General features: G+C 50.4%; 1 protein-coding gene across 1 annotated transcript; it reads left to right on the plus strand.

Annotated features, from left to right (window-relative positions):
* The first annotated feature begins 6,078 nt into the window (after positions 1-6,078).
* Positions 6,079-116,788, plus strand: CACNG2 (calcium voltage-gated channel auxiliary subunit gamma 2). The gene is made up of 4 exons (XM_032346404.1): positions 6,079-7,040; positions 102,259-102,342; positions 114,899-115,039; positions 116,058-116,788. Exons 1-4 carry the CDS (start codon positions 6,830-6,832, stop codon positions 116,591-116,593), a joined length of 972 nt encoding a protein of 323 aa, XP_032202295.1. The 5' UTR covers positions 6,079-6,829; the 3' UTR covers positions 116,594-116,788.
* The last annotated feature ends 26,897 nt before the right edge of the window (positions 116,789-143,685 follow it).

The raw sequence follows: 143,685 nt of genomic DNA on the forward strand, positions 1-143,685 counted from the left end.
TGCTCCCACTCTCTTCCAAATACTTGTATCTGGTCCCTACTGTTTACTCCTTACAACCTTGACCTTATTCCTTCATTCAAAAAATATTCTCTGAGCACCTACAATATTTTCAGCACTTTCAAGGCATTGGGGATACTATAGTGAATAGGACCAGTGTGGCCTGACATCCTGGGGGAAGCAGGTGGCTAGGGAGAGACTTCAGATAACAAACAAGAAATGTCAACTTGTAAGAAACACTATGATGTGAACAAAAACAGGCTAATTGGGGCACCTGGGTGGCTCAGGCATTAAGTCTGCCTTCGGCCTGGGTCATGATCCCAGGGTCCTGGAATCGAGTCCCACATCCAGCTCCCTGCTCAGCAGGAAGCCTGCTTCTCCCTCTCCCTCTGCCCCTGCTTGTGTTCCCTCTCTCACTGTATCTCTCTCTTTCAGATAAATAAAATCTTAAAAAACAAAAACAAAAACAGGCCAATGGCATATAGAATGGCATGTTGAGTTGTGCGACCAGCAATGACTTTCTGGAGGTGATCTTTCAGCTAAGACCTTAATGATGAGCTGGAGATCCAGTGTGCAGGGAGGGAAAACATTCCAAAAGAAGGAACAGTAAGTGCAAAGGACTTAAAGTAGGAAAAAACTAGGCACCTATTAGCCCCACTTACAGATGAGATAAGCTGAGGCACAGGCCCGTTTCTGCCAGGAAGTGACAGAAAGAGGATTCAAACCCAACTCTATTGGACTCCCTGGCCTGTCCTCTTCCCACTTCAATGCTTCTGCCCAGACAAGGGCCACACGGACAGTGACCCCAATGGGTGCCCATTGCCCCACTACCCCAATGGGTGACCCATCACCCTGGGCACAGCGGTCTCTCTGGAGTCAGCCCCAGTCTTCCTTCCGTTCCCATCAGCCATACCAACCTCCTGAGGTCCTCACACTGCTTCAGATCCCTTTGCATTTGTATGTGCTGTTCCTCTGCTCCAAATGCCCTCCTCTCTTCCTTGACCCATATGACCTTTTCTCCTGGCCTTTGAGAGTGAGCTCCTTAGCAAAGCAAAACCTTCTGAGATACTCCAAGAGAGAAAGAAATGCGTCCTTCTGAACTTCATTCATTCATTCATTCACTCAATCATTCATTGGTTCGGCAAAAACGTATTGTGGACCTACTATGTGTCGGCCGTTAAACAGAAATTCCAAATCTGGAGAGAAGTACCACAAGAGGATACTCCCCAGGAGGCTGTGGGAGCACACGGTAAAGAATGCCACATACACCCTAGGCCTTCCTTGGGCAGGGTCACACTGCCCCAGGAATTAGCCATCTGCTTGCCAATCTCCCTGATTTGGGTATTTAAATCTCATCTGCTTCCCTTGCACCTCAGCCCATGGCCTGACCCAGAGCAGACGTGCATTTAGACACATGCATTTAGATTTTTGTACCAATAAGGTAATTCATTTTTATAGAGCACCTACTATATGCTGGCAGGATTCCAGGTGTTGGAAATATAGTACGAACACGACAGATCAAAATCCCTGCCTCTGCAAGGTTTTGCTCTGGGAATGGAGTTGGGAATAGAATGTAATTGAATGAAGAACTGATAGTCCTAATTAATGAATAAACATGCGGAGAAGAGGAAGAATGGGAGCAGGAAGTGGAGAGGCAGTAGAACGTACCAGAACCACACTCAGGACCAAAGCAGAATTCTCAGTCTCCCCACACCCCACATCCACCCCTCTCCAGCCTGTTTCTTTCTCAGAATGGCTATCTCGGTGACATGCGCCAGTGTGGATTAATTGTCTCCCCAACACCCCCCAACACCTCCACTTCTTTCCATCCCCATTGCCACTACTGGTCCGGGGCACCATTCTGTATTCCCGGGAGCCCCGTCACAGCTGCCCTACTAGATCTCTGCTTCCCTGTTTGCTTCTCACATGCCCTGTCCCCCCTGGCTCCTCTGGGTTGCTTCTTACCCTCCCACCTCCCTTCCACGGCCTCCGCGTTCTAAGCCTAAAACATTTCCCGTCACTGTCTTTAGATCAGCCATATTTAGCATGATTTCCCTAAAACCGGCCAATCATCTTTTCCCATCTGTGCATCCTTTTAAACCCTGGTCCATGCTGTTCCCTCAGCCTAGAACATTCTTCCTCTTCTCAGTTCCTCTTCACCCTCTCACCTGCATCCTGGCCTAGCTCTTTCTCATTCCTACATCTCAGTTTAAGGACATTCCTCCAGGGGCAAGGAATGACCTAGGTTGGGTTTGGTCTCCATCACCTACAATTCTTCTCGCCTCAGTGTGGCTTTTCCTTAGCTGTCTGCTCCTCCTATTTGTCTTCGGGTCCTTGGAGGAAGGAACCACGTCTGTCCTGCTCAACATGCCCAGGGAGTAGCATGACGTTGGACACATAGTACATGGTTGATTTTTTGAACCAATAAATAAACTTCAGGGTTTGGAGCTAGCAGAACTTAAAGCAACCCGAAATATTCCAATCCCCATTCTTCCAGTTAACTTGATACATGAGCTTCTGCTTACTCACCTGCAGCATGAGATGTAATCTGCATTGACAAGGTTGTTGGAAACGTAGGTGCAAGCATTTCTGTGAAAACACCCAGCACCTAGAAGTCACTCCCTAAATTCTTGCCAAGTCTGTGGATGAGAAGTAAAACCCAGTGGAACACCCTCATTCAAACAGTTTGTGTCTTGGGTCAAGGCTACAGTTAAGATATAGGCCCTCAGGCTCGGCTGCCGGACTAGAATCTCAGCTCTGTCACTCACTAACTGGGCAGCCTCGGGCCAGATACTTAAACCATGAAGTGCCTTGGTTTCCTCATCTGTAAAATGGGAATCATGATCGTACATGTCTCACAGGGTTGTAGTGGGATTCAGCCCAGATATGTGCCTGGTCTGTTGGCTTCTGTTACTGCTATTAACATGTGATACTGACATCCACACTGTAATATTCCTCCCCTGGTCCTCCCTGATAGATGAAGAGAGGTTGCCAGAGAGGTTAAGAGACTGTCCAAGGTCAAAAATGCTTCAAGGCCAGGTCTGCTGCACCCAAATCCCATGTTATTTCCACTCCATCAAAGAAGGAGCTCAAAATAGGCCTGTGGCATTTCAGCTAATTTCCTCTAAGCCTTTCCCAAGTAACCAACCGCAGGCACACAAAGCTGCTCCCCTAAGAGCACCCATTCAGCAGCTGCTAAGTCTGTGTGCCCAGTGGACCCAAACCATGTAATGGGGCTCACCCCGAGCCAGCTCTTCCCAGGCAGCCTTGTTGGGTCTGCCAAAGGGACCTGAGGAGAAGGGCAGGTCAGTGAGGGGGAAGGGGGCGCAGAACAGGAGTTAGAGTGAAGGACACTGGAGACCAAACTGGATGTAAAAGTGGGGAGCAGAAATGAGAGGCAAGCCACATTTATTGAGTGCCTACTGTGTGCCAGACACATTACCCAACTCATATTATAATCATTCAGCCATTGCTATCAAGCATCGGCTATGTCTCAAGCCTGGCGCGAGGTCCCCAAGACGTCATGATGAACAGGACATAAGGGCTGACAAGTCAGTGAGAGAGATGATGCCTGCACAGTGAAGTGTTGGAAATGGGATGGTAGAGGCCTGAGCACGGTGGTGGTGGTGGCAGCGGTGAAAAGCAGGGAGTAACTAGGAACCATTCCAGGAAGGAGGAGAAAGCAGTACCAATGCTTTTGTTTTATATATGGTAGACCTGAGGCTCTAGGAAGCCAACTTATTTGCAGCCATGCATTTAAGCTGCAGAGGTTAACCTGTGGCCTCAGGCCTGTTCTGTCTCCAGAAGTCTGCTCTGTCCATACTGACAACCCAAAGCTGTTACATTCCCCCCAACCCCTTTTCTCCTCTCAATGATGATCTGGCCAGGAGATTAATCAATGCTGCTAAAGCTGTAGCTACCATCAGTAGCTAAGGTGTTACCAGCTTCTGTGGGCAAACTGAAGTTCCTGAGCCTCTGCTACTGATTCCCTTTGAGCAAGAGATTCAGGGGTTGGTCTGTAATGGGATGGGCGGATAAGGAGGACTCTATCTCTAGTCTGAATGGACTTTGTGGACAGGTCAGAGGCTATCAAGGTGACAAGCATAGGAGAAAGCAAGCTGCTCAGTCCTGTGTGGCTTTAGCCAAGCATCTCTCCACTACCCCCCCCACCCCCACCAAAAGGCCTAACCCATCTAAGAGGCCTTCCTGCTTTTCCTTCACTTCCTCCCTACAGACCAGAGCCAAGAAAATCACCCACCCGAACCACGGGCTGAACCTGCTAAGTTCCCTGCTCAGTGGATCAGCACATTAACCCCTCTCCCACCCCAATTCCCATCCCCGTCCTCAGAGGATAAGAAACAAAACTGGAGAAATCCTCAGTCTGCAAATGTCTTGCTCTATCCTAAAGGTACCTTAGCAGAAGTTGTTGAAATTGTCCTTCTGTTCTCCAGACAACAGTACCGTCTCCCATATGCCAGGGGCACAGCAATTGCCCCTCATAAGAGGCCTGCCCTTCTGAGAAAGAAACGGAGCATGAGAAAAGGAAGTTTTCTGCAGGATGGAGAAACAGGTTGAGTTTCTACACCGGCTATACCTGCAGACCAACTCTTGGCTAAGGGAAGGAAGACAGACAACACCAAAAAAAAGGCTGTTTTTAATTCGATCATCTATTACATACTCTTTGATAATCACCAAATCACTGAGAAATTGTGATCTTGAGACAAAAATGGAGGGAAAGAGAAGAAAATATGGAATAACTGAGTTTTGTGATTAAAACATCTGTAACCCCCAAAGAACACCTCTCTGTAGGCTCCTCCCCCCCAAAATGAAAAACTGCACCTATCATGCCTCATGTTCTCCCACTCACTTAACTACGAAACTGATCAGAGAAAATTGTAATCAATAGCAGTAGGAATCTGATGGGCTTCTTTCTCCAGGAGTCACATTAAGGAAAAGTTGCACATGCAGAAAGAAGTAGCGCTGTAATTAACCCAGGATAGCATTCTGCTGAGGAAGAGGGGAGGGTTGTGATGTGTCTCAGGGTTCACAGCAGGGAGATTTATATCTCCTCCAATCCAGTTTATGAATGACACGGAAAGTTAGAGGGATTCACATCTCTCCCACTTCCCCTGCAAACATGTTCATCCCTGCAATGGAAATTATTGCCCAAGCCCTAGCCACCAGTCACCCTTTCGCACCCCTTTTTTCCATGAATAATCTTTCCAAAATGTCTGCTAGTAGGAGCAGATTCAGAATTTCACGGAGAACTAGAGAGACACACACAAGGCACTGTACACCCACTGTGAGCCGGAAGAGACAAAGAGAGGAGAGAGGAACCACCAAAAGGAGACGCGGCTGACATGCCAATAAAATAAAAAGAAACAAATCCCCCAAAACAGCAAAGTGAAAACACATATAGACGGTGTTTGTAGTTACCCATCCAGGCTATATTTTCACTGCTTCCAGGCAGAGAAACGGCGGGTTGAAGTTTTGTGCCCATCTGACTGTGATGGGAGGGTTGTATTTGAAGCTCTGGGCACGTAGAGATGGAATGAGGAGGAGGCTGAGCTGGAAGAAACACCAAGGGGGGAGGGCAGGGGAGAGAGAGTGAGAGAGCGAGCGAGCGAGCTATCTCTAGCTACGCCTTCCTCTGAGCTCCGGGAGCCCAGGAGAGCGCTCATTTTAGGACTGGGGAGAAGGGTGAAAAGAGGAAAGGCAGCCCCCATCTCTGCCCTGGCCTTGCCACCCCCGAAGGGAGGGAGGACTCCAGCCCCGCGCCCCCCTCCTGGCGGGCCGCCCAGCGAGCCGGGGAGCGCGCGGAGCAGGCGGCGCAGGGAGCTGTCCAGTTCAGCACCACCCGGTAATGCAGTAGGTGGGAGCGCCTCCGCCGGGGGCCGAGCCGGCAGCGAGTGGGGGGGCAGGCGGGCGGCCCATCCTGCAGCAAGACGCCGGCTCCCTTGTTTCCAGGAGCTTTGCAGATAGGGGGAGGGAAACCCGCCTCGATTCTCCGGGAGAAACCCCTTCCCTCCCCCACTTCGCCAACACTACCCCCGCCACCAACAACAATAACCGCCGCCGCTGCTCGTCCTGCCGCCGCCGCCGCCGCCGCCGCCGTGCCTGCCCGCCCTGCTGCCGCCGCCGCCGCCGCCGCCGCCGCCGCCGCCGCTGCCGCTGCCGGGGCAAAACCATGGAAGGCGAGACCCCCGCACCTGTTCAGCTGAGATCAAGGGCTTACAGAATACTGGGAAGTCTGGTCTGAAACGAAAGCGCCCGAGACCCCCCCAAGGAAGAGAACTGGCGAAGCAAAGGATTTTCATGGCGCAGGCCGCAGAGCCGAGCACGAAGACCGAAGGTTGCCTCCCGGCTTTTACAATCTCTAACTGTCTAGGTCCCGACCATGAGAGATTGTGTTGAGAATGCGGCTGTTCCCTGGTTCACTGTGGAAGCCATCTCCAAATTAGCTATCACATATGGAAACTGGAGACCAGAATTTTAGGAAAAGAGATTAAGGCATCTCACTTGGGGGGGTGGGGGGTGTCTTTTTATTTTTTTCTTTTTTTTAAAAAAAAATACTGCAACTGGAACAGTTTCTGATCTCAAAAGGCAAGCTTCTCTTCCCGTGTGATCTTTATAATTTACACTCTTTTCCGTGAGCTTTCTTACCTCCCTGTTTTTATATCTCTCCATAGTCTCTATTCACACATATATCCATTATATTAGTAGTGGAATTATTTTTATTTATTTATTTTTTTTTTTTGCTTTAGTACTTGTACCCTCACACACACTCTCCCGAGAACCAGAAGTCGGTTGGGTGTTTATATAATGAAGAATTATGGGGCTGTTTGATCGAGGTGTTCAAATGCTTTTAACCACCGTTGGTGCTTTCGCTGCCTTCAGTCTGATGACCATAGCTGTGGGAACCGACTATTGGCTCTACTCCAGAGGGGTTTGCAAGACCAAAAGTGTCAGTGAGAATGAAACCAGCAAAAAGAACGAGGAAGTTATGACCCATTCTGGATTATGGAGAACCTGCTGCCTAGAAGGTATTTGATTTCCCATCTCCTCCCCCTCTCCACCTCACCCCTCCCCTTCTCACTCCCCTTCCCCACCCTCCTCCAAATAAGTCCCCTTTACATTCCACCATTTTCTTACTTCACTCTTTCCACCGCAGATCAAGGTTGGCTGGGTTAGTTTCAGAGGAAAGAAAATTAATAAGCAAAAACCATACTCAACGCTCAAATCTCCACCATCCCCTTCCCTTCAACCTCTTCATTGGAATCATCTGTGATATGATGAAAACAATCAGAGATTGTCTTTAAAAGTCGAATGAGCTCTGCCTGCTTTGGAATCATTAGGATTTGCCATTTGGTGTAGCATTGCCATTTACAAGGGGAGAAAATAATTGCTTCTCTCAACACACTGCTCCTCTTTTCATAATGAAGAATTCAAAAATGCTCTTCCTTTGCCCCTCCTCCACCCCTTACTCCCCAAAAGTCCCAGACACATCATCATCTGCAAATCTCCTTTAAAAAAAAAAAAAAAAGAATCCCTTGTTTCTAAGAATCCGTATTTGGTAAATCCTAATTATTCCAGGATCTCAAGCTGAGTTCAAGAGCATTTCGTAATGTCTATGAGCCACACATATCTTTTGGGGTGACTGACTGCGTGTGTGTATGTGTGTGTTTTAACGTTTACAAAGTCTAAAAATACATACGTCTCTCGCAGGAAACAAGCCCAAGTTCTAATAAACAGCAATTCACTTGAGGGTTCGGCTGAGAACCAATTCACTTGCACGCAGAGTGACATGTCTGTTATCCAGAAGGGACAGCAGCATTGCAGCCAGCTTGAGCATCAGACATTGTGCAGGGAGGCCAGGAGCGAGGCGAGGGCTTGGGGAGCCTGAAAGGGGGAAGGGGGGGCAGTGGACTGGGGGTATCAGCTGTTTGCCTTGATTTTGCAGGGTCACTGAGACGTGTGTGTCTGTGCATGTGCTGTGGGCCAAGGGGTCCCCGCGGTGTAAAGCCTGGGAGCTCAGGGTACAGATGAAGGCATGTGTTTCTGAGATACATTAACAAGCACAGAAAAAAAAAGAAAAGAAAAGAAAAAAAAACTCCTGCAGGTCATACAACCTGCATTTAGCAACAGACTTGAATATGAGGGACTGCATTCGAACGGCTATGTATATATATATCCATATCTGTATGTACAAGCTACAGCTGCCCATAGGAGGACGTGAACAGAGAGCTACATGTTTGTGTGGAGAGAAAGGCTTATGTGCTTTGCTTCTGACATGAACCAGTGCCGGAGGCTGTTTGAGGCAGCGCTGGGAAGCGGGGACTGCAGGATTGTTTGTTAAGCTCAACATGGGATAGCGATGCAGACACTCGAAGCCAGGAGATGGGGGAGAAGAGAGGGAAACGGATTGGAGAGGGAGAAACTGATGTGGCCCCAGGGTCTAACCCAAACTGTGCAAAAGCCGCTCTTTGGGAAATGGTTGTGTCTGGGAAAGAGCACCGTTTCGTGCCCCCCTCCCCACATTCCTGGTGCAAACGGTTGAGTGATGGCTGAACATGTTTTGAATAGCTAAGTGACTTCATTGAGCGATGGTCTGTTTGACGCATACTGCATTTTGTGCCCTTTCTCAATCCAAACCGCTGCCTTGAACATAGTCTGCAGAGGAGCTCTATGCTGAGTGCTCTGTGCTCTTCCCCAGCCAGAGAATCAATATCAGGAAATTAATAGGGACTGTTTTAAACACACCCGTCCTTAAAAAATGAAAAGCCTTTCAAGTAGCTTGTCATTAGCAGTGGAAAGGCTTCCATTTAATTAAACATTTATGGCAGACTTCTCTTCCCAAAGAGAAGAAAAGCAAAGTGAATGAGAGTTGCTTTAGGGAAATGATCGTAGTAGCAATTTGCCTTCCTTGGATTTTAGTTAGAGGGATGGAGATAGGCAGCCAAGAAATTAGAGGAAAGACGGAACATTATTTTAGGAGAAATATACTCAGAAATTGGTAAGTTAGCATAAATATACTTTGTTATCAGGGTTTTTCTTACAAATTCTTCAGACTGTGTTCTCTGAAACAGTTTATAATTCCCAGAAGGCAAGAGGACTAGAGGTGGCTTTGGATCACTTGTGTATTAAAAAGCTGAAGTATTTTCTTTTAAATTCCATCTGTTTGGTGCCTACGTCCCCAAATTTGCTGCCCATCCCCTTTAACTTTCTCTCCATGCTGCACCTCCTGTCACCCTCCACCCCTACCTCTCCCCACCCTGAACTATCCTTAAAAGGGTTAGCATTACAACACTTTCCCAAGGGTTGTGTGATGCTCAGCAGGAACTGTGGGTTTGGCCCCTCTCCCAGGTCTGGGGCTTCCAGGCAGTGAGGGCAGGGCTGGGCCAAGCTCCCTTCGGGACTCTATTCCCTTTCCACTTGCAGCCAAGGCCCAGGCAGGAAGGGTGGGTGCTTGGAGACCCCCATTCAATGTAGCCTTCAATTTCCAAAGCATCTGTCGCTATGGGGCTCTGTGGGTTGGGACCGCCTTCGGAAGTTGGGCTTTGGCCCCTTAGGAAGTGGTTTAAAGATTTTAAGCCACTTATTTTCACAGACTGCTCTGATTTCCGAAGACTGTTAAGAGTATTTATTTCTGAAGATTGGCATAGACGGTTCTCTTGGGGTGTTCCTCTCCTTCCTTTCTGGAGCATTCAAAATAGGGTCAGCCCTTACGGAGATCATGTTGTCAGCGTTTCACCCGTCCCCCAATCTATGTTTTTTGTGTGAGAACTTGGACTTTCAAAAAAGATTCCCCCGTCACCTCTTTATTGCGTTTCCTGCCCGTACCCCCCAAAAAAGTTGTGAACAGACCTCAAATCGCCCCCAAGAGTCTATGATAACTCCAGATGGAAAACAACCCTGTCTGCTTCTGATCTCTTCTGCTTTCTGGCTTTCACTCGGGCTTTTTGTCGCCTGAGATGCATTTTCTTCCCTTCACTTCTTGGTGAAAATAAAAATCGGGAAATAGTTCCCTGCCTCTGTCGCTCCTTCTGCAGTGAATCCGTCTGCTGAAGAATGAGGAGGGTGGGGACCACCACCCAGCAGGAGAGGACAGGAACCAAGAAGCAACAACCTTTATTACGTTTCCCTCTGCATAGTGAACAGCAGCGTCTCTGTGTGTGAGCTTGAGCTCGCTAGCGGACTGCGAGTCCTTAGTGGGACTGACGGTGTGGGACGGGCTGTGAGAAGACACAGGTAGGTGGAGCCCGATGGGAGAAGTCCTTGAACTTTTCAGGAAAGCTGTGCTAAGTGCCTCCGAACGGAGAGATGAGTTAGCCCTTTCAGGGAACCGTTCAATAAAATCCACAACAGGACCTGAAAACATCATTTTTGCGCGAGGCATCTCTGGGCCTTGCTGCTCAGGATATTAACCTCTGTTGTCACCTAAAGGAATCATGGTCTCCGGAGACAGCAAGAAATTCACTCTGTGTTTGTTCTCTCCTTCGCCTCCCTGCCCTCTGCCCTGGCTCCGCGTCTCCCCCAGAGGATTTCCAGCCCTGCAGAGGAGGAGCCAACGGCAGTACAACGTGGTCTAGAGCAGAAACCACCCTCCCTCTCTCGCCCCTTTCCTTGCCGTGAGGCAGCGCAGAAATCTTCCTCTCTGTCTCCACTGTTCCATTCCTCTTTCATCCACGGCTCCTCCCGTCTTGGCTTCCGGGTGCTGCTTGCTCACCGTTGCTACCTCCCCACTCCCTTCGAGGAGGAAGTGTCTCCATCTTCTTGAACTGTCTTTGCCAAGTTGAGAGTTGCATACCCTTTGCTTGGCCTGCGGGGTGGCGAGTGCTCCACGCTGGGTCCGGCCCTGGCTCTCTGGTTCTCCAGAAGGAAAACATCCATCTTTTATTTTAGGGATGACAACAGCTTCCCAGATTATGTTGTCTTTTAAGTGTGGGGGTGCTGAGTATGGAAGTTCCTAATGGGCCATCGCTTGATGCAAATATCACCCGAGAATCCCCAAGATAATCTGATTCTTTGTAGGCACTGTGCACACAATACGTGCATAAAAATATTTATCAAGGGATGGATTTTGAAATTCTTCAAATTATTTAGGTAAATTCATACACCATAAGGACATGTGACAAGTGAGTGATCAAGAGAGGGACAAGGGGGTGAGGAAGTCAGGATGGTTAGTTTGTTCCTCCTGGTGCTTCTTTTTTAAAAGAATAATAACAAGTCACAAGATTCATTAATTCAGTTCAGAAGGAGTCCGTCATTAGGGTTGTGCAGCTCCTAATTGGCTAGTGGAAAATTATCAGCAGACTCTCTGCAAGCAAGGAAAAAATAACCGATCGATTTTCTCCCCTTTACTGCTTTGAAAGTACACCAAAGTCCAGTTGGATTGTAATAGTCACCAGAATAGACGCTTTGGGTAGAGAGCAGCCATTACGGACCCTCCCCATTTCGGTACTCCAGAACCTTCTATTTTCTAGCAAACCTCCCCCACGAAGCACCCAGGTCTTGGGTTCTGACCAGCGCTTTTCCAAAGAGCCAAGCCCCACATTCCTAAGCATCCTCCCCTGGGAAGGCAAACTTGAACCCTTTACTGAGGAACAAACTCTGTGAGTCCTTGCCCACTCACACTGCCCTTCCCGCCGCCACCCCCCACCCACAGCCGCCCTTTACCGCTGAGCAGAACTAGGCACACAGAAGTGACATCACATATGAAGGCCACATAGGCAGAGCCATTCAGAACTTGAATCCAAGCCCCTTGCTTCCACCCTGCGAGCCTTCGGGGGGCTCCTACGCACATACCCTGGCCTACTGTGGCCCTGTGCTCATAGTCACTGTTAGCCCTGGATTTTATTCTGTGTCCCATTAAGTGTCCCCCATCGAGGACCCAGCCTGAGCTTGCCAGGAAATCTGGGTTCTGACATGCCTGACTCTCCAAATGCCACTCACTCCAGCTGCCGTGCGCCTTGAGGAGTGACCGTTTTGCCGTAAACCCCCTCATTCCTGCGAGGCCGAGGGAATGTGACACTGAACTTCAGGCCAGACCCACCAAGCGCCTCTTTGGGTTTTGCCCTTTCATTTTCGGAAGTATCCTCAATGTCAACTTTCCATTGGTTTTATGTTTGCAAACATTTCTCAGGAAACAGCAAATTTTGGTCCCCTGGAAGTCATGGAAGTCTTCAGAGGAAGCTTCATGGCCTGTGGGGTGGTTGAAAGAATTTCGCAGCCACACGGGCCTGGGTTCATTCCAAGCACTGCAGCCTGGGAGATCCCGGACAGGCTCTTTCTCCTCTCCAAGCCTGTTTCCTTCTCCGAAATAGCGTTCTCACGGGGTGGTTTCTCTGACGGACATGCCTGCGGTTGCAATCAAGCACCCCAACCTGCACCCCTCCTATAGTCCTCCTGACTCTGTCTTCTTACCACCTTCTAGCACAGTACCTGGTCTCCTCGTGATATTTGGTGTCTTTCTCCACCCCCGGACTGTGCGCTCCAGGAGGGCAGGGACTGTGATCTGTTTTTGCATGTTGCTGTAACCATGGCAACTGGGACGTTGCAAGCCACCAACCCGCAGGTGGGGATTCAGAAATGGCGGTCCCTTCACACCATCCCAGGGCTGTTCTTTCAGTGATACACAGCGATCGGTGGTGGCAAAAGCATCCTTTTTTTTTTTTTTTTTTTTGACATTCCAGAAAATAGTGAACTTGACACAGAGGAGAGCTGGTAGGGGACGCGTGTTGGGCGGGGCGGGGGTGGGGGTTGGTTAGGGCAGGGAAGAGAAAGAGAGAGAGCAAGAGAGAGAGGGAGGGTGGCGCTCAACACACAAAGGATAAGAATAAGGAAAGATAACAAAAAGGAAAGTGAAGAAAAGATAAATGCCTGAGAAGGAAGTGCTGGGGAGGGATGAGCGTCCTCTAAATAGATCCTGGCCACGCTTTCCTGCCTCCGTATCACTCACGGTGGCTGGCACGGGGATGCTCAGGGACAGCTTCCCCTGAGTGTTCGCTTTCAGGTTGGGGGGTGGGGGGAGGAGAAGATCCCGGACGAATAATGCAAAAGATTTTTAACCTGTTCAAAATTCGATGGTTCCGTCTAGCCTCAAATATAAGTATTTTGGCCACAAGACCTGTATTCAAATGATACATGCATTTTCAGTTTCTTGGTCAGTTTACAGGTACGGATCGGGCCATTCCTTTGCTCATTTATTTGTTAAATCTTGGATGAAGTTCTGCAAAATGCCAGGTGGAAGTCAGGATGGGAAGTGGCTCCTTTCGGGGTCACTGCCCTCAGTCCTTACAGCCCACTGGGAGAGGTAGGCCCTAATTCAAAGAATAGACATACACACATACATGTAAATTACAACCATGATAAGGGCTCTCAAGGGAGGTCGCATGGGACTGCGAGTTCATAATATCAAGATTATATCTAATCAGAGAAGACTTCCCGGAGGAGGGGACATGAGAATGAATATTTGAAGGAGTAGGAGTTAATTGGGTAAAGAGAGGAAGAAAGACCATTCCAGGTCAGAGGGCAATGAGTGCAGAGATCAGTGAGGAAGAGGAAGACAAGGCCTGAGTGAAGGCTGGTGGCTGGAGAACAGAGCTGGGGGGTGGGGTATAGGGTGGAGGACAGTGCTGGAGAGTGTGGGGATGGGGGTGCAGAAGTAGTTAAGTCCCAAAGGTGTTTTAGTCTTGTTAAAAGGTTTTGCTCTTTGACTTCTGGCTTCTTGCTTATAAGCTGTGTGACCCTGGATTAGTTAATCCCATCTCTGTGCCTCCTTTGTGCCATCCGTTTAGTGGAGACGACAGTGACCACCCTTTGGGTCGTTGTGAGGATTCAAGCCCTGCTCCCTGCTCTTCTTGTCATGCTCCTCCTACTTCCATCCCAATCTAATCATGCTGGTCTTTCTGGCCTCCCAACTTCCCCTGATAGTACAGAGAAGGGAGGGAATAGATCGACCCAACTCCAATCAAACAAAATTCAAAATCAGCTCAGTGGAAGGGTTGACGGCGGATGCCAGCCCTGAGCTAACATGGGAAGGCAGTGGGGAGCAGGCCCCCACCGGCCTGAGAACCGTCCATGCCAGTCCCCACCGGGGATACTGAAAAGCAGGCATCTCAGTCCATACCAGACATTTGAGGGAGCCTGTTGCCACCTCCACTCCCCCTCCCACAAATCCAGAGAGATTCCTGGCATCTCTCCCAATCGGTTAGGATCATCAAGGATGCGAGCTGGAATTTGAATGAGGCTCAATTATATCCAGCAGACTTTTTGAAAATAGGAATGAGAGAGGAGAGATGCTCATCCCCGATGCAAAGGAATGCATGTCAACCATTGTGAGATCATCGGGGAGCTGTGTGGGTCTCACGATATCCTGGTCCTCTCTCCCGGGTACGAGAGGCCTTCTTCTCCCACTACCGTTCTCCCCTTGGTTCCAAGGCACGATCAGTCATAAAGTGAACTATCTACTGAAACAGCTTTTGGCGGAGGGGAGAACGAATTTAATGGACACATCAATTGTAAAACATGCTCAAGGTTCAGAAACCTTGGAACCTAAAATATGTGCCTTAGAAGGAAAGGAAGATGGTAAGCTATCTTGCTGGCAGAGGGAAATGCAGGCAGGGTGCTGAGAGAGCCCGAGGGATTTCGCCAGCACACAGCTGGTGCCTGTCCCGTGACTCAGGGAGCAGCAGAGGACAGAAGAATGTGGTCCCACCAGCACCTTTCTTGACAAGGTATATAGGGTGATAGTGGATCTCTGTCCAACAGCCATTCCCTGAGCACTAGCAGGTACTGTGCGAGGGTCTAGGACGGAGTCAAAGGCTCTGTCCCTGCCCTCGGGCAAGAGGGACTTCCCATCGAGCACAGGAGACACACCAGTGAGAAGACAACAACCGCACAGCACGAAACATGAGCGCAGGGGATTCTGGGAGCACAGAGACTAGGTGGGCAGTGGATGCCGCAGGAGACCAGGTCCTGAAGGATGCATAGGGGTGAGCAAGGTAGGGAGAGGAAGAGCACCTCAGACTGAAGGAAGGGCCGAAACAGATGCCCAAGCCGCCATGCGAGGGTCCGGCGCTGCTGGAAGAGAGAAGGCAGGGAGGAGTGAGCGTGGGAGGCCGTGCGGATGCGCTCCCAAAGGAACAGAACGGCTCACAAGGCAGTATGTGTTTCAGCATGGGAGAAACAGAGGCCCAGTAAGGCGCAAGCGAGGGCAGCCAGTGGCTTTGCCCATCAGCGAGCTCATTGAATGTGAAGGCTGTCCCCGACGGCATCAGGGCTTGGCCGGAGCTGGTGAGCTTTACTGGGAAGGGGTGAGGCACGACGTGCAGGTTGTTGCAGTGAGCAGGTGACTTCTGCAGAGCTGGTTGTAGTAAACAGAGGGAAGATAGAAGATTATAAGGGGTGCACAAAACAGGTGCAGCGAGGTCCTCCCTTCTCTTCTGAGGTCCCAGTATAACGCCCCACCCCCACTCCACCTGCCACGGTTGCAAAGATGCAGGAAATCTCTGCTCAGATGTCACCTTCTCGAGGACCACCCTCTTCTAAAGAAGCCCCTAGTTCTGTCACCCTCTTTCCTTTCCCTCTTCAACCTTTAACATTGACTTTTCCCTTCCTAGCATTTACTTGTCTGTGATCTGTGCCCCTCTCTAAGACTGTATGCTCCATGAAGGTGGGTGCCATGTCTGCCGTAGCCCAGAGAGAGAGAGAGAGAGAGTGCTAAGGAGCCCCACGTTGGATGAATGACTAAAGAAACCGCTCCAGCCCTCAAGGAGCTCCCATCGAGGGAGGGGACAGACAGGCTCCGACAAAAACTCCCAGCATCCTCCTGACCAGTCTTTTCTCCTAGGCTTGGCTGGAACCACACACAGTGAAAGACTCGAGAATAGGCAGGTGTTCCCGCTTGCATCCTGCACCCCTGGAGGCTCTCTGGGGCGGGGCGAGGGGTGCCTCCTGGCCACAGCTTTGGCATAAAGCCTCAGGAAGCTGATAAGCCCTCCAGCGCCAGCTCCCTCCGGGGAAGCAGTCACCTTTTCTTGCGATCTAAATCCTTGTTCATTATCACCTGGCCCAGAGGCACTGACTTAGCAGCGCTGGGTCTGCTCTCAGGAGCCAAGAGTCTTTATTCCCTCTTCCCCGAACTTCCTTGACCTTGGGTAGTCTTCCAGCTGCTAACAAGAATGCTGAGGATTAAGTGTGCGATCCCAGGTGCATGGTCGCTGCGGTGTTGTTGGGCGGGGAATCAGCACCTTGCTTTGCTACACCAGCGACAGGCCATTTAAGACCCCCAGCGCCAGCCTCTCTCTGGCCTGGCTATGGGGCAACATTCACTAGTGACTGCTAGTGAGACAAGCTGCTGCTGACCCTGAGACCTTTATTCTAGTCTTGCCCTATTGCTCCCCTCTCTTGCTTTCTCTGCACAAAGGATCATGCATTCTTTTCTGTCACTTCCCTCCCCGCACCTCTGATCCTTCATCCTCCTTGAATTGATCCTAAGGTTGGAAACCCTTCTCCCCAGTTTTCCTCCGATATCTTTTGCAAAGAAGGCAACCCCGGCATCACTTCGAAACTCACAGTAACTCTAATAGTAACAGCAAATCACTCACTGAGTTCTTCCTTGGTGCTAAGCACTATCTAGATGCTTTCCAGAGGTTAGCTCTTATTTAACCTTTATGATTCTGAAGGTATGTGCAGCGATGCCCATTATCTCCATCTTAAGAGGCTCAGAGAAGTAACTCAGCCAAGGTCACACAGCAGAGCTGGTAGGGCTGGGATTCCAGCCCAAGCCTGTCCATCCCTAAAACTTGTGCACAAGCTTCTGTTACGCTAAGTGTATTTACAATTTTCCCCTAGCCCCCAGATATAGAGATAAATTTCTAGGAGAAATTGAAGGCAAGACCGAGCAGAAATTGTCACGTGCACTCCGCACATGATGAAGTCTTCAAAGCTGTGACGCTTCAGTCGGATAGGCTCCTTACCCAGGGCAGAGTGGGGACAAGGGGAGGGGCTGCGAGTTGTTCCTTATTGCTTTGAAAACAGAAGAATGCCTCAAAATGCACAGACATCCTTTTCTCTGTAATCGACAGATATATATATATAATCTTCTCCCCAACCCTCTGCCCAGAGGGCCTGTTCCCAACCACATTCTGCTTGTCTCCAGGATTCGGCTAACTTGCCACTTCCCCAACACCTCAGCTGCCCCCCACGTAGGTGACATCCCATCTCTCTTTCCTTCCACAGCGTCCACACATGCCTCTAACACATCGTCCATCTTCCCTTTGCTCGTTTCCGGCTCTGTCTCCACTTCTACACTAAAATTTCCCTTAGCCACTTCATCAACAAAATTCACTTGGTTCCTACGTGTCAAGTACCGCTTAGGCTCCGGTTTAAAAAGGGCGAGAGGATGTCGCCCCGCCCTCCAGGAGCTTTTGCTTTAGTGAGGGATGTAGGGACACGAGCAAGCACACTCGGGGGGGGGGACCCTGCTCCAGGAAGAGGCATGAGAGAGCACGGAGTGTTCAAGGGACCACACAAGGCTTCTGGTATTGCCCAGAGGGGTGGGAGGAGAAGGTATTAGCACCAAGGGACAAAACTGGACAGAGCCCACGTCGTGGAGGGACGGCTACGCTGTGCAGAGACCAGAGAGGAGATTGTCAAGAAGGGAACGACTCTGTCAAACTGGTACCTTGGAGGATGGTTCGAGAAGTAGGGCTGGGAGGAGGAGGACAGAGAAGGGATTCCAGGAAGGAGAGGACTGTGCAGTCTGGCAAGTGATGAAGCAGCCGACCCAGGGCAGAGGCCTGACCCCAGAGGATCCACAGGACCTGGGGACTATTGTTGAATAAGATGTGACCGTGAGTGACCTTGTCCGAGATGGGGCAAAGAAGAGAAACTTGCAGGGAGAAGTTGGGACCTTTCGTCTTGGATAGAGGAATTCCATACCTGTGTCCGCCCAGGCCTCGCCCAGGGCCAGGCATGTAGTAGGAGCTCGGTGAGTGTTGTGTTGAAGGAATGAATGAAGAAAAAGGCATAGAACGTGGCTTTGCATCCCAAGATCAGGATACATATTAATGTCAGATTTTCTCCAGCACAATCATAATCAAAGGATATTCCAGGCAGACCTGGGTTCAAATCTCGACCCTGTCCCTTACCAGCTAGGTGACCTTGGGCAAGGAATGTCACCTCACTGACTTGATTTCCTCAAGGGTAAATGGGGAAAGTTGTATCTCACTCCTGAGCTGGCTATGACATTTTTGGTAAGATGTTCCACGTCAAGTGTTTAGCAACAGGCTAGCTCAGAGTGCGTGCTGATTGAATCCCACGGGCGCGCTTATCCATCGGGGGTTTGTTACGGATCACACCTCCTGACCTAGCCAGAGGCTGCAAACGGTGACCTGTGCGTGAGTTGGGTGTAGCCCTCAAATCTTCCACAAATGAAGAACTTGCCCACAAAAATCCCTATTTTCAGCTTCTCTTGAGAAAAACAATCTAGTTTTTGTAAGCGCGGGCCCCCTTTTCCTATCTGGCCACAATTGGCAGGGGCGCAGCAGGCAGCAGCTGTCCCTCGAGGTGTGGCAGGGGCTCTGCGGTTCCCCCCAAAGTCCCCTCTGCTCCCAAGCATCTTCCCTGGCTGCCCGCCTCAAATGCCCAGTTCATCTGATGCCAATGGCAGTTTGTAGACACAGTCTTTGTCTTCTGATGGCCCCCAGTGCTGGAAATGTAAGTCAACCAAGAGCAGCCCAGGCAGGGCAGAGCCACTAACGGAATGAGGGAAGCTGTGCCTCTGGAAACAAACGCACGGGGAGCCAATGTCCCCTAGCAGCAGCTGCTGACGAGATTGATTAGGGGGAGAGGGAAGCCAGCCTCACCGGCCCCCTTTCGCAAAGCATCTCTACAGTAACTTGCTGCTTGTAAACAGAGGCTCTCACCCATTTTATGCCACCCCCATAGCTTCTCGCTCAGAGGTTGACATTTTCTGACCTTGACCCCAGTTCGGGGAAGCGCACCCTGTCGTGCAGACCACGTGGTGAGCTTTATTCAATAACTAAACGGCAGGCTCCGGGGAGACAGCCCACACTGTCGCCCCAGCTGAGGAGAGAGGGCGGGGGTGTTGATGGAGCGCGGGGGCACGGGGGAGTCTCTGCTTTCCGTGGTTGCCTCAGGAAGCTTCAGAGAGAAGAGGGAAATTTCCGGAGTCTTTGGCGGGGAAGGGAGGGGGCGGCAGTTTGCCGGGAGGCGGGAGGTGCCCAGCCATTGCTCTGGACGGATAGGATATGAACGTGAAGCCGTGCAGTTGGATCCAGGGGATGCTCACATCTGATCCCGGCTGACACGTGTCGGATGCTTGGTATGCCAGGTTCTGTGCTGATTCGTGGGGTTCAGAAACCTGGGGAAGGGGTTCTGCCCTGCTCCCTGCTGCTGACATCACCCATCCTCTTCCCAGCCTCTCCTCCCTCCTTCATTGTCTTCTTCATACTTCCCACTCCCTGAATTTGTGTACAGTGTATATTATTTCTCTCCCAACCAGAACAGAAACCCTGGGGGACCAGGGTCCTTTGTCTGTCCTATTTACTACCATAGCCCCAGAACTGAGATCAGTGTCTGGCACATAGTAGGTACTTAGTAAAGGTTTGTTGGATGACAAAATACATGGCCCTGCTCTGAAAGAGATGGAGGCCTTGCAGAAGAGACAGATCCGTATGAGAAGCATTGCCAGGGAGCTCCCACACGGATAAAGTTGTGGGTATGGGCGGAACGAGACAGCAGATCTATTTGGGGAGGTCAGGAAAGGGATTCTTAGGAAATGCCCTCTGCAATGGGTTTTGAAGCATGAATAGGAGTTTGCCAAGTAGATCTGAAGAGAACGGTGCGCAAAGAAGGACATGACACTACCTGAGGATGCCCCATGTGGGTGGGGCCAAGGAGAGAGCAGCATTTTCTTTTTTTTTTTTTTTAAAGATTTTATTTATTTATTTGACAGAGATCACAAGTAGGCAGAGAGGCAGGCAGAGAGAGAGGAAGGGAAGCAGACTCCCTGCTGAGCAGGGAGCCCGATGCGGGACTCGATCCCAGGACCCTGAGATCATGACCCGAGCGGAAGGCAGAGGCTTAAACCACTGAGCCACCCAGGCGCCCCAGCATTTTCAAACACTGATGGAAACACTAAGCCCCTGGGAGTCTTACTGACCAGCTGGTGGTGATTCCGAGGGGGTCGATGCTGGGGCTGAGACGCTGTTTCTAGCTCCCAGGTGAGGGTGATGTCACAGGTCTGCAGGCCATGCTTTGAGAAACAAGGTTTTGGAGCATGGCCAAAGGACGCGGATCTAAATCCTGACTGTGCCACCAGCCAACTGGGCCTGTTTTTGCTCACCTCTGGAATGAAGATAGTGGTCTTCCTCCCAAGCACTGAGTAAGTCCGGAACACCTGAGTTGGGTAAAGCCATTAGTTCAGTCCCTGGCCCCTCCCATCAGCATGTTTCCGCTAATGTGATTATTTAGGGTTAAAGGTGGTGCCCACAGGTGTGACAGGAATGGATGGTTTTCCCTGAGAGCTGATGGTGTTTGAGGATCTCCTGTGTGTTGGGCCGTGTCCTAAGGACCACATGCATGTCACCTTGCTTAGGCCACAGAGCACTCTGTGACGTGGGGGTCATGATTTTTATCTTCCCAGTAGGAAACAAAGGGAGCGTATTCACCCCCTATGACTGCTATAGCAAATCACCCCAAGCTTAATAACTTAAAATAATACCAACTTATCACCCTTAGAGTTCAGGAGCTCAGGAGTCTGGAACTGGTCTCTCTGGTCTGAAATCAAGGTGTCAACGGGGCTGTGTTCCTTCTGGAGGCTCTAGGGGTAAATCTGTTTCCTGGCCTTTTCCAGTTTCTAGAGATGGCCCTCGTTCTATTGGGGCAGAAGGGCTTCCTCCATCTTCAAAGTTGGCAAGTGCCAGACACAGTCCTTCTCATGTTGCACCCCTCTGACTCTTGACTCTTCTGCCTCCTTCCTCCACATTTAAGGACCCTCGTGATTACATCGGGCCTGTCTGGATAATCCAGGATAATCTCCCTCTCTTAAGATCAGCCGATTAGCAACCTTAATTCCCCCTTGCCATGCAGTGGAACATATTTGTGGGTTACAGGAATTGAGATGTGGGCACCTTCAGCAGGCCATCACTCTGCCCAAAACAGGAAGTGAGTGTTTAAAGATCCCCTAATGTCACAACCTCAGAATGGTACTCCTGGAGGGTATTTTAGAGCTTGTATCAGGAAGGATTAGACTCGACAAGTAACAGAAACATAAAATGAACAGAGGCTTAAATAAGACAAAAGTTTATCCTCTCTTAAGTAAACCAATCTGGAGACATGTAGTACAAGCTTGGTGTACAGGTGCCACAAAGAGGTTAGCAATGCAAGCGCCTACCAGCTCCCTGCTCCACCATCCCTCTGGTGTGGCCTTCAACCTCACAGTCTACAATGGCTGCCAGAGCTCCAGCCACTATCCTCACGTTCCAGGCATCAAGGTGGAGAATGGCACAAAGAGACACAGGCAGAGGGCACCTGTCACATGTTCTTAAGGGAGTTTCCTAAAAGATATCACATAACATTTTTGCTTTGGTCATTGGCCAGAAGTGTCACCTGACCATACATTCCTTCTAAAGAAGTCTAGAAAAGAGCATCTTTATTCCAGGTTGAGGGAAAATATCTACCAGTACAGCCAGGGAGCTCATCTAGTCCAGATCTTGTGGCCAAAGAACTTGAGGGCCAGAGAGGGAGGGGACCCCACCAATGCCATCAAGCCAGCCAACAACACTCCGGGACCTGTACATCTTGCTCCTTCCCGGCATTTAGTGCAGAGCCTCCAGCACCCAGCAGGGCACTCAGGACATAGTAGGAGCTCAGTAATAGTTGTGGGACTAAAGGACTTTTGCCATCCTGCAACAGCAAACAATGTCCCTCTCTCTGGGCAGGGCTGCCTGTGCTCCTGGATCTCTATCCCGTTGCTCCCACCGACACCTCTGTGCATCCTGGGTGAGCTCCAGGCTTCTCTAGCTGTCCCAGGAAGTCACATGGAAGGGCAGCAGAATCTGGCCAAAGGGAGCCTTCAGAGAGCACTGAGACACAGAGGGATGGGGACATCTGCTTGGAGACTGGGCTTTGTGTCTGGGGGGTGGGGGTGGCCAAAAACTGTCTGGCATTCTGCAGTGGCCGTGTTCACGCCAACACGGTGAAGTGGGGGATAGAGACTGATCAAAGCCCGAAGCCAGGCAGCCACCCATCTTCCCACGGGCTGCAAAAGCCAAAGGTTAAGCGTCTGCTGCCCCTGCAAGTTCAGATGTGCGCAAAGACCTTATACTTTCTCAGGCTTTTCTGTTTTTCAAGCCTCTGTCTCCTCAAGCAGGTAATAAGGTTTTTGAGACAGGGGACTGTCAGATCTGCCTGTGTGCCCCATTGTCTGGTGGGGTGCCTGGCACATGAACACTTGGTCCATAAACATGGGACTGGACGATCAGTCAGAATGAAATAGCCGTGCCAGCATCTGGCACATAGTAGGCTCTCGGCAAACTGTTCTAAGGAAAGAAGGGATAAAAGGAGGAAAGGAGGGAAAGATGAAAAGATAGATGAAGGAAGAGAGGGATCAACTGGCTTGAGTCTTGGCTCGCTGTGGAAGCAGCGGCTTGGAGAACAGGCTGCTCTCCCGGCCTCCGCCCTGCAAGAGCAGAATTCCTTCCCCCAGGACTGAGTTCACAGGAGAACAGAAGAACCTGGCCCGGAAGATCTGTTTCAAAGGGCCTCCCCTCCAGCTTGAGAACACTGTGCCTTTCGGGCTTCCCAGGGGGCCTCGGTGGCCATGGCGCCTGGCACCAGGGTTCCACGGACCTGGCCAGAGGCAGAATAGGTGGGGTGACTGATGCACGCGAGGGAAAGAGTGGTGAAGGGGGAGAGGACGCCTCCCCGCCCCCAGCTCCATGTCTAAGACAGTGGCTTAAAAAGGGAGAGCCCAGGAGAGCAGGAGGCGGGACCAAGGAAAAAACAGGAAGCAGAAACTCAGCAAAATGAGGTTGGTGCTGCGGGGAGAGCCTGCAGAGGATGGGCAGAGGCCGCTGGGAGGGAGGGAAGACAGCCGGGCATGGGGGCCAGCCCCTCTCAGAGCAGATGGAGCAACAGAGCCACAGGGTCTGTGACAGTTGGTCGGAGAGAAGAGAAGCAGCAGCAGAACTCCGAGAGGGGTCTCACCCCAGGCAGGGACAGACACCCCTTTCCAGCCCCAAAAACACTGCAGGAGGAGAATTCACCCAGACCCAGAGAGTGCAGAGAACCACCAGGCAGGCGACGAATGTTCGTGGACTGAGGGATGAAGCCACAAAGCCTGTGGCCAGGATTTGGGCTAAAATTACAGGCCAGGTGAGAGGACCACACACCAGAGCAGCCTGGCACCATAGATTTTCCCTAGAACCCAACCACATCCTGCCCTAGTTTCTTCCCTGATTGATTAAGCAGCACGATCCAACAGAAAGAGCTCTTTCTTTAGGGCCTCAGACGGGCGTGGGTTTGAACCCCGACCAGCTCCACAACCCCAGGGAGGGGGGTTATTCTCTGCCATCTCTCATCTGCCACAGAACATAGGAATTGTAATGCGTACCACACAGTGCGTTATAAAATTTAAAATAATCTCTATAAAGCACTTGTACACAGAATAGGGGTTCAAAAAATCATCGATGTTGCGAATCGAGATTTCCCAGCCTTCCGTCATTTGGGTACCCCCTTCTTTACGTTTGCTGTATCCAGGTACCACCTATATTGTTATTAATTGAACAGTTCTCTTTAACTGGCCCTGTATTAGCCTCATCCTAAGCAATAACAGGCAAGGAATCATTGGCTTGATGCACAAGTGAAAATTCTAACACACGTTAAAAATTCTCCACTTAGATTGGTTGAAATGTTCATCCCTCTACCAACTAAATTCATCCCAGATACCACAACAGCCCAACATTCACTTGGCAAAAGCACCATTCTGACTTATAAACCATCCACCAGGTTTGAAGAAGATGGAGAGACTGGCGTCCCTTCATCGTCATTACTCACTGACTTTCTTTAGTGGCAGGGAGTCACTGGCGTGGAAAGCAAAGAGAAAGTCAGAGGCCAATCCACAGAAATTGCTTGGACTCCAAGGGCCTTTCTGTGGCATAGGGAACACTCAGCTCTTCGTTAAAATTTGACCCATGCTTACATCTCTGGAAGGACAATGGTGTGGACGATAGCGCAAAGAGAGGTCGTGAGCCTATCTCCCTTGCTGACAGATGGGCTTGAGCTGGAGGACTTGCCCTCTGTTTTCCCATAGGGTCTTCAAGAACCTGAAGAGGGTCAGGAGATGCCCCCCCCCTCGCAAGACCACCTAAGTGAGAGGAATTCACTCTTTCCTCTGCATCTGCTGGAAGTAAAGGGATATCCTTCTCTACTCTAGAGTCTCTCAAACATCGAGGGATTTGCCCCTAGTGTGAAGAAGTGCTGTGAGATCTCTCAGTAACGATTATCCTTGGGAGTGAGACCAGCCTTGTAGGAATAGTAATGACCATCTAGCATGACAGTAATGGCAGAAAGGACTTGGACGGTCTGGGACAAGTTCACAGTAATGTGGGTTAGGACTCCAGGTGTTGGGTCAGAGCAGAGGAACACAGGTACGTCCTTTTCTATCTTGGGTCCTGACACAACCACTTGGTTTCCAGGCTCTTCTGTAGAGCATGCTCTTGAAATTGTAGCTCAGAACGTCACACCAAACATGTTTTTCCTGGAGATCCAGCACTGTCTTGTTATAGCCTAGACCGCTGAGAAGAGACAGTTATTTCTTAAGCAGTTGAACAAATCAACACATTATTAAAGGTATAAACTAATTGCAGGGTATTAACGTGGGGGCCTAGAAATAAATCATTCTATGTGGCCATGAACGGAGAGGCTCGGGAAAGAAAGAAAGAAAGGATGCCTCAAAGAAAGAATTGAGAGCAGTGTGCTTTCCCTTTGGAGGGGCCTGAGCTGTCATGAACTAGTTGGCTCTAAGAGCCCCCTTTGGGATGACAGGCGTGGGGGAAGTAAGCGTTCTCGCAATGAAGCTGATGGGATTTTAATAGCCAGACAGATGGCCTGAGAAAAAAGGGAAGATTTTTTTTCAAATGAGGGAAAACACTTCCATAGCTTTCCTTCAATTAAAACAAAGTGAGAGCCCTCCGTGTCGGGAAGATTTATCACCATTATTAGTATTGTCAGTTTGGAGGTCTTTTTTTTAATAATTGCATGATTAAGCATCAATAATAAAGTAGGGTAGTATTTTACAACAAATTAGAGGGTGTAGATGTCCACTGACTTTCAGTGCAATTATTATCACTTTGGCCTCATTTGATTTCACAATAACGATCCCAAATAATTGTGTTGTTGCTCTTCTTATTTATACAATCAAACATTTATTGCTTATCGGATTTTTTAGTGGGCATCCTCCTAGCAACTGCAGGTTCCACACAAGCCACCGGTGAGCAGCCAGCATCTTGTACCACAAAGCCTAGTAAGAGGAGGAAATGCAAAAAAAAAAAAAAAAAAAAAAGGAGGCATTCAAAAAGAAAGAGAGGGAAGGAAGAGAAGAAAAAATCTGCTGAGCAACCCCCCTGGGTGCTGAGGGCTTTCATTGTATCCTCAGAACCACATGTAGCATCTGTCTTAGGGTCTCGTGTAGCAGGGAGGAGACTAAGGAGATAAGAGAATAAGTAATTCATCCAAAGTGGCACAGCTAACAGGTGCAGAGGTGGGAGCCAGTTTCAGGGCTCCCCCTTCACCCTCTTCACTCCAGCAAGGTGCTTCCCACCCTGTAACTCCTTCTCCAGGCATTACCATGCTGTGAGAACCATCCCTGTCCATGGAGATGGGCTATCCAGAGGTTAAAGGCAGCAAATCCACAGGGGAATTCTACCTCCAGGTCTGCCTATGTTACACTTCCTTAATTCAATGAACTGATTCTCCTAATGGCTGAACATTGTAAAGATAACCTGATGGTAGAGGGATTGCTGACCCCCAAGACCATGCAGCCCAGGCATCCTTTATCTGTGCCCCAAATGGACACCATAGCGGAGGAGGAAGTGATGGTCCATAGAAAATATACATGTACCAAGTACATGTCTACCATGGGCTGGGTACTTTGGGAGCTACCACTGTATAGACTTTCTTTCATTCAATCTCTACCATGTTTCCTGCATGGCAGTAATTCCCATTGCACAGATGAGAGAACTGAGACCAAAAGAAAAATGACCTTTTCAGGTTAGTTGCTGGTGGTGTTGGAATTTAAATCCTAGATACCCAATGGATTCTAAACATTAGTAATCAATTTTACTTCAGCATCAGGGTCATGAATTTCCATAAAGGACAAAAGGAAGGAGTGGGAGAGATTAAGGATGTGGTCCGAAAGAGACTAAGAATAATGATGGCTGCCCAAGGGACTATGGGTTTAGGTCCTCTCCTGCCTGAAAGCTGACACTCAAGTCCAATTCAGCAAGCACTCACTGGTTGTCAACAATGTGCCCATCCTGTCCCTAAAGCACCAGGTGCCATCCAAAGGTTTGGATTTACTGCCTTCTTCCATTTTAGAAGCTTTTGATGCTGAATAAAAAGATGTACTCTTTTCCCCACAAAAAGATAAAATAATTGAGTTGCTCTTCACTGTGCTGTTTCCAAATAAGAAAGTTCTGGTCTCTGTACTAGGGCGTTTGGAAGCATTCTCTATGTGCTAGGTTGCTGCGTTGGTTCGCTTTAGGCTTTGAGCTCCAAACAAACTGCAAGTGAGAGTGGAGGTCTGAAGAAAAAGAAAAAGGGAAAAGTCACTGAAATGCAACCCAAAAGAGAAAGAAGAAGATGACAGGTAGACAGACGATGGATAGTTTGATAGATAAATAGATGGATAGATAGATTGATCGATCAATTGATACGATAGGCAGATCTTGAGTTTCTAACTTATGAAGAAAGCAGATAAAAATTTTTAAATAAAACATAAGACATTATATTTCTATTTTTCATTCCTATTCCTTATTAAAAAATAAATTTATGGGGTGCTGAATGACTCAGTCGGTTGAGCAACCAATTCTTGGTTTTGTCTCAGGTTGTAATCTCAGGGTCATAAGATGAGCTCTGCATTGGGCTCCATGCTCAACAAGGAGTCTGAGTAGGGTCCTCTCCCTCTGCCCCTGCCCCAGCCTCTGCTCTCTCTTTCTCTCCCTCTCAAACAAATAAATAAAATTAATCCTAAAATTTTCAAAAAATAAAAAATAAATTTATAAAAAGGTTGACAGGAAAAAAGAATAAAAGAGTGCAGCACAGATTCAGAGTTGTTAGATGTGGTGTGCTGGTAAAAATAAAGGTACTGGTGAAGAAGGTGATGGTGGTGGTAGTGGCAATGATGATGATAATGGTGGTGGTGGAAATGATAGTAGTGATGGTGGTAGGAGTAGTGGTAATAGTGGTGATGATGTAGGTGGTGATGGTAGTACTGATGGTAGCGATGATGGTTGTAGTGGTGGTGGTGGTGATGGTTGTAGTGGTGGTGGTGGTGATGGTAGTGGTGAGAGTAGTGGTGATGGTGGTGGTGGTGGTGATGGCATGATGGTGGTGGTGGTGATGGTGGCATCCTTTATCTGTGCCAAAAATGGACACCATAGCGGTGTCCATCACCATCACCATGGTGGTGATGGTAGTGGTGGTGTTGGTGTGATGGTGTTGATGGTGGTGGTGGTGGTGGTGATGATGCTATTGATGATAGTGATGATGGAGGTAGTGGTGATAGTGGTGGTAATGGTGGTGATCATGGTGGTGATCGTGGTGGTGGTGGTGGTGGTGATGGTGGTGGTGGTGGTAGCGGTGATTATAGTAGTGGTGATGGTGGTGGTAATGGTGGTGATAGTGGTGGTGATTGTGGTGGTGGTGGTAGCGGTGATGGTAGTAGTGGTGATGGAGGTAGTGGTGATGGTGGTGGTAATGGTGGTGATCGTGGCGGTGGTGATGGTGGTGGTGGCAGTGGTGATGGTGGCAGTGGTGGTGATGGTGATGAGAGGTAGTAATGAAGGTGGTAATGATCGAGATGGTAATGACATTAATGACTACAGGGATTGTCATCATAAGAACATTTGGAACAGTCTTCATAGCATCCAAAGCCTTTTAACTCACGTTACTTCATTTTAGAAGAGAAATTCTATTCATACCAATATGCTGGATTTATCAAAACAATGACTATCTCTAATTCTAGTTCCACCTCGAGTGTCACCCAGCTCAGCCAAGTTCAGAGAAAAGCAAGGAGAGCAACAGGCTCTTCCTGAATCAAACACAAAACAGTTACAGAAGGGAGGACGAGGCTCTGAAAGCCCTCTTGTGCCCTCCCTCAACCACCTGCCCCCAGCCTAAGGTCATTCACCCAAATCAGTCCCCAAAATTGATAGTATGTGATGTCCTTGTCACCTGAGAGCTGCTTAGGAGCTTTTATGAAATGCAAAAATGATGGTGGTCTGGTTCCTAGTGGCTAAATAAAAATAATCTGTGATAATTAAAACATATTTACTTTTTAATTAGGTAGCAACCGAGAATGAGGAGTCCATGGAGAGTGATCTCCTATAACCTCTTAAGGAGTCCCATTGACATGGTGAGGGGGGCGTTTGGTGGCTTGTGCCTTTGCTTTTTTCCACATTTTCCTGTAAAGACCTTCAGCCCCGAGCTGTCCACAACACCACCAGAACCGTTCGCACATCATATTTTTTTATAAAGAAAATTTAAAATGCTGATGGATATGCTGCCAACAAAATGATTTATTCAAAAAAAAGCTAATAACAGAACATCAGATTAAGGCACGGGCAGCTGTGCGGTTTCCTCTGGTCATGCCAGGTGCCAAAACAATTGTCTGCCCTGGGTTGTGCTGAAAACTTTGGGAATGTTGGCTGTGTCAAAGGGCTGGATGTTCCAGCAATAACACGAACCACGTGTCTTTGGGAAGAGGGGGGTGTGATGACATTGATGACCTGAGTAAAGTTTGAGGAGTGGGAGAATCAGGTCAAACCCCTGTAAACGTACCTGGGGAAAGAAAAGATTGCCGCCAAAGGTAGAGCTGTGTCTTCAGCCCTGAAAGAAGGGACTGGTGTCACCTGTAAAAAGGGAAGGTAAATGTCTGGCTCTGGTCCACCGGGGCGGGGGAGGGGAACAGGTGTGAATGACTAGCATGGAGGTGGAAATTAGGTCAGATCTGTAGTGTGGGGAGGCGTAGGGGGAATGTTATCGCATGTGCATAGGGAAGGATGGAGCCAAATTGGGTCACGTCTTTGTGGAAATGATGAGAGAATTGGGTCAGAACTGTGGGGGAGAACGCTCGAGAATTGGGTCGCGTCTTTGGATAGAAGGGGGAATTGGGTCAAATGTGAATGCGTATAGAAAGAGGGTAGTAGAAGGTGATAGAGAGAGTGGGCTGATCCTCTAAGATCAGAGGGGAAGGGGATGAGGAAGAACCTTTGATGCACACAAGGGTTAAAAATTGAGCTTCTGACTGATGGTCCTTTTTTCCCAGTTCTGTGGACTTGCTGGCTCCCCTCACATAACGTTGGACAAAGTAAGGCTTTCCTCCTTCTACCCCAAATTGTGTGTCATTAACCTCAGCCAGGACAGGGTGTGATTCATTCTTCAGCGCTTTGCAAGCCAACCCCAATTGGCATTTGGGCAGGTAACAATTCCATAACTTGGTGTGGCCTCATTTTACCTGGGATGTGAGCCTGGTGAACAGTCACCCTCCCTTTGAGCTTCAGCGTATCAACAGATCCAACACCAATTCTCGCTTCTTTCCACCCGCTGGCGTTGTTGCCTGACCTCATGACTCGGAGCCTCAAAGTACATTTTGTAAATAACAGCTGAGTAATAAGTTCATGTTAGCGACCTCCAAACTGGCTTTGTTCAAGTATGTACAATCAGGGGCAGCCGAGCCACGACAGTACTCAAAACCATACTTAAAAGGAAAGTACTTTTATTAATTAACTGAGCTCCTATTGGCCACTTGGTTGAATAGAACTATTCTCAGGGCAAAAACAGAATGTGCTGTTCACAACTCTGTCCGTGGTGACACTCAACGGAGAAAATGTATTAAATCCACAGAACTTTATTACGATTGAACAGAGCCACAGGGTCAGCACACGCCAGTATAAACTTCTCCAGTAATTTCAGCTTCATTTATACCCATGTGGGTTAAGCAGGGTTTCTATTAAAACGGACGGAACCCACCCTGACCTGCCAGGTCCTCCTGGGACCTAAGTAGGGAGTTATAATGAATCTGCCCAGATAGGACCTCATTGGTTAAATCTGCATTTCGGCTTCTTCTGAGAATTCCCTTGTATTGAGATGAATCGTAGTGATTAATGACATAGATTTCAGTGGTGTGTAGACCACTCTGGTGCATCCTGGAGAAAGATGCCCGTGGAGACAGAACAGTGATAGGGAAACCACATTATTCCCTGTGCCCCATACAATGTTTAAGACATGAGATATCCAAGCACCAGTGCTTTCTATTCTTAAGGGGATACTAGGGGTATTTTGGAATTATGGGGGTGGATGCCTGACAAATATACGTTTAGATCAAATACGTTGACTCTGGTTTTCCTGGTCTCTTGGAATCTTTGAATGTAGAAGGATCTCGCAGAGTCTGAAAGCCTTCACCAGGAAGCAGAGAGAGAAGGACTGAAAGAGAGCCATTCCCTCTGCAATTCAAATCAAACCTTCATTTTCCGCCGCAGAGTTATTTTAAGTCATTCATTATTATTTTTCCTCTGAAGCGCAGGCCGTTTGATACCACAAGATTGTTAGAACCAAAGAGCGTAAAGAGGACACTGAAGTATTATTCCTGCTGCAATTTCAGATGAATTTGGTGCTGACAAAAGATTGTTAAAATACACACAATGTATTTTACACGTGCATGTACACACACACTTCATATTACAAGAGGCAGAAAGAGAGACGAGTCCTCCAATCGGCCGCTGAGGGAAGTGAGGTCCCTGCCATTTTTCCAGGGTGCTCGCCGAGGCTGGCCGGCAGATGTTCCCAAGCAGCAGGGGTAGGGGAAATGGCACCAGATGTGGAGGTCGCAGATCTGGGCTAGAGGCCGTCTGCTTTTCCACTTCTGGGTGATGTGACCTTGACAGAAGCCCCTCCGAGGCTGTCTGCCCCTCTGGAAAACAGATAGTGTAGGTAATTCCTAACACCTCAGTAGGGAGCCACAGCGCACCAAGGATCCTCTCGCAGAGCGCCCTCTTCCAAGGAATCTCGCTGGAATGGGGTGTTGGCAAGGTCGGGCTTCGCAGGGTAGATCCGAGACTACAGTGACTTAATACAGGGAGTCAGCTGGTGACCTGAGGCCAGTGGCTTCACCTCTCTGAGCCTCGTGATTCTCATCAAGACGAGCGATGCCGCTATTGCAGTGACTGGGGACACGTGCCTGATACACGGCAGGTACACCGTGAGTGGTAGCAATTTGCCTTAGTCACAGGCGGCAAATTCTCTTCTCCTAAAGAGAGGGCCATGGTCCCAACCAGGGAAGGATCTGCGGCTCCCACTAGAGAGTCAGGTTTGGAGGGACATCAAGACCATAGTAATTAAAGGGAGGTCCAAGTGCAGACGGCTGGTGTGCGGTGACAGCGACAGGGAGCACGAGGTCAGCTGCATCTGTGTGGCCGGCTGTACATATCGCATGTCTGACTTCCTCAGGAAAGGCGTGAAGCAAGCCTCCCCCCGACCCTGAGGGCTGGGGCAGGACCACAAGGAGGGCCTGGACACCCCTGAAGGTCCTGTGTGACTGGTAGGCACCCACCGCCTCCAAATCAGCTTCCCTCTTGGTGCCTCCTTAGAATGAGGGAAGGGGGGCATGCCTGGCTCCTGGGGTCGCTGCGAGGGTGCTGCCCGACAGTGCAGAGCGTGGTCCGTAAGGATGGCAGCTGTCACTGCCGTCTTGTCTCTGTTGTCAGTGGTAGCTCAGAAGATTCAGATCAGCCTTTCTCTCCCTCCCTCTCTCTCTGTCTCAAATACCTCCCTACGGAAAGGGAAGGAGCAGGGAGCCGGGTCCTTTGGAGCCCCTGACACCACAGTGACAGCCGTGTCTTCAGCTGCCAGGGCGACATCAGAAGCTTAATGTCGCCCAGCAGGCCCGTGGTTTTTTGATGGGACGTAATTCCTAGGACCGTTATCCATACAAATGAGACTTGCCATCTTGGATGTACTCCCAGCTCTCTGAAAAAAGTCAACATCCAGAAGAACCCGTGTCACAGGGCGGCATTCACTCCCACCTGGCTTCAGGAGCTCTCCGAAGTGCACCTGTTGGGTCAGAGAAGGAGATGAGGGGAAAGGCCCGAGACTTTTCAATCCCTCACCTCCTTCAGTTACCGTATTCCACGCTCCCCCGGCCGACAAGTACCAAAAACCAGAATTCACTGAGCACCTACTATGTGCGGGGCGCTGTTCAAAATGACTGGCTTGTATTATTTCACTTTACTCCTGATTACCAGCAACCCTTGGAGATGTTCCCCTGATTAAACACCTGAGGAAGGAGGCTGTGGGAGAGTCACACAGCCAATCAGCAGGGAGCTAGTTACAAATCTCGCTCCGGGGTGCCCACCTTGAACCCCTGCAACTTGAGTCGGGTACCATGGGTCCGAGCAAGGTTTAGGGACTCAAACTGCCTGCGTTCAATCCAACTGTTTCGGTGGCTGCCCAAGGCTTTGGCTTCCTCGCTGAGGAAGAGGTGACGTCACTTTCCCGTGGTCACCCCTCCCCCTGTTCAGAGGCGGTAGAGCCAAGATGGTGGCCCAGCCCTGTGGCACCATCACCCATGGACCAACATCAGTTCACAGCTGTCCACTGGAGGGTGGGGGCCCAGCCAGCCGATCTCCTTGGTCTCCAGGGCTGCCTTGCCCAAGCACGGGCACTGCCAGGCCTTTCTTGATCCTAAGGAAGGGATGGGCCACCAGCTGCCCAAGCCCCATGGCCCACCAGCAATCAAGGGCAGCAAGAGAGTCACATGGCCCATTACCAGTTTACCCCGTCCCCTCACTCACAGCACTCTCCCTTCCAGACGCTCGCTGCCACCTCTCCCACTCCCCTGAGCATTGTCAGTTCCTAGAATGACAAGCAGAGATGACATAAGTTAGAACTCTGGTACTTCGTCAGCTGTAAAGTGCGCTGCCCAGGTGGGGGTTGGCATGGAGGCTGGAACCGCTGGGCAGAGTCCAACGCCCTTCCTCCCCTACCTGAGCTCACCTACTCCGCTTTCTCTAGCAACAGCGCAGCAGCAGGGTGCCAGCCCTCTCTGCTTTCTCCCAGCTCTTGGGGCCACACCTCCTTCTTCACGGCTCCCCTCGCCTCCCCCCTCCCTCCACCCACAGTGTTCTTGCCTCTTCTTTCCCCCAGAATGACCCCTCCATACAGATGCTGTTTCTACTGCATTTAAGAATTTGTAAAAGAGGGGCGCCTGGGTGGCTCAGTGGTTTGGGCTGCTGCCTTCGGCTCGGGTCATGATCTCAGGGTCCTGGGATCGAGCCCCGCATCGGGCTCTCTGCTCCGCAGGAAGCCTGCTTCCCTCTCTCTCTCTCTCTCTCTCTCTCTCTCTGCCTGCCTCTCTGCCTACTTGTGATCTCTGTCTGTCAAATAAATAAATAAAATCTTTAAAAAAAAAAAAAAAGAATTTGTAAAAGAGATCAGTGTGCCTTCTGCAAGACACTTTCTTCATAGGCGACTGTCCCCATAAAAGGTTTACCAATAGTCCTGCCATTATTGGCGTTCAGAGAATTCGACTTCCAGGCTTTTCTACCTTCCCCTAATCCTTGCTGCCTATTCAGCGTGATGGATCACCTTCCTTCCCGTCACTGGGCCCCGTCCCGACTCCACTGTCTTTGCCTCTGCAAACATTCATTACTTCACTCCCTCAACACGGATCTGTTAAAGATGTGTCCAGCCCTGTTAGCAAGGGAGATGCCATCCTCAGCCCACACAGCCTACAGTCCTTGGGTTTGCTTCTCAGACTTCAATGTGCACAAGCCCCACCCCCACCCCAGGGTCTGGTTAAAACACAGATTCAGATTCAGGGGGTCTGGGTGGGCCACGGCTATGGGGAACCCGCGTGTAAAAGGGGGAATCCGGTGAAGTTTGATGGTGGCGATGATGTGGGAGGTAGCATGTCTGCTGGGAGCATGGGGAAGGAGGACTGACCATGTGAAGTGAGAGCTGGAAGGGAATGGAAACTGCTCCCGGGTTCAAGGTCATCCCAACAAGCTGGGGGAATCTGATATCCTAAGACCCAGCTAATTAGCGTCGTTGCTCTCTACCTGCGCGGAGCCACACTGAAGCCAGCCTGGCAGAGGACGCCTCTGTGCTCGAGGTTTCTCAGCCTCCTGCTCCCCATCCCCTTTCCATCTGTTCCAAAGGTTGCCCCTCCCTGGGCTCCTTCCTGGCCTCCCCACCACCGCTTCCAGCCGCTGTGGCTCTAAGTAAGTTCTCTGTTCCTCTGGTCTCTTCTACCTTGGGCCCAAGGAAAGATTTTTAGCCTCTTTATGAATTGCATCTGTCTCCTTCTTGCCACCACTCCTTAGCGCCCTTCTTCCTTGCCTTTTGTTGGGGTTACCACCGTTCTGCCTCCTCTGAGCCCCTCTCCCATATCTGCCCTCTTATCTCTGAATATACCTCTCTTCTCTTCAAAAAGGCTTGCCAGTTTTTCCACTAGTAGAAGCATCTTTCCTGGGTGAAGGGCTGGGAGAAACTGGAGTCCCACCTCCATAGCAGAAGCTCTGGGTTCCTGATGGCCTGGGAAAAAGATGGGAGCTTTGTCCTGCAGAACGTGGAGGGAGGGGCTCCAGGCAAGCCCTGGGAGCACACGGATCCAGTCACATCTGTAACTTAGAGCACCAGCACGGCGGGTGTCCCAGGAAACACAGCCAGCCCTCTCCCTTTGGTCGACAGGAAGGCTGGGAAGGCGTATGTGTTCTGAATATCCAAGGTATTGTCTGTTGACCAGTCCATGAGTTACTGAACAGTGAGGTCCTGACACAGAGAGTTGCCTTACGACGCTGGGGGAGGTGGCAGGTCTGAGCCTGTCTCTGCATGTCAGCCTATAATCGTCTGTCAGTCACAGACCTCATCAAGCAAATGCCAATTCCAAGCAATAGGCCCCACGAAAGGGTATGAATTATTTAAACCAATCAGCTGTCAATGAGTGGCCCAATTATGGGGGTCGAATCCAAGGGGAGAGTAGAGTGGTATTTTTCAGCCTGCTTGCAGATTGTCAGATTAATTTTCACTTATTTATTTCTGACCTTATGGAAAATGTATTCGCACAAGGTCAAAACATTTCTTTCTTTCTCTATAATTTTAGAACTTCAGAAACGTAGGCACAGACACCAGTAGAGTAAAGAACAGACTCTTTGGACCCGGCTGGCAATTCCAGCAGCCCGGCCTGTGCTTTGGGCAAATGACTTAAACACTGAGCCTCAGTTTCTCCTTCAGAGAAATAGGTATGAGAAGGCCTGCCCTGAGGGTGTTCTGGACACTGAACGCATTGTGGGTAGGGCCTATTTAAAGATAATCAATCTTTCTGTAAAAGCCCAGCAAGATCATCAGGTTATAAAGATACAAACTTAAAAAATAGATCCCTCCAGGGCACCTGGGGGGCTCAGTGGGTTAAGCCTCTGCCTTCAGCTCAGGTCATGGGCTTGGGTTCCTGGGATCAAGCCCCACATCAGGCTCTCTACTTGACAGGGAGACTGCTTCCCTCTCTCAGCCTGCTTCTCTGCCTACTTGTGACCTCTCTCTGTCCAATAAATCTTTAAAAAAAAAAAAAAAGACCCCTCCAAACAAGTCAACTAGCCAGAAGACGCAAGCAATAGAATCTGTATTTACATTTCATGTTCAATGTTATCTGTAAGTGACCTAATTTGATATGTTAGAGCAAAAGTTGGGTTGTGGAGTTTTGAGCTTCAGAAGATGAGTTGCTCCCCAATCTATGGGTTTTTCCTTAATTCTTTCTTCATGTTTGCCCTCTTATGAACAATCAGTCATGGTCCAGCCCAACACCCCAGTGCAGGTCACAGTGTCTGGTGCACAATGGATGTGTAATACAGGCTTGTTAATTGATTTTTTTGAATGAGTGAAGTCTGTGAGGGGAATCTTATAGTTAGATCAGTGTTCTACAGGAACTGAGAGACACAGGGAGACTTGATCCCTGTCTTCAAACAGTGTATAATCTAAATATGGAAAGAGAGTGATCACAGAAGCACGCACATGCATGCACACACCTGTTCACACACACACTCATACACATGTTCATCCATGCACGTACACACTTGTGCACATGTGTTCGTGCATGCACACACCTGTCCGTACATACGCACATACCCATGTGTCCAAACATGCACGTGCACATACTCACACAATGTTCATACATACACACTCATGCACACTCGTATTCGTACATGCACATGCAGGCACTTGTATACACACAAGTTCATACATGCACGCATACTCGTATTCATACACATTCTCGTGTGCACATGTCCGTACATGTGTGTATTCGTGCACACATGCCCACATATGTTCACACCTGCACACGAGTATACACAAGTTTATACATGCATGCATACTTGTATTCATACACACATACTCGGGTGCACATGTTCGTACATGTGTGTACTCGTGCACACATGCACGCACATGTTCATACATGCCACTCATGGACGCCTGTTCATACACGTGCACGCTTGTGCACATATGCACACGTGTTCATACATCCACATGCACACATGTGCGCACACAAGCAGTGGACTGCCAAAGATTAAAGCAGGTGGTTTGAACTCTGAGTGCAATGTGAGTTCAGATAGAACTTTCTGGCAGTCTTGACTCAAGCCAGACCTCAGAGGCTGCATGGAGGATACAGACCCGAGGCAGGTGGACATCCCAGGGTGAGTGGGCAAGAGTACCCAGGAGGTAGGAAGCCCAGACCGTGGAGCTCTGGCTTGTGCCTGGGAAGCCACATGCTCCATGTGGCCAGGATGCAGAGTGGAGCAGACACTGGGAAACAGTGGCGAGGGGGAAGAGAGGGCCGGGAGCTCAGGAAAGGTGGCAAAGGCCCCAGAAGCATTGACCAATAGTATCCCCTGCCTCCTGATTGCACGGAAATCTGAGCCGTCCGAGTGCCCGAACCGCTTAGACCAGCACCAGGCACCAGGCAGGAGCCGGACGTGCTCGCCGTTTGGTGGTGATGGTGAACGTGACCCTTGAAGAGCTTGAGAAGTAACAGCATGGGTGAACTGCTTTAGGAAGCCAAGACTGGCAAAGCAAAAAAACCAAGATAATTACCAGATATTTAGGCCAGAAGAGAACTGATTAGCATAGCTCTGTAAGGCATACTTAACAACACCCAGTGACCTAATTTCTCGAAGGAGAAACATGAACCCTCGCTTTATTCCTCCTTGATCCAGAGGCGATGTGATGGCAAAATGCAGCATTCCCTCCCCGGCTCTTTGTCTCAAAGGGTTTTTAACCAGGGAAATCATCTGAACAGCCTCTCAGGGTTCTGCACGGACTTAAAATTTCCCCCTCACTGGGCATGTTCTTACTTTATAATAATAACTGGTTTGCAAGTGCCCCCTCTGACTTACACTTTCTCCTTGTTAAATGGGCATATTGACTCAGCAGCCACTGACTGAGGCACAGTGCTACGTCCTGGACAGCACTGGGAGCTCAGAAACAAGGCCCAGACCCTAACTATCGAGTGGGGGACAACAGCCATGTGAGCAGGTCAGGACAATGAAGTCATGAGGGGACCCGGGGCCACACTGTGCAGGGGGCTTGGTAGAAGCACTTAGAAGAGGGAGGGGTGAGTCCTAGGGTAGATGAAGCGGTCCTTCAAGTTCTCCCCAGGGCAGGAGCTGAGTCTGAAAGCTAATTTCATGTTGCATATGGGCAGGGGCGGGGGATCCTCACAGAGGAAGAAGTACCAGCAAGGCTCAGCAGAGGGAAAGAACAAGGTGGTGCCAGGGGAGGCTGGTCCCTGGGTCCAGCGGGACACATACAAGGATGGAGCCACACAGGATACAGAAAACTTCTAGAAGGGCTAACAGAGGCCAGATCACAAAGGTGTGGGTTTTTCTTGGGGCTGTGTGGTTTTCCTTGGAGGGCAATGAACAGCCTTCACTCATGGGTTTTAGAAAGGGGAGTGCTAGATGCAGATTTAAAATAATGAAGGCAGTTCATGCTAACTGAGCATCTACTATGCGCCACGCTCCCTCTAAGCGTTTCAGGCACACTGGCTCATTCTAGCCTCATTGACAACCTCGAGTCTGGCCCAGCCTCAACCTTCACTTCGAGATGAGGCATTGGATGTCCAGAACGGGTAAGTAAGCTTCCCATGGTCACACAGCTTGGGAAGGAGCACACCAGGCTTCAGACTGAGGAGGCTTGGCCCCAGAATCCACAGTGCTAATCGCCAGGCTCTACTCTTGCTAGAAAAATCACTCTGGCTACATGTGAGGGTGGATACCGGGAGGAGAAGCCGAAAGTTTGAGATGAGCAAGGAAGTGTTTGGAATAAATCCAGCAGGACCCTCAAACCTTCCCTCTAACGAGTCTCCCAAGGGCTCCTATACCGCATCCTGGGGTCCTTCTAAGTGGGACCTCCCACCCCCAGCAGTGCCCCCAAGGAGTCAGCCGCCCGGTGCACCAGGCATCCCGTCGTCAGAGCTGGGTTGTAAAATCAGGAATCGATTTCTTCTGGGTCTATTCTCTTTACGTTTCAGCCTAAAACACATGCTTTTCTCCCTGGAAATTCCTCTCTTAATTCTGCTTTCTTGTTCTGTAAACATTAGAAGATGATGCTTATGAGGAACTCCGTTTTATTATACTGCAGTCTAGCGAACATAATCGAATTAGGTGATGTTTTATTTGAGCACACTTCACCCGGGTTCTTCCTCCAGGATTGTACCAGCCCCCCCCAGCTCAGAGTTCTCTGTCGCCTCTGAGCAGTGAGCAGAAAAGGAAGAGGCCTGGAAACCAGGCTCCGATCCTGGTCCCCAGCCTAGGTGGTCCCCAGCCTAGCATGCCACCTCAGACAGGCTGACCTCCCTGAGCTTAGCTCCCTGGGGCAGAAAGTGGGAGTGCCCATTTTGCATTGCACTGGGCTTTAGTGAGATTAACCTGTGCCATCCTGGCTCCTGGAGAAACTCCCTGAAGAACACTGGGATGAACATAAGCTCTGGGGACACAAGAGCTTCAGCGGTCCTATCCACCCCTGCATCCCCCGCTCCCAGGACAGTGCTTAGCACCGAGGGGTTTTCCGTATTATTGAAAGAATGAATGTCAAAATATACCTTTCCGTTTCTCAGCATGCATACGCGCATGTGTGTGCGTGTGCATGCGTGTGTGTGTGTGTGTGTGTGTGTGTGTGAGACCCTGCAACTTTCTCGGCTCTCCTATCCTTACTAGAAAACTTTACAATTCCGTTGCGCACGCCTGAACCTGTCTTGCGATTCCTGACTCACTCAGTCCATGGAATTAGGTCTGCACGGTATCCAGTTACAGACCTTTCCCTGTCTGTAGCTTGCTCGGGCGCAATCGCGGCTATAGGAAAGGAGAGGCGTGGAGAAGCGCTCAGCCAGGCCATGCAGAGAACGTCCTCGGAACCCAGGGTGTTGATTAGTGTCTGTGCTCCTTAATGAACTCAGGTGTGCCCCTCCCCCCCCCAGGCATGATTTGTGCTCGTCCCTGCAACAGACAGCCTGGTTCCTTCTGAGCCTCTTCAGGGCATCGGTGCCCTTGGTTAGAAGCTGGCCCATGTGACCGAGGCCCGTGTCCTGAATTTCCCTTGTCATCCAGCCCCCCACAGATGGGAGCTGGGTTAGGGCTGCCTTGTTCTTGCCCGGGACACAGCAGGTCCCCGTGACGTGGCTTTGCTGGACTCTGAACGGTATCAGGCAGTCATCTGAGGCGCCCGGGGAGGCTGAGGACCGCGAGCAAACAAGCTCTTTGCATGTCTGCTTCCCACAGCTCGTGGGGAGAGTCCCCCCGGAGACACATTAATAAAGATTAAAGGTCCCTCCAGTCCCTGTGATCTTCGCCATGTCAAAGGGAAAGAGTCACTTTCTACCCTTCTCGCTGCCGTTTATTAATATTACAGGGCTTTGCTCTAAAAAGAAAAAAAACTCAGGATGCTGGAGAAGATGGGTGTTCTGAGGGCTTTCGCTTCTGTATTGCTTTGTCATGTCTCACGGGTGCGTGCGGTACTCATCGGACCTCCAATTTCTCCGATTCGGGGAAAGCAGAGATCTAAATACCTCTCTGGCTTAAACCAAAGACCTTTGGATTCGGGGGTCCCCAAGCAGACTGGGATCACAGAGAGCAGGGCTGTCCGAGATGTCACCCGCTACGGGGAGACACGTCCGTATATTCTGAGCGCTTCCTACGGCAGGCCCTGGAGTGGGCCCGTGGGGACAGATGCTGGCATGGGTCTGTGCTCACGGGCCTTCTGTCCTGATGAGCCCTCATCTTCAACCAGCCCGGAGAATGGAAACCTGGGGCACTTGACTGAGGTCTGTTCTTTTTTTTAAAACTATTATTATTCTAGAAATACCTCATAGTGCTCAGGATTCATTCAAAAACTATTGTTTGAATCCCTATATGGTGTAGGGCCCCAGGAGGCAGAGACATAAATAAGCCAGGGTCCAGCAAAAGAGACAAGTTAAAGGGAACGCGTACCCAGCTGCCTCCGGGAGAACTACCCTGTGTTCAAATCCTGTCTCCTCAACCATGAAATGGAGAAGAGGGCACCTCCATTGAGGAGAGGCACAAACAGCCTCGCACAGGCCCAGGAGAAAGAAAGTGCCAAGGAAATCGAATCCATTTAGTCCCCTGCAGGTGGTGGGAGCCTGCATCTAGGGGAGGCCAGGCTAAAGGAATGCCTACCTCTAATGCCTCCGCAGGAGTGCTTCCTGGAGGAGGAGACACCTGGGGTGAGCCTTGAAGGATAGGCAAGACTGAGTCAGGTGGAGGTAAGGAGACAGCCAATTCGGGCAGAAGGAACACAAAGGCAGAGAGGCGTGGGTTAGCCTGGAGAGTTGGGGGTAACCTGAGCAAGTCAGTCATGATTCCCATGTACAGGGGAGTAGGAGATGAGAGCAGAGGAGGGAGCAGGGACCAGGTCAGGAAATGGGACGAATGAGTGACCCTGAGCAAGTTACTGAACGCTCTGTGCCTCAGTTTCCCCAACGGTCAAGTGAGGCTATAATAGTTATAAGTACATCACAGGGTGACTTACAATAGTGCCTTAGAATATAATTAATAAGCTGTTATTAATTCTCTAGTCTCACAAAGAGGGGTATTATCACACCCATTTTTCAGGTGAAGAAACTGAGGCTCAGGAAAATTTAAAAAGTTGCCAAGGCTCCCCTGGGAGTGGGTGTGGAGAAACCATTCAAATCCAGCCGCTCCAAGTCCCCAGCCTGTTAGGCCACTTTGCATCTAATCCCAGAATCTTTGTGCTGTGACAAGTTCTGGACCAGGTCCCCCCACCTAGGGGACCATCAGTTGTGGTGTCCCTTTCATTTGATGAAATGCAGTGGGGCTAGTTCCTTCCTTCCAGCCCTGCCTTCCAGCGGGGATAACACAGCCCTTTGCAAAGGGGAGCTCCAGGCAAGCCCTAGAGGCTTTGGGACAACAGCATCACTGGTATGGTGGCCGCTCTTGGGAACAGAGCCCGCCAAGCCCCTGACACCCATACGGCCCCGAGTCTCCCCGAGACCCTTCATGGAGTGCAGTTACCAACTCCATTCACAGACGGGGGCACAGGCACGGGACGAGAGTCATCTATCCCAAGTCACTCAGCTCCCAAGTGGCGAATGCCACACGTTTTTCCTCCCTGGAGACTTTATGATCTCCCAACAAAGGAGCAGCGCTGTTTAAGCCTAAAATAGGTTCTCAGGAACCCAGCATTTAAATTTTGCTCGCCAGCCTGCAGGGAGGGACTGGAGAGAGCCACCGTTAGGCCAGTAATGTGTCTAATAGACATGTCAGCCCAGCACCTTGTTCCATTTCTCGACACTGGATTTGGATGGAGCCTTCATCCAGACCTGCTCTCCCACGGTGCGCCTGGGAGGGTCCGAGCGTGGAAGGGATGGTTTTCCCAGTAAAGGGGCTTAGAGTTGAGGAACGTACCACCCTGCGAAGGCCTGAGCTCTGGGAACAGGTGCTAATGCCGACACAGGACGTCAGCGTCATCGCCAAGACTTACTGAGTGCTTACTGTATACCAAGCGTACATGGCATTCGCGTTGTGTCTCCTTGAATCCCCACAGTGGGGTGCCAGGGCTGTGACCTTCTCCATGTCCCAGAGGAGGACACCGAGGCACAGAGAAAGTAGGTAGTTTACTCCAAGTAGCGCAACTAAGTGAGAAACTAGAAAGAGGCCTGATGGGTGAGTGGCGAGTGAATAGCTGCCTCTGTCTAGTTCACGACCCACCACCCAAACCTGGGTGCATCCGCCATGGGGGCGCCCAGTGGGTGATAAAGCTGCCGGCCAGGCACATAGGCTGCCCCTCTTGCCTGGGTGGGGGGCCCAGGCTGGCAGAAGGGAGGAAGCCCTCCAGCTGAAAGTGGCAATGTCTTTGTTTGTGTGGGAACCCAGTGCCATGTGCTCAATTCTGCTTGAATCACGTTGGCAAGAATTCCAGGAGCAGCGTGGAGTTTCCTTGTGATTTTCCAAGACAGAAAGTGAGAATGGGCTGGAACGAAAGCATCAGGAGGAAACAATGCCGAAATGTGGCAGGTGCCTCGCGCACCTCGCATCCCAGGGCTGCTGGGGCGGGGTGAGCCTTGCTAGAGCCAGCTGGGGCTACAGGGCTCTGTTTCCACCAGGGACCATGCCAAAGCAAGGGTGGGGAAATTTCCCTTTCGATTAGGAAGGGAATTCAACAAATACTTGCTGAGCAGCCCCTGTGTTGTGCCAGATCCTGTCATGGGCACCGGGGACAGGAGATGACTCAGGCTCATCCCTGCCCTGCAAGAGCTCGCAGTCTAGTGAGGGACGGTGACACATTGACACGCAACCATGTACAGTACGGCAGCACAGGTGTGTGCTGGGTGGTGAGGGACAGGCGGAGGCTTCTGCACGTAGCACCCGCAGAGTCCCGGTGGGATTGTCCCATTCTGGCCCCCAGAGGGGGCTGGGCAGTCGGACCAAGCTAGAAGGTATGGGGCCACTGGGCGTCTGTCCTCCCCGCAGCTCGGGTGGCAGGGAGCCAAGGTGAATGAGTCAGGCTCTTCTGGGGGACTGCTTACTCAGGCAGCCAGAGGCAAGAGGAGCCATGGGGGCCTCCTCTCCGGGTGGCAGGCTGGGGGAGGGGCAGCATGGAGAATGGGGATATTCAAGACGTTCTCTCTACCTGCTGGATTTTAGCAACTGGGGCAGGGGGGGTTTGAACCCAAGTCAGTCCATCCAGAACTCAAAGCCCAGCCCAGTACACCGGAGTCCCACCTGTGCTCCCTTGTCCCCTCACCATCCTCGTCTCCCCACCAGCACTCCCCTCCCCCAGAACGACCCCTAGGTCCTGCTCCTTTGGTCCTGCTCCTCCCCTAGCCTGGCTGGTCTGCTGCCACTGAGCCTAGTTCACAGGAAAGAACGTGGGCTTTGGAGTCAGGAAAGCACAGCACACCCTTACTAGCAGACTGACCTTGGGCAAGTTACTTTAACCTCTCTGTGCCTCAGTTTCCCCCTTGGAGACCTGGGAGACCTCTAGGAAGTGAGGCGGGGGAATGGTTGACACACAGTTCTCGGCAGAGAAGGCATCTGATCAAGGTTACCTCCCTCTCTCCTCTCCTTTCCTCCTCGGTGAGAAATGCCATCGGGGTCTCCACGGTAGATGGGCTCCCACCCACACGGGTCCCCACCCACCTGCACTCCCAGAGGGCTCCACCCCAGCCTCTTTTCTGATCTGGGATCAGAGCTCGTGCTGTGGGAAGACAGCCTGTTGTCCCATAGAAAAGATGTCCCACAGCCTCCCATAGAAAGGATGCAGCCCCGCCTTCTGTTTGCCTTAATGATGCGTTCGGAATCTCTCCATGGAACTGTGTCCACACCTGTCGGGAAGCTGTTGGTATTTTCCAGACCCCATCATCTCTTTGACTTCCAAAGACCAGAAGTTTCCTACCCACTGGGCAGGGCTGTATTTCCTCTTCTGACTGGAGTTCCCTTCTGGCGAAGCCCACGGACAAGGGCCAAGAGGGCATACACTTTGGAGACACACCCTCTGACTTCCTCTCCCTTCTGCTCACTCCTGTGACATGCATAACCCCTTCCCCCCCACCCCCGACATCGCTGCTGCTCCCCCAGGCCAGAGGCAACCCACACCCGGCCCTTCCCGCGCAGGGCTCCACCTTATCTCTGTCCCTGACCCCAAAACCTGAGGACAGCCCACTCCATTCTCTTCCCATGACTGCATCTTGATTGCCCCTCTGTGGTGCTACCACAGCCATGATGATTGGTTCTGCTTTGCCCGTTACAACATCCCCTGGAGATCGGAAGCCCCGTGAGGGCAGGAGCATTCCTGCTTTGGCAATGGCCAGGTATCCAGCACCTGAGCGGGCCTGGCACAAGGTGGGCCCTTGATTCCAATGTGCTGAAGAAAGGAAGGGACTGAATAAGAGATGGGTGAGGAAGTCAGCCTTCCGTCTGAGCTCCATTCCAACACTCGAAAGAGATAGTATTGATCTACTTCTGAGCTTCATTGACCTGGTCTGTAAAGTGGGAACAATAACAATGCTCTCAGACATGAAATGTCTGGTACGTGTTGGGTGCTCCTTTCTGCATGGCTTCCCTCCCGGTCCCATCACAATCTCCAACAGTCTGTCTAAGAGGGTGCCCATCTCTCCCCTGCTTTCTGGCAAGGGCACCAGGTCCCCTAAAGTTAAGGGAGCAATCTGCCATGACCTTGGTTCTTGTCCTGGTTTGAGATTCACAGTCCAGGGCTCATCTTCTTCCCAACAAGGGTCAGAGTATTTTCCCTTTACACCTGCTCACACTCAAGTTCATGGGCCACTTTTTTTGTTCACTCCTGTGGCTTTGCGAAGCCTTTGTTCTTATTTGCTGCGCTTCTTCTGTCAGGATTCCCAGGGACCAAGCTGGCAACCCACTGCAAACCAGGACATGCTATAATACTCTAGCAGAACACACTTACAGACGACAACCCGAGAGGGACATTGGGATGGCCCCTAGAAATGACAGTCTGTAGGCTCATCCCCAGGGGCACAAAGTCCATGCCAGTCCTCGGTCTCACTGAACCTCTGTGGGGCCTTGGGCACTCAGAGCAGTTAGACAAGAATTTGAGAAGCACATTGTGCCTCTGGGCACCAGAACCATACCAGGATTTTGCCATCTGCCTGGTTCACTAGGGTCCCAGATATCTCTGCACCAACTTGAAATTCTGGAATCCGAAGCTTCTATTCTCTGGGTCATGGCAGAAGAAAACCACCAACCTCATGATATCCTTCCTTGTCGCGGCACTACCCTCCCCGGGCCAATCTTATCATCCAGTTCAAAAAAAAAGTTTAAAATGTATTAAAATGAAAACTCTGTACAAGTTTAAAAAAATTATAAGCACAGAGTATAAGGGTCCAGTATCCAGGGTCCAGTCCCATCCAACTTAGGAAACAACATCTTGCGAAGATAAGCTCCTCAATCCAGGGAACTTCATCCAAGTGCAGGAAATTCCAGCCCAGTGTCCCCCAGCCTGACTTCTGGAGCAGCCTCCACACCCTTCTCCTCCCAGGCAGAGGCTTCCCAAGTCCCAGCCGAGCTCCTCCATCCTCGACACATGAGCCAAATGTGTTCTCAGCGACCAGGACCTCTCCTCTGAGGTTCTGTGTATTCCAAGGTCTAAGGACAAAGCATAACCTCCTTTGGTTTCCAACCACTGTTGGAACTCCAGACGTGGAGGCCTGGGTTCTCTTTTGCTCAGCTGCCCTTCCATATGCCCAGAGCTACTCGATCTCCCTTAAAGAAGGCAACCAGGCAAGAATTCCACATGAATCCTCCACACTTAGGCCGCAGACATTCCACACATATAGATGATCATCTTGCCACCATCATTGTGAACGTCAGAAACCAAGGCTCGGGCTATAAGGAGTGACCCACCCATTGCCTATTGCCTGTGAGACCTCTTGATATTTATTCCCTCATCACCGTCAAGAACTTCCCTGTGCCGGGTGCTGGGATGCAATGGTGGGCAGAGCCAACAAAAGTCCTCCCCCTCATGACACAACCTCGGGCTCCAGGAGATAGACAAGAAACAAATAAAAAAGCAAAATATAGGTCAGATGGAAGTAAGTGCTCTGGAGAATTCAATAGGGAAGGAGGCCGGGGCGGGCCAGGCAGAGGAGCCGCAGTCTGCACTGGGGAGGCCGGAGAAGGGAGGCCTCAGTGGGAAGAAGGTGAGGGGGAAAAACCACACAGATATCTGGGGCAGAGCCCTGCATGGCAGGAGAAATAAGAATATGCTCCATGCATTTGAGGAAGGGTGAGAAGGCCAGTGTTCCTGGAGCTGGGGGAGGTTAGGGAGGCAGCAGGGGCCAGATTGAAAGAACTTTCTTTGGCTTTTGCTCTGAGCATAATGGAAGCCATCAGAGGGCTTTGAGTGGAGGAAGGTCATGATCTGGTTGGCGGGTGGGGAACAGACTACAGGGGCCAGGGTGGAAGTAGGAAGACCAGTTGGAAGGCCATTACAACAGTCCTGGCGAGCGAGGTCATGGCTTGGATTGGTGGAGCCGGGACAGGGATGGTGGTGAGAAGGGGTGGGATTGGGGCCATGTGTTGAAGATAAAGCCAACAGGATTTGCTATGGATTGAATGTGGGTGACAAGAGAACAACAGGAGTTGAGGATGAGTCTAAGTTTTGGGGGCAGCTTAGAATGATCTGCAAATTTACCAATGCACCATCTTTCCAGACCCCGAATCATCTATAAGAAAGTTGACTACAAGAGCTCAAGACCATTTCCTGGTGTTACATGCATTTCCTAAGTTAGATCAGTTCCCAGAGGCAACAAGTTAGAATCTATTAGACTGCTCCTTCCTATACTGCCTGAATGTTTCCAGGACTTAATTAAAGAGAGATTTGGAAGTCTTAAGTGAATCACAGCCATTTGTAGCCTCATACACTCACTCAAAACACATTTACTGATGACCTAGCGTGTGCCATCAAGTAAGTAAGGTCTTAGCGATGGCTGAAACTGTAAAGAGCAATAAGATGTAGTTGGTCCCTATTCTCCAGAGCCTGCCGGCCAAGGAAAAGATACAAACACATAAACTGATGAATTACTGTATCGAGGTGGGTGGGGTGGGTATGAACACTAGGACAGAGCCATAACCACATTGGTGGCCAGACGTCAAGGAGCTAGCTTATTGCTGAAAGATGGAGGAAGGCTTCCATGGATCCAGACTCGAATTGCTTAACTAAGGCCTTGGGTAGAAAAGTTGACATTCTCCTTACAGGAACTATTATATCATAAATCCAGTAGAGCCTAAATGTGTGGAATCCTAAAAAATAATAGAGCTCCAAGTGGCTCAGCTCTGCAATATCACACGTGAGCCAAAGAGTAATTAAAAGAATTCCAATCCAATGTCTACTCCTGATGCCTAAAGAACATGAAAGAGGACCCAATTTCCAACCCACAGAGATAGCTCTCATGTCCAGAGCCTCCTACACCAAACCCAGAATTCTCCCGCCCAGGCCCCAGCTTTCTGCTCTCGCCCCTCCCCCACCTGCCTTTAGTTTGGATAAATTTGGGCTTCCTTGCTCCTTGATCCTCGGGTCCCCTTTCTGCCTGCCTTCCTGCTTCTCTCAACTTTTCCTGATCCCGCACAACAAAGCTCCTGACGCCAGTTGGGCAAAGGCTAAGTTGGGGTAGAGAATGTGTCCCACCACATTCGTGTAAGAAATCGGAGATCCTGCCCTTGACAACTAGACCGCCCAACGAGGACAAGAAACACAGTCCCTTCAGGTTCTAAGAGATTCTTTTGAAATTCTTGTAAATGAAGATCACTCTGACACCATAACAAGCCTGAATTGGGTTGGAACATTTTTGTAAGGTTGAAGTGAAGACAGCCCTTCTTAATGGATCGGAATAGCTGGTTTGGGCTTGAGGTTTTCAAAGGTATGGCGTTCTCCATAGGCTCTCCAAATATGTGTAACGAGCAGTGTTATCATGGTCTTCTTGTAAGTATAGGTTTCAAAACTACAAGAAGAAAGGGAAACATGTGGGAGAAAGCCCAAAGTCACTTAATACAAACCAGTTGAGGAAGGAAAGAAAAGTGTTCCTCAGAGAGGAAGGTTGACACTCTTTTAAGAATATAGGAAATATCACTCATATGAGGCATGCGTGAGTTTGGACCACAGCTCTTGTATGTGAGAAAGCTGCATTACTTTGTTCTAGAATGACTTTGTTCTAGAATGACTTAGTTCTCTGACTCTGAAAGTACCCCCCACCACACACACACACACACATCTGAAATTTGTTGTGTTCTTGAGATGCCTCTTTCTCTCCGTATTATCTTTTAAGAAACCTTTAGGCCAGACACAGGCCAGAGCCTGTAAGCAAGGGTCTGTCGTTTCTAAGTCATTTCTTCATCCATGTCCATCCCATCCTGGAGGTGGGCAGCTCCATGGCTGCCACAAACTGGGACCCAGGGGACCAGCCCAGTCTGGGAGCCTAGTGCCTCGGTCCCCTACAGAGCCCAGAGCCTTTAGAGTCTGCAAACACTTCTGGCTTCCCAGGTTGGCTCTCCTTGACCTCTGGTAGCCCTTGGAGCCCTTCTAATTTCATATAATCCCGCTCTGTTTTCTCCGAGAGCCAACGCTGACACCACAGAGAGGCTAGGCAGGTAGCCTAATGGAGGAACCTTCCCCACCCCACCAAGCAAAGACTGCGGGCAGGTCCCACACACAGGTCCCAGCCAAGGCAGCCCAGGTTAGCTCCCGCCAACAGCCACACTGCAGACCCAAGATTACAGGATCTTTCAACTTTTCCAAAGAAGCCAAATATTCAAATCCTTATGTGAAACCTGCCAATTTTTCAGGGTTAGCAACTCAACCAAATTTCAAAAAAGAAAAGAAATACCGCGTGGACTAACTCTGTGCTGGCCAAACAGAGTATCTCTGCATACAGCCCAGGCCCTCCAGCACCAGGGCAACTTTGCATACTGGCTCTAAGGCTTTAACGCCATTAACATGCCCCCAGGCTTGAAAGCTAACTACCCCTGAAGACCCAACCTAAATTAATTGCTCTGCAGGGCCTCCCACCCAGCCCCAGTTCATTCACTTGAGAAGCGCATTGAGCACCTGCTATGTGCTCCCTGACTGCCTAGGGGGCAAAGATGCCTAGTGGTCCCCTGTCAGGGGTTCAGAAAAAGGGATGAAGGTGACCAAGAATTAGAGGGAGTGGAGGGTGTTCTGGAAACAGGGGAGAGAAGGGTTTGCATGCAAAAAACAAAAGGCATATTTGCAGGATCCGAAGGAGGTCCGAGAGGCAACGCTGCTGAGACGGCGGGATGTGGCAGAAGTGGACAGGGCTGGATCAGGCAAGGACTTTGACCTTCATCCTGGGCTTTATGGGCAGAAGGCAGTAACTATGGGGAGTGGATGGAGCGGACATATGGGGATGGTGGAGACCAGTTAAGAAGCACGTTATCAGGAGGCATCCAGGTAGCTTGGCTGACGGTGGCACAGAGGAAGTGGAGAGGAATGGACAGATCCAAAATATATTTAAGGAACAGAATGGGTGGAACTCAAATGTGGGGGCCTAGGGAGGTTGATAAGTGTCAAGGGTGACTCCCAGATTTCTGGCTAGTTGAACTGGGAAGACTCAGTTATTCCCAAATATTTTTCTCTTTTCTTTTTATTTAAATTCTACTTAGTTAACATACAATGCAATATTGGTTTCAGATGTAGAATTCAGTGATTCATCACTAACACACAACACACAGTCCTCATCACAAGTGCCCTCTGTAGTACCCATCACCCATCTAGCCCGTTCCCCATGCACCTCCCTCCATCAACCCTCAATTTGTTCTCAATCACTAAGAGTCTTTTATGGTTTCTTTCCTTCTCTTTTCCCCCCTCCCATATGTTCATCTGTTTTGTTTCTTAAATTCCACATGAGTGAAATCATATGGTATTTGTCTTTTCTCTGATTTATTTCACTTAGCATAATACTCCCTAGCTCTATCCGCATCATTGCAAATGGCAAGATTTCATTCCATTGATGGCTGAGTAATAGTCCTGTGTGTGTGTGTGTGTGTGTGTGTGTGTGTGTACACCAAATCTTCTTTATCTGTTCATCAGTTGATGGACATTTGGGCTCTTTCCACAATTTCATTATTGTTGATAATGCTGGGGTGTATGTGCCCCTTTGAATCTGTATGTTTGTATCCTTTGGGTAAATGCCTAGCAGTGCAATTGCTGGGTCATAGGGTAGCTCTATTTTTAACTTTTTAAGGAACCTCCATACTGTTCTCCAGAGTGGCGGGCACCAGCTTGCATTCCCGTCAACAGGGCAAGATGTTTCCCTTTTATCGCATCCTCCCCAACACCTGTTGTTTCTTATTCACAGATCTGTCTTGAGTGGCTACCCTATATGCAGCTCTGTTCTAGGTCTAGGGTTACAGTGATGGAAGGAAGAGGTGAGGAGCTCTGTCCTTGTGGCTCACTCTCAGGTGGGGAGAGACACAAGCAACAAGATAAGTCAAATATATAGCATGTTGCTGGGACCAGCTACATAATTTTTGGGATCAAGGCCAAATGAGTTTGTGGGGTCCCCTGTTTAAATAAGGTATCTTATGAATTTATAATCAGCACAGGGTCTGTGTGACTGCACATGGTCACACACACCCACAAAACAAGCCCTACATACCGCAGAGATAAGTTCTAAAGAGAAAAATACATTAGGGACATTAGGCTATGTCCTAGAGTGTTTCTGGGGTAAGGAAGTTGCAATTTTTTATAGAGTGGACAAGGAAGGCCTTAGTGGGAAGGTAATGTTTGAAAAACTACCTGAAGGAGGGGTGCCTGGGTGGCTCAGTGGGTTAAAGCCTCTGCCTTCGGCTCAGGTCATGATCCCAGAGTCCTGGGATCGAACCCCGCATCAGGCTCTCTGCTCAGCGGGGAGCCTGCCTCCCCCTCTCTCTCTGCCTCTCTGCCTACCTGTGAACTCTGTCAAATAAATAAATAAAACCTTTAAAAAAAAAAAAAACAACTACCTGAAGGAGATGAGGGAATATATCTAGGAAACAATTAATAAATCATAACTATCTAGGGAAAGATGTCTTTGGTAGAGGAAAGAGCTAGTACAAAGGTCCTGGGGCAGAAGTGTGCCTGCTGTGTTGGAGGAACAGCAGGGAGGCTAGTGTGGTGGAAATGAAGCAAGCAACGCAGAAGGGAGTGGGCAATGAGAATAATAGGTATTGAGGTGAATGGGGGGGCAGATCTCATCAGGCCTTAGCAGCCACTGTAAGGAGGTTATCTTTAACTCTGAGTGAGGTGGGAGCCATTGGAGGGTTTTGAGCAAAAGGGTGACCTAACCTGACCTGTTTTAGCGTCAGGACTCCAGATGCTGGGATGGGGGTTTAACAAAGAGAGACAGGTGGCAATGGGGCAGAGGACAAGTACAGAAACGGAAAAGCCAGGAGGCTGTCACCACGGCCCTGGACAGGAGTTGGTGGTGGTCCAGGTGTCACAGGAGAAGCCGTGAGGGGTGGCCAGATCTGGGGCACATTCTGAAAGCAGAGCTGACAAGGTCTGCCGGCTGATCGCAAACAGGGTGTTAATTAGAAGAAGCAAGGGGGACTCTGAGCTTTCTGGCCTGTGCGCCTAAGAGGCAGGGAGCTGGGAAGGACAGACTGGGGACCAAGGGGGTTGGGAGCTCAGCTGAGATCATGCCAAGTTTGAGACACCAGAGGGGGAGATGTTGCATGGAAGGCCCCCAAGTGAGGACAGCAAGAATGGGAAAGGCAAGAACCAACCCGTGTGGGGCTTTGTAGGTCATGGGTTGGAATGTCTTCCTTGGCAAAATGGGAACTCCCAGAAGAGTCAAGTACATTCAGAAGACTATACTGGCTGCTGGGGAAGAAGGGAGGGGAGGACCCCTGGAAAACCTTTGCAGGGAGGATGGTGGTTCCGACCAGGACAATGGGGTTGCAGGAAAGGACCAGATTTGGGGCAGGACTTGCTGATGGATGCAATGCACCTGGGATTGGGAGGAGCAGAAAAAAGCAAGGATGATTCCCCTGTTACTGCCATGAGCCAGTGGAGGGTGTGAATGGGTCATTTACCCAGACGGGAAGGAAACAGTAACATTTCAACTGGATAAGGAAATGTTGTTGGATGAGCTGTTGCTTGGGCAGGAAAGCGAGTGGATGCTTGCCCCAGAGGCCTGGAGACGGAAGAGCAAGGAGGTGACGGGAAAGGCAGGCAGTTGGAAGCAGAAGGAACCACGTTCCCCGCACGGACTTGTCTGGGGTGCTCTGAGCAAGGTCGTGCTGGGGCAGGTGTGAACAGCGGATGGCCAGACAAGCTAGACATGCCGGTGGGAAGCTTGTGAAGGGACACTTATTTCAGGTTACCCAGAGGACGGGTCTCCGGGATGTTTCCAAAATAGTGGTTTCTGGGCTATTTCCTTCACTGGTAAAGAATCATCATTGTACAATTGTATGGCATTATTTTATCCTGTTGCTTGATTTGGAAATCATATGCTCTTTTTTAATTGTTTATTTGTATATAATTACGGGCCTCCAGACACTTGCCAGGATGTGCTGGAATTCTTTTATAAAGGACTGAACTTACACTGGGAAAAAAATAGCATCATTTCGCAGGTTGATGTTGAGGACTTGCTGATAGTAGAATGGGTGGTAATGTTACCCGGATGATGAACACCTTCTTGGCAGCTGGGAAACAGACATCTGAGCACATGAATTTCTCCTGTGGCTCCTGCCTTTTTAGACAAAGATCTTACATTTATCCCAGAGTTACTCATTCATTCAACATTTTTTTCCCTAAATTGTTACTTTGTTCCAGGGGAAAAGGTGGGGAGCAAATGGCAGAGCCAGTTCTTGCTCCCACGGAGCTTAGACATATACTCCCTAAACACACACACCTGCAAACCATCCTAAGTACTGTGAAGGAAAAAGCACTGGGAGTCAGGAGAGTGTACAAGCAAGGGTTTAGCCTGCCTGGTAAGGCTGGGCTTTAAGAGATGACATGGTGGTTAGGTGAAAGTTGAGGAAGAAGAGTTTTCCAGGCAAAGGCAACAGCATGTGCAAATGTCCTGAGGCAGGGAAGCAAATTGAGATCATTAAGAACCAGGAAGGAAGGGAAAGTGGCTGCAGCAAAGATAGCAAAGCGAGACTTGTGGAAGGAGAAACAAAGACAGATGTTTATTTTTGTCCTTCAAGCCCTGACAGCCACTGAAGGGTCTTAAGAAAACCATGGTGGTGATAGAATGTGCATTTAAATGAGCTCACTGGTGACAAAGCAGATGAAGAGATAAGAAGGAGAAGGAATGATTGAGGGCAGACCTGGGAGGAGGCCACTGCAGCTGTCCAGGTGAGCGATGGTGGTGGTCGGGTCTAAGATGGTCCGTAGAGAGGGAGAAGAGTAGAAGGATGTGAGAGGTAAATCAATAGGACTGAATGCGGTTAAGGAAGTGACAGCATCCCTAAGAATTTTAAATGAAGATCTGCCAGGATTGTTTGACTTATTGATCATTTGCAATATGGCTAATCCACTAGGAACAAAAGCCATCCGGAGCTGTTGTGAGCCGACAGGCACTGGATGGTTTGAATAAAATGGTATTTTTGGCCATCAGAATGCCATACCAAGGCCCAGAAGCAAATAGAAAATAAGGGTCCCCACCCTCATGAATTAAGCCCATGCTCATTTATTCATTCTTTTCTTCATTGATTACTGTATGAGGCATCTCATGACACAAAATATTAGGGGGCCCCAGAGCAGAGACCATCAGTGCCTGGCGCGGATAAGAGGGAGGGCAGGGGGAAGAAGGTGGTGGGGAGAGCTGATGAGAATTCCAAACCAAACCAAAGAGCATAAAAGTAGAACAGCCAGGAAGTGTGTGGTGTGGCCTGAGCTCAAAGTGCCTGCTTGAGGAATAAGAAAATGGTCATTAGTCCAGGTATGGGTTTCACACTTTATTCATAGAGAAGAGGCAATTCCTGGCTCTGTTTTATAGACTAACATAGGCTTTTTAGATTTTATGGGATTTTTAAAAACCAATATAACTGATTGCAAATCAATTTGTGTGAGGCTACAGATAAACCTTGGCAGAGAACCAGCTAATGGCAGCAATGATGGCATTCTTATCTGATTCAGACTTCATCACCATTTAAACGACTCACAAACAAGGTCTCATGTAGTGCTAAATTCTCATTCTAGTCAATTTTTTTTTTTTTTTTAGTACGCCAAGATCGGTATCGCTATCTCAAACTTCAGTTAGGAATCAGATACTTCAGAGGAAGGTTGATAGGCGTCATTGGCTAACCATACCCATAAAATAGGTATTTCCCTATAAAACAGGGGAAAATAGATAACAAAGAAAAAACAAATGCATACCTAACAATGGAAAGATATTTCTCAGGTGGGATCTTGCTATTCGTCATTTCACACAATTTTTTGGCTTAATACATTAAACCAAGTCAAGACTTAGAAGAACCCGATAAAAAATTTCAATTGTTAAGAGTTGACACCTATCCCTAACTTTCTTTGTTTCTGCTTCAAAATTTTATTTCAACCCAATGTTGCCCAACCTTTAGCATAAATGAATGGGAGGAGTGTTCTATACAGAAAAAACTGACTCTGTGTGGGAAATTTTATGTAGAAATATGAGTGCCCAACTTTCTTAACACACAAGTGTATAGGACTAATTATTTGCCAGGCAGTTTTGAAAACGCTCAGTAACTTGTTAACTCGTTTGGCCCTCATGGCAACTCTTCTTGGGATCAGTATTAGAACTAGTTATTAGTATCATTACCATTCTTACTACTACCACCATTTTACAGGTGAGGAAATGAGACACAGAAGGCAAAACCTGTCAGGCTCTGATAGGTGCTGTGCAAAAAGTTCCAGCAGGGTAAGCGGAGAGGGAACACCCAAAAGGGAAGGGAATGCTGTGAGAGCGAAGGTGGCCAGTGTGCAGGGATTCTCTGCAGAGCAGGGGACAGTTGGGCAGAATGAATGAGAATGAGCCATGTCACTATCTGCAGGGGAAAAGCATTCCAAATCTGTTTTATGTAGAAATATGGATACACATGGTTGCTTCTTACAATGTTTCTTTTCACATGAGTTTCACTGTTGAAATAACAATTGAATGAGAGGGGAGGTACAAAAGCAAAAGAAGAAATGCTCCGTGTACATTTCCCACTATAGGACTCCTGTAGCTCTAGAGCTACATCTCCATAAAGTGATTTGACATCCACAAATGCCAATTTACAAAGCATTTTCCACTGCCATCAAGGAAAAGAAAACCATATTTTCCCTCTCTCCTGGCCCAATAAGTAAACTTTGAAAACAATTACAAGCACATGTAATAATAATACAACAACCTGCATTTCTATAGCAACTTTCACTAGAGAATTTCTCAGTGCTTTGCGAACAGTAATTAATCAGACCCTCTAACATCGCCGCAAGGAGCCCAGGGATGTGGGTACGTGCTGAACATTCCCCCAACACAGACTCGCTCTCACCCCTGGGGTGGATCAACAGCTGTTGTTTAAAAACTGTAGAGCAAACAGAATTCAACATTTCAGAAAATTGTTGGACTCGGAAGTCCAAGATGTAAAAGAAAATTGCGTCTGGTGCAGGCTTTTTGCCTTGTCATGCAAATGTGATAGAGATGAGAACAAGACACTGTTTTCTACATCACCCACCATCCCTGCATCCCCTGGAGCTAGATTTACCCCACGGCTCGAAGTTACTCTGCTGGGTTCATTGTCCCAGAAATGACCCTGTTACCAAACCATTTTGCTCTAAGAAATGTAACAGACTTTCTTAACACACACATATAGGACTTATTATTTGTCAGGCAGTTTTGAAAATGCTCAGTAACTTGTAACTCAGTTGGCCCTCACAGCAACTCTTTTTGGGATTAGTATTAGTATTAGTATCATTATCATTCTTACTACTACCACCATTTTACAGGTGAGGAAATGAGGGGTAAAAGGCATTAAGGAGGCACCTGGGTGGCTCAGTGGGTTAAAGCCTCTGCCTTTGGCTCAGGTCATGATCCCAGGGTCCTGGGATCGAGCCCCATATCGGGCTCTCTGCTCAGCGGGAAGCCTGCTTCCTTTCTCTCTCTCTCTCTCCTTCTCTCTCTGCCTGCCTCTCTGCCTGCTTGTGATCTCTGTCAGATAAATAAATAAAATCTTTAAAAAAAAAAAAAGAAGGCATTAAGGAATTTGCCCAAGGTCTCTCAGCTTCTGAGCTGCTGAGCCAATGCAGTCCAACTCCAGAATCCATTCTACACGCTTTATTAACCCTGTGTGACCTCGCAGGGTTGGTATCACCTGTAAATAAACTTGAATGGGTACAAACTGGTATATTTTCCCAGCTTGGTCATGCAGTTTGTCTCCTATTTTGAGGAGTGGGGTTTTTTGTTTTGTTTTGTTTTTTCCCCACTCATGTGGTTACCAGAAGTAATGACTCAGAGGCAAGCAGCCAATCCGATAAGAAAGCACCACTTGCTTCAGCACCATGGAGAACGCCCCCCACGCCTGTTTTTCCCAAGCACTGCAGCACCCCTTCCAGACCTAAGAAGCTCCACTGTGAGGAGGAAGCCTGAGAAGAGGCAGAGCCAAGCTAATGGGAGTGGGAGGGGGAGTTGTTTTACACTTATTTCTGCCTTTATGACAACAAGAGATGGGTACAAGATTATCAGACTAGTTTAGCCGGGGCCATCTGAAGCCTGAGACCTAACACCCCTGGTTTCCCCATTCTTGGGATGTCTTGGGTCTGGAAGCTGATGAATTAAGTACTTGATATCATTTTCCCACTTCATGTGGATGTGCCTCTCGCCTTTTTTCCCTCCCAGATCTCTGGCAGGAGACCATCTCCTGGGGCAATTAGGCTTTTGCCCAAGGACCATTCATGTACTTTTCCAGTTTGCCCTGGGGGACAGACATTGAAGTCACTGACCCTTGAATAACACAGGTTGGAACTGCGTGGGTCCACTTACATGCAGATCTTTTTTATATCAACACAGTACAGTACTGTAAATGTATTTTCTCTTCCTTAGGACTTTATTAACATTTTCTTTTCTCTAGCTTCTATTATTGTAAGGATACTGTATGGAATACATAGAGCCTAGAAACTGTGTAAATCATCTGTTTGTTATCAGTAAGGCTTCCAGGAAACAGTAGACTATTAATAATTGAGTTTTGGGGGAGTCAAAAGTTATATTTGGATTTTTTACTGCACAGTTCAAGGGCCAACTGTATCTGGTTAAGAACACTGGCTCTGAATTTGGACTGTTGAAAATTCACTTCAGCTCTGCCACTTTTCACAAGTGACCTTGGAAAAGGCACTCAACTTTTTCAAAGACCCAGGTTTTCCATCTGTAAAGTGGGGATAACAATGGCCACTGGATCATAAGATGTTCCAAGGCTTATTAAGTAAGGTCCTAGGATTAGATAACAGATTTTATTATGAAAGGAAATAGGGAAAGTGGTGATATCCCTTTCTGAACAGTAAGACTCATGTGCGTGACACACTTGCCCTCTCTACCTTGGCCGTGCAAGGTAGCCCCTGGGGCTCCCCCTTGGGAGCCCAGGCCTAAGTTCCCATTTAGCACTGGCAGCTCTGTAGGACGCTATGGATTGCCTCGTGCTATTTCTTTTCTTCTCTGATGTTGACCTTCCCTTCTCATTGACATATCCTTTGATCCTGATGTGTGTGGGTGTGTAATTTTATTGTCTGCGTTATTTCAGGTCACTGCATAAGATGGACAGACAGATGGATCATTAGAATATAAGCCCCAAGTGAGCAAAGAGTTTTGTCTGGTTGGTGTTGCTGTCCGCACAAAAGCCTGGGAGGTACAAGGCAACTGCATCTGCCGGTAACCGACACTTGGAATAATCCCTTTCCTTGGATATACTCCACTCACTAACCCAGTAGCTTTACGCTGGTGCCGAGTTAGCTGGCTGCTACAACTTCACTAATTATCTATAATTCCAAGAGTCCTTGCCAGGCAGACGAGCTGCAGGAGCTGTTTCCGTGACGATGGTGTTTACAGCGCAGTCTGTCCCCCCCCCCCCAACCCGAGTTGTCTAAGGACAGAAAATGAGGAAGCAGGATGGGAGGTGATCAGGGAAATTCCTCTTTATCAGGATAAACTACTCTTGGGATCTCAGCTGGTGCAGACCCCTTCCCTAAAATGCTAGCGAAGTTTTACCAAGGAGATAGAAACAAGAGTAGTAAAATTAGTTGCAGAAACACGCCCTTCTGACTCAGAGACCCAGTGTGTGGGTGGAGCAGGACAGTCTCCGGTGCTGGGGATATCCCCTGGGAAGGGCTGGATTCTTCCCTGTGACACAGCCAAAGGCTGCTGCTCTTGGTGACAGATTATTAGGTGATATGAATGCACCAGCGAGGGTGGGAGTTGGTGGGGTGGGGGGGGTGGCGGTGAGAAGTGGTTGAATCAGATCACAGCAGCTAACACAACCTCCAAAGCCTCATCGGTCAAATTCAACTCCAATACAGTGTACATTTCCTGAGCGCTTACTATGTGCCGGGGCCAGGGAATTGCTGATGCCGCAGATTTCCAGGCATTTGGCTGTAAGAAAACAACAAAAATTGGAAAAGATGCTCACACGTCTCCCTTTCTCCTCCACTTTCTCCCCTCGGTCTGTCGGCCCTGCCCGTCAGATTTTTAACACCCTCCCAAGTAGGAATCAGCTTCCCTTCTGGTTTCTGGAAGGCATCCAGCCTGCTCTCTTCCCTCTCTCTGCAGGGCATCGTGCACACAGCAATTCCAAGCAGGCAGGGAGCACTTTCCTTTCTCCCACTTCAGGAAATCTTCCAGCTCTGGTCTTGTTACAAGAATCACGCATTTGAAGTCTCCCTGGGAATAAACACACGTTTCTGATAACTCTAAAGATTAAGCCAATGAAATAAAAATTCATTTTTGAGACATAAACTGTAAATGACCGGGATTTTCCACGGCAATATTGGCACTTTGGTGAAGGCACGGCAGCCCTCAAGTTGACAGTAATTTGCTGCAACGTGCCAGGCAGTCCTGAAGTCGTTCAATAGACAAGACATCATCAAATACCACATCTGAATTCTGTTCATATTACTAGAATGAAAAGGGTAATTCAATTCAATTGCCTGGAGAATCGTGGAACACAGGCAAAAACAGAGCTGGCCAGAGGCAAAACTGCTTAGCAAGTGGAGTGCATCTAGAGGGCCCTTGGCTTGTCTTCTTTTACCTCCCTCCGCAGCCCAGTCCTCCCCTTGGCAGAAACCCCGTGTGAACTGAAATCAACGCGTTGCCCCTCCCAAGGGTATTTGCTTTTTAAATGTCCTTTCTAGTTTGATAATGAAGGGATTAAAACCTCACATTTATCAAACACCTACAATGGACCAGGCCCATTTCCACAAACAATGTTAATCCTTGGGCACACTCTGCGATTGTTCACTCAAAAAACCACTATCTACGCTGAGCCAGGAACTGTGCGGGGTGCCCGAGATCCAGCAGAGATCAGAGAGTCAGATCCTCCCCTCTCGGGCTCCGGGCTCCGCAGCAGCCTGATGAGAGGAAGGAAGCAGTAAAGGAACAGATGCATAAATGTTTGTCGGGCTCTGAGAGGGGCTGTGCAGAAAGGTCCCGCCGGCTAAGCGGAGAGGGAACACCCAAAAGGGAATGCTGTGAGAGAGAGAGGGTGGCCGGTGTGCAGGGACTCTCCGCAGAGCAGGGGACAGTTGGACAGAACGAATGAGAATGAGCCATGTCACTATCTGGGGGAAACGTGTTCCAGGCTGAGGGACCAGGGGACCAGCAAGAGCAAAGGCCCTGTGTGTTCCAAGAGCAGAGTGAACAGGGGAGACACGGGGGAGACAGGAAGGGCTTACAGGCCAGGACTTTAGGGACTCAGGGATATTGGAAGCCATCAGAGGGTCTAAGGAAAGGAGCAACAGTCCACATTCGTTGACTTGGGTTTTCAGAAGCTTGCTCTGGGTGGTGGGTGGAGCGCAGCCTACATGGGAACCAACGTGGACACAGAGGTCTGTCAGCAGACAGCTGGCAGAAGCAGTAGCCAAGGCAGCCTGGATAGGATAGGAATGAACGGTGCAGGGGGGGGGGGGATTGGGGGGTTTGATGCTGAAAGGGCAGACCCCACCCTCTCCCCTGGAGAGGATCCCCCATCCGGCAAGTGAAGAAAGAGAAGCAAAGAAGGGGTAGATAATCCCCCACCATCAGGTGGGTAGGGAACAGCCGAACAGAGTCCTTCAGGCTGCCGGCGGCAGAGGCCTGGCTCTCTCGACTCTGCTCTGAGCTCCTTTCTCTGTTGCCATACGATGAAAGGCAGTGAAGAAGGAATTTCAGTCCTCAGAGAACAGAAAGAGGGATTTGGGAGGCTGGGGATTTTTCTGGACCCTTGCTTTGGCAGGGTTCCACTGAGGTCTCCTGATAAGGGTCAACACACGTCAGGCCATTACTGTGCACAGGGCCGTGCTCTATGGGCCTCCCATGGGTTAGCGCAACCATTCCCCACAACAGCTGCCACGAAGGGACTACTACCATTATCGTTCCTGTTTTACAGATTGGGAAACAAAGGCTCAGCTGTGTGAACTAGTCCAAGGTGACAGAGCCGGGCTGCGGATCCCGGCAGGGAGGTTCCCGGGGCCCCAAGCCTTCAGCATAACGCTCTTTCTTCCTTGAAAAGATGTTTGCTTTTCAGTACTTTCCTACCGAATTTTGGGCTTGGAGACTGACGTTTACATCACTGATACGTGTTGAAACTGACCCTACCCCCACCCCGAAATGACCTCGGAGCGCAGTACAGAGTCTCCAGTAGGTCCCCCGTCAAGGCTTCCGACCCAGGAGAGAAGGCAGATGAGGTGACCCAGATGGGTCCCCACCCATCTCCAAGTGGTTGCTAAGTCTCATACCCCTGGCTTGTCCATCCTGGGCACAAAGTTCCCAGAGGCTTGGAGAAGAACCACAGCTACCAGCTCCTAATTCCATCTGAGGGATGACAGAGACGTTTCCAATGCTCCATTCTTCCCAGTTTTGCGAGGAAAGGGGAAATAGAGGTACAAGCTTGGGGGGAGGGGAACAGGATGGGAACAGGGGTGAGCGTGGAGGAGGCAGGGTGAATGCGGGGTTTCCAAAGATAAGCTGAACTAGAAGAGAAGGGGTGTATGCCCCCCAAGAGGGAGAAATGGAGCTATGGTGATTCTCAAAATGCCAAAATCTAGATTCCCCCAGAAGTCCCTCTCTGCTGTCGCACAACCACAACCCACCCCCATCTACCCTGCCTCAAAGGCACTTAATCCTGTATTCAGGCCTCTCCCCCCTCACCCCAGTAAAGGACCTACCTCCCCCTTTAGGCCCCACCCAGCTAATAATAAAAATACATCTCCTCTCTGTTGAGTTTTGCTTTTACACACTTCATCTCATCCGTTTTAGCATCAGAATAGCCCTGCCAGATGAGGCTCCTTATCTCCATTTCACAGAAGAGCCACGCAGGAAGTGAAGTGACTTGGCCAAGGTCACACTCTGAAAGGCTAGAAGGTCAGTGACCCCAGCCTGACTCAGAAACTCGGGCTTTGTCTCTGCCTCCCCCTCAACCCGTCCTGCCCTCCACCACCCGTTACTGAGTTCCTGGAGGCCTGGCAGCTCTTCTCATTTGGTTTTGTACCCTCAGCATCCAGCATCCAGTTGGCACTTAGTAAAAATTGAGGGAAAGGACACACAGCTGAATACGCGGCCGAGAAGGGCCTGAGAATGAACCGGTGCTATAAACACACTCACGGGCACTTACGCTGTCAGAGACAATGCCAACAGTTTCTGAGAACCATTTTTTTTTTTATAAGATCTTATTTATTTATTTGAGAGAGAGCAAGAGTGAGGTAGCACAATCGGGGGAGCAGGAGAGGAAGAGGGAGAGGGAGAAGCAGGCTCCCTCCTGAGGAGGAAGTCCCACAGAGGGCGAGATCTGTCTATTCATTCAATGGATAAAACACACACTTATTGGAAATGTGCTGAGTGCCGAGCCGTGTGTCTGATGCACGGAGGTTATGGGCAACAGTCTTGGTGCCTAACCTTAAAAAGCTCATAAAATAGAGGCAAAAAAGACCAAGACCAAAGCAAGCGGCCAGCAATGTCACAGAAGAAAGAAATGGTTGCAAATAATTGACAAGCAGTGAAGGGAGAGCCGGGCCACTGAGGAGAGGGCTGTGGTGGACAGGAACGTTCTCTGAGGAAGAAACGTTTTCAAGGTTGAATAGAAGTCACCCAGGAAAAAGTCGGGGAAGCATTTCCAGCAGAAGGAATGGCATATGTGAGGGCCCCAAGGCAGGACTAAGAGTGTGGAGCCTTCCAGAAAGCACAGGAAGACTACGCGGGTAGAGCCAAGAGTCAGGAGATGGAAGGAGACAGAGCAAAAGACCCAGGAGGCCCTTGAGGCCTCGTTAAATATCCTGGATTCCAGCCTCATGGCAAAGGCAACGCTGGGAAGGGTACAAAGCATGGAAGTGCCCTCCTGAAATCCGGTTCCGCTCTGTGGGAAGCGGCGAAGGGGCCGACCGGCTGGCTGGGAGGCTGTCCTCGGGCCAGGGGTGGTAGGGAAGTAGATGCATTTGAGATCTTGTTTGGAGACAGGAAACAAAGCAAAGCAAACAAGGTTGACCCAACTCGGCCATGTCCACAAAGGCACCCAAATGGAGTAAGGGCACAGTGGGCTTGGAAACAGATTCTAACCCACTCTCTGTCTGATGCTCTGTGGTTTCAGGCGGGCCATGAAGCCCGTGGGAGCCTCCAGCCTCCAGGACAGTTGTCGCTGAGACGGTGCATACAGCAGTGTAGAGAGCATGGTGACCTTCCTCCCCCTTCGCCACCTCCAGGGACCCATGGCCTGACTCCCCAAGTGGACCCGTAATACTGGGCTCCACCAGTCCCGAGCAACATGTTTAAAGACAGAACGAATCCCCATACACTCCATGCCAAAGGCCAAGTGCAGGAAGGCCCGCCAGCTTCCTGCCACTAATACTTGTCACGGCTCATCCCTTTAGCAGTAATTCAATTACCCGTCCCTGGGCACCTTCCGGCACAAGCTCCCCTGGGTCGCCATTGTTTTCCTGAGACACCAGGACACAAGTCAGTGCCTTTGTCCTAATGAGAGCTTTTCAACCCTGACAGTAAGCCACCGAGGATGTGCTAAGCGCAGGCCACCCAGGCTGCCTCCCAAGACAGGGGTCCTGGCCACCCAGGAGGTGCAACGTGGGCTGTGGCACCAGGGGCTCACACAGCAGATGTTGCCACCTTCGCAGCCGGGGCAATTATGATGTTAACGCCCTGGACATTAATCCCTGGACCCCTGCCAGCCAGGACCTGCTCTGCTCTCTGGCTTCATAGCACATGTCCTCTGGGGGGCTCAAGGAAGGGTCCTGGAAAAGTCGCACTTTCCACCGCTCAGACTCAAAGCCCGACTTCTCCTCTGCATCATATCCCAGGCCTGAAGACCCCCCAAATATTTTAGCAGCAGGAAACGCCAGCCCCAGGCACCACAGGGTGGTCAGCAAGCAATGTTATTGCAACTGAGACCCCGAAAACTAACCATCTTACTCAAGGAAATAAAACCCACTTGCGGGAGTTCCCTGAGTACAGATTTGCTCTCCTGATACCCAGATTTCTGAAATGTGTTAAATAAAAGGTGAGCTCCTGGAGAACAGGGGAAAGAGCACAGGATCTGGCACATGGTAAAGATTTTTGGCACAAATGAGCAGCCCGGATCAAATTCAGTATCGGAACGGTGCCCCAGGTTCCACACCTGGTTGTGCAGAATGTCCACTCTGCATTAGCAGGGACAAATGTTTTTTCAACATCTGACTCCTCACCATCCAGAATGCCCCGTGCCATCTTTGCTGTTGTCCAGTCTGTGTGTAAGACACAAAGCAGGTCCCCAAGGAACCTGACCTAGATGCAGAACCATGGAGGGCTTCCTTGGAGTGACTGAGTCCAGGGGATCCAGAGGATATGGAAACGTGAGCCTCGCAACGGTGTGTTCAGAGGTGGGGAAGCGGGTTTGGAAAGTGCATCCGGAGCAGAGAAAACAACTGAGCAATGACGTGCAGCTGGATTGTGCGGAAGGAGGCAGAGAGGAACAGCAGGACAAGAGGGTGGAGAGATGGGCAAGGCTCAGACAAGGAGGTAGGAGCGGGCCAGGGGAAGGCTCTGGGTCTTTGTTCTAGAAGCATCAGGCAGTCTTTGAGGAGTTGCAGGGTGAAGAACAGCAGGGGTGAAATGCTCAGACGCGATGTGGAACAGACTAGAGAGGAGTCCAGGATCCCTCTTGCAGTTGGAGACGGCAAGGCAGGAGAGGCCGGAGGAGGGGTCTGGCAGAGGGGCAGGGACTCATAAGCTTTGGCTGGGAACGCTGAGTCTGAGAGGTCTTGGAGACACCCCGTAGGCAGCTGGCGATTCGGGAGTGGAGTTTGGAGCAGTCAGGGCCAAAGTCATGGATGCAGGAGCCATCTGTGCAGGCAGTAACGTACATGGTGCACTTTGATAGCATTTCACAGGGACAGAGGACATCAAAAGGATGCACCTGGGTCTACCTAAGCCTTCTCCCACTATTGGACATTCGGGTCACTTCTGCTCATTTGCCATTTTAAGTGTCCTAGTAATGAACATCCTTGTCCTAATTTACAGCTTTTCCATATTCTAGGTTACTTTTCTAATGGCCTACCTTGCTAACAAGGTTGGTAATGCACAACTGCTCACGGTGTAAATGTATCATGTGTCCAAAATGAAACAGAATTTTTTTAGTTGGAGACTATCTGTGGTGGCCTATGTAACATTATCATCTCTCTTCTGATACCTGCTGATTTATTAAATCTTCCCTAACTGGCCCAACCAAAGGGAACGTCTTCCTCTGAATTCTAATGGCTAATCCTAGAGACACTCCACTCTTGTCCTTCGAGGTCTGATATTTTAGGATCTACGGAAGTCCCCTTATCTGCAGACACACATTCCAAGACCCCCAGAAGACCCCCAAAACCATAGACAGTACTGAACCCTCTATATATGATGTTTTTTCCTAGCCCTAGTACCTATAGGTACTACATACCTATGATAAAGTTTAATTTATAAATTAGGCACAGTAAAGGGTGCCCGGCTTGCTCTTGGAAGAGCATGGGACTCTCAATCTCAAAGTCATGAGTTCAAGCCCCCACACTGGGCATAGAAGTTACTGGAAATAAGCAAATAAAAACTTACTTTAAAAAATTAAATAAATGAGTCAGGCAGAGCCCCACATCAGGCTCTGTGCCCAGCTCAGAGTCTGCTTGAGAGTCTTTCTCTCCCATCCCTCTGCCCCTCCCCTTCCTAGCTCGCTCACATGCGCTCTCTCCAAAAAAAAAAAAAAAAAAAAGCCTGCATGATGAGATTAAGTATGGTGAAGGACATAGGCCTTGTGACACCACGTGAGGCTATCCGTGACCTCCAGATGACATGTCAGGAGGAGCATGTTCTTCCCAGCCCAAAGTTGCCAGAGGGTCACTGAAACCACAAAAAGCGAAAGCACACCTAAAGGCAGACAACTACAGATATGCGGGAAGGGTCATTGTTGGCCCCATTGTCCACACCTAGAACTCAAGAGCTGGGACTGTGTTTCATCCTTCTTGAGAGTCCTTGACGTGTACTGACTATTCTAGATGAACTCACTAGGAAAGAGGATCATAAGAACTAGGATCTGTTAATCCCTTGCGGCTCACCGAGCCCTGTTCTGGGAGCTTCAAACACAAAATGCATTTCAGCTCTCCCTAAAAACTCCCCAAATCCCAGGGGCTTAATACCCAGAACTTTCTTTCTCGCTGACATTTGTTTCTCAGGCACTCCGAGTCCCAAATGGGCAGCTCTCCTAGAAGCCCGGGTTCGGAGACCCACGCCTTCTGATCTGGTGGTGTCACCATCCCAGGGACGTGGCTTCTGAAGGAGCCAGGCTCCTTGGCCTCAAACTAGAAGGGGACACACCAGGAGGGATAGCCCATGAGAGGTTCTTCTGGGCTTCGCTTGCAAGCGGCCTACATTACATTCACCACCTTCCTCAGACCAGAACTCAGTCCTGTCATAATCAAGTGCAAGGAAGGCTGAGCAAGGCATTCGGCCTGCGTGCTGGACTGCAGGGAAGACAGACTGGGTGGTTCACAGTCGTCTCTGCTCTGCGACAGGAAACACCAGAGCCCAGAGATGTTAAGTAACTTTCCCAAAGTGACAGAGCAGAGCTAGGATTCATGCTCCGTTGAACTCCCAAGTCCGTGCTTTTTCCACTATACCCATCCTTCTGGGGCCTCTGCGCTGCACCTACTTGAATCACCTTGGCAAGTGTTTAATTTCACTTATAACCTAACTTCAAACCGTGTTGAGAGTGGCAGGTTCACCCTAAAATCAAGTTTCAGATGTGTTTTACAGACACAGCTTGTTTCTTCCAAATATGCTCCCAGTGTCCTCCTTCAACAAGTCAATCAATTTGCTGACACATCCTCACATTAGGTAGGCTTAGTCCTGTTCAAAAGTCTAGGCCTTGTAAACTTGACATATTCAGATGCTATGGCTTTTATCGTGAGTAAATTAAAGCTCTTAAAATGTCAGAATGCTTCTGTCTCATTTGACATTCTCACCATAGGTCAAACTGCCTCCAAAGCAGACGTGTCTAAATGGCTGTCTAACCATATCGCTCAGGGTGGCTTTTTAGGAAGTGCGGGACGCCCAGCAGCGTGTAGTTCTGAGGCTCCTGAACATCAGTAATTCTGTCTGGCTCCGTTTCCATGTAAGCAATTTACAGAGCATCTGCTGGACTTGGAAAACCAAGAGGGACCTTGGGAGGTCAATGGCACTCCCTCTTTGCACACATATACCATAGAATCTTAAAGTTGAGAAAAATAATGACGTCAGTAACAATAGCAATGACCTTCCGTGAATGTATTCATTCAGCAAAAATTTATGGAGACCCCATGATGTGCCCAACACGGTTACAGAAACTGGAGGTTCTGTGTGTAAAACAAGATTCCTGACCTCACGGGGGTGACATTCTAATGCGGGAAATGCATGAGTAAGTATATAATGCATTGAGCAGTGCTGAGCCCCATGGCAGCAGGTTCAGGACAGAAGATGTAGCTTGATGGTAGGTTATCCAGAGCTCTGGGGAGGGCTTCTCCAAAACGGTGACATTGGAAAAAAGACCTCAGAGAAGAAAGGTAGTGAGATGCTAGGTAGAGGGGATAGTAGAGGCTAGAACAGAGAGTACACGTGGCATTTTCCAGAAACAGCAAGGAGATCAGGTGAGCCAGGGGGTGGTGGTAGGAGGCCACAGAGGAGACTGGGAGGAGCAGAATGGCAGAGCCTGACAGCCCATAGTAAGGGCACTGGGCTTTCTGCTTGGGCTGAGAAGAGGGACAAGTAAGGGGTGAGCATAGCTGGAGGAGGGGGTTTGAGGATCGTGTCCCAGGACACTCCATCTCTTGGGGTCTGGAAGATGAGGAGGAGCCAGCAAAGGCAGAAAGGAGTAGCCAGAGGGGCAGGAAGAGAACTAAGCTTGGGGAAGGGGATGCCAAACTCGTGTAAGAAAATTCAAGGAGAGTCATGCGCCAGTTCAAATGCCACTTTTATTGGTTGAACAAGATAAGGACAAAGAGCTAACTGACAGATCTGACAAGGAAAGCTCATCTATAACCATGTCCATCGGTAGAGGATGCTGGAGATGAAAGCCTCACGCGAGAGAGATGGAGAGAGAATGGGAGTAAAGGGGGATCTCCTCTCTCCCTCTCTCCCCACCCCCATTATTTTCCAGGCACAGAAGCTCCTTATAGGAGTTTCCCAATTCAATTCACAGAACCAACTTGGGGGGGGGGGGCATTTTATGAAGAGGCTTAGGGAGATAACACCGTTCCTGAAAGTATGAAAGCTGGACTTGACCTTCACGGATGCCAGAGCCCAAAGCTGCCGTCTTCTTTCCTCTGGACTAGTCCCCATCTCTTAGAGGTCGCCTGGGGCAACCAACACAAAATGAATTCCACTTTTAAAAAAATCTCAGAAAATAGGTCATTCAGCTTCTCTTTTAACAGTCTGAATCATTCTAATGATTAGCATCTCTCCTTTAGATGTTTAATTAAAGGGGTTCCATAATCCACCCCTACACTACCACGTGGCGGAGTGCTCTTCAGGGAAGTTCTTCCCTCCAATACTCTACTTCTCTCCTCTTTAAAAAAAAAAAAAAATTAAGTCTTATTTGAATAGGAAAACAATCCATACCAACCTTCCTCCTCAGAGGAGCATGAGCTAGAGTTCTTGGTCCAGCTCACACCCTAACCTGAGCTCCAGGTCCCCGCAGAGTGCCCACGTGCCTGCTGGAAGTCCCCGCCTGGTACCCCACTCCCACCGGTCCTTGCATCTCCCCAGACGCTCTGGGCTGCTAGTCAGACGAATGCAAACTGGCTCTACAACATGGAAACGGGTTCCTCTCCTAAACTGGGCAGCCCCAGCCTGGGTCTCATTATCCCCAGGGTGGTGCCGAGACAGCTGCAGGGATCTGGGGCTGCACATCCGCCTGGAACAGCACCCAGAAGACCAGAAACAGTCGCGTCCAAGCGCTCTTGGGTAAAGCACCGTAGCTGCTCTCCCAGAAGCCCCGGAAACCTCTCCTCCCATCCCATTGGCCCAAGTGAGTCACATGACCATCCTCATACTAATCATTGGCCGAACCGGCATACCTGCCTAGACCGGAAGACCATCCCTGCAGCAGGGGGCGGGGTCAGCCTCCCTTGAAGTACCGGACTGCATGCAAGGAAGGGCAGGGAGGTGACTTGAACAAATCCATGTTCTGTAGGGAAGAAAGGAGAGCCAAATGGCTACTACTAGGGAAGAGACACATCGTATCTGCTCCACTGGAGTCTATAACGTAACTCCTTACCTCCTCAGCTCTCCCCATGCTTTACGCTGCCCTGCAGTGAATGGAAACCCCACCCGTGAACTTCATGGAACCCAAAAAATGAGAGTTCACCACTTCATCTCGCATGTCTAGTGAGGTACTGTGTCCTGCACCTTCCGCCCACTGAATAGCTCGCGAACCTTTCCTCTTCTCGCCATCCCCTCTTACTTCAGCTACCAGCTCCACCCGCGCTGTTACAACAGCGTCTTGACTAAACTCTCTGCTTCCTGCCACATCCTTCCAAGCAAACATCTACCTGGAAGTTCATCTCTCAAAAGACAAAAGCTAACAGTGTTACTCCCCTTTGTAAAAGTCTCCCTGGGCTACCTGAGGCCTGTGTTGTGTCTGGCACTCTCCTGGGGCCAACAGGACCCTTCCTGACCTCTGACTGTCCCCCCTGCCATCTCTTATCCCTTGGATTTATGCTAAGCTTGCCAGCCCCCACTTCAAACAAAACCAAACCCCTTTCCCCCACCTCTATAAAAGGCCATCAACTACCTGCTGCTCAGGCAAAAGCATCCCAGAAGGTATCCTTTATTCCTCTTTCCTTCTCCCATCACTTCTGATCCTTCCATAGACACTGCTGCTTCAACTTCCGGAACATATTCCCAAACTGTCATCTTCTGACCACGTTCATCTTGTGACCATGTTCACAACTACCACCTCTACCCAGGCCACCCCGACTTCCCACCAGGTCACAGTAGCTGACCCACTGGTCTACCTACTCACTCCTGCCCCCTACAAACAACTCTTAAAGACCTCACCAAGGGCCACAAGTCCTACAAGATCTGGTCCCTGCTTACTTCTTTGACCAAATCCCTTCCCTAGTACCCCCCTCACTCACTGCCTTCTCTTCTGATCCTTAAAGACACCAAAGCTCATTCCCACCTAAAAGCCCTGATGCTTCCTGTTCCCACCACCTCCTTGAATGTTCTTCCCTGGAACTGCTGACTCAAGGCATAGTGTGGAAGTTCTGCGTTGGTCCCTGGCCACCTTCAGGCCCACCACATCCTCAAACCACATTATTCTTTCTTATATTCTTCACAACACATCACTATTTGAGCCTTTTGTGTACTTGTTTGCTTACTTGTTCATCACCTGGCTCTCTAGAAATATAAGCTCTCTGAAGGCAAGGATATTGTTCATTTGATTCTTGGGCTAGTGCCTGGAACACAGTAGGAGCTCAGTATAATATGTCAAATGAATGAATGAACAAATGACCATTCTGTCCTTCCGGCTTATATGCTTATTACCTGGGCGCCTTTACCTACCTAACTTTTCCCGTCATTCAAATTCAGCTCTGCTGATCATCAGTACCCATGCCAGCACGCGCACACATGCGCGCACGCACACACACACACACGAGTTGCCTCTCCTCTATCTCCAACAGTAACAGCCAGCATTTACCTCTGTCACTGTATAGAACACCCTGCACTATAGTTGTGGCTCCATCCCCCATGTTCTGGGTTCTGTGGGGGCATGTCTGTGTCCTCCCCCCTGCAGCTCCATCATTCAACTCTCAGCCTGCCTAGAGAAGGCACTCAGCAACTGCCTGGTGAGTGAATGAATGAATGACTGTATTCTTCACTGATAGTTAGGACTTTGATTATTCCTTAGAGATAAAACTAGAGCTGTATTGCCCATTTCTCTCAATCAAATCTCCAACTCTGGGACTTGGGGGGCATCCTAAATTGCCTCCCAAGGTCCCCTTAAGTCTTTACTCTTGCTGTAACAGGCTAACACTTCTCTAAATTATTTGGGAACTGGAGCTTCCCTCAGCGTTGTATTTCTGATTGGTTGCTATTTGTTTTGACAGTTGTCGGATTTTTTTATTTATACCAAGCTCTCTCTGGGGTTTAGTTTACTGGATCCTCTCAATCTAACACCTAGAAAGAAGAGAAAATGACTTACCTGTAAATCTTTTTTATTGAAGGTGTGCCATAAAACAACCTTCCTTCACCTCTCCATTCTCCCCTGAGATTTAAAGATTCTTGGTTTTTATTGCTGTCTTTACCACTCGTTTGGAAAGGACAGAGCAATGGGAGGCTGGAGAGGCTTGTTAGGTCCACCCAGGAGGGATCTTGGGGCTTATACTCTCCTTGCGGGTGCCCCCAAACAGTGGGAGCTTTCACAGAAATGCCTCACAGTTTCATACCAGAAACGCACAGCAAGCTGAGGAAATGTACTATGTGACAAACATCCACAGAGCCTAAATTACAGACCATTTTCTCCTACCTGTCCCTGTTGTTTGATTTCTGGCAGATGTCCATGGGTAAAACGACCAGTTTCCGCTGGGAAAGCAGAAACCTAACTATAAATGAGGACTTCGGGGGCGCCTACAGACAGAATCTTTCTCTTGCTCATTTTAACTGGTGTTTCCATAGGAGATGGGGCAGAGTAGAGGATGTGCCAGAAATGAATTATTTCAGAAACTCAAATGAGCAGTCCCTCAAACAATTTACTCCTACTCCCACCTCTCTCTCCAACATCCATCTAGGCTAGAATGTTGATTAAGGTCAACAGGAAATTGCTTAATACCCTGCTTTATTTGGTCTCTGCACATAATAGTCACTGTGTATTTCAAAAACATCTCGTCCTCAAACATCTATCCTTTTTTAAAAATAGCAAATTACTCTTTGACTGTATAAGCAAAACATGCACATTATAAAAACTTTGATAATACAGAAAAATATAAAGAAGACAATGAAAATAACTCACCCAGAAATGCATACTGATAACATTTTAGAAGTACTGCAAATTCTTGGCCTTTTTTTCCTGTGACTATAGATAAACATCTTAATCCAGGCTTAGATCATATTGGGTACACGATTTTATGTTCTCTTTTGTCTAAACATCATATCAAAATTTTTCTCATATTGTTAAGTTTGGGAAAGCATGACTTTTAATGGGCTAATATTTTACTAGCTTTAAAATCCATCTGAGACAAAATAAACCCTAAAGAAGTTACTGGGAGACAACAACCCAGCTACCTCCAAATTGAGTCCAAAATTTGAAAATCAGTTATTCATGTTAACTGCTTTTTGGTAGTCTCCATGGCAACATGCCAACAGGCAAGGCTAGGGTGAATTTAAGGTATCGAAGCCCAACAATGCAGAACTCAAAACCCTGCTGTGGGTCACAGTTCTTTCTGGTTTGTGGAATTATGGGCTGTTTTTACTTCCTTTATTATTCCTTTCTGTACAGACTATATTTGTTACCAGAGCATGCCTTGCTTTTAAAATCAGAAATAAATCATAATGCTATTTTCATTTTGGAAGCAAACACCTAATTACACATTACTGTGGTTTTATCATTTTCCCTCTCCGTTTCTGTCTATACACCCGCCCTGCCAAGGGAGCCCCACCCGGAGCCCACTTCCCATCGCCCCTCCCACTTTTCCAAGTACAGAGCCTCCATCCCCACCTGTCCTGGGGAGACAGCTGGGGGAGGAAGGGGCTTTTGCCTGATCCCCAGCCCTTTCCTTTTGGGCTACAAGCCACTCGTCTCAAGCCTGATGCCAAGAGGCAGCATGTTCAGCAGAAAGGACAAACTCTGATGGAAATAGGCTTATGACGTGAGAAGGACTGGGTCATTTCCTGTCTGTGTGGCCCTGGCCAGGTCACCTAACCTCTATGAACCTCAGCATCCCCTTCTGTAAAAGGAGGATAGGATACCACCCTGCACGGTGATACCATGATCAAATGACGTTATCTCTGACAAAAGCTTGCACCAGATAAATGCCTTCCCCATGTGCTCACTGACTATCTTTGGGGCCTTAGTCTTCCCCAGAACTGCCAATCCTCCCTCTGGCCAAGGCTGAGGCCGAGATGTCTTGGCTATAGCTGCAGACTCTTAATCAGCTGGGACTTTTCTGTTTGCACAAAGAGGTACCTTTTAACATTGAAGCCGGAAACTCTTGCAAAGGGCTGGGAATCTGGTTTCAAAAGCAAAACAGTGAGTAGATGAAAACCAAAATATTACTGGACTCTTGAGAAAAAAGCTCTCTCCTGATTGGTTACGATTCTTAGCTTGCCTTCGCAGTGAAATCCACAAGATCTTCTGTAAACACTGTCCTCATTGATAAAATGGGAAGCAGACCAACAAAAGCCTGATAGTTTCTCTCTTCTAATCGCACATTTCATCTAATTAAAAATTAAGAAGAAAGAGGGATGGGGGTAAAGATGCAGAAGGCAGAAGAAACGAGGATAAAAATGGGCAAGAGTGATATGGATCAGATGATTATTTAAAAAGACAAATAAAAAAGAAACAAACAAGAGGCAAGAATGAAGTAGGTCAATGCTGTCATCCTTTGCCAGAGGAGCAAGCTTGGGTCCGGCATTTAAGTGACTCATTTCAGAGACTAAAACAAGTCAGGGTCAGAAATAGGATTAGAATTGGGAGCTCTTTGTTGGTCTGCAATTGACGCCAGTGGTAAAGATGTCAATGCCAATTTATAACTAGATTTTCAGGGGCAGCTAGGGCACTCTGCTAGATTTCTCATGTCTATGCCTTTAAATTCCCAAACAGCACTGCCTATTACTAACACTTGTTTTCACTTTTTGCTTTTCTCCAAGAAAACGACTAGAGATTTTAAAAAAAAAAAAAAAAAAAACACAAAGTGAAATCATTTTCAGAAGGTTTGCTAAAAAATTTTTTTTCTAAACTGTAGTTAAAGATAAACAAGATTTCTCCAAAGCTGAGCTATTCTATCAAATCAGACAAAATATAGTATGGTTTCTTTTAGGACCCTGGATTAGCTACTATCACTGATGATTATCTGGATCTGATATGTGACAGTGTGCAGACTGGAGCCTCCTACTAGATGCAGTCATTCATTCTACAGTATTTATTGAACACAGAGTTTGTGAGAGGTGCTGTCTAGACCTTGGGGACCCTGACCAAAGCAAAGGAGGGGTACCAGAGCCCTGCCCTGAAGGACTCCGCCCTCTGGGCAGTGTGAAGGCAGAATGTGAACTCCAAATTACAGAGCCCAGAAGGTTCCTTTCATCCGTGAGGTCCAAAGAGAGGAAGGGACTTGTCCAAGGTCAAACAGTAAGTTTTGGGGAGAGCCAGAATGTCTTTGCAGATTCCATACCCAATGTTCTTTCTTCTGTGTAAAGTACAGATTTGAGTTGAAAGTATGAAATGCACTATAGTTCCACCCCCGGATTTCTCCAAGCTAATGGAGCTCTAGATGTTCCTTTCTGAACACATTCAGGATCCTAGCCTGAAAGACTGCTGGATCCAGTAGGGACCCCCATGGATCACCTATCTGGGCCTGTGGTTCATAATCAAGAGGCCACATCACCCCAGACCTACCAAATCAAGGTCTGGGGGTAGGTGTCTTTACTGCTTCTTAGTACTTTGAAGGAGCTTATCTGACCTTCCCTGGGGTACCAAGCGCAGGTTCGGAGAGAGACCTGCAGGATGAAGGGGTGACTCAGAATCAGCGGAAAGAGGAAGAAAGAGACCAGAGACTGTTTACAGTGGTGGTCACTGGCATGGGCTTGGGAGGCAGACGGGCCCGAATTCCAATCCTGAGTCTGACCCTTGAGCTGGGTGACTTTGGGTGAGCAGCCTGACCTCTTTGGGCCTGTTTTCTCATCTGTGAAAGGGATGGCTTACTACAGGGCTCAGGGAGCTCAGGGGGACGACACGCGGTGCCCAGCAGGCAGTCAGTGCTGCAAAAAGGACAGCGGCCGCACCCACTGTCAGGGTGGGCCAAGATGGTGCCAAGAAGTCTCCTCCCAGTTCACAGCTTCACTAGGGGCTACCCTGCCCCCTCCCAGATGCCCAGTGTGCAAAGGTGCTGTATGGCGGACAGGATTCATGAAGTGTCTACAATTCCAAATCACGAATTCCAGGGAACCTAGTCCTTTGACACCTGAAGTTCAAGGGAAAGGAGCTCCCCACTCTGGGAACCACCAAGGCTTTATGAACGTCTTAATGACTGGGGAGAGCAGTCCCGGGAGCAGCAGAGCCCTTAGAGAACATCAAGGTCAATCCCATCCTGGAGGCCCAGAGAGGTTAGGCAACTTGCCCAAGGTCAAACACTGTTCCAGGGATTAACCCCATAGACCCTCGGTCTCTTCATCCCAACAGCAGAGGTAACAACTGGAATTACTAAAAGAACTCGGTAGAATTTTGCACAATGACTGGCCCACAAATGTCTCAATGAATAACATTAATAGCAGTTATTATTATTATTATTATTATGACCATCATCATTAATATTATTATTAACATCAGTTTGTAAGCAATTCCCCAGACTCTCAGCCCATCTCTCTTTCAGTGGCTTGAACCTTATTCATTCAGACTCAGTCTTTGTGTTGTTGACAAAGTCACTGACAAACTGGGGGCCAGGCCTTGCTGTTCTAACTCACTCAACCCTCCCAGCAAGCATTATAAGGGAGGTACTCCTGTTACCCCAACCCCCAAATTGGCCAACTAAGCACAAGACAACAAAGTTACGTGCCCAAGATGATACCTGCAGGAAGGCGTAAGGCTATGACTTTTACTGAAATGCCAAATGCTCTACTCTTGCCACTTCGAGACCTTCTCCAAAGCATGCCTCTGTTACTTCTCCAAATTCCAAAGACTGAGGGAGATGTCTTGCCTTTGAAGTAATTTAGTGTTGGGGTGGGGCTGGCAGAGAGGAGGAGCCTAAAACTTGTTCATTCTTCCCTCTGAAGTTTCAGAGCTAACTTTTCTGCTTTCACTGAGCATGTCCTGGGCACCCAGCCCCACTCACAGATGGCCTGTGTCTACATACCTTGAGGAACTCGCTCTTCCTGCTCTAAGGGAAAGGAAGTTAAGATTTTAGAGTGCATCCCCAGCCCATCAGCACCTAGGAACTCTGGCTCCTCTCAACGCTCTCTTAATTGGAACCTCTGGGGCTGGGGTCCAACAGTCTGTCTCAACAAGCCCTCCAAGACTTGCTGGGGGTACGCTGACAAGTGAGAAGCATAGATGTAGTGATTTTGTGCGACACCTCATCGGTGCTCAGTGCCCAGTGGGGACTCAGGAAAAGTAGGTTGAGCCAAAGGGCCAGGTCTGAGTCCTGCCCCTCCACCGACTGGCTAAGCAACCTTGGGCAAGTCACTCACCTTCTCTGTGATTCGGTTTCCTGGTTTCTAAACAGAATGACAACAGTGCCCGTTCGCAATCACGTCTAGAGGGTTAAACGAGATCGCAGATGCAGAGCACTGACAGAGTGAACAGCAGACAGCGAGTACTCAGTAAATGTCACCTGCTGTTTAATTGTTGTTGTCATAGGCAAATACGTGAACCAACGTGCATACTTAACACGGTGGCAAACACACGTTTGCCTTAAATGGATGGAGCTCCAGTTGTCTTTTTAATTCAGCTCTTCAAGAAATACTCACTGAGCGTCTGTTACTTGCCACGGCAGTGTGAGGCCGGGAGGAGTAAGACACTGTCCCAGAAGACAAGTACAACAATGCTGTGGGGGAGGTGACCAGGGACAGGCACGGGTCACAGTACCTAGGGGGCGCACGGAGCAGAAAGGGGAGGCTCCTGGAGAATGTGTGTGTGTATGAATGCACACAGACTCTACTTAATCGTTGATCTTTTTTTTTTCTTTTTTAATATAAAGCACATACAGGCATTAGGGATGGATGCATTCTGTTCTCCTGGCTTCCCTTTTATCAGTTTCAGGAATGAGCTCAAAATCTATGCAATATCATTATTACTCATTCATCCAAGCACTGAGTGTAATCCAAAAACAAGTCTTCTTTGTCCTCAATTCACTCCCATTAGATGTAAAATTCTTAAAGACAAAATAGGTGGTCAGAACAGACAGGCTTGGACTTGGGGGCAAATCCAGCAGGAGGAGTACGCTTTGGGAAGGCAGCTCTCTCACTCTGAGCTCCTGAAAGCAGGAAAGGCATCCCAGAGAAGATGCAATCCTTAGTGGGCTTTCCTGAAGGATAAGGACTTGAATTATTGAATATCCCTTCCTTTTGGTGCTCCTACTGGCCTCTGGCCAGATGCTAGAGAGAAGTTGGTGAATAATGCAAATGTGATCTTGTACTGGGTCTCAATGATGCAAGTCCCATGCAGAACGTTTAAAATGTACCCTTCTTGTGAGCACCCCCCCACCAACAAATCCAGTAGGTGGCCACACATTACCACCAGTACCATTTTACAGATTTGCAAAAAAGAAAAAACAAAAACAAAACACAAAAAACAGAGTTCTTTTAGGTTCCCAGACCGAATTCCAGTGGGGGGGGGGTCCCCCAATGTCCACAACACCCAGCAATTTTCTAACTCTAGCAGGGTGTTAAAGAGTTCAAGTCAATTCTGACACTGTCTACCCAGAGGGAGTCCCAGATCCCACAGGGGGAGGCCCACACCCCACCTCAAATCCAGTCACAAGTCCCTTGCAAGGGACCTGTGGTTCCAACCAACCCAGTACAGACTGGGGATTCCAACCATCTCCTCTTTGGGGTCTTTTAATTTGCTAGGGCAGCTCACTGAACTCAGGGAAACACTCCCTTAGGTTTACTATATTAACAGATACAATAAAGGATTTGCATCAACAGCTCAATGAAGAGATGCATAGGGCCAGGTCTAGGGAAAGGGTGTAGATCTCTCGTGCCCTCTCCAGGAGAGCCAGGGTCCCCACTTCTCCACGCGTTCCTCAACCATGGAGCCCCTATGCTTAGGCCTTCTGGGTTTCATGGAGGTTTCACTGCATAGTCTTGATTGACTAAGTCCCTGACCATTGGCTGATTCAGCCTCCCGCCCCTCTCCTGTCCCCTGTAGTCAGGGGGTGGGACTAAAACTTCCAACCCTCTAATCACAGGTTTGGTTCTCCAGGCCACCACCCCCTCCTCGGGTTACCTAAGGGTTCTCCAAAGGTCACCTCATTAACATAGCACAAGATGCTTTCCTGGCCCTTAACATGGGCAATTCCAATGGTTTGAGGAGTGAGTCTGGAACTCTGGACAAGCCCAAATACCTCGGAGAACTATATTTTGGTCATTTGAGTGACTTAACAGATATTTTTCATCAATCACAATATCACAGAGGTTAAGTAACCTGCCCAAGGTCACACAGCCAGTAAGTGGTGTGGCTGGCTCTCGGATCCTGGGAGCCTCCCTCCTAAGTCTATGCTCTTAAACACTCCACACCACAGAACAAACGAACTGGCAGAAGGGATCAGAGAGGTTTTCTAGGTGGGGGCGTTTAATTCAAGGAAAAGGGAGAAAACACAGAATCCTTTTTCGTCAAGTGTACCCATGGGAACACATCCCTCCCCACACTGTCAGCCTCACTCCGGACTCAGGGTTTGCTATCACTTGGTTGAGAGTCATTCACTTGTCTCCCAGAGGACCACCTGCCTTAAGTTATCAAGCCAGGAAGGGAATGCTTCTCCGAGCTGCTTGCCCTCTGCAAACAGATTTGGAAGGTTTGCACTGAAAGCTAAGTGTCCAATTACTTCTCTTTGCTGCTCTAATCTGAGCAAAGTCACAGAAGGCAGGGGAGGATTTCCCTTCCTAGACTCGTGGTCCAGGCACTGGGCAAGTGTACACACACATGTATGTGTTCTCTAGTTGATGATAATCTTTTAAAATCCACTTACGCATAACTGGCTTACGCGGATCTGCAGAGGCCCCTCTGAACACCCTCGCTGCACAGGAGCCGGCCTTTGTATAAAGCAAGGACCCCAAGTGATACCATTTAATTTGTAACAGCTGATAAACATACCCAGCCTCCAGAGGCAGGCGGGTCCGACTTTCAAGTGACCGCGATCGGCTCTCAGCTTGAAATCGGCTCCATTATAAACTACTCTCTTCTGTTCAATGGAAATATTCTGTTCACAGAATATTGCTTTCACTGAAATTATCTGATGACCTGAGACTTGGCTCTCGCGAAAATAATATCATTGGGGAGGAAATATACCCCCTTTGTTGTCACAGACTAATAGAAAGGAGGAGAAGCAAACGTGGATGACAGGCTCTGGTGAATGGGGGGCCTTTATGGAGCAGGGTCTTGAGATGATTCACCGTGAAAACATTGGTCGACAATGGAGTAATCACTCGGCATGTCCCAGCCAAGGCACAATGAGCTCAAGAGAGGCCTGGGCGAAACAACGTCCTCCAACATGTTAAATCAGGGCTGTTGATTTGAATTCGATCAGTACTGCAACTCCACAGTTCCCTGGCACTTTTGTTTACATTTTACAATTGTGTAAGACTTGTAAACTCGGGCTGCATGCATAAGAAATTTGCAACCTGGCAATTATATGCTTTTACAGTTCAAACATCAGACTTGTTAAAAACCTGACATCCTGCAGAACCCTGAGACTTCTGTCCATTTGCTACAGCCCTATACTAGTGGAGTTTGAAAAACCCCAATGCAGTGCAATGAGCACAGATCTGGAGGCCTCACCGAACGGAGGTTAAGTCCTAGCTGTGCCCCAGCCATTGCGTGATCTTGGCCAATGAGTGATTAACCTTTCTGGGACTCCGTTTCCCCACCTGAATGGGAATAATCACACTGCTCCTCACCTCCAACTGTTCATGAGACTTTTAAAAGATCTTTTGTGGAGGGACGCCTGGGTGGCTCAGTTGGTTGAGCAGCTGCCTTCGGCTCAGGTCATGATCCCGGCGTCCTGGGGTCGAGTCCCGCATCGGGCTCCTTGCTCAGCAGGGAGCCCGCTTCTCCCTCTGCCTCTGCCTGCTATTCTGTCTGCCTGTGCTCGCTCTCTCTCTCTGACAAATAAATAAAATCTTTAAAAAAAAAAAAAAAAAAAAGATCTTTTGTGGAAAGTGCCAGTCATGCAGTAGATCTTAAGGGTGAATTTCCAGCCCTTTCCTCTAAGCTTTCTCCCTATCTGCACGGCATTCTGTTGCTTCTCTCTTTCTTTCAAAATCAGAGGCTAGACCAGGAACAGCAACCACATCCACTCTCCGTGACAACTCTGGTTTAATGTCAGCCAGCACCGGGGGTAGGCAAGTCCCAGTGGCCATCGGGAAGGCAGCAAGGAGGAGGGAGACGCAGCCCAAATAGCTGCCACCTGTCTCCCCAGGAAGGGGAAAGCCGGCCACTGGCGAGAGGGCAGGGAGCAGACCTGGCAGCAAATCGGGGCAGCCTCTGCAGCCTGGGATGGAGCGGAGGAGCAGCTGCCTCCAAGGGGCCCCTGCAGGCACACTTGGCTGCTCTCCTCTGGGTTCTACCCAGGTTCCAGCCCAGCTGAAGACACAGCCATATGGCAGCAGGCTCTTCTTCGGGAAGAAAGGGGAGGTCGGCCCTTCCAAAACCCAAGGGAGCAAAGTCACAGAGGAGAGGCTGGCAGTGGCCTGGGCCCAGAGTCCTGGAGCCCATCCAAGGGCCGCCAGGTGTCACCAGCTCTCAGTTCAGGATTCACTCCACCTGTCCCTCCCCTCTGCCCTCCACCTCCACGGAGGATGGCTTCCGGCCACCTAAAATTCAGGGACAGTCTTGCAGCGCATGTGTAGTGGTCAGCTGCTGTGGCCAGAGACAGACCACGAGGCTCTCATGCTCACACTCTAAGCAAGCGGCTGAAACATACAGGCTTCTAAAATTTTAGACTGATGGCTAACAGAGCTACCAGACCCCAGAAAGCAGCAGGTGTTCAACATAAGTGATCTCAACTAATCTCCTTAGAAATCCTCAAAAGCAGGAGCTATTATCCCAACTAGAGGTAAACAAATAGGCTCAGAGAGGTTGAACAGAGGGGCAATGAAGGCACAGCTCAGTCCTTGGACCGTCCAATTCCCAAGCCCATATCCCTCCCTCCACAGCACACTTGCATTTGAGAGGGGAAAACTGGTGTTTTATTGAACACCTACTCAGGACCAAGGGCTGGGATTTTATACCGATTTCTTCCTTTTATCTCCACAATAAGCCCTTAAGGTCGATATGATTAGACATCTTTTCCAGGGGAGGAAACCAAGACTCAAATGGGTGCAGTTAGCGGCTCAACATGAACTAGCTGGTGACAAAGCCAAGGTTCTCATGAGGTCTGTCTGCTTTCCAAAGCCCTTGCACTGCGCCCCCCCTCAAGTCCCTCCTCGTGCAACTGCCCAGATTACAGCACTCTCAACACGACTAGGTTGGCATGATAACTCTACCTACCATCAAGGAATTTACAATGAGTACCTATGTTGCTTCCAGCCCTATGCTAGGCTCTAATAATTTTTTTAAAAAACTATTTCTGTTCCTAGTCCCCATGGAATAACCATCCAGACAGACAGGTAAGACATGCAACACAAAGACAGACTAGTAAATACTCTGGTGCTCTGAAGGACTAGGCGATGGGGAAACTTCGGTCTCCCCACTTCCTTGTCCTCTGCGTAGTTAGTTCCTGGTCATCCTTCAGGTCTCTATCTCAGTGCGGCTTCCTCAGGGAGAAAGTCACTGAAAGCCCACCTTGGTTCAGGTCCTCGGTACCCATCTCCAGGATTCTTAGAACTTTTTCTTCCCAGTACCCTCCACATGTGCCATAACTTGCCCTCCCACCAGCCTAGGTATGTCTTGAGTGCAAGGATGGCCCCTGATTCATTCACTCTCTCCTCAGTGCTTAGCATCCCCAAGGCCTGGCATGACACCTGAAAAGAGTATCGATATATAAAGAAGAGTAGAAAGTAAGTAAGTCCTGATGTAATAAATGAATAACGACTTAGGAAAGACTTCGCGAAGGACACGGGATTTTAGTTGTGCCTTGAAGAACATGGGAGACTCAAACCAGACATGAGAGGGGACATGACAATCCAGGAGGCCAAACTAGCGGGACACATGGCGCTGTGCCAATGGGATATGCACATGGGGACCACATGAATGGCAGCCCCTACCTCACACCATACATAAAAAAATCAATCTCTGATGGGTAACAGATCCAAATGAGAAAGAGAAGGCCTAATGCTTCACCCAGCTCTCTAGTAGTGACACTGTCACCTCTGGAGAATTACTCACCGGGAAGACAGGGTAACATGAACTGGAGACAATAAAATCTAGTGAATCATAAGGCCCTACTTTCTGTGGCAGAGCTTCACCAGGATAAACTCAAGAGTAAAAGACAACTGTTTTAACATAAATCTCCAATGCAACTGCATGAAAAATACATCAGAAATTCAAGGATGGAATTCTAATATGGGGAAATTTCAATAAAAACTCAGTAGGAGAATAACCCAACAATAACTGCATTTAAAGAGTTCTTCGTATGTGTCTGCCTCTTCTCTGAGCACTTGACCAAATCAGCTCCTTCACCACAAACTGGGAGGCACATACTTTTCTTATCTCTATATCAGATGTGAGGAAACCAGGGCCACAAGAACTTAAATGATTCGAGGATATTGTCATTCAGGAGATAGCCCATTTGGAGTCTTTGGGCAGGTGACTATTTTTCTGAGCCCTGGGTTATGACAATGAGACATGAAAACTCTACCAGCCACCTAGGTAGTGGTGAAGAATAAATGGGGGCAGGGGGAGGGGTGAATATTTTCTTACTTTTAAATGCAGTGTGCCAGTAAAGTCTTTTTAACTGATTTCTCGCCTGGCATTATTTCTTTAGAAAGTAGAAGGCTACATCAGAGCACACACAAGATCTATTCACGTAATCCACAAGTATTTACTGAGCACCTGCTATGTGCCAGGCACTGTTTTAAACCCTGAAGCTTTTATAGAATGAACCAAGTAAAGCTCTACGCTCGTGGATCTTCCCATCTAACGAGGGAGACAGAGAGTCAACACCTAAGCAATAAAAAGGCGACCAGACATCAACTAGTGATTAAATAAGAAGCAAAAGAAATCCAGCTAAGGGAGTAGAGGATGACAGTCAGACAGGTTTTGTTCAGAGACCGAATGAAGCGAGAGAGACAGCCATGTGGACGCAGGCAGGGAGGCCCAGGTGCAAAGGCCCTGTGGAGGAAGCCTGCTTGGTATACAGTTAAGGACAAACTGGCTGGAGTTTGGCTGGAACCAGGGGAATGGGACAGAGTGGCAGCAGAGGACGGCAGTCCATCCCCACGAAGCCAGCTGGGCCCTGTGGGCATGGTACCGATGAGATGCATAAAATGTATACAGTGGGTGCCAATCTATGCAGTTTGCTCACCAGGACTTCTCAGCATGAGACTCCAGCCAATCACAGCCAAACTTGGGCAAACGCTTTCCCTCCTGGACAGTCAGATGGGGGTTTATGTGCTGTCGTTAGCACAGGGCTGTGAGCACACTGTTCTGTTCATTCATTCCCCAGACCTTCGCTGAGTGCTTGGTATAAGCCAACGCCCTTGTTGGACAGCAGGGAGACCTCGGGAATGCTCCGACGACAGCCATCCTCTAGCAAGGGAGACAGAAAGCAAACCGAGTCACAGTGCCTGGTTACAAAGGTCCTTGCTGCCTGTCTGACACTGCTCAAGGGGTGAGGGGAGGCCCAAGAGAAGCTGGAGAAGGAGAAACAGGTTCTGCCTCCAGGATCCAAAACCTCCCCCCGCCCTTTCCTGTGCAGTAGGTCCAGGCCGTATGTCCACGTTCCCAATTTCACAGCACAGCTGGTGAGGGACAAACGGATCTCCGCAAACCACAGAAAAGCCCCAAATTTCACTGAGTCAATAGTTGTACTTTCTTCCCTCCGCCAGCATTCAGGAGAGCCCAGCAAAACTGACTGCGATGCACCCATCCCCACTACCTGCTGCTCCCGCCCTCTGTGTTCTCTGGCAAGGGTCACACAGTGCTCAGGCAAGTCTGGAGACACAGAAGGTGGGCGGCTACCTTTTGCCCTTAGATGTGATGGTAAACCCAATAGATTTTGAAAAGGCTGCACTCCCACGGAGGGGCTTGGCAAGGACACTGGCCAACCAGGGGCTTTTACAGAATGGGCTAGCACAGAGTGCAGTGAGGGGCTGCACGAAACAGAAGAGGGGCTGGCAGCTCTCTGGGAACATGAGGGGAAAGCAGACCTGAAGGAAGCCTTCCTAGAGGAAATTGTGTGTCAACTGAGACCGGAAGCTTGAACTGGAGGCAGGGAGGGAATGGGTGCAGAGGAGGGAGAGGGGAGGGAGTCCAGGCGGAAGGCTAACGAGAAAGTCTGAGATAGGAGTGTGCCCGATGTGTGGTGGGGAATGGAGTGCGCATGATTGGAGCTGCCCTAATAATGCCGGGAAAGTCACTGGTGGGCTGGACTAAGGCGTGGGTGATTCTGGGACCTGTTAAAGAATTAGAGGATTAGAGGTTAGACCAGAGTGGGGATGGAGAGGTCAAAATCAAGGACGACTCCCAGATTCGCAGCTTGGGAAACCAGCTGGATGAAGAGAGAGCCTCTGGGAAGGGGGTCTGTGGGGAAAGGAGTGAGTTAAGGCTAAGGCTCATGTAATTGTGGGTATTTCTGGGGGGACACCAGTGCATCGTGAAATCAGGGCTAAGAGACAAGTCTGGGAGAGAGACAGAGTCTCGGGTCATCACTGCGCAGAGGGAAACTGAAGCCACAAGATGAGGGGCTCCAAGAAACTTTTATAGAGGGAGCCATGAACGGGCCAAGGGGAGAGTCCTAAGGACACCAAAATTTAAAAGATAATCAGAGGAAGGGGAGCTTGTGAAAGACTATGGAAATTAGCAGGAAAAAACACAGCAACAGGGCTATCTCAGGTGCCCCGGGAAAAGGGCACATCGGGAGGCCAGAGTGCTAGGCTGGGTCAAATGATGCCAACAGGACACAGCAGGGGCACAAAAATGTGTAAAAAGCCTTCCACACTAGCACGCAAAGGATTGAAAGGTGTTGGAAGTGTCCCTTACTTTTTCACGACCCTCCGCTCTCCATGAAAGCATAGCTAGAAATTCCAAGATTCATTCAGTGCAGTGTTGTCCAAAAGATGAGGCGAGGAACCAGAGCCACGAGACAGAAGCCACACATGCGCACACGCAGTCTGTAGCCAACGCAGGCTCAGAAGGGCTACGCACTATATTCTCCCATCAGGGCTTGACGATGCAATTAGCAGAGCCAAGGCTCTGAAAAGCCCAATGGTAAAAACACCTGTTCAACCTCATTTCATCCAACACTTCCCAAACCTATTTGACAACGGAACCCCAGTATGGTGTATCCCCACGGAGCATCTCTCGGGTGGGCATCGGCAAAACGCACTTTGGAAACTGCAGTGTTAATGGAAAAAGGCACATGTAACTGATGAAATTTCTGCAGCTGGTAAACCACTGGTGAAAAGCAGCCTGTCCCAAGTTTGTGACAGAAGGAGTCCTTGGGCTGGGTCCCCCCCACCCCATTCATGCATTGATTTAGAATGCATGGGTGTCTGCTAGGTAGCGTCATAGCTAGAGGGTGGCAGATGTGGCACATTTGGGGGGACAAGAAGGGTGTTCTTTGGATGTGCGTGCTCCTGTAGAGGATACGACCAGTCAAATAACCAGGCAGATGCCAACCCACATAGCAGGATAAGGAAGAAACACTGCCATGGGGTGGCCTTCTGTCCTCCAAGAAGTTATGAGATCTGGGGAACTAAAAACAGTAAGGGAAACATGGTGATGAAGGCCAGGAAGAACCCCAATAAGGACTAGACTCCAAGTGGTTGCACCTGCTACTATTTATTAAGCACCTACTATATGCCAGGAACTCTACACAATAATGACGTAACAACAGCCAACATTTACTGAATTCCTTCTTTGCACCAGATACTTTCCTAAGTCTGTCAGTTTACTTCTCCTTCCAACAACCCAGGAAATATTTATTAGCTTATGGACCAGAGAGAGCAAAGGAGATGGTCAGAGGCGACACTCCTCACCCACCCAAGGCCATGACCGGCAGGGTCAGAGCAGAGATTTGAACCTAGACAGTCCGCTCCAGATATTTCACTCTCGCCATTCTGCATTCTAGACCCTTTAAAAAACATTCTACTGATGCTTGAACTTGGATCGCTGGAGTGTGGATCCAAAGTGCCCACTGCTATACTCTGGAAACACCCACATTGTTTATGTTCTTTGATCTTCACATTTTGACGTACGTGTGATAAACTCCATTTACAGAGGAGGCTCAGACTATTAACCCAGCTCCTAGCGGCTCCTGTATTGGGGGGGTGGGGGGACCGGGGTTTGACTCCAAAGCTCAGACTACTAGGTCTCGAACATCTTGCTGTCCAGACTGCTGTCATTTTTACAGGCTGGAACTGAGGTGATAGCGTAGGGAGGTCTGGCAGCCGGACCAGCCAGAATACGGACACTGGATCTGATGGGAGAACAGCATCCTGGAAACACCCATGCGTCAGGCTCCAACCCTTGATTTGCTGGGGGCTGGGGATGGTGTTGTCCAGGAGGTCCTGGAAGAGGGGTCAGCATGGCCACAGGGCAGAGGGAGAAGGGGAATTTGGGGGTGCTTGGACAGCAGTCATTTTCCTGACCGATATCTGATATCCAGCGTAGGGGTATCAGTACACACGTGCAGACTGTGAGCCCTGCCTGGGACCAAAAACCTGGTTGGTTACCAGTTTCCTGAAGCCTTGACCTTCAATGTCCCTGGACTCAAGGCCATGTGGGCTCCAAGTCAGTTCCCCCGTGCAAGTTGGGCCTCCTCTGAGGAGTCCTCCCCTGAACCAGGGTCGTGGCCTTGAGCCTGAGGTAGGTCAAGTTCATCTACCCCTTTCTCAGGTCACAGGCCATAGCCCCAATCCTACAAATGCAGATTCCCCGGCCCAGAAGAGGCGGGACCTTACAGCCCCTCTCCCAGAGAAGCCAAAAGCAGGGACTCTGCACCGGGACCTGCAGACCACAGGCCTCAAGGGAGGGGCCAGCCAGTGCAGCCCACACAGCCCACACAGCCCACACAGCCCCTTGCCTGTGCCACACACACCAGGCCCCGAAGGAGCTCCTAACCAAAAGGCCTGCAAAGCCCTCTGTGCGTTGTGGATCTAATTAAGTTCTGACATCATCTCAAATTGAATCCTTTTATTAAACATTTATCTTCAGATTCTGGAGTGTCACAACACCACATTGTTTTAAGTGACAGAAATGCAAACAGCGTGCGCCTCCCCCACAGCAACTGAAGTCCTATTCCTAGCAGTCAACCAGCAACCTGCTCTCCCTCCGCCTTGGGCCTTGGTGGTTGGTGGGGGGGTGGGGGGGGAGGAGGAGTGGCTTGGTGGTCCCCCTGCCCCAAGCTTGCTCCCGGCTCTTGGACACACCTGCCTTCCTCCTGATCTCCCGGGGCCTCACTGAGCTGTCTGGATCAGCTGCAACTCCTCTCAGTAATTTTCCTCACCCTCCCCAGAATCTTTTCCTCCCGGGGATTGCGGTGGAGAGGCTGGAGGCGGCCCTCACTGTCTTGGCTGCCCCCGCTCTGTGCACAGGCTGGCTCTAGGGGGCTGGGGCTCACGGGGTCTACTCCTTGTCCTCCCCCCATCCCCACACCCGCCCCCAGATTCTGAAGGCTTCGGAGCAGATTCCAGTGTTTTCATCCTTCCCTGCTTCCCTAGCAGAGTGCCTTCCTAGCACGGAGAAGGCTGCCGATGTGTTTAATCGATGAACGGCTCAATAAAGACCAAGTCTCGTCTTTAGCTTTGTAGTTTTGAGAACTCTCTTCACACTTTTCCCAAAGGCGATCAAGTTCTCGGGAACTGAGTCCTGCCGATTAGACTCCTGGGAGACCCACCTTCCCTCTTCTACAAATGCCCCCCCGGGCAGAATTCTCTCTCTTATAGGGAGCAGACAGTTCTGAGGAATCAGAAGCTCCCACCTGGGTGACCTTGCCAAACTAAGGCTAGAGTTCTAACCGTTCTCATTCCAGACATGACAAGACCCACCACTCCTCTGACAACAGTAGTAATAGATCACGTGTTCTTACAGCTCACAAGGTACACTGTCCTAAAGAGCGTTACCTGTGCATTAAATGCATTTAACCCACACAAGAAATTCTGGAATAGGTAATGTCTATTATCCCATTTTATGGAAAGGAAACTGAGGCCCAAGGCGGTTAAGCAACTTGCCCAAGGCTATACACCCAGCCATTCTGACAGCATCAGTCCTGAGTTTCTATGAAACTAGGTAATACTCATGCACTAGCTCACACTTACCAAGCTGTGCAAGCCTCCAGGTCCTCACCTGTAGCATGGGCTCGTGAACAGAACCTACCCGACCAGCTGATAAAATTGAATCAGGTGAGACATGCAGTATTGGCACAGAGAGGATTCTCGGCGAATAGCAGGAAGTCTCCTATACCCACTGGGAGAATGGAAAGTGTGCAGTTCAATCCCTGTCCTTGATGCGTGCAGAACGCTATTAGGAAAATGACACACAAACTCGTGAAATCCGAAATAACAAGACAGGCCAGCTGTACAGGAGCTGTCATGAGGCAGCCTGTGGCTGACAGCCACATGAGTGGTCTTGGAGGTAAAAGCAGAGTTGGAAGGAAAGAGGCAGCTCCGAGATGTGCCATCAGGAAAGGCTCCTTAAATCCTAGCTTCCAGGGAGTAGAAGACCCCCATTTAGAATCATCTATTCCACCTCCCAGCTATTAAAGAAATGCCCTCTTCAGCATCCCTAAAAGGCAGCTGCTACCTTCGGCTTGAATGCCTCCAGTGACAGGCAGCTCACTACCTTGGGCGGCAGTTCTGAAAACCACCACACTCGACCAGGTACTGACCTGACATCTCTTGCCCTACACAAGACCAGGCTAGGTTGAGGTGCAAAACTAAAGGAGGTGCTCACTGCATCCCCTCAACCCCAAAAGTGAGTGCCTCTTAGATTTGAACCTTCCCTGTGCATGCCCACCCATGGCTCCTGGCCATCCCTCTGCAATAAAGCAGGTATTGCTTTAGGTGAAGAAGAGGAAAGAGCTTGATTCTGCTGGGAGAGAAGCTGTAAGCAAAGGTGAGCAAAGGGACAAGGGCAAATGAGTTCCCAAGACGGGAGTAGCTGGGAGACGAGCATGTGAGCAGAGAAGGTGAAAAGCTTTGGGTCCCACTGAACATAGCTGGAAATGTCTGGTTCTCCAGATGTCTGCCCTTTGTGCCACAGGCGTCCGGAGTCTTGCAGATTTCCAAGTGAGGGAGTGTGTTTGGCTCGGAAACAAGAGTGTGCGTGGATGGGTATCCCCAGTCTTACAACTCTTCATCACATAAAATGTTTACATCCTCGTGGGTCAATGGTTTAGATGTTGTTTGACCACTCTGGCCTGGATCTCTGTCACGGAATTGAATGTGCCTGAGCAGTGAAAACGACCCGAAGGGGGATTGGGGAAAACTGTTGTCAGAAATTTAAGGTGGATTATACAAAGCAGGAGAGGACTCTGGCATTTTTCACTCCATGGAGGAATCTGGACAACATATTGGAGACCCTCATGAAAGCTACCTAAATGTCTGAGGGACATGTCTGGGCAGCCGGGCCCCAGGATCTTGGTGTATGCGGGAGCAGAAGAGAAGCTCTCCCTGCAGGGATCTGTACTTCTCCAGCATTCATTACATGTCAGGCATGGCATCCAGCACTTTCCGGCATGATCTCGTTCGTGTTCACAATAACCTTAGCCCGTGTGTCAGAGGAGGCAGAGGCGTGGCTGGTTTGCCCAAGGTCGCACAACTAGTGAGCTCCAGCGCAACGCTGTGTCCAGGGAGTGGGAGCATCTGTGAGGGGAGAGGTGCGTGTCGAGCCGTTTCGTTCACTGCAGGATGCCCTGCAGCTCAGCCTGCATTTCGGCACCGGGTTTACAATTTACCAAGTGGGTTCATTAGTTCTCACTTCGTTTATTCCCTTACACCAGCAGGGAAGCAGGACGGGGCCATGTCCCCATGTGACAGATAAACACAGATCTCAGCTGACTTCATCCCTCTCCCCAGCCCCACCGTCCCCACCCTGCCTGGGCCACCTCCCTTTCTCCCCTGGATGCCTGCCACAGTGACCCAGGCAAGAGGCCCTGGTGACTCCGACAGGGCTGGTGGTTTCCAGTCTCACCCCTCCTGCCTGGTCCCCACTTAGCCACCAGCACCAACATCCTAACACACAAGTCTGGTCACATGAACTCCCGGCTTCAGACCCTTTCATGGCACCCCATAGCTCCAAAACTCATACTTTCAATGGCTTATTAGGCCTGGAGTAATGTGACTGCAGTCACTATCTCTCCCAACTGGTTACACATACATACACACACACATGATTATATCCAGCACAACCATCTGTCCTTCAGAAAGACGAAGGCTCTTGGCCTCAGGATCCCATCCTCTGTCTCTATTTAACCCTTCCTCCTCTCCCTAGCATCTGTCTGCTCTGCCTTATATCTGCCAATTTCTACTTACCCTTCATGGCTCATCTGAGATGGGGCTTCTTCCAGGAAGCCCTCCTGACAACCCATCACCACCCAGACTGAGCCATGCACCCTTCTGCCCACCCTCCAGCGTCCCACGCTCAGCTATAGCAATATCACGCAGGAATCACCTAGAAACCCACTGCCTGGAGTCTGACCTCAGCTCCTTCGCTCACACTGGCAGCGAAGCTTCAGATGCATTCCTCCAACTCCATGCCTCCATTCCCATAAACTTTAAATTGGAAATAAAAGGGTTTCTTGAGGACTAAATGTAAGGTGCTAACTTTAACAAGTCATGCAAGTTAATTATTTGTCCCGGTGCCTCCTGGACTCAGATGTTGGGAATAGGAATCCCGCTGCACCAATCTCCTCTCTATCGTGGTGCCCAGTTCAACTACCATACCTGGCAGGCACTCAGTGAAAGTTCAAGAACTGGCTGACATACAGACTGAGTCAAAACATGTGCAGCTTGCCCAAGCTCACGTGACTAACAAATGACAGAAAGGGAGCCAACCGCCTTGCCCTAAGTGGCAAGGCCACCTTTCCACCACACCACAAGGCCTCTCAAGACGAACGCAGAGCTACTGACACATGACAATATTTATTCGTTACTCACCTGCCTCTGGGTCTCTGGGGTTGACAGAATCATCTGAACAACCCTGTTTCATAGGACCCACGCATACTGGGTTCCCATTCAGCCTGGGCATGCCTCCACCAGGGAGCTCTCCTAACATCTTGGAAGTGTAATCACCACTCTTTCTGGCTAGACTGCGAGCTTCCTGAGAGCAGGGACTGTCGTGTGATCCATCTGTGTCCCCCAGCATGGAGCCCAGTGAAGGCACTCGCACCTACAACTTACCTAGCATCTACTAGGTACCAAGCACTGCGCTAAGCCCTCTAAATACTGTGCTTTGGGCAATTCTCACAACACTATCAGGCAGGTCCCACAGCCTCCTCATTTCACAGATAAAACTGAGGTTCAAAGAGGTCCAGTGGCATAACTGGGATACAAACCCAGCCCATCTCCAGACTCTGAGGCTAACCGCTGACCTTCATCGCTGCCTCCCTAATAGTAGGAAATGAACTAATGGAACTGTATTTTGGGAAAATTCCTTCATGGCCTATGACAACACCCAAGCCTACAGGTCTATTACTTCAAAGAGTATGGCTTAGGTTGTTTCCTTACGTGTGAGGAGAGTCCTTAACCTCATCTAGAACAGGCTCCATCACATTGTGAAGCGTTTCCGAGGTCTTCCTGTCTCCAAGGCCTGCTCCAGTGTCAACGCTGTGGGAAGGAGAGATGGGGTCGGTGGGGGGAGACAAAGTTGGGATGAGGGCGCTTAAGTTCAGGACCCAGATCCTCCCCCATCCTGTCTTAGTGAAGTCAGGCCCATATCAGTCCACAGGGTAGCCCTGACGACCACCACCTCCAGCATCATCCGCCAACCCAGTCTCTAAGCCGATCTGCTGGTCTTCACCAGACTCTGTTACATTCTTCCTGCCAAAGGGCAACAACCCCCCACTTCCCCCTCCCTTTGTCCAAGGCCTGCTTACAGCCATGCCGTGCCTTCCCTCACCCACCACCACAGGTGGCACCGTCGCGAGTGAAGGTCATACCAACCAAGGACGCAGGGAGAAGCACTGAGACACCTCTTCACTCATTCATCCGTTCAGTTACTCTATAGACACGTAGTGAGCACTTGCTGGATGCGAGCACTAAGGTTGTTCAACGAACTGCCTTCTAAAACTGTGTCTCGTATCAAACCCATAGAAAAGACGATTTTAACATGTATCATTATGGTCATTAGGACTAGGCTTGGCTCCCAGGCTTCTCTGATAAACTAAAATTATAAAGAGTTGTTTACTTCTCCTTCATCACTCAGCTCTGGAGGTAAGATGCCCGGGGCTGGTGCGGCTCCATGGCGGCGTGACCCAGGCGCCTCGTGCTTCTTCTGCCGTGTGCAGCTCTCCACGCCCGAGGTGGTCTCCCGGTGCAAGGCGGCAACTAGCCCGCAAGCCCCCCAAGAACGTTTCCCACCAAGAGCACTTCCCACACGCAACGTCCCTTTTCCCGGAAGTCCCACCCGCCACTTCCGCTTACACCCCATTGGTTAGAACTCCATCACGTGGCCACCTGCTTCCGCGTGAACAGCGCAAGTTCCGGGAAGCTGTCTGCTGGGGCAAAACGTGGCCAGACCTAGAAAACACAGTGCTTGGTGCTGGGCGTAGAAAATAACTATAAAATGAACCCCCTCCCACCCCGCCCGCATTCTCTGCGCTAGGTCAGGAGCTAGAGCATTCCGGGCACTGAGGCCATCCTGGGCCCTCCCTGTGGCCGCCCCCACACCCCCACCTCGGGTCCACACTCTCTTGAATTGCGTATGCTGTTGCCTGCCCGGGTTTTACTAAGCGCGTATTTCTCAAAAATCCATACGGCCTGGTTCAACAAGTTTTTACCTTCTTGAAAATAGAATCCTACTTTATATGCCCTTCTGCAGCTTGATTTTCCGTTCAGGGTGATGCGGGTGGGATTCGCCAGTGTTGACATGGAGAGCCGTGAGCCACTCATATTCACTGCTGTATAATATCCCGTCCGATCAATATACTCCAAGGTATCATCATTCTTTCGACGGTAGAAATGTAGGTTGCTGCCGGCGTTTTGCTGTTACAGCGTTTCCCTGAGTGGCCGTGAGCCACTCATTCTCCCTGCTGTGTAATATCCCGTCTGATCAATACCAGGGTGTTATCATTCTTCCGACGGTAGAAATGTGGATTGCTACCGGCGTTTCGCTGTTACCGCTGGGCTGTTGGGAAGATTCTCACACAGCCCTCCCCGAGGCCTACATGCAAGGGTTTCTCCAAGGCAAATTTCTAAGAGAAATCGCTGGGTATTGGGATATACACAAATTTCCGTATGGCTTTTAATAAGACAGGTGCAAAAGCTGCGAGTGCCCCAGGGGTTCTAGTAGTTGGGATAGTGTTCCTCTCATTTAGGAGGATGGAAATGTGGAGTACATTCCCTGCCCACAGGCATGTGTGCTCACACATACACACATACACACACACACACACACACACACACACACACAGACTTATCTGTCCATTTGTTCAATAAACATTTGTCATGCAGCCCTTATCATTAATTTTAAGACACCCCATCAATGTAATAATGATTTTTCAGGAGAAAAGAAACACACTGCTGTAAATGAACCCCTCAACTATAAGGCACATTCCAATTCCAGAAACACTGGAATGTGCATGTAAGCATCTGAGAACCAAGGGAAGTAGGGTATATTCGAGGAGCTCTCAAAACTTTGCCCCTAGGATCTTACAGACTTGCACCTACTTATTCCCAAGGATACCAGAACACTGACTCTGATCAAAACAGATACAAAGTGGGGCGCCTGGGTGGCTCAGTGGATTAAGCCGCTGCCTTCGGCTCAGGTCATGATCTCAGTGTCCTGGGATCGAGCCCCGCATCGGGCTCTTTGCTCAGCGGGAGCCTGCTTCTCTCTCTCTCTCTCTGCCTGACTCTCCGCTGACTTGTGATCTCTCTGTCAAATAAATAAATAAAATCTTTAAAAAAAAAAAAAAAACAGATACAAAGTGCTTGAAAACCTCACTACCCAATCCCAAGTGTGGTCCACAGGGGATGCTGCAGCATCAGTGCCACCTGGATGCGTGTGGGCAATGGAGTCTCTGGCCCCACCCCAGACCACTGAATTAGCATCTGGCTTAACACGAACCCCAGATGATTCCCATACCCATTAAAATCTGAGAAACAGGGGTGTTCGGGTGGCTCAGCGGGTTAAAGCCTCTGTCTTTGGCTCAGGTCAGGATCCTGGGGTCCTGGGATGGAGCCCTGCATTAGGCTCCCTGCTCAGCAGGGAGCCTGCTTCCCCTGCTCTCTCTGACTGCCCCTCTGCCTACTTGTGATTGCTGTCTGTCAAATAAATAAATAAAATCTTTTTTAAGACATCTGAGAAACAAGCAGAGACCCATCGGAAAGGGAAGGAGTCTTTCCAGTTGAGGGCAATCAAGAAAGACTTCCTGAAGGAGACGTCATTTGAAAAAGTAAAACAACATTCAGTGAGTGCCTGCTCTGGGTTAGGAACCACACTAGGGAACTTCACTTCTAGTATTTCATTGCATTCTTAGAATCACCCCATGCGGCAGGGATGAATATCTCTATTTTGCAGCTAAGGAAACAGAGGCACAGAGAAGTCACGTAATTAGCTGCTAATAGTAGCAAAACTGGGCTTAGAAGGCAGATCTTTCAGTCTGGAATCCAGCCGCTTCTCCTGCGTCAGATGGAATGAATTTACAAAGTAGCTGTGGGAAAGCATCAGAACAGGACACACCTGGAGGTTGTAGGAAAAAGTACTCTCGCTGGGCTCAGCACCTCTGGGAGATGAGCACTTAGACCAAACAGAAAGGGTAGAGTCAGGGAAGGACGGTGGGCAGCCAGACACCTTACCCCACACTCACCCTCCCTGGTGACTACACGGGAGCTAGCACATAGTAGGCGTAACAAACAATCCAATGAACGCATGGACGCATGAGCAAACTCACGGACAACCCCACAGGCGGCTTCAAACCCTCCAGCACCAGCTGTCACCGGCGCTGTGCCAGGGGGCTGGGGTTCCAGGCGGGGAGGAGCCCGGCACTGCCCACCCACCCTGAGGTCTCCCAAATCCCCGCCGGCAGGGAGGGCCCTGCCAGCAAAGCAAAAAGCCAGGAGCAGCAAAGGTTTAAAACAGAGAAAGCAGCTCCCACCAAACCCTTCATTTGCTTCACTTAAAAAATTACTTAGCCAGCCAGCCTCCTGCCGCTGCCTCACCCCCTCCCTCCGTGCACCCGCCCAGCTCTGCTCGGCTCCCTGAGCTTCTCATGAATATGTGGGAAATAAAACAGCGTCTGTTCAGCCCCTAATGACCAGGTTTATGAAGAGCTTATTGTATCTCAAAGAAATGAGACAGCAGTTGGTGTTGTGAGATATTAATGCGTTTTTTACAAAGCTGATGAAACCTCCTTTAAACTACTTAATACCTGCAAGCTGAAATTTCCAGTCTGAGGGCAAATTCCTGGAGGCAGAGCTGCAGCAGCCCGAGGCACAGCCCTTGGCTTTTCTGTCTAGGCTTGGCCTTCAGTCCTTTGGCTTTGGGGTCGGCGGAGCACTGCTGTCCTTTGGGGTGGAATGCAGTAGAGATTTCATGATTCCCTTGGTGGAATAATCCTTTATAGTTCAAGGGTGGGAGAGTCCCCCCTACAGCCTCATCCTTAATAGCTCAAAGCCAGTGTCTTTCTGCGGAATGGGTGGTGAGACGCCCCCTCTTCCATTCAGCCTGGCCCGCAAGCCTCTGGGGACCTGGCCAGCCATATCCTTCCCTCCCTCACCCTTGCCCAGGGAGCCTCTACACAGGACCCATCTTCTTGGAACTCTCCAGCCCCCCTTGGAATTTGTGGATCTGCACCAGCCAGCCCCTCTCGCAGGTTGCCCTTCCTGCAGTGGTGTGCTCACAAATATTTAACAACTGGCTCTCTGAGCAGGGAAAGGGGACATCGATTTACAGTACATGCCAGTTCTCGCAGTGCACATCCTCCCACTGTGGCTGGTTTCCAGCTGCTCCTGTGAGTTACGAAGAGGCAGGCGCTAACAAGCAGATCCCGGGAGCTGGAGCAAGCCTGCTGGCTTCCTTGTATCCCAACTCTGCTCTGGGGGTCCTTCCCTGAGCCCCTGAGATAGTTTGTTCCCTCTCATGTGCCCAGCACTTCCCTGCCTTTCCTTTTGCTGATCCCATTCCTAGAAATCTCTTCTCACCACCCACTACCTCCTCATCATGCCCTGAGACACACACGCACACACACATACACACGCACGCACGTATGCACTCACATGCACACGCGCGCACAAGCACTCACACACCTGGATGTGCACCCCTCCTGCGTGCTCCCAGACATGCTCTGCTTCGCCACAGCACATGTCATCCATCTCCCACCACACACTGCTAGGCCCTTGGGGACAGAAGGTATATTTTTTCCTCTGTGTCCTTAGCAGGTTGCACAGAACATGGCATACAGTTGGTGCCACACAAATGTTAGCTGAACAACTCGGCTCCCATAAGGCCTTGTGGATTCTCTAAGATAGTGCAATTACATTCTAGTAAATTCTGTGTTGTCTTCTCCCCCTCCCCCGGACTGTGAGCCCCCGAAGGACAGGGATCAGGTTAGATTTCCCTCCACCCACCCCAGTGCCAGGCACTTGGGCAACCCTTAGTCCCTACCTGGGGGAAGGAAGCCTGCCTAAGGATGAAGCCAATGGAGAGGAAAACCAGAGATGGAGAGAGATAACAGATTTTTTTTTAAGATTTTTATTTATTTATTTGACAGAGATCACAAGTAGGCAGAGAGGCAGGCAGAGAGAGAGGAAGGGAAGCAGGCTTCCCGCTGAGCAGAGAGCCCGATGCGGGGCTTGATCCCAGAACCCTGGGATCATGACCTGAGTTGAAGGCAGAGGCTTTAACCCACTGAGCCACCCAGGTGCCCCGAGAGATACCAGATTTTTGAGCACCTAGATCCATCTGTACCTGAAGCCATATGAGCCGCTGGGCTTGATGACCACCAACCACGAAGAAACACAACAGATCTCTAGGCTGGCTTCAGGAAAGCAAGATTACACACTCTTCATCGACTGATGGGGTGTCCCATAGACATTCTACCAAATTTAAACTCCAGGAAAAGCGATTAAATGCTGCTGGAATCACCTCCCCTTCATGAACCTCGGCACCACTTTAATTGGACCATGAGTCCATGGCCACAGAGCTCCAAGGGCTCCTGGAGACCCCTTATGTCTCCAGCCCATCCTTCCCACCTCACTGCCACCATCAGCCGCAGGGACTATGGGACCAATCCCATCTTGACCCCGGTTTACCTCCGATATTCCTCCATACCAGTCATCTGTCCTTCGGGGCTCTGCTCACCTCCCCGTCTGACCCAAGCTCCAACTCCCCAACCTTCCAAACCCTGGTCCTGGGCTCCCTGGCATTTTGTCTAGATGTCAGCAAACCCCCCATGTTCCTAACCTCCTTTCTTTTCTTCTTCTTTTTTTTTTTTTAATTTATTTGAGAGAGAGAACACAAGAGGAAGGAGGGTCAGAGAGAGAAGCAGGCTCCCCACTGAGCAGGAAGCCCGATGCAGGACTCGATCCTGGGACTCCAGCATCATGACCTGAGCAGAACATAGTCACCCAATCACCTGAGTCACCCAGGTGCCCTCTCCTCTTTTCTGCTCACTCTGACAGAAAGCCAGCTGTCCCTCGAGGGGTGGCTCCTGGCTGGGGCAGACAGAGCAGGGAGGGGCAGCGTTGTGACCCCATCTCCTCTGAGCCCCAGGCCCTGTAGCTCTCCAAGCTGTAGGCCCAGCCCAGCCACACCTGCCTCTGCGGAGGTGGGTCAGGGCGCCAGGAGCACAGAACCTTCCTGCAGCCAGAGCAGCCGGGCCAGGCTGGGCGCACACCAGCACCCGTGAGAGAACTTCCTTTGCGGTCCCCACTCTCCTCCTCCCAATCCCCACTCTGCCACCCCCAGGAGAATCCCTCCCCACCTCCGGGGTTGCCCGGGATGGAGGGCTACCTTCTGGGAGAAGCCTACGGCATGGGACAGGGTGGAAGAGAACTCTGTACTCACTGACATGAAGCAAGTCTTACTCTAACAGAGAAGTGCTGGAAGCTTCTGGCATGGTTCCCTGTGTCAAATAATGATCCGGACAAGGCCATCATTCAGCTTGAATGAGCCTCACACCAATAGTTTCTAAAAACCAACTAATGATTTGGGGGTTATCAGAATAATGTGATGAATCCTTTGCATATCAACTTGAACAGGGCAAGCAGGTTCCTAATACGTATTTGACTGCATATAGAAAGTAAAAGTGAATGTTAAGTTTTCTCTTCTGTGTTAACGGGGATGAACTTCCCAGTTGCTAGATCCTTTGACTGTCATCCCTACCTCCTGAGCCAACCGAGTTAGTTCATGGACTTATCCTTGACCCTGACATGACCAATCACCACACCCCTCTACAGTCTCAGTCCTCAGCATCCACTTTCCGACTCCCACGCCCCAGACTTCCAACTCATTCCCATGAGCCTCCCGCTCCCACAGTTCCTTGACCTCCCACCCAGGCTTCTAATGCATTGACCCCAGCACTCTCCCCTGTCCCCTTCCCCAGCTTAAAGCCTGGCCCATCTTCATAACCACTACCTCCCCCACCCCTGCTCTCGTGCTCATCCCACAGACCCCCACCCTGGTTAAAGGCCACCCTCCAGCCAGACTCAGCCACACCCTAAATGTAGCCTGAGAAAACCACAGAATCTGAAAGGGACCTTCAAGGCCAGACACACGTGCTTCATGTCTTGGGCGTGGTCCATTCTTTCTCCCGGTCTCAGGAAGAAAAACCGCACTCCTTCCCTCCATTCTCAGATCTGCAACCCTGACTTCCCCTCCTTGTGCTCCAGTAATGGTCCTGCTTCCCATCTCATGGATGGGAAATGGAAAATGGAAACAACCAGAAGAGAAGTGTCAGGGTTCTCACCATGTCTACTCATCCCAGCAGATGCTCCCACAGGTGGCGCCTTCCCTTCTGCTACAGCAGACACACCACCATCTACCCCATATGATGCCACCCTCGCCCTTGTGTCCTGGACCTCAACCCCTCTCTCATTGTTCCTGCATCACCCCTCTTCTCTTAGGCTATCACATCTTGCCTCTCTACTAGAACATTCCCACCAGCCTCACCCACCTTAACATTTCCCCCAACACAGAAAGGACAGCAGAACAGCAGTCACCCCACTAGCACAGTGCAAGGGGGATAGAGGAAGGTTCAGGAAAGGAGATGACGAAGGATGTGGTGGAAGTTCAGGCAGCCGGACCAGCGTGTGCAAAGGTCCTGTGGCAGGAGGGAGCATCCGTACAGGCCCGCCGAGATGGCATGTGTGCCTACAGGGAGGTAGGTGGGAAATAAGGCCAGAGAGAGGTCAGGGTCAGGCCTCTTGAAGACACAGAGCTTTCCCTAGAGCCCTAAGAAACTGCTGAGTGTTTCAAGCTAGAAATGGCTTGATCAGATTTGCATTTTCAAATCTGATCTGTAAAGACGGATAGGAGTGGGTGTAAAATTACCAGTGGGGAGGCCACGGCCGTCATGTAGGGAAGCCAGGACGGTGGCCTGGCCGTGGGTGTTGCTGCCAATGGAGAGAAACCGAACTGACCGTTTTGAGAGCTACTGAGCGCTAATGCAGACAAGACGTCCTGAGGGATGGAGCCTGTAGCGAGGATGAAGAGAGGTCGGCGGTGACAACTGGGCTCAGGCTGGCACAGGCAGCAAAGGAGAGGCATTCCCTGAGCTGGTTGGTGCCTCCGGAAGGCCAGGCTTGAGGGAGAAAGATCCCGAGTTCAGATCTAGACGTGCTGAACACATCTACCAGGACGCATCAGAGAGGCAGGTGGATACCAAGGCTGCTGGTGACTTTGCACAGCCTCCCCATAGCGTCTCTCGGGTCCTTCCTCTGCCCTGGGCCCCCCACTGGGAGCCCAGGGTCTAAGAATGATGGGGCATCATTCACACAAATAAGCAGGCAGGGTGCAGGGGAGCGGGTATGGGTGAGGGAGAGAGAAGTGGAGAGGAGTGGAGGGACCGTTCACGAGCCCTCCCCCACCCCCACCCCTGATCAGTGAGGAGCCTCGGGGCACGTGAGCACCGCAATCTCGAAAGATGCCCGGCACTGGGTGGGCACTGACGAAATATTTGTCAGATTGAATTGCGAGAAAATGGAAGTGCTTCGCAGATACACCGATTTGTAATTTGAACAATAGGGAGGTTATTTGATCCTCTTAGCAGCAGATACAAAGACTTCTCAGGAGAGAAGGGTGTGTGGTGGGGACCTAGGGAAGAAGTCCTAGAGGGAGCCCAGACCTCTTGTGAATTCCTGAGGATTCCCCCAGAACTCTTGGACAGGAGGCAAGCCCCAGGGGAGAGTTTCAAGTGAACCCCTAGGCTCCTGAGACCCACGAAGCTTCAGAAAGTCCCCATGAGCTCTGAGGAATGGTTTTCTCTTGCAGAAGTCAGGAAAGGAGGTGAATTTGGTGCAGAGACAGCGAATGGGGAGTCAACCAACTTCTCTGTAACATGTAATAGCTAGAAATGTCTCAAGTGCCTATCTTTATGAGTACACCTGTATCCTATATAAGCAGGGGCATATATATAAGAATGCCTTAAAATTCCTAAATAAGATCTATAGGACACAAGGAAACCTACTTTACAGGATCTGAAGGCTTAGGACTCTACAGGAAATTAAATTGCTAACACATACCGAGGACTGTATTAATTAGGTTATATTAGCTCCTATCACAGAACAATCCCAAATGTCAGTGGCTAAATATAGTCTGTGTCCAAGTGTCCCTCACAAGGATGCCCCCAAGCACTTTTCCCGACGTGCCAGCCACTGCACTGAGCACTTTCCCGGCGTTCACTCTTTAATCCCCATGACAGGCGAAGGGAGAACTCTGATCTCCACCTTTCAGATGAGGGAACAGGGGTCTCTGTGATGCCGAGCTAGACCCAGGCAGCCCAGCTGCGGTTGCTGCCACAGGTCGGTTATTTGCAAGAAAGTTCGCCGACATGGGCTGTAGCTGGGCTGGTACCGGGGTACAACGATGAGTGAAACAGATGGAAGTTTCTGCTGTCCCTAAACGGACCCGCTCGTTCGCAAGCTCTATTCCACGCATCTGTCCTTAAGAAGATTGCATTGCATTCAATGGTTCACTTTTGGTCGCTGGTAGGAGGCAGTGTGGGGGTGGGTAGCTGTGACGTTGTGTTTTTACCTGCCCACTGTTCACCTTCTCAGCCAGCACCCCAGGAAAGATTTAGAGTCCACAGGCCTTCCTCTGAGCATCATTTGAGCCCTGCTTCCATCATTTCCTGGCCACGAGCACTTACTCCCACCAAGGAGCCTCCATGAGCCTCAGTTTCTTCATCTGTACAATGCAGGAGAGAATACCCCACTCACAGGCCTGCAGCAGAGCCCAACTGAGTTGTATAGTTCAAGGGCCTGGCCGAGGTCCCAGCCCCCAGGGCGGCTCCACCTCCTCCCTGCCCCCACCCCTGGAGCATTTCAGCGCAGCGGGGGGGGGGGGGGGGGGGGGGGCTGGGCACAGAGCATCCCAGTCACTGCGGATGGGAAGGCGCTTCTGCAAACTCACTGAAGGGCCGTGGGAACGTTTGCCATCCTCCATGTGGGGTCTGCCTTCTTTGCAGAGCGATCTGCTGTCTGGCATGCAAAATGCGAGGTGACTCCCAGCCGAGCGGGGGCACAGAGGTGGGTGGACTGACCCGTTCATCAGCCTCCTCGGCGGCAGTCCCCAGCCCCGAGCCAAACCTCTGCTGCCCGTCAAGCTTCCGCTAATCTTCAGAAGCCTCAGTGCAGCGATGGAAGGCTGGGTTTTGAAGTCTTAGGCCTTAGATCCTCCCCACGGCACCGCGGGTGTGTGTGTTTTGATTCACCAGGCAGATGTCCAAACAGACAAAGCGATACCTTCCTTCAGGGGCCTGGGAGAGGGCTGAGCCAGCTTCAGAAGCGCGAGAAGTCAGCACGAGGCCAGTGGGCGCTGAGCCCCTGGAAACTCTGATGTTTCAAGTGTCCTCTCTCCTCTTGTTTTCCAGGGAACTTCAAAGGTCTCTGCAAGCAAATCGATCACTTCCCAGAGGATGCAGATTACGAAGCTGACACAGCAGAATATTTCCTTCGTGAGTGCATGCAATTTTTTCTCCCTTCTGGGGGTGGGTCCCTTCCATCCCAACCTCCAGGAGCACTGAAGGCCAGGATTACCTACAGATCCCTGTCTCAGCAGACGGCAGGAAAAAGCTGAGCCTCCCTCCTTTCCTCCTGTCCGGAGACCGAAACGTCAAGCATGCTGTTTCCTCTGCCTACAACACTAGTCCCACCCCCTTTGTCTGATAAACAACTACCCATCCTCCAGGTCACAGGATGAAACACCACCTCCTACGGGAAGCCCTCGGTGCCCTTGAATGGGTTCCCAGAGCACAGCACCTTTGTCATGCTGTGGGGTCCTTGTCTATTTGTGTAAACATCTCCCTGGCAGTCCTGCTGATTCTGTGAGGACATGCGCTCCCCCACCCCCTTATCTTGTCCACTTGTTCCTATTCCCAGCGCAGGGCCCCACACATAATGAGCGCTCAGTAAATATTTCTTGAATAACTGAAGGAAGAAACTCGTCAGGCAGTGTCTGATTGGAACTTCTCCCGAGACAATAAGTGAGATTTACTTTTTCCCCCAACAACCAAGTCAAAATCCTGAAGTAATAGCTGTGACCTTAAATCTACCTGAGGCATATTGAGTCCCAAAGAGAATTTCTCAAGAATCAGCAAAAACTAACACGGTAAAATGCTCCCTGAGACAGGGATTTCCAGGAGAGGAGCTGATGGTCCTTGATGCCTGGGACAGCAAAGCCACCTGAGCAGAAGTGGTTGAAAGCTCGGCTCCGGGCTCTCAGGAGGCTCTTCTAGAAGAGGTTTGCTCTCTTCCCAGGAGCGTGCCCACCTTCGGGCCCCAGTGCCCTTCCCTGCGGCTCAGAGCCCACTACTGCCTCCCTCCCATCCCCCACAGCAGAATGGCTAGCATCACTCTCCGATCACTTTTATGGAAAGTGTAGGAGGCATTTCATTACATGGATCACCCTGTCTCTTTCAATAACTACTCCTCACATCAAAGCCAACTCCCAGGTCAGCCTGGAATCAACCTGGTTTCATTGAAAAGCGCCCGGAACATGAAGTCAGCCGGGCCGCAAGGAGGAGAAAGGAAGGGAACACGATGTAATTTATAGATTTCTTTTTAAAGGGAGAAAAATATCTTACAATGCTCATCATTTCCTTTTATGAGTTCCCAAGAGACACTGCTCTTAAATGGAATTCCTAAAAGACCGTTTGATCATCCTTCTCCCTTACCGTGTTGGGGTTCTTTTTTTTTTTTTTTTTTTTAAAGATTTTTTTTTATTTATTTATTTGACAGAGAGAGATCACAAGTAGACAGAGAGGCAGGCAGAGAGAGAGAGAGAGAGAGAGAGAGAGAAGCAGGCCCTCCGCCGAGCAGAGAGCCCGATGCGGGACTCGATCCCAGGACCCCGAGATCATGACCTGAGCGGAAGGCAGCGGCTCAACCCACTGAGCCACCGCCGTGTTGGGGTTCTTGAAGGAGCCGGGGCGGGGGGGGGGGGTTGACATAAAGGCAGCCTGAGACTGACTCTGGGCCAGAGCCTGTGCTCAGGGCTGGGGACATCGAGGGGAAAGAATGGCGCGCTGTCCAGGGCCCCAGGCAGGGAAACAGCTGGCCTTGGGAGACAGGCCATGGCACAGATGTAGCCAGCTGGTGCAGGTTCAAGTGGGGGACCAGAGCTGAGTCTCATGCCGGAAGTCCTCACGGTTGACCACTGTGAGGATGTAATACTGAATCAGCTAGACACAAAGGGCTGGGGATGGGAACTTTGTCTCTTTCGTGGCTGCCTTGAACAGCTTCTAGAATAGAACAGGTGCTCCCTAAATGTTGTCTGTTAACCAACGGGCATATATAGGATTCCTCAGTGACTATTTCTACCTATTCTATACCTCCATCTCTTTATTATTATTATTTTTAAAGATTTCATTTATTTATTTGACAGACAGAGATCACAAGTGGGCAGAGAAGCAGGCAGAGAGAGAGGAGGAAGCAGGCTCCCTGTCGAGCCGACAGCCCGATGCGGGGCTGGCTCCCAGGACCCTGGGATCACGACCCGAGCCCAAGGCAGAGGCCTTAACCCACTGAGCCACCCAGGCGCCCCCATCTCTTTATTATTAAAGAGAGAAGAGCTCAGAGTGTTTGGTTCACTTGACATCCCTGGACAAAAGACTGGAACTGGTGGTGTTAACAAGGCAGGATTCCAAGGCTCTGACTTAAGCTTACTTAATCCAACAGTACTTTTTGAGTATTTGTAAGAAGAGTTGGCAAAGTTTTTCTATAAAGGGCCAGACAGTAAATATATTAGGCTTTGTGGGACGTACAAGCCTCTGTCCCAACTACCCAAAGCTATCCTTGAGTATAGACAGATGCTCCAAGGAAACCGAACTTTATTTACAAAAACAGACAGCAGGCTTCATTTGGCATGGTTTGCTGACCCTGATATATAATATGCTAATCTCAGGCCAAGCAACAAACGTCATTTTTGAAAGTTGCAAGATGTGAGTTCCTATCATTCTCTAGCAGATTCTAATCCTAATTAGAATCTCTCATTTTTACTAAGCTCTAACCTGGTTACCTAGAGAAGCTAGACGGCAGGGATCCTTCTTCTAGAAGGATCCCCAGCCCCACTGAAGTGGGAGGAGCTAAGGCCCAGGGAGGTGGATGGAATTTCTCCCAGAGGTGGGAGCACTTCTCCCTTAGGGAGGTGGGCGGTGCTGTGCCTGGAGGTGGGCGGGACTGCCGCCGGTGGGCAGGGCCTGAGCCCGCTGCCACTTCGGGTCTGTTACACCCATGCTCACTGCCAGCCTGCCACGTAGGAGGGCAGGAGAGGGGCTCACTGCCTAGAAACAGGCCCAGGAAGGTACCATGTATGCCATGACAGACAGGGTTAGAGGGAAGTATGTGGTGCTGAGGGAGCCTGGCTCCTAACCCAAGCCAGAGATCATTCCAGAAGGCATGAGACTTGGCCTCTAGCAGCATTGGCTCATTTACTAATGAGACATTCACTAAGCACTCACTCCATCCAGGGCACTGTTGTCTTGGTACAGGGGATCCAAGGATGAAACAAAACAAAGTTGGCACCTCTGTGAGCCTGAATGTTCCAGGGAGAGGAAGCCAAGCCCCGAGCAGAGGCGCAAACAACCAACCCCCGGAGACAGTTTCAGAGCTGGGAGGGGCTGGCGGAGGGCAGCGGGGTGGGAGGGGGGTGTTCCTTAGATGTAGGACAGCTTCTCTAAATGAAGAAAAGGAAGGAGCTAAGAGAATTGGGGGAGGGGGGAGCACACCCCTGAGTAGAGACTGGCAAGAGCAAAGGCCTTATGAAGGCAGGGCGGAGGCCAGGTGTGTGGGGGTCGGGAGGGCGGCTGGCCCGGCTGAGCCCAGTGCAAGAATGGAGGGCATCCCACAGCATGAGCTCAGACAGGTAGAAGAAGAGCCCAGTCACGTCGGGAAAAATAGGATCTCATTCTAAGTGTGATGGGAACCATGAGCAGGGGACACTGATTTGGAAAGTCAATTCTGGCTGCTGGCTGGGGAGCCAGGGAGGCCAACGGGGCGCTCTTGCAAACATCCTGGACATCCTCATGAGAAGCTATGGCTGCTGGACCAGACTTTTAGCTGTGGGGATGGTGAAAAGTGAGGGGCTGTTTGGAAGACAAGGTTGAGAGGAGTGGGGTGGCCATGCCACATGGGGTGGGCCCCGGACAGGACCCTACTGGGTTTCCAAAGGACAGCAGAGGACCATGAGGAGGGATAGGGTAGGGGCAGATGACCTAAGAGGGTGGAAAGGGGCTCAACAAAGAGAGACCTTCTGGCTTTGACCGTTCACACCCAGCCTGCTTCAGACTCAGAAGGCCAGTGGGGCACGCAGGGTGGACCCCGGAAAGACGGCTGGAGCTCCTGCTCCTACGGAGGTCAGGGACACAGTCTTCCGGACCCTGCTCAACCAAAGGGCAGGATCTGTTCAGAGTCTGACACAGGGCCAGCCCCCTTCTAGAATGGACAGAGGCCTGACTATGTAGGATTGTGGCCTTGCCTGGCAGAGCCAGTTCCCAAAAAACCCTCTGAGTGTCTTCTGCTCAGCTCTCTGGGGTTGGTACTCCAGATGCCAGAAAAGATCTGAGCCACCCGGCAGCCGTGGGTCCTTTTTGGCAGCAGACAAAATAAAAACCTGGCCCTCGTGGCACTTGCAATCGATGATAAATGAAAGGAGCAAGTTAATGATATAGTCTGTTAAACCATGACGAGTGATATGGAGAAAATCCAGCAAGAAAGGGGGTTAGGAAATTCTGGGGTAGGGGTGGGGGCTAATAAAATCCTTCTTGTGAAGTTTGAGTAAAGATCTGAAGGAGGTGAGAGGGAGCCATGTGGAAAGCCAAGGGAAGAATGTTCCAGGCAAAGGGAAGAGCAAGTGCAAAGGTCCTGAGATGGGAGCATGCCCAGAATGTTTGAGGAAGGGGTCTGAAGCCAGAAAGACAAGAATAGAGTAAGCAAGGGGGGGGGGGGCAAGAAAAAGCCCATGCAGAGAGGCCCAGGGGCCCCTGGGGGTCATGGAAAGGGCTTGGGTATTGCAGAAAGCCATTGGAGGGTCTAGGCAGAGCCGTGAACACCATCTCACGTTCTACAGGACCCTCTGGTTGCTACGCTCACAGGAGACTAAAACAGGGCAAGGGCAGAAGCAGGCAGAACAGTTAGGAGCCTGCTGGTGCTAATTTAGACAAGAGAAGGTGTCCTGAACCAAGGTAGAAGCAGTGGAGGAGGAGGGAAGGGGTCAGAGCTGGAAACTATTCCCAAGGACCCGCAGGGAGGATTTCTAGAAAGGCTGTATTTATTTACCAGGGAAGAAGGAGTCAGGGTTTGAGCCCAAGGGGAGACTGGGAAGCTGAGTGTCGGCCGCCTTAAGTCCGAGAGGCCTGTGGGACTCTCTGGGGAGATGCCCTGGAGTCTGGAACTCTGGGGACAGGTCTGGCCCCGACAGGAGCGCGCAGTTGTCAGCAGGTAGATGAGATCTAAAGCCAGGAGACTTGATGAATGAAGGCAGGGGTGCAGAGAAGAGGGGCAGGGTCTGAGCCCCAGGAAGCCAAGGCTCAGAGACCAGGAAGCTGGGAAAGGCCCAGGGAAGGAGGCTGAGGAGGGAGGCTGAGGAGGGCGGCAAGCAGGTGGTCGGGGTCATCCCTACCATGCTCATTCCACACGCTGGACTGAAGATCTAGAGCAGAGCGGGAAGGAGAGAATGCCAGAAGGACATGGCTGGTCAGGAATGCAGAGCTCATCTCCTGGGTGGCAAAGAAAGCGGGGCTCCCTTGCTCCCAAGCCATCATGCCAGGCTTTGGACATTGTCCGGTGCCTCATGAGGGACCTGGCAGAAGTAAGGCACCCAATCAATATCTGATAGAATGAATGAATGAATGAATGAATGAATGAATGAATGAATGCTCTTACCCCCCCCCATATGCCCCCATAGGTATTTGAGGAGTTCCACGGCTTGTCCTGAACCATGGAGTCCGGGGGCTTTCTAGTGACAGGTGGTGGTCACAGCATGGGCCTCCTGACATCTGGGCCCCACAAAGGTGTGGCCAGTGCACCCCTCACCCCCCCGTCACTAGTTTACCCAAGACAAATGATGACCAGACCTGTTTTCCCCAGCAAGCTTTGGGGGGCCACCAATGTGTCCTCGCTGCTGCTCCCCGTCCTTATCCCTCCTTACCAAAGCTGGAGTGCGGGTGAAGACAGAGGCCGTGGTGACCCGGGTGTGACTTCCTTTGTGTGTCTGTTTTTGTGCATGAGGGGGTGAGTCTGTGCTTTGTTCTGTGTCTTCTGGTACCTGTGTGTCCATGCATGTGAGCGTCTGTCTGAACTAAGTGCCTATGTCCTTGTGTCTGCTAGTGTGTCTGTGGGTCGCTGCAGGGTGTGTGTGTGTGTGTGTGTGTGTGTGTGTGTGTGTGTATTTCTCCGCGGTCACAGTGTGATTTGGAAACATCTGAAGCCGCCACCCACACTCACTCACATCCACAGAACCAGAGCAAACGGGTCTCCAAACAGGGCTGACCTCCTACACGCCACACACGGTGACATCCTCAATTCGGTCCTGGTTTACTTCTTTAAGTGCCGGTTACACCTGGTGGGCTGACTTCAGCACCTTCTCCTGACTCACAACCTGCACTGGGATAACTACCAGCCCAGAGAACCCCACGCCCCTCAAGAAATTACACAGGTCCCTTCTGCCACCATGAGAACTAGCATTTGCTGGCACTCAGCCAGACAGGCCACTGTTGTAATTGCTTAAAGTGTGTTGATTCCTGATTCCTCATCATGGGCTATGAGCTGGGTGTGCTCACGATCACCCTACAGCAGGGGGACAACCGAGGCTCAGAGGGCAGACAGCATAGTCAAGGGAGGCACGCAGGCCGCCTCCATCCTGAGCTGGTGCCGCCGATCGGCCACCTTGGGGACAATAGGGAACGGGGCAGCCTCTGGAGCCTGCATAGAGGGAAGCTCCCGGAGCTTCCAGAATTCTTTTCCAATGTCATTCTCTACAGCACACTTGACTACTTTAGACATTGTCTGTGTTCCCCTTCACGACGCCCTGGGAGCTAGGTCTGGTTGGGGTCTCCGTTGCACAGACAGGAAAAGGAAGACACAGAGGCCACACTGCCAGTGGGAGGCATGGGGGGACTGGGATGGGGCCCCAAGGAGGCCACATGTGGAGTCCAGACCCTTAACCACCACTCTCGACTCCTCTCTCTTCCCTCATCCGCTGTCTTGTCCTTCCTCTTCCTCCTTCCCCGAGGAGGGTCTCCTCCAGGAACACACTCTCTCCCCCTCTTCACCCTCTCTCTCACATTCATATGTGCATCTCGCACATACATCTGCGGTCCTGGCCACCTCCTCCAGCACAGCACGGAGGGAAGCGACGACGGAGAAGAGCCCAAGAGCTTAGAAGGTTCTCCTGGGCCACTCCTGGGTGATCCTGTCCTGCGAGAAGGCACCAAATCCCAGGGGAATAACAAACTTCAAGAGTTGAGCACTGGCTCCCCCCCTGGAACTAGGGAGCCCGCCCTCCATGCACCTGGGAATGACAACCATTCTGATCAAAGGCCACAAGTGACACAGGGACTACATAAGACAGTGCCCTGGCCCGGCTGAGTGGCCCCTGAGGGGACGTCTGGGGTGCAGAGGACCCTCAGAAACAGACATCACCTAGAAGTCATCTAGTCCAGACAAGGAAGTGGAAGCCAGTCACTCCCACGTGATTTGCACAAGCTCTTCCTGAGCTGTCTCTAAACCCTGCAGTCCCCCAAGCCCCAAAGCTAGCCCTCTCACTCGTCCATGGCCAGGGTCTCCCATGCTCACCTCTGTGTCTATGATCCTTCATTTACAGCTTCAGCCCAGACCGTGCCTCTGTGCCCCAAGCCCACATGTCCACCCATGAACCACAACCTCCCCCGCAATCCCCCGCCGGCCTGGCCTTGGCCCACCTCATTTCCTTTAGAGCTCCCCAAACCCTCCAGGGACTCTCTGTGACCCAGTGCCTTCCAGTTCCCTGAGCAAGGATCCTTCCTCCAGCCCGGCTCACACCGCTTCCTTTCCCTGGCTCTCTTCTGCCCTGTCAGCTTCTCCTTATCCATCAGATGCCAACTCCAACATCACTCCCTCCGGGAAGCCCTCCTTGATCTTGTGAGCTCAGAATAGGGTCCAAGGGGCAGGAGGCACAGGCCTGAGAGCAGGGGAGTGCAGTGGTCAGACACCCAGACCCTGGAGGCAGACTGTGTGGGTTCGCAAACCAGCTTCCCTACTTCCTTGCTGGGTGGACTCAGACGATTGGCTTAATCTCTCTGTGCCTCGGTTTTAGCTGCTGTAGGAAGGGGGAATTCCAATACTTACTTGGCAGAGTTGTAATGAGAACTGATGAATTAATATATATACAGTGCTTAAAATAGTCCTGGTGTACATTAAAGACTGGATTATTATTATCTGGTGATATATCTATATCTCCTTGACAAGAACCTAAGCCCCATAAGGACAAGAACCAGGCCTGTCTGTGAACCCCTAGGTCTCCCACGCCCAGCCTGGAACCCGGTTCCGTGGTAGACACTCAGTCTGTATTTATTCACCAGACTCGCAGCTAGTCAAGGCCAAGCCCCTCCTCACGCTGGACCACACGGCCTTTCCCCGGGATACCATACTACATTCTCAGCCAGGAAGGGCCACACTGCAGCTAGTAGGCCAAATCTGGCCCACCAACTGTTTTTGCAAATAAAGTTTTATTGGAAAAGAACTGCACTCATTTGTTTACAGATTGCCTAAGGCTGTTTTCATGCTGCAACAGCTGAGTTGGGTAGCTGTAATAGAGAGCATATGGCCAGCAAAGCCAGAAATATCTACCATCCGCCCTTTTCCAGAAAAAGTTTGCCAATACCTGCTTCAGGTATTTGCCATCTCCATGAGGCCAAGGCCATGGCTTCGTGGGTTTTGTCTGAGGTTTCAGTGGGTTTGTCCGCATGCCAGGATGGGGTCTGGCACGCAGGAAGAGCTCCGTAAATGTTGGTAGGTACTGCGTAGTCCCATATGCTTAGTCGTAGGAGATCAATAAATATTTATTCATGAGATAAATCTGATACCTTCTGCTCCTCATGAGAGATTTCAGCACTAAAACCACACCAGCTTCAGTGGGAATCAAGACGATTCATGGGGAAGTAGGGTCTGGAGGAAGGAGGGGGAAACATCAGAAGTCAGGAATATCACACCTTTGACTGTACACTTTCCAGGACAGAACTAGGACTGGTAAGATCCAATTTGATCTTGACAACAGTGCTTGTCAAACTTTCATGTTCATATGACTTGGGTTACACACTTTTGTTAAAATGTAGATTCTGGGGCACCTGGGTGGCTTAGTGGGTTAAGTCTCTGCCTTCGGCTCCGGTCATGATCCCAGGGTCCTGGGTTCGAGCCCCGAATCGGGCTCTCTGCTCAGCGGGGAGCCTGCTTCCCCCTCTCTCTCTGCCTGCCTCTCTGCCTACTTATGATCTCTCTCTCTCAAATAAATAAATAAAAATCTTAAAATGTAGAGTCTAACAGCTGCCAAGTGAGGCCTGAGATTCTAGTTCTAATAAGCTTCCCACGATGCTGGCCCTCCAACTGCCCCTCAAGCAGCAAAGGGGCCTTACATCCCCTTTTGCTGGATGGGTGGGTTCCTTTTCCCATTCTGCAGTGTGCACAAACAGACCCAGAGAGGTAAAGACCCTTGCCCACGGCCATGCTGTGAGGCAGTGACAAAGCCAGGGCAAGAACTCCTGTGCAACTAACCCCCCCATCCTCACTCTGCCTAGGACACTGCCCAGCCAGAAAGACCACCTTCGAGAAACTTCTCTAACGTGGGAGTCCCGGCTTGCTCTGAAGTCCCTCCATGCCCAGCCTGAATTTGGGTCCTGCAAACATAGCCTCCCTAGGCATGGCACAATTTACCGGCTGTCCCCTGTCACCTTCATCCTGGGCAAACCTCGTCCAAGAGAGGCTGGTGTTTGGGGTGGCCCTGCTGGACCAGAGAGGCTACTGTCCATATGGCCCACTGGCTACCCTGTCCTAGAACACATCGTAAACTGCCCAGGACCTTCTGAAGTGGTCCCATTGCTCTCTGCTGGTTACAACACAGGAGACCTCCCTCTCCAGCCTCCTATCTTGTCTTTGCACACGTGTACATGCGCACGCGCACATACACACGGCTGCGCACACAGCGTCCCAGCTCCCTCCGCAGCTGGCGCTCCTTCTTTCTGCCGTCTGCAAGGCTAAGTTGGGATATCCGGGCTCTGCCGGCAGGCTGAGCTAACACCATCAGGCCCCTGCTGCCTGGGAGGCATTGGCTCCGAGGGTGCAGCCTGGGTTTGCCAAATGTGGGCATACGGTGGGCAGGAAGCGCCTGCTTTCTCAGAGGGGAAAGACTGGAGAGCTTCCTCCTCCGCTCTGCTCCTCTGAACCACTGCTGCTGCCCCTCGGAAGTCACACCAACCCATCTTTCCTCCTTTCTGCTGTCACCCTCCATTCCCAGCTGGCCAGAAATCACAGGCACACAGAGAGGGCAGAAGCATGAGAAATCATCTAAAGGTCCACACCCACTTTTACACATGAGGCAACCAGAGAGGGCGAGGTACCTGCCTCAGCCACACAGCAAGTGAGTGGCACAGCTGGGACCCCAAAGCCAGATCCCTGGACTCTGTAGCACCCTTCCCAGGCTCCTCGAAAACCCCATAGGGAGAGTACAGGGTGGTCCAAAATTGGGACTGAGCTGAGCTTGAATCCTGACTCATGAGCTGGGCTGCCTTGGGCAAGTAACTTTGCCTCTCTGAACTTCGGCTTTCTTGTCTGTAAACTAGGGCTAAAAAAAAAACACAGCCCCCCAGGGCTGGTATGAGGATTAAATTAGAGAATGTACGTTACGTACTCATTCAGGACTCGACACAGAGTAGGTGCTTGTCAAAGATTCTCTCTTCTCTCCTGAGTCTTCAGTCAACTCTCCTATCCCCATGTGCTTATGAAGATGAAGACTCGAACAGTACGGAGTGTGCACATCCAGGCACCATGTATGCGTATAGGAGGATCACGATGGGGACACAACCATTGTCTTAAAGTGGGTTGCAGGTGGAGAACAGCCAATCAGATCTGGGGGGAGGCGACCCAACCCTGCCTGAAGGAGAGGGGAGCCCGATGGCCCAGTAACCCAGCTGCGTCCCCTGCACGCTTCATTCTTCAGTCCCTAGTTCAAGCTCACCCTTCTTCAAGCCCCCTAAAATAACCCATTCACCCCACAGCATCAGAAAGCGGTGTAGACTTCCTGAAGTTGCCGGGGGAAGAGAGAGGAGGAGTTTTACGTGACACATCAAAGCGAACTGCCTAAAATCCTCTTGGAAAAATTCCTCAAGTTCTATATAGAACTTCCTCAAGTTCTCCAAAACACATCCCCAGGAACCAACCCCACCCCCCTCCCCAGGGGGGTTGAGCCAAGGGGCCCTAAACCTCCTCAGAAGCCACTTAAACAACCCAAACATGTAAAGAAAACTTCCTTTTCCTCCCAGCAACTGCCTCCTGCCTGGCCCACAGCTCGCAGGAAAGGGACTCAAGGTCCTGGGGTCAGCGCCGCCTTATTTGAATCTGGAGAGAAAGACTATTGTACTCTCCAGAGACACTTTGTGGGGGACCCGGAGCTTCTGGGTCCCCATAGGGACACTGCGCCCCACATCCGCCCCCTGCCGGCCTGGCCTGCCCCTCCCCCCTTCCACCCTCGGCCATCTGCGTCCCTCTGCCCTCCCGGTCCTCCCACACGCAGAAGTAAAATGTTCCCGAGGGTGTTCTTTTCTTGTGCCTGTTTGTCGGTCCTTCCTTCTCACCTTATCCTGAAGGCGTTTTTTTTTTTTCTTTTTCTTTTTCCCTTGTCCTTTTCTCGGCAATATGTCTGCTTCTTTCTCTGTCTGGACTTCCTCCCCACAAATATGCACTCAATGAGCCTGCACTGGGGACCTACAGTGTCTCCAGTATCCACCCGGGTTGCGGGGCCAGAGAGATTAAAAAGAGAGAACTAGGGGGGAAAAAAAGAAAGAAAGAAAGAAAGAAAGAAAGAAAGAAAGAAAGAAAGAGAGAGAGAGAGAGAGAGAGAGAGAAAGAAAGAAAGAAAGAAAGAAAGAAAGAAAGAAAGAAGGAAGAAAGGAAGAAAGAAAGAAAGAAAGAAAGAAAGAAAGAAAGAAAGAAAGAAAGAAAGAAACAGTTCTCGCCTTCATGGGACCCCACGGCTTATGGAAGCATATATAGAAACAAGTTTTTCCTATACTAACTATCCTTTACCCGGCGTTTACTACCTGTCCCCAGAGACTTATCCAAGTGCCTTATCAGCATCAGTTCGTTTAATCTTCATGGCAATCTGAGGAGGCTCAGCACTAAGACCGTCCCCATTTTACAGATAAGAAAACTGAGGCACAGGGAGACAATTCGTCCCACCCTACACAGCTAATATATGTTAAAGCCAGATTCAGATCCAGGCCGTGTGGCTCCTTCACCACGATAACACACTGCCCCAGGGGCCCCAGCACAGAGGAAGGGATGGGTCCTTTTGCTTAAAGAAGTCAGGGAAGGCACAGAGGAGGTGGTTTGAGTTGAGTTTTGATGGGTGGATAGAAATCTGCTGAGTCAGAAAGAGCAGGAAAATCATTCTAGTAAGAAAGGTCAATATGTCAAAAGTCAAAAGCATGCAATGACAAGACATGGGAAGTTTGTTGTGTCTAGACCAGAGAGGACATGGGGACTAAGAGTGGGGACCAGGAGGCATGAGGCTGGAGAAGGGCCGAGGCCATGTCACATAGGGCCCCGTGGGCCTCGTGAGGCCCTGGTGTTTGGTCCTGTAGGTAGACGGGAGCGCCCGAAGGGCTGTGAGGTAGGCACTGGATTGTTCCTCCTCCCTCCCTCCCTAAGCAAACTTGACTGTGGCCCCGAGTCCACAAAACCCCCACCCATGGGCCACTCTCTTTCCCATGCGTCCCTCTGGCTCACAGCTGTGCGGTTCTCTCTCTCCTTGACCGTGTTCCATAGGGGCTGTGAGGGCCTCGAGCATTTTCCCGATCCTGAGTGTGATTCTGCTCTTCATGGGTGGGCTCTGCATTGCAGCCAGCGAGTTCTACAAGACTCGACACAACATCATCCTGAGTGCTGGCATCTTCTTCGTGTCTGCAGGTAATGGCCTCTGAGCTGGGCAGGCCAAAGCCCGGGCATGCTTGTGGGGAGCAGGCCGAGGTGTGGGTGCTCGGCGGCTGGGAGGACTTGACAGAGACAGGGGGGAGGGAGGTCTTGCAACGGGTCCTGTCATAGGCCGTGCTGGGGTTCCTGCCTCACAGGAATGACCAAGCCCCCCGCGGAGTCCTCTAGGAGCACCCCCAGACCCTGCCTCTCAGCTCCACGACCCATCTCCCTTCCAGTTTTTAGAAAAACGCCCAAACCCCAGGTCCTTCTCAGAATACTGGGCCTATCCTCACTGCCCTGTCCCCTCACTGTCCCGCCCCCCGGGGAGCAGGCAAATACCTAAAACCACTGGCCTCAGCCCTGTTACAGGACAAGTCACATTGCTTCGGATGCCAGAAAAAGTCCGTGGCCCTATTTACTACACCCCAGCCCCAAACAGCTTCACATGTGCTAATTCATTTAATCTTCTACATGGCCCAGAGAGTCCTATCACCTCCCCGCCCCCCCAACTATACAGATCTGCAAACTCTGACTCAGGTCACTTTGCCAAAGGCTTTGAATCCAGGTAACTGGCTCCGGGAGCCAGTCCCAAGCCCCTGCTCTACCAGCTCAAACCTCTGTGCAGTCTTTAGAGCAAGTTACTTAACCTCTCTCCGATCCATTTCCTCATTCGCAACCCCCCAGACACGCACAGCACAGCGAAGGCAGATAGCAAACACTCCATAAACAGCAGCTCTCCTGGTTACTCCGCACTGTGGTGGTAGAACGCCTCAGCCCTCCCCTAGCTTCGTTTCCATCAGCCCTCCCCTCCGTGGCTCTCTCCAATGGCACGATCCAATATTAAGGCCACGCTTGCCACTAGCCTTCTCCGGCACTGGCCACAAAATCCCTAGAGCCAGTAAGGCCCCTGTGGCTGCCCCTGGTCTGACACGTGCCGGGAACTAACCAACCCTCTCTCCGATCCGCCCCCCTGCCCCCGTCCCCACCCTCTCGCTCCATGTGTGCCCCGCAGGTCTAAGTAACATCATTGGCATCATAGTGTACATATCCGCCAATGCCGGGGACCCCTCCAAGAGCGACTCCAAAAAGAATAGTTACTCGTACGGCTGGTCCTTCTACTTCGGGGCCCTGTCCTTCATCATCGCCGAGATGGTCGGGGTGCTGGCCGTGCACATGTTCATCGACCGGCACAAACAGCTGCGGGCCACCGCCCGCGCCACGGACTACCTCCAGGCCTCCGCCATCACCCGCATCCCCAGCTACCGCTACCGCTACCAGCGCCGCAGCCGCTCCAGCTCCCGCTCCACCGAGCCCTCACACTCCAGGGACGCCTCCCCCGTGGGCATCAAGGGCTTCAACACCCTGCCGTCCACGGAGATCTCCATGTACACCCTCAGCAGGGACCCCCTGAAGGCCGCCACCACGCCCACCGCCACCTACAACTCCGACAGGGATAACAGCTTCCTCCAAGTCCACAACTGTATCCAGAAGGAGAACAAAGACTCTCTCCACTCCAACACAGCCAACCGCCGGACCACCCCCGTATGAAGCCCGCGGGGGGCCTGGAGCGCGCCCTGCCCGCAGGAGAGGCGCGCGGCCCTCCCCTCTCGCGTGGGCCCCCCCGAGGTTGGGCGGGGGGCGGGGGTAGGGGGGCGGGAATCCAACCATCCATTGGAGGGGGGGAACCTTCCAAAAGCAAAAAAACAAAAAAACAAAAAAAGAGAAAAACATAACAAGTAAATTAAAAAAAAAAAAGAACAAACTATAAGAGGAACAAAGAAGCAAAACGACAGGAAATGTTGAAAAAAAAAAATATTAACCGAGGGAAAGAAAAACAAACTTTAAAAAAAAAGCGAGAGAGGTTAAAAAAATTAAAAATAGAAAATAAATCTAAAAGAAAATGCATGAATTCCCATGTACCATTATTTTAACATTTAATAAAAACCAATTTAAATGAAAAAAATAAAAGGGAACCAAGATAACATTAAAGCAAAAAATGAAGAGCAGAAAGGAAGGGGGAATGTTCTCTGCACTTATCAGGGGTTTATGTTCCTTTTTGTTTTAATGCGGGCGAGTTACTTTTCTGTTCTCTTTAACCCCAAACGGGCTCTGCCTCCCTGGGCGAGTGGGGGGTGGATACTCAGGGGCCCCGGGGCCAGGTGAGCCCCTCGGTCACTGCCAGGTCCCTGGAGCCTCTGGATGGGTGCCCCAGGAACGCTGGGCAAGCTCCGAGGCTTGCAAGCCGACTCCACCCAGCATCGTTGGGGCAATTGTAGGCCTCCAGGTGACCCCAGAGTCCTTGGTCCCTCCTGTCCGAAAGGTGCCTGGAGGGGGGTGCACTTGGGGCCTGTCCAGCCCCCAAGTTCCCAGTCCTTAATGGTCCTTAACCCACTGTGATGACTTCCTAGGCCTTGAGGGAGGGGAAGGAGAGGGGATGGCTGCCGTAGGCTTGCGAGATGCCGGAACCCTGGAATCCTCAGGGTGAGCTTCTTGGGGTCACCACCCCACGCTCCTGCCCTTAAGCAGAAGATGCTCACTCCCCAGGGGGGATATAAAGCAGCTCTCCCTCCTCACCTCTCACCTCAGGGCCACCTGATGACCCTGGGGCGATGGTGGACCCCCAGACTCATAGGCCCCCCCCGGCCCCCCTGGGAAGGGGGCTTATTGACCCTTTGGGGGTCCTTGGACTCACTGAAGCCCCCCTGGGGCCCAGCGGGTCCAACAACGACACTGCAAAAAGGTTTCTTTTTACAAAAGAAAAAGGAAAAACAAGTGGTGATTTTTTTTAATAAAAAAACCACAGACTATAAATAAATGTAAATATATAATAAGTGGATTTACTTGCAAGAAAATCAGATAGTATTTTTCTTTTAATTCTTTTCCAGCTTTAAACTGTGAAACAAAACAATGGGGTGGGGTGGGGGACTTAAAATTTAGCAGGGAACTTGTAAAGAGAAAACAGAAAACAAATATACAATTCCATTAAAAAAAGAAAAAAAAAAAAAAACACCTGCTGGGAGAGATCAGGGCTGGGCTCAAGGGGGAGGCCCAGGAGGAAGGCCCCCGGGGGAGTGGCAGGGAAGTCGTCAGACAGAGATCTCTTCCTTATACCAGGAAGGTGCTGCTAATACGGAAGAGAGAATCACGACGGAGAACCAGGTCTATAAGAAGGAGATCGCACACCCACTCACACACACACACACACACTCACAGTCCTCCAGGCCCCACGCTCATCCAATCCACCGGGATACACAGTCTAAACCTTTCCCTCCCCATACACAGTCAGAAGTAGGGTTCAGAGAACACTGACTCCTGCCCTCCAAAGCCATTGACAACAGTAACACCACTGACACACCCACGCGCGTGCGTGCACACACACACACACACACACACACACACACATACACACCTCACTGGCATGCATGGAAAGGACCCCAATCAAAAACCCAGCTCTGGATTCTGGAATCCCTTGCTGCGGTGGCCTCTCTGGGCCTCAGTTTCCCCCATATGTAAGCATATGGATTGACCTAGATGAGCTCCAAAGGCCTATTCTTATTCTTGGTGTTGAGGACTTTAAAATCTGCCACCTGCCCAGAGGAAGATGCCAGGGATGACCGAAATAGCAGCCATCCAGCCCCCAGACATCGAGAACATTCCCAAATCATCAGTCAGCCTCTCAGCCACACACACACACACACACACACACACACACCCCATATGCCTCCTCACTGTGCTCCCAAACCCCTGCCCCCACATCAGATGTCAGAGCAAAAATACATACGTATGAGCAAACGTATCCTGCCATTCAGAGAAGGGGAAAGCCACCAGAGGTCCCCAAAGTCACTCTTCATTTTGTGTCCCCTTTCGTTAGTGCCATAACCCAGTCACAGAGAGTGAAGGGGGCTTCTTCGCGAGAAGAGGTCAGCTGCCAGGCCTTCCCTGCTCTCTTTGGGCGTCAGAGAAAAAGAGGATCCTCTGGGGTTGGCTGGGAGGGGTTAAGGTCAAGGGGATGGCGGAGATGGCTTTACAGAGTCTGGTCGCCGGTTGAGGACCAACCCCCAAAATAAAGTTGATGCCTCAGACAAAGTCTGGGGCACCCTGTGTTGCTCCCCATTCTTCCCAGACCAACAAGGCCCAGTTCAGACAGAGAAACCCAACAGCTTTCAGCCTGGCCTGCCGGCTACTCTGCTGCAGGAGGGCCCCCCCCCCCCCCCCCCCCCCCGCCCCAACCAGACCCATCGGCAGGTCTCACGCTTTGCCTCTTCCCTGACCCTGGCCCGGCCTGAAGTTCTGAAGCAGGGAGTGGTTCTAGAGGCTTTGTGGGCGCTGGCACACTCCCAGCCCCCCTTCCCATGTTTTGTGGGGGAAACGAGAGCTCTGTTTTCAATTCAGCTGCAGCGGGAACCCCAAACTCAGCCTGAGCCACAAGGCAGAGCATCTGCCCGCCCAGCCCCCAAGTGCACCGAAGGCCACACAGGCTCCAGACAGAGCCCTGGCGGCCAAGGCTGGTGCGGTGGCGACCCAACACCGGTCACTCTGGGCAGAAATCTCAGTCTCTCCCTCCCTTGCCCCACCAGCTCCCAAACCCAAACTGGAAGAGATGAAGGCCTAGAGGGACGGAGAGGCCCCGAGGAGACAGTAAACAAGCGGGTGCCGTTCCAAGAGCAAAATTGGCCCCAGTTGTGGCAGAGGGTTTGGGATGGCGACCGGGGCTTCTTTCCAGGCTGAAGCCCGGGGTCCCGGGGCTGCCTGAAGAAGGCCATCTGGGTGTGGAGTGCAGCCAGCACTGCTAAGAAAGGGCTAGGGCCCCCCCCCCCCCTCCGAGGGAAGGAGCGGGTAGCGGGATGCAAAGGGCACTGCTTGCTGGGGGACGATTGTTCACGTCCAGCTCAAACCAGTTCAAGAAACCAACCTCCGTTTTATTTTCTTGGTGGGTCCTTTTTTTTTTTCAGACTGTTAACAGAAAAAAAAAAAAAATTTTAAAAAGCAGAAAACTTAAAAAAGAAAAAAAAAAGAAAAAAATCCTGGTACATGAAATAAAGATTTTTTTTTATAGCTTGGTCCTCACGTCAGTGGATTTCTTTCATTACTTTCCCAATCCTGGCATCCCCATTTAACACAATCCTAAAGCCGCAGATTCTGAGAGCTGGGGGATGGGAGGCTTAGAGGCCATGCAGTAGAGTCTCCCCACTCCCCCGGTCACGAATCTCCTCTTAGGAGATAATATCCCTTAGGGATGTTTGCATACCTCCAGTGACAGGGAGCTCACCCCCCACAATAAGCAGCCCTGCCTGGGCTGGGCAGTGTTTATTCAACAGAGTCTCCTCCACAAGATGAATTTCAATCCACGTCCTCCTTTGAATCCAGCAACACTGAACGAATGCCTTCCCTTTCCAAAACAATCATCCTTCGGATACTTGAAGATCGCCAGCATGACGTCCTTGAGTTTCCTGTTTTAGAATAAACCAGCTCCACTCCACAGCCCAGCAACTCTCCAGGGTTTCAGTTTTTCCCATGAAAGTGTGCAGCCTGGAATGAAAATGACCCTGCAGGTGTACTCAGAGGGCTCCCTGCACAGGGCTCCTCCCTGGAGAGGACTGTGGATTGGGAGACAAATGGGGGAGGGGATAAAAGGGAGTTCTGGGGATTCTCCTAACTTGGAGAGCTAGGAAAGGCAAAATGGGACATGTCCTAGTCTGCTTAGGTTGCCATAACAACAAACGCGCCCTAGTCTGGGGGGCTGAAAGAGCTGACAGTTACTTCTCACAGTTCTGGAAGCTGGAGGTCCGGGATCAAGGAGCCAGCAGATTCAGTTTCTGGTAAGAACTCTCTTCCTGACTTACAGATGGCCACCTTCTCTCCTGTGCTCATGGGGCACCAAGCTCTGGGTTCTCTTCCTCTTCATATAGGGTCACTAATGCCATTGTGGAAGCCCCACCCTCCTGGCCTCTTCTGACCCATGATCTCCCAAAGACCCCCACCTCCAAATATCCTCACACTGGAGGCTAGAACTTCAATATATGTATTTCAGGGGGCTGCAAACGTTCAGCCTATCACAGGAGGCCAACAGTAGAATCTGACCCTTGACATTGACACTGGCGAAAGGCCCCATTTGCAGGGCGCTAAAGAGCCAGCCCTTCGATGTCCCACCCTGGTCTGCTCCAACTGCCAGCATCAGCTCTCTGAAAGATGGTTATGAACACCTCTCAAAACCCATCAGATACATTTAATCTAGTTCCTTTTAACTTAAAAAAAAAAAATGCCACATTGGAGGGGAGGAAAGAAGGTATTTCAAAATCAAATCAAGATTTAAAAAGCAAACAGAAAAGAACTCCTCTGTCGGCAAATTGTAAAATGCTTCCTTCCTCCTTCTTCTATTGCTTCCCAGGGCCCACCTTTCCATCACTACCTCCCCGAATTTATTATCCTTAACTAGGAAGGTCAGGTGCAGAGCGCGTGACAAACAGGAAAACGGAAAGCTAACCAAAGCTTGTTTAAAAGGAAAACACGTTGTTCTGAAAAGAGAAAAGAGCTTCATCTGTCCTACTGACATCCACAATCACGGACCAAAAAAAAAAAAAGCTTGGAGGTCTCATTCATGACGATAGATAGCTGGGCTTCTTTGGCCTGGTTATTTTCGTATTTTCATTTGGAAAGCCAGAAGAGTGACCTGTGTGTGATCTTAGAAAGAGCCATGGTAACACACAGTGATGGGCACTGGGGAGGGTCCCAGATGTCACAACTCCTGTCCTGACATGGACCCGGGTTTCTTCTTGAGCTCTGGAAGGTGGGGGGTCCCTGGGGGTGGGGGACACTGTGTACGATGTGGGGAGGAAGCTTAGTCATGTAAAGGTTTTCCGGGGAGATAAACACAACACCAGGCGAAGTGGGTGCAAGGCAAGATTTATTAAAAACACTCTCCAGTGAAGTTTCAGGGCTCAGGAGAAGGGGAGCCAGGAAAGTTGCGCGGGAGGAGGGGGCACCCTCGGGCAAGGTTCCGGGACTCTGGAAAGCAGAGTGGCGGAAGTCGTGCCCAAGACAGGGAGGAGGGGGCTTTTAAGGGTCTCCAGGGGAGCTCAGGGGTCTTTTGGCAAGTTTCCCTTATTCAGATATCTCGCCTGCTCGTCGGGGTCCCATTGGTCCACTGGAGCCCGGGGCGAGGGTCTCAGATTCCTGCTTGGGCCTTTGTTCTCCTGTCCGAGCTCAGGTCTTGTGGCGGGAACTTTCGCCATCTTTGGTAGCCCTTTCTGCCAGCTCAACACGTCATTGTACACATCTCCTTGGGGCCCAAGAGAATGGAGACCCAAGTGACACAGATGGGAGAGAAGACTATCCCACACCGCGAGACTCCAGAAAACTCTGCTCTGGAACCCGCCAACATTCAGAAGTCCCTTCTTCGCGCAAGTCGCCTCGGGCCACACCGCCAAGCCCCTCTACAGTCTCAAGCATCTCTTCCTCCACTCTCCCCCCTAATATTTGCAGGCCCCAGGGTAGGAACACAAACGGATCCCACATAGCATAAATCTGAATATTTAATAGCTACAAAGCAAACAAACAAAACATTCAAATGTTTAATCCTTCTCTCCTGACAAACATTTCTTCACGATGACCTAAAACGCTCCGTGCGAATTCGGAAATCTCAACCTCGTCGGAATCCTCTGCCCAAAAAGCCGCGTGGGGCAAACCCACCCCAGCTCCTAGCCCCCAGCCCGTTCCCCTGCCCCTCCCACCCCCAGCTCCACCCAGGCCGAGCAAGGCCCCTCCCACAAAGGGGCTGCCCCGCCCCCACTGCTCATCTGCGCTCCGGCTCCAGCCGCCCCAAACAAGCACTGCTTGGCCACACCTTCAGCCGCCCCAGCCTGAGGACAGGTGGTAGCCAACCCTGGAGGCCGGCTCACGATCCTCTGGGCAGAAGTTCTCGAGGAGCAGGCACCAGAGAGAAGTCTGAGAAGCTCAGGGTGAGCACATCCCCATGGAGAGGGGCGTGGCCCAAGGAGGGCCTGAGCAAAATTCCCCAAAGCCCAGTACCCGAAGCAGGGGTCCCTCTTGCCCACGTCTGGGGTCAGCACAGTCTCTCCCACCCAAAGGTTCTGACGACCTGAGGACAAGAGGCCACCGAGCTCAGAAGACCTATCTCTTCGGCAAAAACGCACGCTGGAGTCCAGAGAGGGCAAGCAACACGTCCACACCCGCACAGTGAACCGGCTCCCAGCAGGACTCCAGGCCCCAGCCTCCCGACCCCCGCTGTCCCCAGCCACCCATTCGGACAGAGGTTTGAAGAATCCCTTGTCCTTCTCCTGCACTCGTGCTCCAGGCTTAGAGCTCCCTCCTCGCAGTAGTGCCGACCTCCCCAAACTCCGAAGGCACTGGGAGCATCTGCAGGAGGGGTGGAGGCCCAGGGAGGGAAGGCGGCTGTCTCGCGGAGTTTGTAGACCTGTCTACCAAGCAGCCATCAGTTTGGACTGGCTGCTCCAATCGCTGCGAACGCTGGCTGGTAGCCAACAGCCGCCTGCTCCCCTGGGGCACAGGCTCTGGGAAGATGTGTCTCTGGCCAGCTTGCTTCTCTGGGGGTCGGAGGAACTTGACCACAGGCTGGCTCCAGCGTCCATCCAGCCGTGTGCTGGGACTGCCTCCTACAGGCTCACGGGAGCCAACCCTGCATTCCCCCCAACTCTGTGTCCAAGATGCCACGTGGTGGAACCTCATAAACAGCTACAGAGTATTTGCACCACAGAAAGGGGCAAATGCTATAAACCAGGGACCTTTCTTTAAATAAAGAGATTATCAAAGATTTACCTGCACGCCATTGCATAAAACCGTAAACACAGTGCGTGCATATAGGTTCCCTTGGACACACCTTCCAGATACATCCATACCCCCCCCACGGTGTGTGTGCCTGTGTGTGTGCTCACTTGCATATTTTTATGCGTGTTCACACTTACACACACGCGCACATGCACTTCTGGAGTTTGACCAGACACAAACACAAACATATTCCTTCAGTCCATCAGCTTTACTGACCACATCCCCTCTTCCTAGGCCTTGATCTTGGTCCCAAGTGTACAGACATGACAAAGATATGACAAAGATATGAGCTGTCCTGCAGGAACCGGGGCCATGAACAGGGAAACAGAGGATTGCTGAGAAGTGGGATCAAGCTGGGGCACCTGGGTGGCTCAGTGGGTTAAAGCCTCTGCCTTTGGCTCAGGTCATGATCCCAGAGTCCTGGGATCGAGCCCCGCATTCGGCTCTCCACTCGGCGGGGAGCCTGCTTCCTCCTTTCTCTCTGCCCGCCTCTCTGCCTACTTATGATTTGTCTGTCAAATAAATAAAAATAAAATCTTTAAAAAAAAGAAAAGAAGTGGGATCAAGCCACACCAGGGCGGGGAGAGGTGTGGGAACTCCTCCAGGGCACGGGTGACCAGAGCAGGTGCCCACAGACTCATCGGTGCACCCCCTTCCTGGTGCTGCCCTGGCCTGATTCTCAGAGACAGAACAGGACTGCTCTGATGCTTTTCATTCATTCGTTCATTTATTCATTCATTCATTCAGCTCCCATCACCTGCGGTACCTGCTCAATACTGGGGGGAGTGACCATGAAGACAGACCGGGTCCCAGCCTCCTGTAAGTCCCATTCCAGAGGGGAAGCAGGAAAATTAGCAAGTTAAGCATCAAATAATCATAGAATCACAAATTTTCATGAGGGCTACAAAGTACGTGCGTTGAGGCAATGATCTAAAAAAATAGCAGGGGTTGACCTCGCCTTTGGTATCCTGAAACTTAGTGGCTTAAAACCGCAATAGCCATTTTTCTTATTCCTCACAATCCCATGGTTCTTCTGTGCCCCCAGGATGACGACAGGGGTGGAGGGGGGGCTGTGGTCATCCGGGGTCCCAGCCTCAGAAATCTCAGCAAGTCACCTCTGCTACATTCTGTCAGTCCAAAGCAAGTCTCCAGGCCAGTTCAGGGTGGGGAGGGGGGAGGAGAAACCGAGCCATCAGGCTCCACCTCCGAAGGTTAGACACCGGGACCCCTATAGGTAGAACAGTCAGTAGAGGCTCTTGAGGATACTTTCAGCTGCAATTGGCAGGGTAAGGAGGGTGAGCCGGGCAAAAACGGGAGATGGGAGAGGAGGGAACAGAATGGGCAAAGCTCCTTTTCCTAAGGCAGAAAGAATCTGGCTGTGAGTAGACGTAAAAGATGACCCGGGTGATTATCCTGATGAACAAGGCACAAGTGACATGGGACGAGTAGAAAGAGGTGGGCAGGGGTCAGTCCTCACAGGACAGGACTTTGGATTTTATTCTAAGCACAAGGAGAGCCCCTGACCCAGGCATGACGGGGAAAATCACCACTGAGCTTTCTATGCGAAATTCACCAAGCCAGCGCTAGACAATGTAAGGCGGCAGAGAGAAGGAAGGTACATCCCTTTCCTAAATCCGTGCACCCTGGAAAGGAAAAAGAAGCAATAGGACAAAACGTACAAGCTTCCCGGCAAGCAAAGCAAGAAGGGAAACGTCACAAGTTCCGTAGCGTTCATTGTCAAAGTCAACGCTTTGGTTGCTACAGAGAAGAAAGATTGCTTCTCGACCTCGAGCTCTCTGAAGAAGAGAGGAAACACACATGAAGTGACAATTAACAACTTGGAGCTAAAAGTTAAAAAGGCCAGAAGAGCAGCTCAGGCAGAACCAAGATGGAAATCTCAGCGTCCTTGGTGTCTCAGCGCAGCCATCCTCTGAAAACAGCAGGGAGTTAGAAAGACCTGTATTTGCAGCCCAGCTTGCCCCTTCACCACCTTTGTGATGCAAGCAGGAGACCGCCTCCCAGAGCCTTTAATCTTCTCCTCCGCAGAATGGGTTTTATAATCCCTCCTTAGGATCAGCAGCCAGGATGCCCCCAGGAGACCTTGAATGTGAAAGCTCCTAGCACAGTGCCTAGATGTTAGATGGGGCTCACTGAAGAGTCATAATAACACGGCAGAAGCTAGCCGGCTTTCCCTTTGTGCCGGGCATTAATTTAAACACTTTACATTTTAATGCTAACAGCAAAACTGTGAGATAGTTCCTTACTTATTAGCCCCATTTTACAAATGAGGAAATGAGCCTGGGAGAGGTTAGGACACAGGACCAAAGTCACACAGCAGGAATATGGTGGAGCTGGGACAGTAAGCCAGGCAGTCTATTGGCTCCCCCTTCTAACTCCCATTCTACCCCACTTCTCTAACAAGGGTCTCTAACTTGTTCCCCTTTTTATCTTCATCCCCTAGTGCATACCCATTCAGTCTTGCTAGACTCCCCACCGCTGACTTTTTTTTTTTTTTAAGATTTTATTTATTTGTCAGAGAGAAGGAGAGGGAGAGAGCATACAAGCAGGTAGAGAGGCAGGCAGAGGCAGAGAGAGAAGCAGGCTCCCTGCCGAGCAAGGTGCCCCATTCGGGACTCGATCCCAGGACCCTGAGATCATGACCTGAGCTGAAGGCAGCAGCTTAACCCACTGAGCCACCCAGGCATCCCAACCGCTGGCTTTCCATAGGAACAAAACCCCTGGCCCATGGGCTCGCCTCACACTCACCTCCCTCTGTCCCATCTCCCAGAGTTGCTCTGCCTCTCCTTGTCTTAACTCTCCCCGATGGAAGTCTTGAAACCCAGACTACATTTTTTTTTTTTCCGTAGGACAGTCCTTTAGAGTCCATTGCTTCTGCCTAGCACACTGGCAAGGGGCTAACAGAGGGTAAGGCTCAAAGCTCGCCATGAAAGATGAAGAGGATTCTCACGGGCTCCTTGACCACAGACACGCGACTGACTCACTTGTCTCCTGCTTGGCCCACGGCAAGACCTCATCATTTTAGGAAGTGAATAAAGGTGAACGGGATTGAAGTGAACTTAGTTGGGTTGGACTGGATTGGCCTCAGCTGAACTGTAAGGCTGACTGGAGGGAGGGTGAGTGGGTAGGGAGATGGACAGATGGATAGGTGGACAGTCGTTGGTTGGACGGAAGGGCGGACAGATGGGTGATTGGATGGTGTTTAGATGAACGGTTGGTTGGAGACATGGGAAAACAGGTGAGTTTTTAGATGCTAAGATGATGGATGGATGGATGGATGGATGTGGGTTTAGTGACTGGTACTGAGGTTGGAAACACTGAATAAATCAGTATGGCAGGGGCAGAGAGCTCATGCCAGGGAAAAATAGAAAAAGAAATTCTCCCTCCTATAGGAACAGACGGAGGTTCTGGGGAGGGTGTGATATACAAGTCACTTGCTCCGTGGCTGCTGGGAAGGGAGGAGTTAACAGCAGGATGACTCCCCCACCACCGGCGACCACGGTGACACTGACAGATTACAGCGTGTCCTCCGCACTAATAACACTGCGGCGTCCTCCTCCTGCCGCTGCCCAGCCAGTCCGGCTCCAGTGGATCGATACCAAAAGGCACACTGAAAATCCTCCGCCGACTCCCTCTAGGGCCTGGACACTTGAAAGCACAGAACTGCAGAAGGGACCTCGGAGATCAATTCATTCCCTGGGTGCTCCCTGGGCTAGGAACGGCATCCCATTCACTTTGGCATCCCCTCTCTCATCCTCGGTTTGGGCAAAAGGACCGGGAGGATTTCAAAAGTTTGCTGAGTGAATAAATCAACCTCCCGGCCTCACAGAAACCTATCTGTGCCAATGGTCCCTCTGCCTCTACTTACATACTTCTAGCCACAGGAGGCTCTCCACCTTTCCCAAGCAAACAGAACTTTCCTTTGTTGGACAGATCTGACCATTAAAATCATCTTCCCAATTTGGAACTACCTGCCCCCCCCATTTATTTGTCCACAAACATCTATTTCCCAGTTTCTTCCTCTTCCCTAGTCACCTCCCTTCCCCTGTCCCAAACCATCCAGTAATCCGGTCCTGGCCTCCTGGGATGCTGAAGTCCCGTGCTCGAGGAGGGATGAGAAGGGAATTCACACTCCCTGAGCACCTGCTCTAAGCGAGATGGGTCAGAAATCAAAGCTCGTTGTCTCCTGTCATTTTCATGCTAACAAGAGGTAAGTGCTATTGTGCCCATCTCACAGATGAGGATCCTGAGGCTCAGAGAGGGTAAGTCACATGCCCGGAGACACTCAGACACACATCAGCAGAGCTGGGGCTTGAATCCGGGTCCATGGCAGCCCAGGGGTACATAGCTGGAATATTCCCCATGTCTTTGTCCTCGGCTTCAGATGAGTCTGGAAAGGCCCTAACCAGTCCCCCACCCCCAGGGGAGGTGGAAGGGGCTGCCAGACTGTGGGCTCCTCGCCCAGAACTTGCTGCTTCTCTCCGTCTCCCCAGCCCAGAGTGTGGCCTCCGACTGGCGTTTCTCATGGAAGGGACCCAGGGCTCCTCAGAGAGATGGCCGATTCCAGGACTTGGGAAGGGAAGGCACAAGATGTTCTTTTTGAAAGCCAGGAAGTTATCAAAGATGACGCAGGCTGGGTCACAAGCCTCAGTGTCAGCTTGAAGGGGCTCCCAGGAGCCACAGAGGAGACCATCTCAGCATGGAGAAGGGGAGGACACTAGAGAGACCAGCATGTTATTTTGAAAACTGGTTTCACCCCAGGAGGAGGAGACAGTCCAACAAAATAATGTATATAGTACATATGATTCCTGCATTACGCATATATTAGATGTAATGTGGAATAGTGTGTCGACACAGAGGCTCCCACCCTCCCTAGGAGAGCCCTGCAGCTGGGAACACTTGCTCAGAGGCAGCCTGGAAAGGTCCAGAGAAGGGTCCCGTGCCCCCAGCCCATTCAAGCCCGGGGTCTCTCTCGAGCCCTTCCGCTCCCCACCACGGTGAAGAATGACCGGGTAATGAACCTCTGGGAAGCGATAACCAGCCCTGAAGCTCGGGGAGGGAAGCAGCTTGTACAGAATTCCCTGCAAGCCACTCAGGCTGGACCTCTCGAACTCCTGAGTCCATGGCCTTGCCGTCAGCCCAGGACCAGCAGCTCAGCTCTGGTGTGTGTCAGACGAGCTGGAACTGCTCCAGGAGTCATGATGAGGGACTGTCCCCGCCCCCCATGGGCCACCGGTCTCCCTTGAAGCACCCCTCCAGCCCTGCTAGCCAGCTGCCTTTTGTGGCGCCCCGCCACAATCTGCCCCCCCCAGTCCCTCTTTGGGCCCCGCTGGTCCTCATTCCCTCTCCTCCGTCCGTCACTGTGTCATCCCTTCCCCCCAAGCCCGCCCTCTGACCTCTCTCTCTCTCTCTCTCTCTCTCACACACACACACACACACACACACACAGATACAACTTGCCACGTGCCCCTCTCTCTCCAAGCCCTCCTGCCCCTTGCTCAAACCCTAATTTAGGGATAAGACTCTTCACAATCACCTGAAAAAGTCAGGATTCAGTCCCCCACGGGCTGCTCCCAGAGCCCAGGTGTGTGAATAGCATGCACTTGGCTTTTCTTACCCTTCGGGCTTCAGCCTGGGTAGAACATCTCTAAAAGAAAACACCAGTAACTACGAAGAGTGGTCCCTCTCTGGGGAGGGCAGGCTAGAAGGGGTTGTAAGCAAGAGCACCTTCACGGGCACCTTCTAAATTTTGTACATACGCATGAAAAATCTATATAAAATTAACGACTTAGTTTTCATAAAGGTGACCGTTGAAAAGCAAAAAAAAAGGCAAGTCCTGGCTCTAGTTCTGTGATCTCAGACAAGTCACTGAAGCATATCCAGCCTCCGATTACTCATCTGCAAAATGGGAAGGGTAACAGCACCCGCCTTGTGAGGTCAATAACAAGCCAGCGCTCGGGAAGGAGTTAGCATCGCGCACGGCAAACCGGCGGCGCTCCGTAAAGGTGAGCCAGGGTCTTCTCTTTGACCACGTTCTCCAAGATGTTCTAAGCTCCTGATGGCAAGAACCACAACGCTCAACTCTGGGTCTCAAGTCCAGCACGGTTAAAAGTCTTGAAATGTTTTCTTTCGTCCATGAGAGGGAAATCCGCTGTCCTTGGGATGGCTTCGAGGCCCCTCTGTGGCTGCCCCACGGTCTTTCTGGCTGCATCTCCTCCTCGTCCCCAAATGCACGATGACTTTGACAACTCTTGCTTCTGTACTATGCACAGCATCGTCCCTGATCCTCCCTTCCCTCTGCCTGCAGGCTCCTTTGGCCGGTTTAATATGCAAACGTGTCTCATCCTTCGAGATCCCTTGAAAGGCTCCATCCCCTGGGTAGCCTGCTCCCTCGACCCTGGTAGACCCCCCATGAACTTAGAACAGACCTCCAAGCCACACCAGCCAAACTCTATTGTTCACTATTTGCCCTCCCTCTTCCCCACGGCTCTGAAAGTCCCAGGAGGACAGGGGCTGTGTTTTGCGTCTCTGTGTCCCTCGTGGTGGGCACATAGTGGGCTCTTAGGGAGGGCTTGTTGAATGAATAAATGCGTGAATGGATGAATGAATCATTCCCCACCGCTCGGTCACCTGGCAGCCTTCGGGGGCCAAATTATGGTGAGTCACTCACACGCTGCCCATGCCTCGTGGTGAAAGCGGTGACCTCTCCTTGCGGTCTCCTCACAGGCTCCAACCCAGACGCTGCACCTCTCAGCCTGAGCATCCGGAGAGCCTTCCAGGCCTGGCCTGGAAGCTGCAGCTGGCGCGCTGTTGGGCTCTGCAGCTTCGGGGAGGCTGAGTGGCCTGAGGGAGCCCGCCTGCCTCTCCTCTCCCTGCTACAGACGCCCGCTGACGCCCTCGGCAAGCGGACCAGGGATGGGTGCGGACAAAGAGCCCAATACGGCAGCCCCGTCCTCACAGACCTAGACTGGCAAGGGAGACGTGTCTGGTCTCCCCCGTTCAGGCTACCACCTATGATTCATTGAGTCCCCAGCGTGTCTCTCTACTCTGAGCCTTTATGCAAGCCCTGGAACCTCTCTGAGCCTCAGTTTCCTCCTCGGACGTGGTTGGAAAGACTTTCCACAGCCGATATATCAGGGTTATTTAGCGAATGGAACCAGGTAATCTATGTTCCGGCAGCACTGGTTTTGTTGCTGTTGTTGTTGTTCATGTATCTTAGTAAGACAATAGTGACTAACTGAAGCCGTCTTCTAGGCGACCGCGGTGACTTGGCACCCAGTAGGTGCTTAATTGATATCTGAGCCTTTGAAATGCCGTCCTGAAGAGGGGCTGGACTTTTCATGGCTTGGGGAGCAGCGCCACCCTGTGGCCAGAACTCGAAACACATGCACCTTCTGGTAAACGGGATCAGGCTGGGAGGGGGCTGCTGGGACCCCTCCCCCCGAGGTGGTTCTAGGACACAGACCAAGAAAAGTCAGTCTGACACCACAGCACAAGGAGAAGTTTCTACACACACACACACACACACACACACACACACACACACACACACACACACAAACACACACACCCAGAGGTGGCATAGGCTCAGAGTATAAATATAACAAGGATTTGAAGCAATGCTCCAGATTATTTTTCCATAAAGCGGTCTTTAGAAGAACCGGAGTGGCCAAGGAGCTGCCCAAATACATAAGCAGGTGGTCTGGCCTGGCCCTGTAGATGACACTGCACACCCTTCATCTGAGAAGTCTTGAACTGGCTCTCCCATTCACGTGCTGTGTGACCTGGAGCAGACTGCTACCCTCTCTGGGCTCCAGTGTTCTCACCTGTGCAATGAGGTCATAATCCCTGTACAAAGAGTTGTGAGGGTCGAATGGGATAAGAAAGGCACAACCAGTTCGTAAATGCTTAAATGCTGCACAAACATGACGTGTGGTTTTTATGACTATTTCCAATAACAATAATATTTGGCACTTATGGAGCCACTCACTATGCCAAGCCCTTCACCATATAATTTCACTTACTTCCCACAAAGCCCTACAAAAGAGGTACTTTTAGGAAGCCCATTTTGCAGATGAAGGCACTGAGGTTTAGAGAAGTTTAAAACTGTGTTCAAAAGCACACTCAGCTAACAAGGAGGAAAGTCAATATTTGAACTCAGGACAGTGGAACCCCCAGATCAAGGTAGTCAATCACAATGCTATGTTGTGTCAATAGTTTAAGCCACTGAACAGAGATTTAAAGATAGCCCCTAGGGGCGCTTGGCTGGCTCAGTCTGGTAGAGCAAGACTCTCGATCTCCGGGTCATGAATCCAAGCCCCACACTGGGCACTGAGCTTATTTTAAAAAAATAAAAGATAAAAAATAAATAGGGGTGCCTGGGTGTCTTGGTCCCGTAAGTGTCCAACTCTTCATTTCCGCTCAGATCATGATCTCAGGGTCATGAGATCAAGCCCCGCAGCAGGGGGGATGTCTGCTTGAGATTCTTTTCCTTTCCCTCTCCCTCTGCCCTTCACCCCTGCTCATGCTTGTTCCCTCATAAACAAACAAACAAAATAACAGTGGCCCCCGATATGCAATGGTAGATGTCTTAAAGAAAATACTTATTGACATTTCTCCTCTTTTCCCCAGGGAATTTGGCTTCATTCTCATCCCGATCTCAGCATCTCTTTTGACCTTGGAGCCTCCTGAAAGAGGGGAGCCCTTAGGCTCTGCACCTGGGATCCCATTCACAGCCAAGGTCAGAGAATCCCTAAACATTCCTCCTGGGTCCATGCCTGGAAAAACCCGTTCATGTTCCCACATGCAAAGGAGTGGGCAAGGGCGTGGCAAAGGAGGGGGCAGGGGAGCAGGTGTCTGAAGGGGGACCCTTCAAGTTGTCTGCTGAACTGATGTGCCAAATCTGTGGGAAGAAAGTGGCTATATCTCAACAGTCCCGATGCCCCTCACAGGTCTAGAGTCCTTTTGAACTTATGAGTGTCCCCCTATCCATTTTCTCATTATCTCGTCCCCAGAACACTCCCTTGAGGTCAGAATCCTTAGCCCTACTCCACAGGCAAGGAAACCGAGGCTTAAGGATATGAAATGAGTTACCCATGGTCACACTGCAGGTAAGTGGCAGAGACAGGATCAAGATTCCCGAGTACAAACTGCAGACTCCCAAGACCCATGGCTATTTCTGGTAGAAATTTCTGGTCCTGGTTCTTAGCTGGGTGTGCCATCAGCTGGCTGTGTCATCACACAAGCCACTGAGCCTTGGTTGCTTTATGGCAGAGATTCCCCGTCAGCTCAGAGGACTTGGTGTCCTCTGTTCACATCCTTGAGCCATAAAGACAAGGGTGTTCAGCAGCATTCACAAGTAGTATAGAGAAGCAGCTGGGACGTGGCCTCCCCTGGGAAGCTTTTCCTGGCCACTCACAGCTGAGTTATTACCCCTTGTTGTACTCCCAATGCACTCACAGCATCGCGTTGTAATTTACCTGCAAATTCCCAAAAGGCCAGGCTGCAGGCTTGAACATGAACATGAAGATGGGCAGGTAGAGCGCAATAGGGAAGAGTGAGGAGTGAGGCAACGTAGAGAGACCCCAGCCTGGACAGCAGTACCTGTGCTGCTCCAGCTTCTTACCATCACGCACGAAAGCCAACCTGCTGTTGCTAGATCATAAAAGAAGCCCAAAATCTGGGTGTTTATGTGAAATCTGCTTTTGAAATGTAGACTGAAAATATTTCATTAAGCACTTTATAGGTATTGTACTCCCTGAAATGGCCACACCCGCTTTCCCACTAGACTTTGAGCTGCTCTGGAGCATACTGGTTCCTTCTCTGAACTCTGAGTGGCCAGCTTGGGGCGTGGATCCCCTACAAGTGACCAAAGATTGCTTTTGGAATGCTGCAAGATCTTGCCTCCATCAAAGCCACCACAGGCTTCTGGTAACCATGCTAATTGGACTGGCATGGATTAAGAGTTGATTTGCATACTAGGCATTGCTTTAAGCACTTTTCACGTCATCTGACTTAATTCTCACTACCTACTTACTATAATCCCACCCATCTTACAGATGAGGAAGCTGAGACTCAAAGGGTTACATGACCTGCCCAAGGCCACGCAGCTAGTGGTAACCTGGGTTCAGATGCAGACAGTCTTGTCTCCATGGATGCCTGTTTTCATTGCCATGATACTGTATCGCCCTAGGAGACCTCCTTCAGTAACCCCCTGCAGTCACTTGGCCCCAACAAGTCTCTCTAGGCACCCACCAGGCACGGTTTCTAGTCCTAAAGCCACGGGGAGCCAGGGCGGGTAGCACGAACAGAGGAAGAGAGCAACGTCTGTGCTGTGGAAAGTGGGCCTGGGGTTCAGAGAGGGGTACCTATTAGCTCAACAGCCACACGGAGCCCAAAATCGGTGTTTGCCTTTGTCCCCAGGACACCGCATCCCAGCTTCCATTTGAAGAACAAGTATAGGGCAGAGAGAAGGAGCCAGGGAGACGCCTGGTTATTGCTCACCCCAGTGAAACAATCAAGCCGTCCCGAAACCAGCTAAATGGTTCCGAAGGAAATGGGAGTCTATTTTGTCTCCTGTCACCAGAGCTGCAAATCCTGATATATCTCAGGCCCCGGCGGAGAAGCGGATGGCTCAGCACTTGGAGAGATGCCCGCACGAGGCAGGAAGTGGGGTGGCTGGTTCAACAGGTAGTTCTCCGTTCTGACAGCTGATGCTGTGATGCGAGAGTGTATCCCCCGCTGAGATAAAAAATAAATTTGAATGCAGACCATCGGACATGCAGTAAGCCTCCCTTTCTTCCTGGGTGGGGGGGGGGGGGGGGGCTTGAAGCGTCCTCTGGGGCTTTCATCTCTCCAGGTTTTCTATTTTTAAAACTTTGCTGGGGCAACAAGGCTCTTCGGAGGCCGGGGTGAGATGGTGACTCAAAGGCTTCCCTTCCTCCCGGCACCCGCTCCAACAGATGGTAAAATGCTGTGGTTCTATGGAGACGGCCTAGGGCACCATGGTCCCCACCCTCCGTCTTTCTCATCTGTAAAATGGGGCAGTGGTCTCTATATTCTCACTGAGACAGAAAAGGTTAGTGTGAGTCCCCAGTTTCTCATCTGAAACCCTTGGTGTTTGCATTCAAAAATGCATTTTGCAAAAATGTCCTTTGCATTCAAAAATGCATATGGAGAGTCTCTATTATGGAATATGCCCAGTGAGCTCTGGGACATTTTAAGGGACCATGGGTACTCCATAAACTCTTTCATTTTTATGCAGCAAAATGTAAAAATGGTCATACTGGGTGGGATAAGATAAACGTAAGTAACATCCTGTCCAGTTCAAACCGGTTGGCCAACCAGGACTTGCCCCAACCTCATGAGAAAGATTCTGGTTTTCAGAGCTTGTGGGGGTCTGGGGATTGTGTCTGAGTGCCCGCTTTGGTTTCAGGCCCAGCTGGATTCTCATTCCAATTACAACTCTCCCAGCTGGCTGCCTCGTCACTGAGTCTCTATTTTCTCACCGAGAAAATGGGGCAGTAATCCCTGCGGAGGTTCATGGAAGACACACAAGGAGGGGCAGGTCACCGGCCATGCTGGCGGATCACCACCAGGAGACCTGGGGGAATCCAACAGAATAGTTTGGGGTCTCTTTGCACACAAGGCAGGGGCCGACTCCCTTTCACCAATCTCTTGAGGATCCATCTATTAACGGAGAGCTCAAGAAATGCAACCACTAGCAGGACAGGGCGCTTTTGTTAGGCTGCCCAGCACCACCACCACCCCCCCCAGTAAAAGCTCTGGGAGGATTCACGTCTCCTGGGGGCCTCGGGGCAGGAGGGAGACAGAACAAGGAATAGCATTATTCTGAAGAAGCGTTTCTCAGCAGAGGCAGCTTGAGGGGACAGCCCGGCCCAGGAAACGGGGGTGCTGTCCCAGACGGTGCGGCCAAGAACCCCCTCCCCGGACAAGGCCTGCCCCCGTCTCTGTGACTCTCCTTTTCTGTGCCTCCTCCCAGCCAGATTTCATCAGAAACTCTCTAGTCACACGTTTGCTGAAGACCAACCGGCGACTCAGAAAAGGCCAGTTTGGGCCGCCTGGGAGGCACACTTGGTTGAGCATCGGACTCTCGGTTTTCGCTCCGCTGGTGATCTCAGGGTCCTGGGATCGAGCCCCATGTTGGGCTCCGCATTCATGTGAAATCCGCTTGCGACTCTGTCTCGCCCTCTCCCCCTGCCCCTCCTCACGGAGCACGCTCTCTCTCTCTCAAAATAAATACATAAATCTTACAAAAAGAAAAGGCCAGTTTACATCAGTGGTGGATTTTAAGTTCCTCAGATGGTGCCGATGGTATCACTCCACACGTTCGTCCAGAACCTTATGCCTTGGCTCTGGGCAGGCCTGTGACTCGCTGGTAACCAACAGGACCGATGCTGCCTGACATCTGAGACTGGGCTCATTAGCCAGGGCTCTTGCTCTAGAAATCTTCAGCCCCGTGTACGTGGTCTGACTGCCCTGAGGCTGTCACTTCGTGAAAAAGCCCAGCTCTCGGGGCGCCTGGGTGGCTCAGTGGGTTAAGCCTCTGCCTTCAGCTTAGGTCATGATCTCAGGGTCCTGGGATCGAGCCCCACATCGGGCTCTTTGCTCGGCGAGGAGCCTGCTTCACCTTCTCTCTCTGACTGCCTCTCTGCCTACTTGTGATCTCTCTCTCTCTCTCTCTCTCTGTAAAATAAATAAATAAAATCTTTTAAAAAAAGAAAGAAAAAAAGAAGGAAGGAAGGAAGAAAGCCCAGCTTTCTGCATGGACTTGCCACAGGGGAGACCCCAACACTAAACAGAGACGGAGAGAAAGAGAAGGTTCTAATCACCCCCCAGTGACTCCAGCTCCACATGCATCCAACTAACACAGCCTAGGAGACCCCAGGCTAGAACCAGCCAACCCCCTCCCAAACTCCTGACTCGCAGAAACCAACAGAGATAACGAAAGGACTACTGTTGTATTAAGCTGTGTTGTGTGACACAGCAGCAGACAACCAGAACACAGGGCCATTTTACTTCCCTCCTGCCTAGGGTCACCAAACTCCCGGTTTGCCTGGAACGGTCCCAATGCATACCTTTTGTCTGGTATAATTTTTGATAGGGACCCCTTTGTCTCTCAAAAGAGCCCCAATATGGACACCAAATGATATGGTCTGGTCAAGCTCTCAAGCACACCACAGATCCTGACAACTCTTCACCTCACAGTCTAGAATAATCCAAATACGCGAGACGCCTCATGTGTAGGCAGCCCTCAAGAAATTGATGCTTGCTTTCTTGTCCCTTCCCCTTGTCCCCGTTTTGTTCTGTCTGAATGCTCGGCCAAGGGATGTCTTCAGGAACAGCCCCCTCACAAGCTCCAGAGTGCCTTCCCCCCCAATAAATGGGCTTCAGGGAAAAGAGGGGATCTGCTAGCAAACGCAGCTGCAAGACAAGCCCAGGGCTCCCCACTTTCCACCAGATTCCTGTCACTGAGCCCCTCCCATGGGAAAATTCCAGAGCTACCACCAAGATTCAAAATAGGAAGGGTCTGAGCAAACTGGAGATGGCAGAGGCAAGAGACAGAGGAGGGGAGTGAGAAAGAGAAGCTTCCAAGCCTCAGGAAAGGCCTTCCCCACCACCCTGTAAGGAATGGAAACTTCTGAGTCCACAAAAGTGTTCTCAAATCCTGGCTTGGCTGACTCTCACTGGGCCAAGGACCTAACGGGCCCGAGCTTGCTTCTCCCCACCCACATCAATGCGAGGGTGGATGCCTGTCTCAGAAAGCTCTCAGGGACAATCGAAGAGATGATTAATGATACGAAGCACGAATCCATTGCCTGGCACATAGTAAGCACTCAAAAATGCTACTTCCCTTTTGAAGGTATTGGAGGTTTCTATTAGCAAATGACTTTGCCTTACCTGGCGGGGACAGGCCAGGACAGACTAGCACAAGAGGCTGGTCCGAAAAAAGGAATAAGGGTGCCTCCCCCTTCTAGACATGACATGGGGGGGGGGTCTGGGGCGGGGGGTCTGGGGCGGGGGGTCTGCCGGTCACCTATGGCTCTCCCTTTTTCAGTTTAGGAATTGCTTTGCCAGTCACTAACTCAGCGGGACCGGAAGCTATTTGAAGACAAGAATCTCACAACCAATCATTATATACACAGAGTCCTGCTGCAAAGGGATGCCTTTTAGTGATACCCATTGAAGGAATGATCACAGACCAGTTCTGACCCTTTAATCCATTGACTTAGTCAACCAATACTAATTGGGCACCTTATTTGATGTCAAGCACTGTTCTAGCCACTGGGAATACAAGCCCTATCCCCACCTTCTCACGATGCTCCATGCGACTGAAGAGACACGTGGATCAAATACATACACACATAATCATTTAATTACCACTGCCCTAAGTGTTCAGAGGGGAAAGCACAGGGAGCAGGAAGGAAGGTGTCCCCAAAGAAGAGACATTTGACCAGGAGCTGAAGGAACAGAGATGCCCTCCAAGCAGAGGCAACAGCTTTGGGGGAGACCCCGAGGAAGAAGGAATGGAGGAATCTGGGCACTGGAAAGAATGTGGGCCAGCCAAGCTCAATGAAGATGCCCGAGCCAGCCGCTGGGAAGGAGCTCATCTACCCGGGCACTGAGCAGACTCCAAGGAGATGAGGGTGCCCGGATAGTGCCAGAGAGGTCAGAGGAGAGAGAATGGGTTCATGTGCAGGAAGGGGGGTGTAGAGAAGGAAGTTAAGAAGTCCCCCAAAAGGAGGGAAGAACCAAGCAGGAATCAGAGATCCCAGAGGAAGGGAAAAGAGTGATTCCAGAAGTGGCCGTTTTGTTAGAATTCTGGCAAAGAGGAAGGCATGGGGAAATGAGGACCAAGTGGCACTAGAGGTGACACCCAGAAATAAACAAAGGAACTGGAGGGGCGCCTGGGTGGCCCAGTGGGTTAAAGCCTCTGCCTTAGGCTCGGGTCATGATCCCAGGGTCCTGGGATCAAGCCCCACATCAGGCTCTCTGCTTAGCAGGGAGCCTGCTTCCTCCTCTCTCTCTCTCTCTGCCGGCCTCTCTGCCTACTGGTGATCTCTGTCAAATAAATAATAAATAAAATCTTTAAAAAAAAAAAAAAAAAAGGAACTGGAAATGTTAACCAAAAAGAAGTCCGTAGAGGGTAGAGTGGCATCAGAGAATGAGCTCCCCAGCACTGGGGACATCCAACCGGAGGTAAGCCATCTCCAGGCTCTTCCTCGCTTGCTCCCTTTTACCCCCCAGTCTCTGCTCAAGTGTCACCTCCCCAGGGGGGGCATCCCTGAACTCCACCCTCATAAGCACTGCATGCCAGACCGTTCTTGAACACAGAGCCCTGCTGCAGCATCTTTACCTACTGGTCACATCTCTATATACCTGCCCCCATTTAAAGTATCCTCCTTGAGAGCAAGCCCCTCACTCAGTCTGCCGCCTGCTGCATCCCACACCCAGCCTCTACCAGGCACGTGGAAGGTACTCTGCAATTTGTCTGTGGGATGAGAAAATAAAATCCCAGCTTTGCCTCTCACTGGCTGTGTGACCTTGTGTTAGTGACTGTACCTCACTGCGCCTCATCCTATCAACTGTAAAATTTGTATTAAAATATGGTCGTCATGAGGTTCAGATGAAATTAAGGACCGTGTCACTTCTCTGTTGCAATGCTACTGTGAGCCACTGTTGCTAATGATGAAAAATTGGGCACTCAGTCACCCAAAGGCAGGGTTTGTGCCTCTCCACCAAGGGAAGACACTATGAAACCTTTTGAGAAATGGGGATCTGCCCTAAAAACCTATACTTTCTGGCAAGAATGTTAAGGTTTTTATTTTATTGCCTCTAAAAGCAGGATCCAAGGGTGCCTGGGTGGTTCAGTCATTAAGCGTCTGATCAGGTCAGGATCCCAGGGTCCTGGGATCAAGCCCCACATCGGGCTCCCTGCTCCGTGGGAAGCCTGCTTCTTCTTCTCCCACTTTCCCTGCTTATATTCCCTCTTGCAGTCTCTCTCTCTCTCTCTAATAAATAAAATATTTAAAATAAAATAAATAAAAGCAGGATCCAGAAGCCCTGGATTCATTAGGCATTTCCTGGACATGCTCTGTGTGCCAGGCCCTTTGCGGGGCCAAGAGGAGGAAAGGATCTGTCCACAGAGATCACTGAATGAGACAAGTATGACCCACCTCTCGTGAGGCTCCCATTTTTCCTAAGGAGATAAAAAAAAAAAAAACTAAACAAATAATTTTTTACAAGACAAATGTTAGTCCCCCAGTTAAACACTAACAGTGAAGCAAAAGAAGCAGGAGCCAGGTAGCATCATGAGTACGAGACCCTGGTTTCTCCATGTGCTGCTCAGCCTAGAGCACTCCTCCACAGCTCCATCTGGAAAATGGGAAGACGAGTAGGCTCGACCTCACACAGCTGTGGTGAGAATTAAATGAGCTCATGTAAATCCCCAGAGTGCCAAGCCCATGGTACAGAAAAAGCACGGTGCCGGGCTCCTCGGAGGGGTGGTGAGGAAATGTCTGTCTGATGAGGACACAAGTGCGTGAAGATCTAGGGGAGATGCATTCTGGGCACCAGAGGACTGCAGGTAAAGAGGTCTCTGGGCAGTGATGAGCCTGGGTAGGACCCAGAAAGGGAATGCTGCCAGTGAGAAGTGGCCATTTCGAAATCTGCAGGCCATAGAACAGAGTGCAGGATTTTATCCCCAGGCTAGAGGTAAGCTACTAAACTGTCTTGAGGAGGGAAGACGGGAGGTCGGGTCCACTTCGATTTAATGTCAAGGAGGGTCATCCCGGCTGCACGTGGACAGTGGGCTAGACAGAGAGAGGCAGCAGGGGTGTTGGTTAAGAGAAGGAGTGAAGGCAGGATCTCCCACCCAAGGCCGGGGACCCGCTACTGAGAATGAGACAGGACACTCCAAATCCTTCTCCATCTGGGGAGACGTCTGGGCCAAAATATGGGAAAGATGATTAAACTCTGACACAAGGGAGAAACGGAAGCAGATGGCCTGTGAACCCACAGCAAAAAAAAAGAAAGAAGACATGATCTAAGCCCTTGAGCAAAAATACATCTCCCCTTACATTTTGGAACATATCACAATTAATATTTTTTTAAAGATTTTATTTATTTATTTGACAGAGAGAAATCACAAGTAGATGGAGAGGCAGGCAGAGAGAGAGAGGGAAGCAGGCTCCCTGCTGAGCAAAGAGCCCGATGCGGGACTCAATCCCAGAACCCTGAGATCATGACCTGAGCCAAAGGCAGAGGCTCAACCCACTGAGCCACCCAGGCGCCCCCATATCACAATCAATATTGATCTTAATTACACTAACGTTAGTCGAGTGCTTATTTATGTGCCCAGAATAATGGGCTAAATTTACTTTCTCATTCAATTCCCTTAAAAGCCTCACACCTTCATTCAACAATTCAGTAAATATGTATTACTGGCACTGCTCTAGGTGAGAAAAACAAAGCGTCTACTCTTATGGAGTTTATAGAGACAGAGACAGAACCCAAACAAGGAAACAAAAATATTTCAGAGTGCGATGAGAACTAGGAAGAAAACAAAGCAGGGTAAGGGGCGAAGAGGGATGTGGGAGGAGTAGCCTTTTTAGGAACAGTGGTCAGAGATCTCATGGAGGGGATAACTCTTGGAACAGAGGCATAAATGGTAAGACCAAGACACCCATGGTTAAACCTGGGAAAGGGTGTTCCATGCAGAAGGCCCGGCAAGTACAGAGGCCCTGCTGGGCTGTGTGGAGTTGATGTACTTGAAACATAGAAAAAAGACCAAGGTAGCTACAGCACAGTGAGTAGAGAAAGGCAGGGTATAGGGGTGCTGGGGCTGTAGTGTTGGTTAAGCATCTGCCTCTTGGTTTCAGGTCGTGATCTCATGGTCATGATATCAAGCCCCATGTAGGGAATCCACACTCAGCGGGGAGTCTGCTTCAGATTCTTTCTCCCTCTCCCTCTGCCCCCACCCCTGCTGTGCTCGCGTGCACACGCTCTCTCTCTCGCTCTCTCAAATTTTTTTTTTTAAAAGGGAGGCTATAAAGTTGAAAGGTAGCCAGGGACCAGACAGGCCACAGAAGACATTCATGTTTCACTCTAAGCACATAGTAGGAAGGTGCTAGAAAACTGTGAACTGATTGCCTTGGGTACCACTAGGGCAGGAACACTAGAGAAGCAAGAGTGGACACTGGAAGTCTAAATAGGAGGCTGGATATGGTGGGGAAAGTGGTAGCATTCAAGATGTATTTTGAGGCGCACCTGGGTAGCTTGTTAAGCATCTGCCTTCGGCTCAGATCATGAGCCCAGGGTTCTGGGATCAAGCCTGGCATCCAGCTCCCTGCTTGAGGGGGAAGCCTGCTTCTCCCTTTCCCACTCCCCCTGCTTGTGTTCCCTCTCTCGCTGTGTCTCTCTCTGTCAAATAAATAAATCTTTAAAAAAAAAAAAAAAAAGATGTATTTTGAAAGTTGGGATGCGGTGGCTCAGTTGTTTAAGTGCCTGCCTTCAGTTCAGGTGGGATCGAGTCCCAACAGGCTCCTTGCTCTTCAAGGAATCTGCTTCCCACTTTGCCTGCTACTCCCCCTGCCTGTGCTCTCTCTCCCTCTCTCTATGAGGGAGATGAAAAAATAAATAAGATCTTTTAAAAAAAAAAATGTATTTTGAAAGTAGAGCAAAGAGCATTGGATAAAGGACTTAATGTGGAAATGTGGTGGGAAAGGGAAAGGGAAAAGGAACTATTAATGATGACTACAAGGCTTTATACTGGGCACCATTAACCAAGTGCCATCAGCAAAAATTAGGAACATGAGCAGGTTGGGAGAAAATTTATGGAAACAAATGCACTTATTAAAAAAATTTTTTTAATAAAGATCTTATTTATTTATTTATTTGACAGGGAGAGGAAGCATAAGCAGGGGGAGCTGCAGAGAGAAAGAGAGAAGCAGACTCAGGGAGCACATGAGGTTGGATCCCAGGACCTGAGATCTTGACCTGACAGGAAGGCTAACCCACTGAGCCACCCAAGCGCCCCCCCCATTAACATTTTCATTTCACAGATTAATAAATAGCTTGAGAATGATCAAATAACCTGCCCAAGTTCACAAGTGGAATTACTATTTTCACATGAATTTATTTTTACCCTCATAGTGCCCAGTTATTAATCATCTCCAATTTACAGATAAGGAAACAGACCGAGAGATGGGAAGCCTACACAGCTAGCACGTGGCAGAGGCGAGCAGATATCAGATCTAACAGATCTATTTTCCAATAAAGGAGTCAGTCAGGCTGAGAGACTGATAAGGAATCCCAGCAGACCAGATAGAAAAGAACATGAAGTTTGAATAAAAAAAATCCTCAGATTCTCTTTCAATGTTTTGAAATTCCCGAATATGATTCAAGGACAAATTCCAGAGGCCAAGAACTGCGGAAAGGACAGCACCGTTGTCCTTTGTAGCAAAGTGGTTCCCCAGCCGCCACATCAGAATCACAATAGCTACCTAACGAGCAGATTCCCGGCCTCCAGCCTAGCGGTCGCTGAGTAACCAATGGAGGTCAGACCCGGAGTCTCCATTCCACACACTAGCGCTCCAGAAATCGTCGTCGTAGGACAAGGCTTGAGAACCGTGAAGTATGCATTGAATCCCGGCGGCCACCCCTACACTAGCAGCCCTGCTACTCAGGATACCCCAGCCCTCCCGGCCTCAGTTTCCAAAACGAAAAGAAAGGGCGGGAGTGGGGCAGGGGAGGGGCGGAGGAATGGTAACCATAAACTCTGTCCCGGACCCTCGACC

Source organism: Mustela erminea, chromosome 6, assembly GCF_009829155.1.
Source record: "Mustela erminea isolate mMusErm1 chromosome 6, mMusErm1.Pri, whole genome shotgun sequence".
Taxonomy (NCBI): Eukaryota; Metazoa; Chordata; class Mammalia; order Carnivora; family Mustelidae; genus Mustela; species Mustela erminea.

Coding starts and splice junctions, on each gene's coding strand:
- CACNG2 (XM_032346404.1), top strand. CDS start 6,830: ATGGGGCTGTTTGATCGAGGTGTTCAAATGCTTTTAACCACCGTTGGT. Junction 102,343..114,898: donor CACAGCAGAATATTTCCTTC/GTGAGTGCATGC, acceptor CGTGTTCCATAG/GGGCTGTGAGGGCCTCGAGC. Junction 115,040..116,057: donor CATCTTCTTCGTGTCTGCAG/GTAATGGCCTCT, acceptor TGTGCCCCGCAG/GTCTAAGTAACATCATTGGC.